At 44.4% G+C, this 143,529-nt stretch overlaps 6 protein-coding genes, 2 long non-coding RNA genes and 1 other non-coding gene across 25 annotated transcripts in view; 4 read left to right on the plus strand and 5 right to left on the minus strand.

Annotated features, from left to right (window-relative positions):
• Nucleotides 1-3,201: 3,201 nt before the first annotated feature.
• Nucleotides 3,202-26,437, minus strand: si:ch211-217a12.1 (alanine aminotransferase 2-like). Of its 5 annotated transcripts, XM_052483734.1 has the most exons (13): nt 26,275-26,381; nt 22,506-22,594; nt 20,520-20,702; nt 6,958-7,047; nt 6,729-6,837; nt 6,512-6,645; nt 6,084-6,327; nt 5,914-5,993; nt 5,658-5,794; nt 5,334-5,508; nt 5,042-5,197; nt 4,784-4,896; nt 3,202-4,592 (listed from the first exon to the last, which is right to left on the minus strand). In XM_052483734.1, exons 3-13 carry the CDS (start codon nt 20,649-20,651, stop codon nt 4,502-4,504), a joined length of 1,461 nt encoding a protein of 486 aa, XP_052339694.1. In that variant the 5' UTR covers nt 20,652-20,702; nt 22,506-22,594; nt 26,275-26,381; the 3' UTR covers nt 3,202-4,501. The 5 variants fall into 5 exon arrangements, with proteins under 5 accessions (XP_052339694.1, XP_035615139.1, XP_035615138.1 ...); XM_035759246.2 differs by lacking the exon at nt 22,506-22,594 and having other exon boundaries at nt 26,275-26,437; XM_035759245.2 differs by lacking the exons at nt 22,506-22,594; nt 26,275-26,381 and adding an exon at nt 20,999-21,200.
• On the minus strand, nt 8,441-12,005 carry LOC127912881 (uncharacterized). The gene is made up of 3 exons (XR_008083908.1): nt 10,873-12,005; nt 10,141-10,385; nt 8,441-8,460 (listed from the first exon to the last, which is right to left on the minus strand). It is a non-coding gene; the product is annotated as an uncharacterized LOC127912881 (long non-coding RNA).
• Nucleotides 26,438-30,248: 3,811 nt separating the features above from the next.
• LOC118373163 (protein phosphatase 1 regulatory subunit 16A-like) lies at nt 30,249-49,751 on the minus strand. 3 transcript variants are annotated; one of them, XM_035759227.2, is made up of 12 exons: nt 48,839-49,751; nt 48,154-48,372; nt 40,497-41,533; nt 39,426-39,496; nt 37,763-37,908; nt 37,424-37,527; nt 35,952-36,076; nt 35,489-35,614; nt 35,297-35,372; nt 33,756-33,885; nt 33,428-33,590; nt 30,249-33,275 (listed from the first exon to the last, which is right to left on the minus strand). In XM_035759227.2, exons 3-12 carry the CDS (start codon nt 40,744-40,746, stop codon nt 32,784-32,786), a joined length of 1,683 nt encoding a protein of 560 aa, XP_035615120.1. In that variant the 5' UTR covers nt 40,747-41,533; nt 48,154-48,372; nt 48,839-49,751; the 3' UTR covers nt 30,249-32,783. The 3 variants fall into 3 exon arrangements, with proteins under 3 accessions (XP_035615120.1, XP_035615118.1, XP_035615119.1); XM_035759225.2 differs by having other exon boundaries at nt 48,154-48,375; XM_035759226.2 differs by lacking the exon at nt 48,839-49,751 and adding an exon at nt 48,621-48,820 and having other exon boundaries at nt 48,154-48,375.
• A 3,304-nt stretch (nt 49,752-53,055) lies between these two features.
• Nucleotides 53,056-60,653, plus strand: LOC118373169 (forkhead box protein H1-like). Of its 8 annotated transcripts, none has more exons than XM_035759234.2 (5): nt 53,056-53,202; nt 53,670-53,729; nt 55,151-55,685; nt 56,290-56,394; nt 57,458-60,653. In XM_035759234.2, the coding sequence occupies exons 3-5, from the start codon at nt 55,257-55,259 to the stop codon at nt 58,418-58,420; spliced, it is 1,497 nt and encodes a 498-aa protein (XP_035615127.1). In that variant the 5' UTR covers nt 53,056-53,202; nt 53,670-53,729; nt 55,151-55,256; the 3' UTR covers nt 58,421-60,653. The 8 variants fall into 8 exon arrangements, with proteins under 8 accessions (XP_035615127.1, XP_035615128.1, XP_035615133.1 ...); XM_035759235.2 differs by having other exon boundaries at nt 53,673-53,729; XM_035759237.2 differs by lacking the exon at nt 53,056-53,202 and adding an exon at nt 53,218-53,334 and having other exon boundaries at nt 53,673-53,729.
• Nucleotides 60,281-82,415, minus strand: oplah (5-oxoprolinase, ATP-hydrolysing). The gene is made up of 27 exons (XM_035759231.2): nt 82,247-82,415; nt 80,031-80,286; nt 79,609-79,800; nt 78,244-78,358; nt 77,326-77,449; nt 75,094-75,289; nt 74,738-74,903; nt 73,132-73,270; nt 72,519-72,586; nt 71,650-71,966; nt 71,186-71,298; nt 69,970-70,140; nt 69,442-69,579; nt 69,172-69,310; nt 68,849-68,961; nt 68,264-68,415; nt 64,696-64,856; nt 64,214-64,315; nt 63,922-64,096; nt 63,391-63,575; nt 63,055-63,201; nt 62,580-62,714; nt 62,140-62,289; nt 61,865-62,022; nt 61,566-61,726; nt 61,318-61,415; nt 60,281-61,039 (listed from the first exon to the last, which is right to left on the minus strand). The coding sequence occupies exons 2-27, from the start codon at nt 80,199-80,201 to the stop codon at nt 60,878-60,880; spliced, it is 3,948 nt and encodes a 1,315-aa protein (XP_035615124.1). The 5' UTR covers nt 80,202-80,286; nt 82,247-82,415; the 3' UTR covers nt 60,281-60,877.
• Nucleotides 82,416-89,670: 7,255 nt separating this feature from the next.
• Nucleotides 89,671-98,649, minus strand: LOC127912882 (uncharacterized). The gene is made up of 6 exons (XR_008083909.1): nt 97,233-98,649; nt 96,689-97,146; nt 96,227-96,389; nt 94,996-95,156; nt 94,032-94,129; nt 89,671-91,541 (listed from the first exon to the last, which is right to left on the minus strand). It is a non-coding gene; the product is annotated as an uncharacterized LOC127912882 (long non-coding RNA).
• A 7,030-nt stretch (nt 98,650-105,679) lies between these two features.
• LOC118373165 (uncharacterized) lies at nt 105,680-113,767 on the plus strand. Its single transcript, XR_008083910.1, has 3 exons — nt 105,680-105,855; nt 107,418-107,507; nt 112,562-113,767. It is a non-coding gene; the product is annotated as an uncharacterized LOC118373165 (transcript).
• Nucleotides 113,768-130,524: 16,757 nt separating this feature from the next.
• Nucleotides 130,525-143,529, plus strand: part of LOC118371121 (ras-responsive element-binding protein 1-like) — a 79,400-nt gene continuing 66,395 nt past the window's right edge. Inside the window, exon 1 of one of the 3 annotated variants that reach the window (XM_052483740.1) lies at nt 130,525-131,055. In XM_052483740.1, coding sequence (XP_052339700.1) covers nt 131,016-131,055 — 40 coding nt within the window. In that variant the 5' untranslated portion in view covers nt 130,525-131,015. The remainder of the gene's footprint in view (nt 131,056-143,529) is intronic. The other 2 variants (XM_052483742.1, XM_052483741.1) reach the window with 2 other exon arrangements.
• Nucleotides 143,179-143,529, plus strand: part of LOC127912883 (uncharacterized) — a 3,230-nt gene continuing 2,879 nt past the window's right edge. For both annotated transcript variants that reach the window (XR_008083911.1, XM_052483743.1), the window contains exon 1: nt 143,179-143,529. This exon is cut by the window's right edge and continues 947 nt beyond it. The gene's annotated coding sequence lies outside the window, so the exon portion shown is untranslated.

A 143,529-nucleotide genomic window follows, 5' to 3' on the forward strand; every position in this document is an offset into this window, starting at 1 on the left:
TGTTCAGGGGCAGAACGACAGATTTGTATCTCCTTCCAGTTCTCTACTAACATAAAGGCGGTGGCCCGTTCCTGTAGGTTCATGCTCTACAACATCCGCAGAGTACGACCCTGCCTCACACAGGAAGCGGCGCAGGTCCTAATCCAGGCACTTGTCATCTCCCGTCTGGATTACTGCAACTCGCTGTTGGCTGGGCTCCCTGCCTGTGCCATTAAACACCTACAACTCATCCAGAACGCCGCAGCCCGTCTGGTGTTCAACCTTCCCAAGTTCTCTCACGTCACCCCGCTCCTCCGCTCTCTCCACTGGCTTCCAGTTGAAGCTCGCATCCGCTACAAGACCATGGTGCTTGCCTACGGAGCTGTGAGGGGAACGGCACCTCAGTACCTCCAGGCTCTGATCAGGCCCTACACCCAAACAAGAGCACTGCGTTCATCCACCTCTGGCCTGCTCGCCTCCCTACCACTGAGGAAGTACAGTTCCCGCTCAGCCCAGTCAAAACTGTTCGCTGCTCTGGCCCCCCAATGGTGGAACAAACTCCCTCACGACGCCAGGACAGCGGAGTCAATCACCACCTTCCGGAGACACCTGAAACCCCACCTCTTTAAGGAATACCTAGGATAGGATAAGTAATCCTTCTCACCCCCCCCCCCCTAAAAGATTTAGATGCACTATTGTAAAGTGGCTGTTCCACTGGATGTCATAAGGTGAATGCACCAATTTGTAAGTCGCTCTGGATAAGAGCGTCTGCTAAATGACTTAAATGTAAATGTAAATGTTGTCTGCTCGGGGATTAGGCTACCACTAGGCTACCCTGCCACCCCATTATACCTTATCTAACCTTTCAGTTCCACCACCCACACATGCGATGACATCACCAGGTGTCAATGATGTTTCTAGAGACAATATTTCTCTCATCACTCAATACCTAGGTTTACCTCCACTGTATTCACATCCTACCATACCTTTGTCTGTACATTATACCTTGAAGCTATTTTATCGCCCCCAGAAACCTTTTACTCTCTATTCCGGACATTCTAAACGACCAATTCTCATAGCTTTTAGCCATACCCTTATCCTACTCCTCTGTTCCTCTGGTGATATAGAGGTGAATCCAGGCCCTGCAGTGCCTAGCTCCACTCCTATTCCCAAGGTGCTCTCTTTTGATGACTTCTGTAACCGTAATAGCCTTGGTTTCATGCATGTTAACATTAGAAGCCTCCTCCCTAAGCTTGTTTTATTCACTGCTTTAGCACAATCTGCCAACCCGGATGTTCTAGCCGTGTCTGAATCCTGGCTTAGGAAGACCACCAAAAATTCTGAAATCTCCATCCCTAACTACAACATTTTCAGACAAGATAGAACGGCCAAAGGGGACAGTGTTGCAATCTACTGCAGAGATAGCCTGCAGAGTTCTGTCCTACTATCCAGGTCTGTACCCAAACAATTTGAACTTCTACTTTAAAAAATATCCACCTCTCTAAAAACAAGTCTCTCACTGTTGCCACCTGCTATAGACCACCCTCAGCTGTGCTCTGGACACCATATGGGAACTGATTGCCGCACATCTATCTTCAGAGCTCGTGCTGCTACGCGACCTACTCTGGAACATGCTTAACACCCCAGCCATCCTACAATCTAAGCTTGATTTCCTCAATCTCACACAAATGATCAATTAACCTACCAGGTACCACCCCAAAGCCGTAAACATGGGCACCCTCATAGATATCATCCTAACCAACTTGCCCTCTAAATACACCTCCTTTGTTTTCAACCAAGATCTCAGCGATCACTGCCTGCATCCGTAATGGGTCAGCAGTCTTCTCTGTATACATCAATGACGTCGCTCTTGCTGCTGGTGAGTCTCTGATCCACCTCTACGCAGATGACACCATTCTGTATACTTCTGGCCCTTCTTTGGACTCTGTTAACAACACTCCAGACGAGCTTCAATGCCATACAACTCTCCTTCCGTGGCCTCCAATTGCTCTTAAATACAAGTAAAACTAAATGAATGCTCTTCAACCGATCGCTGCCTGCACCTGCCCACCCGTCCAACATCACTACTCTGGACAGTTCTGACTTAGAATATGTGGACAACTACAAATACCTAGGTGTCTGGTTAGACTGTAAACTCTCCTTCCAGACCCACATCAAACGCAACAAAGCCTCTGCTGCCAAACATACCCTTGTAAAACTGACCATCCTACCGATCCTCGACTTCAGCGACGTCATTTACAAAATAGCCTCCAATACCATACTCAATAAATTGGATGCAGTCTATCACAGTGCCATCCGTTTGGTCACCAAAGCCCCATATACTACCCACCACTGCGACCTGTACGCTCGTTGGCAGGCCCTCGCTTCATACTCATCGCCAAACCCACTGGCTCCAGGTCATCTACAAGACCCTGCTAGGTAAAGTCCCCCCTTATCTCACCTCACTGGTCACCATAGCAGCACCCACCTGTAGCACGCGCTCCAGCAGGTATATCTTTCTGGTCACCACCAAAACCAATTCTTCCTTTAGCCGCCTCTCCTTCCAGTTCTCTGCTGCCAATGACTGGAACGAACTGCAAAAATCTCTGAAACTGGAAACACTTATCCCCCTCACTAGCTTTAAGCACCAGCTGTCAGAGCAGCTCACAGATTACTGCACCTGTACATAGCCCATCTATAATTTAGCCCAAACAACTACCTCTCCCCCTAGTGTATTTATTTATTTTGCTCCTTTGCACCCCATTATTTCTATCTCTACTTTGCACATGCTTCCACTGCAAATCTACCATTCCAGTGTTTATTCATTTATTCATTTTTAACTTGCTATATTGTATTTACTTCGCCACCATGGCCTTTTTTTGCTTTTACCTCCCTTATCTCACCTCATTTGCTCACATTGTATATAGACTTATTTTTCTACTGTATTATTGACTGTATGTTTGTTTTACTCCATGTGTAACTCTGTTGTTGTACCTGTCGAACTGCTTTGCTTTATCTTGACCAGGTCGCAATTGTAAATGAGAACTTGTTCTAAACTTGCCTACCTGTTTAAATAAAGGTGAAATAAAAATTAATAAATATAGTAGGTGACATTGCCATAAACATTTCCAGAGCATACGATAAGATCTTTTTTTGTAGAAGTACTTTCAGCTTCCCACACTGATGTGGTGCACAGACAAGGCATGAGCAAACCAAGACATATAAATTACACTTTCATTTATATTTTTACAATTCAAGATAAAAATCAACATGGTTATTAAATACTGTAACTACATTCAGACTGTTCACCGTACACACAGTAGTTCACAGTATCCTTTTTCAACGCAACAGCCATTGCACTCCCTCTGGCATGCAATAAAAGCACACCTCTGCCAACTATTTACTGATAATAGTACGACTGATCATAATATAGCTTTATAACCTGTAAAACTAGATTGGCAAAACAAGTAAAACCCTCAACTGACACAATCATGTGTCAGTAGTCATGAACTGAAAATGACTAAAACATTATCACATATGTACACTGTGTAGATGCTGTCTGACACACAATTTAAACAATTAGCTGAAACAGAACAGCATGCCAGGTACCATGCTAAAAAGTGTAGTTTCTTAACACATTGCTCCTCTTTTAATGTCAAGTCTAGGACACTAGAGGGGAGAGTCTCGAACAGGGGGTGTGTTGGTAACACACTGGCACTCTTTCAGTTAGATATTTTCACCATCTCTCCAACCAGTTTCTGAGGAGGAAGGGTGGGGTTTTGTTACAGACCGGACTGGGAAGAGGGGTGGGGTTTTGTTACAGACTGGACAGGACTGGGAAGAGGGGTGGGGTCTTGTTACATACTGGACCAGACTGGGAATAGGGGTGGGATTTTGTTACAGACCGGACTGGGAAGAGGGGTGAGGTTTTGTTACAGACCGGACTAGGAAGAGGGGTGGGGTTTTGTTACAGACCGGACTGGGAAGAGGGGTGGGGTTTTGTTACAGACCGGACTAGGAAGAGGGGTGGGGTTTTGTTACAGACCGTACTGGGAAGAGGGGTGGGGTTTTGTTACAGACCGGACTAGGAAGAGGGGTGGGGTTTTGTTACAGACCGTACTGGGAAGAGGGGTGGGGTTTTGTTACAGACCGGACTGGGAAGAGGGGTGGGGTTTTGTTACAGACCGGACTAGGAAGAGGGGTGGGGTTTTGTTACAGACCGGACTGGGAAGAGGGGTGGGGTTTTGTTAAAGACCAGACTGGGAAGATGGGTGGGGTTTTGTTAAAGACCGGACTGGGAAGATGGGTGGGGTTTTGTTAAAGACCAGACTGGGAAGAGGGGTGGGGTTTTGTTACAGACCGGACTGGGAAGAGGAGTGGGGTTTTGTTAAAGACCAGACTGGGAAGAGGAGTGGGGTTTTGTTAAAGACCGGACTGGGAAGAGGAGTGGGGTTTTGTTAAAGACCAGACTAGGAAGAGCAGTGGGGTTTTGTTACAGACCAGACTGGGAAGAGGAGTGGGGTTATGAGAACTCCTCTGTGAACCGCTTATGAAACTCCCTGATCTTTTCCAATACAACCTTCAGCTTTTCAGTTGCAGGTAAGATGGTCATCCTACACAGAGAAAGAAAGTGAGTGTGATAGAGATAAAAAATTGTTTTCTTAGCATGAACATCACTGGGGGCAGGGTACCAGTCTGTTTAGCTATCATTCCACTCTTTGCCATGAAAAACATTTGACATGACAAGGAGTGGAATGATAGCTAAACAGACTGGTACCCAGGCTAGACAGGCGATCGGTCTAACCTGAAATGGTAGGTTCCATCTCTCTGCCCGAAGCCACTACCTGGAACCAGGCAGATACCAGTCTCCTCCAGCAGCTTCATACAGTAGAACATGTCTGGAGCCTGGCCTTTCTCCTACACAGAGGTAAAGAAGGTTGAATAACAACACAGAAGGGATTGGAATAGGAAGAATCAGACAACTGAGCATCAGAAACAGGCAGGGAAAGGAGAGATCAATTAACAGAGAGGGAGGGTGAAAGAGGGGGATGGAAAGACATACCTTTGCCGCGTTGATGGCTTTCTCTGGCAGTGATAGGCGGGGGAAGGTGTACATGGCTCCCTGGACAGGGTTACAGTGGATCCCTGGGACCGTGTTGAGGACCTGCTCTGTCATCTTGGCCTTCTCAGCCAGGATATCCAGGTTGGCAGTACGCTCCTGTTAAGTGGTCAGAATAATACTAACAAATTGTGACACAATGTACATTTTTACTGAACAGCACCTGTTACACTGTAATAATATTAATGTGACATTTAGGGCTGAATCCTAACATCCACATCATGTGTATGCTGACCTTGATGAAGGTGGCATAGGAAGGCTCGTCAGGCTGAGGGGGATTGACCACCAGGTCCAGTAGGGCCTGCCCAGGGATGGGGGGGCACAGCCGCACAGACATCAGCTTAGTCAGCTGCAACTTCACCTCAGGGTCCATGTTAACCACCTCCATGTACCCTCCTCTGAAACCACACCTGTATGACAGGAACACACACATTCATATGGTACAGTAACTGGCATACTTGATTCACATACTGTACGACGTGTCAAGTTCGTTTTTCCTAATAGAACCAATGTCAGTCACCATCTGTGAGAATACGTGGGTGTGTAGCTACAGACTTACTCTCCCATGAAGCATTTGGAGGTGGAGTGGAAAGAGACCAGCTCCACAACACTGGAGTACTCTGGTCCCATCTCAAACAGAACCTTCTTAAAGGAGTGGAACTGGCAACCCTCCGCATACACATTATCCTGGTACACCTGGTAGCCACAGAGGGAGGGAGTGATATGTATTGAATATCTTGTCTGGAAGAAAAACCTTCGAAAATGGGGAGAAAGGGTAAGATCAGGTAGAAGAGATTGTATTATTACTAAATTACCTCATCAGCCATCAGGAAAAGGTGCTCCTCAGCAGCGAATCGGATCACATCTTCAATGCACTGCCTGCTCTGGACCTGACCTATCACAGTGATGGGTGACAAGAGTTCTCTAAACAGAACAGAGATGGTCTAAAAATAAGAGTCAGATCCCTAAACTTGTGTCCACATACCTGTGGGGTTGCCAGGGTTGATAATGCAGAGGGCGCGGGGGTTACAGTGCTCCCTGGCTGCCTTCACAGCCCTCCTCAGCTCATTGACGTCCAGGCTCCAGCACTTGTCCTCATCCAGGTAGTAGCTGATCTGGACAGCCGCCAGCTCAGCCAGAGCAGCAGAGTAGAGGGGGTACTGAGGGATGGAGATCATCACCCCTGTACGGTTCTTCCCCTCGCCTGACGTCAACAACTTTAGCATGGTCTATAGAGAGAGATGTGAGTGAGGTAGAAAGGACGGAAGGGGAGAGTCATGTGCAGTAAGATCCGATTCAGCATTGAGAGATGATTTACTGATCCAGTAAATAGTTAAGTGTTGGTTGTAATCAACATTTTAGTCACGCGAGCACAAGTCAAGAACTCAGTACTACTGCCATCATCAGTCTTACCACTATGGCATCACTGGCCCCGGTGGAGAGGTAGATGCTGTCGGGGTCACTGGGGATGCCACCGTCCCGCTTCTCAATATATTTAGCCACATCCTGTCGTATGATCTCAATGCCTGGACTAGCACTGTATGCACCTGAAATAGATAAAAGTTCAATGGATATTTAACAAAAGGTGTTTGTTTTTTACACACTGCTTGCCTACAGTAAGTTATTTCACCTATACTTCCCCCTCCACAGGCCTGAAGGATGCGCCGTGCTCTATTTTTAGTGTCCTCTGGAAACTTGTCGTCTTCTAGGAGATCTGGGTAGGCGCAGAGCGCTACAACCTGACGGGAACAGAGAAGTTGTAGTAATGTGTAGTAATGTATAGTAAATAGTCATCTATAATAATAATGGGACACTTCCATATAAAATACACCACAGCTTTAGAACAACGATTAACAGACCTGTCGGAGAAATGTGATTGGTTTCTGGCCCATAGCATGCGCATCACCAATGTTGGCCTTGATGACCTCTGTAAAAGGCTTATCAACCCCCTGCAGAAACAGAGAAAGTCACAGTTATTAAACAGATATGGTTATCGTGATAATTAAACAGAAGTCACATTTAGTGCATGACAATCCCCAATAGTAATACTTACTTGCCAACCTCTATGAGTATGATAACTCTAAACTCGGTTTAAAATCCCTGCCTATTCAACCATTGGACTTTGTATAATCCTGGAAGCCAACAGCATGTTAAACAGGGACTGGGGACAGCTGTGATACCACTGTGTGTAGACTGGGGAGGGCAGGAGAGATCTGGGTAAAACAATAGGGCTGTTGCTGTGCCAATGCCTCTCGCTCTCTCTTTTCTCCCTGTCATTCTGTCCCTGCTCAAGCCTATTCCATAGCCCGCTCCAATTCTTATAATCAGAAATTCATTCCAACTCATGATACTGGTGAAAAAAAAATACAACAGGGAGCATATCATCTGCAATGCAAAGGCTTGATAAACAACATTCAGGCTTGTAGCCAATACAAGAAACTAGATGGACAAGACCTAGAGTAGAAACAGTGTAACGCGACAATGACAACATGTTCTTTGCGTAGCCTGATAGATGTGGTAGACCTAGTAGTCGTGGTAGACCTAGTAGTCGTGGTAGACCTAGTAGTCGTGGTAGACCTAGTAGTTGTGGTAGACCTAGTAGTCGTGGTCGTGGTAGACGTGGTAGACCTAGTAGTCGTGGTAGACCTAGTAGTCGTGGTAGACCTAGTAGTCGTGGTAGACCTAGTAGTCGTGGTAGACCTAGTAGTCGTGGTAGACCTAGTAGTCGTGGTAGACCTAGTAGTCGTGGTAGACCTAGTCGTCGTGGTAGACGTGGTAGACCTAGTAGTCGTGGTAGACCTAGTAGTCGTGGTAGACCTAGTAGTCGTGGTAGACCTAGTAGTCGTGGTAGACCTAGTAGTCGGGGTAGACCTAGTAGTCGTGGTAGACCTAGTACGTGGTAGACCTAGTAGTCAGGGTAGACCTGGTAAACCTGGGACCTAGTAGTCGGGATAGACCAAATAGTCGGGGTAGACCAAATAGTAGTGTCAGACCAAATAGTCGTGGTAGACCTAGTAGTCGTGGTAGACCTAGTAGTCGTGGTAGACCTAGTAGTCGTGGTAGACCTAGTAGTCGTGGTAGACGTGGTAGACCTAGTAGTCGTGGTAGACCTAGTAGTCGTGGTAGACCTAGTAGTCGTGGTAGACCTAGTAGTCGTGGTAGACCTAGTAGTCGTGGTAGACCTAGTAGTCGTGGTAGTCATGGTAGACCTAGTAGTCGTGGTAGACCTAGTAGTCGTGGTAGACCTAGTAGTCGTGGTAGACCTAGTAGTCGTGGTAGACCTAGTAGTCGGGGTAGACCTAGTAGTCGGGGTAGACCTAGTAGTCGGGGTAGACCTAGTAGTCAGGGTAGACGTGGTAGACCTAGTAGTCAGGGTAGACGTGGTAGACGTGGTAAACCTAGGATGTCGGGATAGACCTAGTAGTCGGGGTAGACCTAGTAGTGTCAGGTAGACGTGGTAGACCTAGTAGTCGTGGTAGACCTAGTAGTCGGGGTAGACCTAGTAGACCTAGTAGTCGTGGTAGACGTGGTAGACCTAGTAGTCGTGGTAGACCTAGTAGTCGTGGTAGACCTAGTAGTCGTGGTAGACCTAGTAGTCGTGGTAGACCTAGTAGTCGTGGTAAACCTAGTAGTCGTGGTAGTCCTAGTAGTCGTGGTAGACCTAGCAGTCGTGGTAGACCTAGTAGTCGTGGTAGACCTAGTAGTAGACCTAGTAGTCGTGGTAGACCTAGTAGTCGTGGTAGACCTAGTAGTCGTGGTAGATCTAGTAGTCGTGGTAGACCTAGTAGTCGTGGTAAACCTAGTAGATCTAGTAGTCGGGGTAGACCTAGACCTAGTAGTCGTGGTAGACGTGGTAGACCTAGTAGTCGTGGTAGATCTAGTAGTCGTGGTAGACCTAGTAGTCGTGGTAGACCTAGTAGTCGTGGTAGACGTGGTAGACCTAGTAGTCGTGGTAGACCTAGCAGTCGTGGTAGACCTAGTAGTCCTAGTAGTCATGGTAAACCTAGTAGTCGTGGTAAACCTAGTAGTCGTGGTAAACCTAGTAGACGTGGTAGACCTAGTAGACGTGGTAGACCTAGTAGACGTGGTAGACCTAGTAGACGGGGTAGACCTAGTAGTCGTGGTAGACCTAGTAGTCGTGGTAGACCTAGTAGTCGTGGTAGACCTAGTAGTCGTGGTAAACCTAGTAGATCTAGTAGTCGGGGTAGACCTAGTAGTCGTGGTAGACCTAGTAGACCTAGTAGTCGTGTTAGACCTAGTAGTCGTGGTAAACCTAGTAGTCGTGGTAAACCTAGTAGTCGTGGTAGATGTGGTAGACCTAGTAGTCGTGGTAGATCTAGTAGTCGTGGTAGACCTAGTAGTCGTGGTAAACCAAGTAGTCGTGGTAAACCAAGTAGTCGTGGTAGATCTAGTAGTCGGGGTAGACCTAGTAGACCTCGTAGTCGTGGTAGTCATGGTAGACCTAGTAGTCGTGGTAGACCTAGTAGTCGTGGTAGACCTAGTAGTCGTGGTAGACCTAGTAGTCGTGGTAGACCTAGTCGTCGTAGTAGACCTAGTCGTCGTAGACCTAGTAGTCGTGGTAGACCTAGTAGTAGTGGTAGACCTAGTAGTCGTGGTAGACCTAGTAGTCGTGGTAGACCTAGTAGTCGTGGTAGACCTAGTAGTCGTGGTAGACCTAGTAGTCGTGGTAGACCTAGTAGTCGTGGTAGACCTAGTAGTCGTGGTAGACGTGGTAGACCTAGTAGTCGTGGTAGACCTAGTAGTCGTGGTCGTGGTAGACCTAGTAGTCGTGGTAGACCTAGTAGTCGTGGTAGACCTAGTCGTCGTAGTAGTCGTGGTAGACCAAATAGTCGTGGTAGACCAAATAGTCATGGTAGACCTAGTAGACCTGGTAGACCTAGTAGTCGGGGTAGACCTAGTAGTCGGGGTAGACCTAGTAGTCGGGGTAGACCTAGTAGTCGGGGTAGACCTAGTAGTCAGGGTAGACCTAGTAGTCAGGGTAGACCTAGTAGTCAGTGGTAGACCTAGTAGTCAGGGTAGACCTAGTAGTCAGGGTAGACATGGTAGACCTAGTAGTCAGGGTAGACGTGGTAGACCTAGGACGTCGGGATAGACCTAGTAGTCGGGGTAGACCTAGTAGTGTCAGGTAGACGTGGTAGACCTAGTAGTCGTGGTAGACCTAGTAGTCGGGGTAGACCTAGTAGACCTAGTAGTCGTGGTAGACGTGGTAGACCTAGTAGTCGTGGTAGACCTAGTAGTCGTGGTAGACCTAGTAGACGTGGTAGACCTAGTAGTCGTGGTAAACCTAGTAGTCGTGGTAAACCTAGTAGTCGTGGTAAACCTAGTAGTCGTGGTAGTCCTAGTAGTCGTGGTAGTCCTAGTAGTCGTGGTAGACCTAGTAGTCGTGGTAGACCTAGTAGTCGTGGTAGACCTAGTAGTCGTGGTAGACCTAGTAGTCGTGGTAGACCTAGTAGTCGTGGTAGACCTAGTAGTCGTGGTAAACCTAGTAGATCTAGTAGTAGACCTAGTAATAGTAGACCTAGTAGTATGGTAGACATTTAGATCTAGTTTTATCCAGACCTTACAGTCATGTGTGCAGACCTAGTACGTATGGGTGGACCTAGTAGTCGTGGTAGACCCACTAGACCTAGTAGCGTTAAACCTAGTAGTCTGGTAAACCTACAGTCATGTAGACCTAAGACCTAGTAGTCGTGGTAGACCTAGTAGTCGTGGTAGACCTAGTAGTCGTGGTAGACCTAGTAGTCGTGGTAGACCTAGTAGATCTAGTAGTCGGGGTAGACCTAGTAGTCGTGGTAGACCTAGTAGTCGTGGTAGACCTAGTAGTCGTGGTAAACCTAGTAGATCTAGTAGTCGGGGTAGACCTAGTAGTCGTGGTAGACCTAGTAGTCGTGGTAGACCTAGTAGTCGTGGTAGACCTAGTAGTCGTGGTAAACCTAGTAGTCGTGGTAAACCTAGTAGTCGTGGTAAACCTAGTAGTCGTGGTAAACCAAGTAGTCGTGGTAAACCAAGTAGTCGTGGTAAACCAAGTAGTCGTGGTAGATCTAGTAGTCGGGGTAGACCTAGTAGACCTCGTAGTCGTGGTAGTCATGGTAGACCTAGTAGTCGTGGTAGACCTAGTAGTCATTGAACAGCATAATCTGATAAACCCCTGAATACACCCCCCTATGGTTTTACTGTACAGCACCTGGATTAGTGGGATTTGGAGTTGAACTTTCTTTTAACTTTTGTAGTCCCCTGAGGTGTCAAAGCTACACACTACATAACCTAATATTAACAGTTAAAAGAAAGCCTATGTGACGTCTATGCTGCATTTACTGTCTGAGTGCTCCGTCTTCACATCAGCCATCTTGGTATGGGAATGTCTATACTGATGACACTGCTTTCCTTGTTGTGTAGCTAAACAGGCACTCTGTTCATTCCCCCAACTGAAACCTAAACCCACATGATACCTTCCTGCTTTCCTCCTGTAGGTCAATATCAGGGGGCGTCTCATGATTTCTGCCAATCAAAATGGAAGGGAGAGGGGGACACCCAGCTGTGTTTGTACTGCTGGGACATCAGTGTGTTCAGGTATTCCATTTTACAAACAGAGAACGACACCGGAGCTGAATGCCACACAACAACTATCCAAAACCACCAGTAATAATCATTTAAAGGTGCAATCTGTAGCTACATACATTTTTGGACTTGCTTACTGAGCTTAGTTAAACTGTTGTACCCCATCAGAACCCAAAATAGAAGCCTGTTTTACTCCAATGTTTGTAAACATTGTAAAATGTAAACAGTGTATAGCCTCAAAACATGGTTAAACACTAATGTTGTGTGGCAAACCTCTTCAAGGTTAGGAGCGTTTGTCACAAACTAAGTGGTAAACTGTCACCAAATCACCCAAGAATGAGAGTTCTTTCGAACAGGACAGTACCTGTGTGTTTGTTTCTCCGTCCTGGTCCACCCAGGCCGTAGGCGAGGTCAAGGATAGCAGGGTTCGGTACACGAATCGGGTTCTCGGTAGGTCCAGGTCCAAACGCCAACAGGTAAGTCCAAAACAATCCAGCTCATACACGGTAAATCCAGCCAATCTCTATAGTCTCTTTCTCTATTGTTCATAGCTCCTTCCAGCACTCTCTCTTCCTCTTCCTGGTTTTTCTTGACCCTTTATCTGTGAGTCGGCTCCACCTTCTGAGCTTTCCCCTTGCTTCTGGGACTTGTAGTTTTGGCGGTCAGCCATTTTGTGATCTGTAGTTCTGACAGGGGTGGCCATTTTAGTGATCGGGCAGAGCCCGTTTATTAGTTATGCTCTCACATATCTGCCACTTATCACTCGACCCCCTTCTTTGCCACACATCTCTCCCCCTAGATCCGACCGCCTAGGTCGGGCTACCGCAGCAAAATATGCATGCATGCGGGATAACCCATCCACGTTTCCCATTTCCTTCCCTGCTCTGTGTTTCAAGTCAAAATGAAATGGTTGGAGACTCAAAAACCACCGCATCACCCGAGCGTTCTTCTCTTTAGCCCTATGCATCCAGGTGAGTGGGGCATGGTCACTGATGAGGGTGAAGTGGCGCCCCAGCAGGTAGTACTTCAGGCTTTCTAGAGCCCACTTTACTGCCAGCGCCTCTTTCTCAACGACTGAGTAGTTGGTTTCCCGTGGTTCCAGCTTCCTGCTTAAAAACAGGATGGGGTGTTCCACCCCTTCTATCTCTTGGGATAGCACTGCTCCCAAGCCGACCTCTGAGGCATCCGTCTGAACCACAAACTCTTTCTCAAAGTCTGGTACCACCAGCACTGGGTTACAGCAGAGAGCCTCCTGTAATGTCCTAAATGCTTTGGTGGCCCTTTCATCCCATTTGACCATGTTTGGCCCTCTGGCTCTAGTCATGTCGGTAAGTGGGGCGGCCACTGTGGCATAACTTGGGATGAACTTCCGGTAGTAACCCGTCACCCCTAGGAAGGCTCGGACCTGTTTCTTATTTACTGGTTTCGGCCATTCTCTAATTGCCTTCACCTTCTTATGTTGGGGTTTGATTAACCCTCTTCCCACAGTGTATCCCAGATACTCTGTTTCCTCTAACCCCACATAACACTTGGCAGGGTTTGCCGTGAGCCCTGCCTTTCTAAGGGCATCTAACACTGCCTGTACCCGGGGTAAGTGGGATTCCCAATCTGGGCTGTAGATCCCCACGTCATCTAAATAAGCTGCGGCGTATGCTTTGTGCGGTTTTAGGACTTTGTCCATGTGCCGTTGAAAGGTGGCTGGGGCCCCGTGTAAGCCGAATGGCATGACGGTGTATTGAAACAAACCGTCAGGTGTTGCAAAGGCTGTCTTTTCTTTGGCCCTGGGGGTCAGAGGAATTTGCCAGTACCCTTTTGTCAGATCAAGGGTCGTAATGTACCGAGCATGACCAATTTTCTCCAGTAGTTCATCTACTCGGGGCATGGGGTAGGCATCAAACTTCGAGATTTCATTTACCTTCCGAAAGTCGTTACAGAACCGCAACGACCCATCAGTTTGGAGACCATCACAATTGGGCTAGACCACTCACTATGTGACTCTTCGACCACTCCAGCTGGCAACATTTTCTCAGTCTCTGCTCTAATCGCGGCCCGTCGAGCCTCGGGTACCTGATATGGCCTCATACTCACTTTTTTCCCTGGTAGGGAAACGATATCATGAGCCGTAACCTCAGTTCGGCCAGGTACCTCTGAAAACACATCTCTGTTTTTCTGGATCAGGGTCTTTACTTCCTGTACTTGCGCTGGGGACAGAGTGGGTGAAATATTTACTTCGGCTGTCTCCTGAATGTGTGTGGGGTATGTGACCATTAGTGTTTCTCTCTCTCTCCATGCTTTTAACAGGTTTATGTGATAAATCTGTTCCTGGGGCCGTCGACCTGGCTGTCGGATGTGATAATTGACTTCTCCTATTCTCTCCAGTACTTCATATGGCCCTTTCCATGTGGCTAGTAGTTTACACTCTACTGTGGGGATCAGCACTAACACCTTATCTCCCGGTTGAAATTCCCTCAGGGTAGCCTGCCGGTTATAAGTGTGCCGCTGGTGTTCTTGTGTTTGTCTCATGTGCTCTCTGACGATGGGCATGACTGTGGCTATCCTGTCTTGCATTGCCGTGACGTGCTCTATGACACTAGTATACGGGGTGGATTGGTGCTCCCAGGTTTCCCGGGCGATGTCTAAGATTACGCGGGGATGCCTCCCATATACCAGCTCAAAGGGAGAAAACCCCAGCGAGGCTTGAGGAACGTCTCTAATGGCAAACATCAGATACGGCAACACGCAATCCCATTTTTTCCCATCCTTATCGATTACCTTCCTGAGCATCGATTTCAGGGTTTGGTTGAATCTCTCAACCAGCCCGTCCGTCTGAGGATGGTAAACCGATGTCCTCAACTGTTTCACCTGCCACAGTTTACAAAGGTCCGCCATAAGGCGGGACATAAAGGGGGTCCCCTGGTCGGTAAGGATCTCCTTTGGAACCCATACCCTGGTGAACAAGAGCACTAATTCCTTTGCGATATTTTTTGGAAGTCATCGTCCGAAAGGGAATGGCTTCTGGGTAGCGAGTGGCATAATCTAGAATGACCAGAATGTATTGGTGCCCTCTGGCGGATTTGGGTAGTGGGCCCACTAAATCCATCGCTATCCTCTCAAATGGCGTTTCGATTATGGGGAGTGGCACTAATGGGCTTCTAAAAGCTGGTCGGGGGGAGCTGTTAACTGGCACTCCGGGGCACTCTCCACAATGCCGAGCCACTTCAGCTTGAATTCCTGGCCTTACAATCCGGTCTCGGGTTTTATCGATACCAAGGTGTCCACCCAGAATGTGCCCATGAGCTAGATCCAGTACTGTCCTCCGGTACCGAGTGGGAACCAACAACTGTTCCACCACATCAACCCCTATTTTCGAGACTCTGTACACCAAACCCTTTTTTCATGATGAAGTGGGGAAAACTATTAGGCATCATCCCACCATTTATGGGAGTACCATCTACGACCTGCACATCTGCTCTGGCTTGTTGCAGGGTTGGATCCTGGTTTTGGGCCGTCCCAAAATTAGTCAAGGACTCTGCCAGGTCTGCTGGTTCTAGATCGTCGTCCTCTGGATTCAGATCGACCCCAGCCCCACTAGTACCGGGCTGTTCGTTATCAGCGAGGTTTGCCACTTCATCCTCCTCCTCCCCTACTAGCACCTGTGATGTTGTCCCCTGGGAGACCTCTTTTCTTGGCTTTGGTTGAAGGCCCCATGCTTCTTCTTGCTTGGTCAGGGTTGTTGGCTTCTCAAATATGCCATTCTTGTGGCCTAACTTCGCAAAGTTAGGAAAGTCTCTACCCAATATTACATCATATGGCATCTTTGGGACCACGCCGACCTCATAATCCAGCAGACCGTCCTCTGTTTGTATGCTCACTAAGGCCGTGGGGTACAGACGGGTATCCCCATGAATGCATGTAACACTGATATCCTGTCTTGTATCCAGTTTATGAGTCGGCACTAGGCCTGCAACGACCAGGGTTAGCATACTGCCGGAATCCAGCAGTGCTTCAACCTCTTTCCCTTCAACCTTCACCCTGCACATATGATTGTTTCTTGATCTTTCAAGTACAGTGGTTACAACAGTACATGCATACCGTATAACATCTTCATTTTCACCAAGGTTACATTGCATTGGCTCTTCTTTAATAGGGCAGTAGGCTGCAATATGTCCTGGTTGATTACAATTGTAACAGATAATAGGGGTTCGGGGGGGGAGACCCCCTCGACACCCAGTCCCGGATTCCGTTTTTTCCCTTAGTGTCTCGGCCTGATTCTGATTCTTTCCTCATGGCCCCACGCTGCTCTCTTCCCCCTCTTTATGTTGGGACAGCCTTACCCTGTCTGCTGGTTCGCCCATGCCTGGGGAACGGGAATCTTTCCTCCTGTGCCTGCTCAGCTGTTCTTGCCGTACAATACCGTTCAACCAGGCCCACGAGATGGTCGGCGGAAAGTACCTCGTTCTGGCCAATCCATCGTCTCACTTCTTGGGGTAGACCTCGCTGAAACTGGTTGAGTACGATGGTCTCGACAATCTCGGCGGATGACCGGGTCTCTGGTCGCAACCATTTCCATGCCAGGTGAATCAAGTTGAACATCTGTGTTCGTGGGGGTTGTCCCGGTCGGTAGGACCACTGGTGGAAGCGGTGTGCCCTCACGGTGTCGGTCACTCCCAGTCTAGTCAGGATCTCCCCCTTTAGTTTATCGTAATCCTGTGCATCTTTCAACTCCAGGTCAAAATACGCTTTTTGAGCTTCCCCTGCCAGGTATGGTGCCAGAAGCCCTGCCCATTCTTCTTTCGGCCACTTCTCCCTCTCTGCCGTCCTTTCGAAGGTGGTAAGATATGCTTCCACATCATCCTGCGCTGTCATTTTTTGAAGAAAATGATTGGCCCTCCTCTGGGTATTTGCAGCTGGTAATTGAGCCCCAATTTGGTCCGCTAGCCCCTTTAGGCCTTCTCTTAACTCCCGGGTGTTTCTCTCTTGCTCTTCTATGAGCAGCTGGTTGGTGCGGTGCTGGACCTGTAACGTGTCCTGATACATTCGCATTGCATCCTGATGAACTATTTGTTGAGCTCTAGTTGCCTCTTGTTGGGCGGCCGCCGCTTGTAACAGGGCCTGTATAGCTCCCTCCATACTCATTTTCCTGAAAAACTGTCCTAACCAAACAAAGCCAAAACAAAAAAAAACCTGACTCCCCTTTGGAGTGCTAACTGAACATTTTTTTTTTTTTTTTTCCTTCTACCTAACCAGTGGTATGTTAGTCAAGGTATGTCAAGGTTAGGAGCGTTTGTCACAAACTAAGTGGTAAACTGTCACCAAATCACCCAAGAATGAGAGTTCTTTACCTGTGTGTTTGTTTCTCCGTCCTGGTCCACCCAGGCCGTAGGCGAGGTCAAGGATAGCAGGGTTCGGTACACAAATCGGGTTCTCGGTAGGTCCAGGTCCAAACGCCAACAGGTAAGTCCAAAACAATCCAGCTCATACACGGTAAATCCAGCCAATCTCTATAGTCTCTTTCTCTATTGTTCATAGTTCCTTCCAGCACTCTCTCTTCCTCTTCCTGGTTTTTCTTGACCCTTTATCTGTGAATCGGCTCCACCTTCTGAGGGTTCCCCTTGCTTCTGGGACTTGTAGTTTTGGCGGTCGGCCATTTTGTGATCTGTAGTTCTGACAGGGGTGGCCATTTTAGTAATCGGGCAGAGCCCGTTTATTAGTTCTGCTCTCACATATCTGCCACTTATCACTCGACCCCCTTCTTTGCCAAAGTTGTTATCATCGACGGTTAGTCCTTGCATCCATAGCTCTGTCTATACATTTGAGAGTGGTTCCATTTCTCCAAGCCCATCCCTCAGATTTTTACCAAAACACACTTTGTTATTAATTGGCCCTTTAAATAACTTGAGTTTCACATCCAAAACACTTCTCAGGATTCTTAGAACGGGACACATGGCACATGCATAATGAAAGATCAGCTGTTCATTCCTTTCAGATCAGCTGACATTGGCTGCATGTAAAATCAAAATCAGACTGGTTCATTCCCTCATCGCACAGTCCCAATCCCCCATGCCAGTCCTCCTCTCTCATTAGCAGCCCTGTGCCCCCAGGTTCTGTATAGATTAGGCCTGGCACAGAGTCAGCCTGGCACAGGAGTTACAGAGGGGAGATCAGGACCTGGGTAGACTACAGAGGATAGAAAGTTATCTTTTGGTGAGGGGCGATTCTCAGAATTAATCATGCGCCGTTGGAGTTCTTCAATGTTATGGCAACCACGGTATGTAAAAAATATATTTTTAATTTCCATTGTTTCAGTTAAGTAACAGAAACTGGCTGTTATCTGGCTGTTCATTGTCTCTGGTCTCTTTCTATTGAATAATTTTACTGAGTCAACATCCCTATTATGTTAACCTACTGTGATTCACCTCATTCTAACTACCATACAGATCTGATCGGGAAGGTCCGAGAAGGGACGCAAAGCTCTCCCCTTCTTGGTCTTATCCCTCGCTTGAGTCGAACAATGAGTGTGCTGTTCGCCGTGTGAGAACTGCTCCCCTCCCACTGGTCAGCTCTGTGTTCTCCTGTTCAGCACCAGGCACTGACAACAGGGCTCTGGACCGGCCAATTGAGACCAGGACACAACTCTATTCACTATAGTTTTATCAGTGAAATTCATGAATTGCAAGTTCTGGACAAATGTATCAAAAGTGACATACACCCGTGCCAGACATTTATATGATGTCCTTTGATCCCCTTGTTATCTGCTCTTGCTGTGAGACACTCTGGATAAGGGCATTTGATAAAATGTTATTTTCAGTTCTTCACAGCAAAGCCTGGGAATTGAGGTAGGTCGCCATAGAAACCTCATTGAGGCTAAACTAAGCACTCTCTCTCATTGATCACCATCATGAAAAGACCCTTGTTGTGCCAACCAGACACACAGGCAGAGCTACTAGCTTGCACCAAAACAAATGGGTCCATGCTATTCGGAATCCTTGAGACACTACCCCATTAAAGTTGAAATTTAAAATGCTTAAGGTAAGTGTGAAGGTTCGGTAAGGGTTAGGCTAATGGTAGGGGTTAAGGGTCGGTAAGGGTTAGGCTAATGGTAAGGGTTAAGGTTTGGTAAGGGTTAGGCTAATGGTAGGGGTTAAGGGTCGGTAAGGGTTAGGCTAATGGTAAGGGTTAAGGTTCGGTAAGTGTTAGGCTAATGGTAAGGGTTAAGGTTCGGTAAGTGTTAGGCTAATGGTAGGGGTTAAGGTTCGGTAAGAGTTAGGCTAATAGTAGGGGTTAAGGTAGGAATGTACCAAGGATTCCGGATAGCACTGACCAAAACAAATTGGCCCAATTATATTGACCTAATACTTCAGTTTATGAAATTAGCATTTTTTTCTGGAAAAAGTCACTGGAAAGTCAGCTATAAAATTCCAAACCCATTCACTGTATGATAGTCTTTGGATGCAGCCTAGGAATAAATGACTGACCAGTCTGAGGTTTATTTAAGTGCCAGCCATGCTGCCCTATTCGGAGCCAATTGTAATTTTCCGAGGTCCCTCTTTGTGGCACCAGACCACACCATTGAAAAGTAGTCCAGGTGCGACAAAACTAGGGCCTGTAGGACCTGCCTTGTTGATAGTGTTGTTAAAAAGGCAGAGCAGCACTTTAATTATGGACAGACTTCTCCCCATCTTAGCTACTGTTGTATTAACATGTTTTGACCATGACAGTTTATAATCCAGGGTTACTCCAAACATTATTTATTACAATATTTAGGTTTAGGGTTTAGTGAATGATTTGTCCCAAATACAATGCTTTTAGTTTTTTTTATATTTAGGACTAACTTATTCCTCTCCAGCCATTCTGAAACTAACTGCAGCTCTTTGTTAAGTGGTGCATTGATTTCACTCACTGTAGTAGTGGACGTGGATAGTGTTGAGCCGTCCGCATGCATAGACACTGGCTTTACTCAAATGTAATTAGTAAAGATTGAAAAAAGTAAGAGACCTAGACACCTGCCCTGGGGAATTCCTGATCCTACCTGGATTATGTTGGAGAGGTTTCCATTAAAGAACACCCTCTGTGTTCTGTTAGACCGGTAACTCTTTATCCACAAAATAGCAGGGGGTGTAAAGCCATAACACATACGTTTTCCAGCAGCAGACTATGGTCGATAAAGTTAAAAGCCGCACTGAAGTCCAAAAAAACAGTACCACAATTTTTTTATCATAAATTTCTCTCAGCTAATCATCACTCATACTTCAGGGATACTCCGGGCAAAGCAAAAAGCAGTTGGTGGTACAGTACCAGAAAAGGGTTGGAAGCCACTGCTTTAGGAGACTACTGCCTTTAAAACAATGTTGTGGTTCAGGGTCAGCTTCTCCAAAAGAGCGAGCATTAGTTTCACAGGGCAGTCCCTCATAAAGATCAGTATCCTTTGCATATTTGTGTGTTCTCTAAGGAAAGAATGGTGATCCTATGATACGTGCCAATGTCACCAGAGTGCACTATCATCACACGGCTCTATACTGTTTGACAGTGTTTGTGCACACTCAATGCATGAAAAGTTAGTAAATAGGTTGACTGAAAGTCTGACATCGCCTATGTCCCAACTCATTCTGCGTGTAAGTGACGCTTCTGAGGAACCCAGTGGGTTTTACATTTGAGTCTTTACTCATCCCAGTCCGATCATGGTTTACGGCAAAGTTTATTTTACTACTGCTGCATTAGGTTGGATAATGGGCAACTTCCCACGGACATCTGGTAATTTGCACCATGTCACCTGGGCCTATTTCACAAAAAAAAGGTCAGCCACATGCAAATCTCGATCTCTGTCTAACAGTACACACTGTACCTCTTTGAGCTCCTTTTCAATCTGCAATGCGCGTTGCACGATTGGACCACGGACAGCATACTCAACCCGCTTTACATTCGGGTTCATGGTGTCCATGTTAAGCACCCGGTTCCCAAGTCCATTTTCAGTCATGTTCGGTTTCTGGAGCTCACACTCTGTTCCGCTGATAGCCCACGAAATATTCTGTGAAATTTGAGAGAGTGCAGAGGGAAAAGAACGAAGAGTGGTTGGTTAGTTTGAAGTTTGAAACCACCAATGCACACCACACGAGCATGTACAGTACTTGCCAAAGCCAGTATTATTGTTGCAACAGAGCGCACGCGCGCGGTATCCGAACATCGTTGCACTGGAGAAGACACATTACATACATGTATGTGTGCGCAAGTGAAAGGCTCGGAGTAAAATCCGTTACACTATTAGTCAAACTTTCTTTCAGTGACATAAACTGGATTCAAAACGTGTTTGTCATCATGTCTTACCATAACCACCAAAAACGCGCGCCCAAACCGTAGTTTCGTCAGTTCCAGGTCTTCAACAGGCTGTGAGTTTCTCAAACAACTTTTCGGCCACATAGATTATGGATGGCCACAGTCAGAGACAAACTCCCCCCTCCAACGGTCATTGCCCAACCTGCCGGGAGCTGGCACTATTATTCATTTTACGTGGTTTATGGAATAATAGCGCTTTCTGGCGGCCGGTTTGGCTACAACAGTCAGTGTTTTTATAAGGAGGTTTTCACGCCTCGTTTAGACTTGTGGTATTTAATACCAGACAGGGAGAGAGAGGCGAACCAACCAGGACGGACTCATTGTAATGGTTGGAATGGAATAAATGGAGCTGAGTCAAACGTGTGGTTTCCATATGTTTGATACCCTTCTATGTATTCCATTCCATTACTTTATCTTGGCCAGGTCACAATTGTAAATGAGAACTTGTTCTCAACTTGCCTACCTGGTTAAATAAAGGTGAAATAAATCAATAAAAATAAAATTCCAGCCCTTCACTTTAGCTAGCTTCTGAGCATGAGGCCTGTGAGAGAAAAAAATGTGAACAATGGGCAATCTGGGATTTGTAGGCCTACATCCATTCCTGTACTTTTCAACTAATGATATAGCCATTGATTCTTAAAGAATCAAACTTATAAATGTCTCATGTGGTTAGTTCAACTGTCAATCAGAAAACAAAATATAAACTTTCCTCCATTGTTTACAAATATGCCCTTTTAATTCTTATTCTGTTATTTACTTCCCCGACCCTAGATGATGGTCTCTCGTAACAGACTAATGGATGTGGGATTTGGTTCTGGGTGCCTGAGATGATGGACAGAGAAGTGTGTAATTGATTCACATGGGAATTCTGGGGCTGTTGTTTTCTAAGTAGCTAGGTACTTACATAGGCTCTGATTTGCATAGAATACTCTGACCAAATAGCTGGGGTGGATTTAAAGAACTCTTGTGACACAAATTATTTGTAAAAGATAATTATAGATAATAAGAAAACCTTTAGGGAAGTGATTTTCAATGCTCAAAGGTTAAAAACATTACAATTTCATTGAAGGATTCATATTATTGCCATGGAGACTGAAAAGGAGAGGAGTGTTGGCAGACATTCTATTTTTGCTCTTTACATTGCTTTCCAGAATTGCACAGCACCGAAAGGGCTACAAATTCCTCTGTGGCACAGCACGCTGTGTGCTCTCAACTGGGACATCCCAGCCCTCCTCTTCCCACCCAGGAGTGTAGTGTTACTCTTACTGTCTGGCCAAATGTACACACAATGGATGCCACACCCCACTCCAGGGTCATGTCCCACTTTTTCTTTTGAAAGGTTTTTATAGTTTCAATGTCAGAATTGTGTTGTTTTTTTTCATCCTAATTGAATATTGTATGTGAATGCATATTACTGTAAATATTGATCACATTCCCTATGTATGATCATATATTCTGATACATTGAATGTTTATTGTGAAACTGTTATACATTTTACCTCCTATTTCAGGAAGGGATGTCACTGAGTACTGCCCCTATATATAGGACCTTCCTCCACCAGCTGGGATATGGATGCCTGATGAAGACCTAGGGGTCGAAACGTTGTTGTAAATAAATATCACCTGGGAGAATGAGCAACAGTGTGCAGCGCTTTCCTTTCTGTTTTCCATGAGTTCGCCTACAATTCCAGGACCTGCGGAAAGTACCTAGATATGCGTATGTTCTTCAACTTTGGTACCACAACAACACTCCCACCCACCCCCCTGCACACATCAATATCAAAGCATTCCCTTCAATGTCAACATCCTAACTGTAACGGCGTTCTTCGTTTGTGGAAAGAGAGTCGGACCGAAATGCAGCGTAGTGGTTACTCATGACTTTAATAGAAAAAATGGCACATGAAATAACGATACAAAATAACAAAACAACAAACGGAACGTGAAACCTATTACAGCCTATCTGGTGAAACTACACAGAGACAGGAACAATCACCCACGAAATACAAAGCGAAACCAGGCTACCTAAATACGGTTCCCAATCAGAGACAACAGGAATCACCTGACTCTGATTGAGAACCGCCTCAGGCAGCCAAGCCTAACAACACCCCTAATCAGCCGCGATCCCAAATACTACAAACCCCAATACGAAAATACAATAACATAAACCCATGTCACACCCTGGCCTGACCAAATATATAACGAAAACACAAAATACAATGACCAAGGCGTGACAGAACCCCCCCTAAGGTGCGGACTCCCGGACGCACCTCAAAACCATAGGGAGGGTCCGGGTGGGCGTCTGTCCATGGTGGCGGTTCCGGCTCGGGACGTGGACCCCACTCCATTAATGTCCTAGTTCCTCCCCTTCGCGTCCTGGGATAATCCACCCTCGCCGCCGACCATGGCCTAATAGTCCTCACCCAGAACCCCACAGAACTGAGGAGCAGCTCGTGACTGAGGGGCAGCTCGGGACTGAGGGACAGCTCAGGACTGAGGGGCAGCTCGGGACTGAGGGACAGCTCGGGACTGAGGGGCAGCTCGGGACTGAGGGGCAGCTCGGGACTGAGGGGCAGCTCGGGACTGAGGGGAAGCCCAGCACTGAGAGAAAGCCCAGCACTGAGAGGAAGCCCAGTACTGAGAGGAAGCTCAGGCAGGTAGTAGGCTCCGGTAGATCCTGGCTGGCTGGCGGATCTGGAAGATTCTGGTTGACTTGCAGATCTGGAAGAGACTGGTTGACTGGCAGATCTGGAAGAGACTGGTTGACTGGCAGATCTGGAAGAGACTGATTGTCTGGCAGATCTAGAAGATCATGGCTGACTGGCGGATCTAGCTGCTCTATGCAGACTGACAGCTCTGGCTGCTTCTTACAGACTGACAGCTCTGGCTGCTTCATGCAGACTGACAGCTCTGGCTGCTTCATGCAGACTGACAGCTCTGACTGCTCCATGCAGGCTGACAGCTCTGACTGCTCCATGCAGGCTGACAGCTCTGACTGCTCCATGCAGGCTGGCAGCACCTTGCAGACTGACAGCTCCTTGCAGACTAGCAGCTCCTTGCAGACTGACAGCTCTGGCTGCTTCATGCAGACTGACAGCTCTGGCTGCTTCATACAGACTGACAGCTGTGACTGCTCCATGCAGGCTGACAGCTCTGACTGCTCCATGCAGGCTGGCAGCACCTTGCAGACTAGCAGCTCCTTGCAGACTGGCAGCTCTGGCTGCTTCATGTAGACTGACAGCTCAGGCTGCTCCGAACAGGCAGGAGGCTCCGGCAGCGCTGTAGAGGAGGAAGGCTCTGATAGCGCTGAACAGGCGGGAGACTCCGACAGCGCAGGAGGGAAGGAAGGCTCTGGCTGTGCTGAACAGGCGGGAGACTCCGCAGCGCAGGACTGGAAGGAAGGCTTTGGCTGTGCTGAACTGGCAAAAAAAGGCGCACAGAAGGCCTGGTGCGTGGTGCTGGAACTGGTGCTACAGGATTGAGGACACGCACAGGAAGCCTGGTGCGGGGAGCTGCTACCGGAGGACTGGTGTGTGGAGGTGGCTCTGGATAGACCGGACCGTGCAGGCGCACTGGAGCTCTTGAGCACCGAGCCTGCCCAAGCTTACCTGGCTCGATGCCCACTCTAGCCCGGCCAATACGAAGGGCTGGTATGTGCCGCACCGGGCTATGCACCCGCACTGGAAACACTGTGCGCTCCATAGCATAACACGGTGCCTGCCCGGTCTCTCTAGCCCAACGGTGAGCACAGGGAGTTTGCGCAGGTCTCCTACCTGGCATAGCCATACTCCCTTTAAGCCCCCACCCAATAATTTTTTGGGGCTGCTTTTCGGGCTTCCTTGCCAACGGTGTTCCCTTGTATTGTCGGCTCCTATCTCCGGCTGCCCTCTCCTTAGTGCCTCCAGGCCCATGAATTCCTCTGCCTTTTGTAGCCTTTGTTCCATGTCTGCTCTCCTTAGTGCCTCCACCTGTTCCCATGGGAGGCGATCTCTTCCGGCCAATATCTCCTCCCAAGTGTAACAACCTTTACCATCCAACACGTCTTCCCATGTCCATTCTCCGAATAATTCATCCTCCTTTTGCTGCTCCAGCTGTCGCTGCCTGTTTATACCAGCGCCTCTCCGCTTTAGCCGGCGTGTCTTTTTTTAGACTCCATTCGCCTATAGCCCTCTTCGCACTGTTCCAGCGAATCCCAGGCGGGTTCCTGCACTCTCTCTGGGTCGGCCGCCCTCCTGTCGATTTCTTCCCACGTCGTATACTCCATGCCTCTGCTATCCATAACGTCCTCCCTTCGCTGTTCAAACTGTCGCTGCCTGTTAACACGCTGCTCGGTCCGTGTGTGGTGGGTGATTCTGTAACGGCGTTCTTCGTTTGTGGAAAGAGAGTCGGACCGAAATGCAGCGTAGTGGTTACTCATGACTTTAATAGAAAAAATGACACATTAAATAATGATACAAAATAACAAAACAACAAACGGAACGTGAAACCTATTACAGCCTATCTGGTGAAACTACACAGAGACAGGAACAATCACCCACGAAATACAAAGCGAAACCAGGCTACCTAAATACGGTTCCCAATCAGAGACAACGAGAATCACCTGACTCTGATTGAGAACCGCCTCAGGCAGCCAAGCCTAACAACACCCCTAATCAGCCGCGATCCCAAATACTACAAACCCCAATACGAAAATACAATAACATAAACCCATGTCACACCCTGGCCTGACCAAATATATAACGAAAACACAAAATACAATGACCAAGGCGTGACACTAACCTGACTCCTCCTTGTCCTAAATAACTCCTGTGAGAAACACTGCGGATTATGACAAGTTTGCAAATATTCAGGTCACCCGTCAGTAGTACAATACTCCTCTGAAAATATTTGACTGATCGTCCAATGCATTAGATTTAAACAGTCCTAAGAAAAATTTAACATTGCATAGTTACTACTCCAGGGTAACTGTGTGTATTTACATGCTACATAATTATTACATAGATTATTCCACTGGTCCTCTTGTATAAATAAGGCATATCCTTTATAACAATTATGTTTGCATTAGTTACAGGCCCAGTCCTCTGTTACCCTGTGTTACATGTGTTGGTTTGCTGAAATCAGACATTTTCAGCATGCCTAACAGTGCTCTGGTCTGACCAGAGACATGACAGCACACTGCATAACCTCTGTAACCCTCCAGTCTAGTCCATGCCTTTCCTATGAGACCTTCGCTCCTACAATTAAATCACAGTGAAACAACTCAACACTCACCAGAGAACTGTATCCTCTCTGTGAATGTAGCCACTAGCCAATGGTCAATCAGTGGTCAGTAAAAGCACAAGGGTTCTCTCTGTATATCCCTGTCAGTCAGTCAGTCTGTCTTTGGTTGTTTTGTCTCCACCTTACCCTGACAACCAGGACATAGGACAGAACTGGACTTAGTCTGTGATGTCACATCTTCTCCCCGCCCCCAGTGGCCAATTCTGGCCTATTCAAGAACAGCGGCTGTTAAAACTGAGGAGCGAAATAAGAACCACTCTGCCTGGCCTTTGACCCGCATGAGAGTGGATGAACTGGGCTGTAATTTCAAAACCAGCAGCCACAGTTTGGACTGTTCTGTGCTCAGTTTTCACTGTCTTATTATATGCTCATTCACTGTGTCAACTGGTCTAGGATCAGCAAGCATTCTACGAGGGGAGTGGCAGAGGTGGAACATACAGTCCAAGGAGATGGAATGTATGTGTGTGTCTCTGTGGGTGGAAAAGACATTTGATCCCTCCTCACATGGTGGGCACGCAACCATGTGATTCTCCCAGGCCCAGTGACGTTCATGTACCACACAGTTTACAGTTGGTCATACAACATACTATTCTCAAACTATGTCAGTAGGCTACAACTACTACTACTACTGCTACTACTACTACTGCTACTGCTACTACTACTACTGCTACTACTACTACTACTACTACTACTACTACTACTACTACTACTACTACTACTCCTATTCTCCATATGGGTCATGGGGACTCCAATCTGCACATATGCATCCCTCCAATTTGTTGACTTGCATAGCTCAAATCTAAATCTCAAAAGGTCAGGGGTAGGCAACTAGATTCAGTCACGGGACAATTTTTATCGGACAGGATGGTCGGGGGCCAGAACATAATTATAATAATTTGTACACTGCAAATTGACCACAACTAAATACAGAAATAGACTGTACTTGAACATAACAATCATTTCATACCTTGATTACATTGAGACACCATCAAGTCTCTTTTGTTATTCATGGCAATACTTGGAACAGATTTCCTGAATAATTTTTTGTATTTTTTATTCATTGTTAATATAATCTTCCTCTTTTTTTTAAATCAAAAACAAAAAACTTTGGGGAGACAAAAAAAATAACGGTTTTGGTCTGCGGGCTGCCTAATGCCGACCTCTGGCCTAGGTTGTCATAAACCCTTAGTATATTCTTCACTGGGTTTCCCTCACACAAGCTTGAGAGCAGTAGTAGAGCAGTCTTTATTCTCCCCTGGGGGCACGTAGTAAAAACACATTGAACACATGACAATATTACACAAAACAACTGCTCAAATAAATGAAGGGAACACTAAAATAACACATCCTAGATCTGAATGAATGAAATATTCTGTGCATGACACATATTCTGTGCAATATTTGTGCATGACACAAGTAATATTTAAAACAATTGTTTACAGACAGATTATTTCACTTATAATTCACTGTATCACAATTCCAGTGGGTCAGAAGTTTACATACACTAAGTTGACTGTGCCTTTAAACAGCTTGGAAGTTTCCAGAAAATGTCATGGCTTTAGAAGATTCTGATAGGCTAATTGACATCATTTGAGTCAATTGGAGGTGTACCTGTGGATGTATTTCAAGGCCTATCTTCAAACTCAGTGCCTCTGCTTGACGTCATGGGAAAATTAAAATAAATCAGCCAAGACCTCAGAAAACAAAACTGCAGACCTCTACATGTCTGTTTCATCCCTGGGAGCAATTTCCAAACGCCTGAAGGTACCACGTTCATCAAACAATAGTACGCAAGTATAAACACCATGGACCATGCAGCTGTCATACCGCTCAGGAAGGAGATGCATTCTGTCTCCTAGAGATGAACGTACTTTGGTGCAAAAGTGCAAATCAATCCCAGAACAACAGCAAAGGACCTTGTGAAGATGCTGGAGGAAACAGGTACAAAAGTATTTATATCCACAGTAAAACAATTCCTATATCGACATAACCTGAATGGCCGCTCAGCAAGGAAGAAGCCACTGCTCCAAAACCGCCATAAAAAGACAGACTACGGTTTGCAACTGACAAAGATCATACTTTTTGTAGAAATGTCCTCTGGTCTGATGAAACAAAAATAGAACTGTTTGGCTAAAATTACCATCGTTATTTTTGGAGGAAAAAGGCGGAGGCTTGCAAGCAAAAGAACATCATCCCAACCGTGAAGCATGGGGGTGGCAGCATCATGTTTTGGGGGTGCTTTGCTGCAGGAGGGACTGGTGCACTTCACAAAATAGATGGCACCATGAGGGAAAATTGTGTGGTTATATTGAAGCAACATCTCAAGACATCAGTCAGGAAGTTAAAGCTTGGTCGCAAATGCGTCTTCCAAATGGACAATGAACCCAAGCATACTTCCAAAGTTGTGGCAAAATGGCTTAAGGACAACAAAGTCAAGGTATTAGAGTGGCCATCACAAAGCCCGGACAAATGTGTGGGCAGAACTGAAAAAGCATGTGCGAGCAAGGAGGCCTACAAACCTGACTCAGTTACACCAGCTCTGTCAGGAGTAATGGGCCAAAATTCACCCAACTTATTGTCAGAAGCTTGTGGAAGGTACCCGAAATGTTTGACCCAAGTTAAACCATTTTAAGGCAATGCTACCAAATACTAATTGAGTGCATGTCAACTTCTGTCCCAATGGAAATGTGATAAAAAAAAGCTGAAATAAATCACTCTACTATTATTCTGACATTTCACATTCTTAAAATAAAGTGGTGATGCTAACTGACCTAAGACAGAATTGTTTTACTTGGATTAAATGTCAAGAATTGTGAAAAACTGAGTTTAAATGTATTTGGCTAAGGTGTATGTAAACTTCCCACTTCAACGGTGTATCTATTAGAGGCATTCCTTAGTTTACATTTTTTGGACTGATGAATAAGTACCCATTGATTCTTGAAGAATTTAACATATAAATGCCTCGTGAGCTTAGTTCAACTGTCATACCCCATCAGAACCCAAAATATAAGCTTGTTTTACTCCAATGTTTGTAAACAAAGTAAATGTAAAGAACCACTGTATAGCCCAAAAAATGTGGTTAAAATTATCATTTTGATATCATGGATGGTCCTTGCATCCATAGCGTAGTCGATGGTTTGAGTGGTTGCATTTCTCCAGCCTCATCCCTCAGCTTTTTACTGAAACTGTGGCAGTGAGAACACTTAAAGCTTCAGGATTGCCACTTTAAGAAAGCAAGCATGACTGTCCACCTGACTCCCAACGTATACAAATAAGTGACAATGTCTCATACAAAAAAATAATTAAAATGGCCAGTTGGATGTACAAACAAGTTCTCTAAAATAATGTTGGAGGTGGCTTATGGTAGTGAAATTAACATGAAATTCTCTGGCAACAGCTCTGGTGGTCATTTTCTGCAGTCAACATGTCAATTGCACATTCCCACAAACTTGAGACATCCTTTAAATGTGCCCAGCACAAGGTGCACCTGTGTCATGATCATGCTGTTTAATCAGCTTCTTGATATGCCACATATGCTCCTATGGCATAGGAGAAAAGCTCACTAACAGCGATGTAAACAAATTTGTGCACAACATTTAGCGAGAAATACACTTTTTTTTTGCATATGGAACATTTCTGGAATCATTTATTTCTGGAATCTTTTATGAAACATGGGACCATGTTGCATTTATATCTTCGCCAACCCTACAGAACAGTGGAGGCTGCGGAGGTGAGAACGGCTCATAATAATGGCTGGAACAGAGCGAATGGAATACCATCAAACACATAGAAACCATGTATTTGATACCATTCCACCCATTCCGCTCCAGCCATTACCACGAGCCTGTGCCTCCCAATTGAGGTGCCACCAACCTCCTGTGCTACAGAAGGAACTTACTGTTGATAAACCATCACACTGACAAGGTTAAACAAGATTGTCTAAATTAAATGACAGGGTCATCACAACACCTTTTATTTTTATTTTACCTTTATTTAACCAGGCATGTCAGTTAAGAACAAATTCTTATTTTCAATGACGTCCTAGGAACAGTGGGTTAACTGCCTGTTCAGGGGCAGAACGACAGATTTGTACCTTGTCAGCTCGGGGGTTTGAACTTGCAACCTTGCGGTTACTAGTACAACGCTCTAACCACTAGGCTACCCTGCCGCCCCTGACAGAAATGTATAGAAAACAAGGTAGATCCTGGTTTCTAGGAAGGAAAGGTTTGTTGTGAAGGAATGGTTAAGGACAACCTACTGTAGCCACTGAGCACGACTATTCAGAGTATAGAAAGTGTTCAAATAGAAATGTCTAGAGAAAGTTGTCATCCTGAGGAGGAACGTTGAACATCATGACAAAAACACCTTCATTTAAATATAAGAATCTCTTACAATCATTTAGGAAAAAAACAAAAAACAACTTGTTAACAAATGGCATCTTATTAAAATGTACAATTTTCTTAGTGCACTTGAACAGATTATTTTTTTGTTCATTAAATCATTTTAATAACAGTGATGAATGCTGATCAGGAGAAAGGTAGGGCAATAAGCACTTGTCTACACTTAAATGTGATACAAATTCAAACCAACGAGAAAAATAAACTTCTCAAAAACAATCCCAATTCTGTACCCTGTCAGACAGACTGGTGTGTCTGGAAAACAAATGCAGTTAATTCAGAGAGAATTCTGACTCCTTAACTTTGTATATTTTGTTACAGCCTTATTATGTAAACATTTTCCCTCATCAATCTACACACAATACCCCATAATGACAAAGCGAAAACAGGTTTTTCGAGTTTACCTTTGGTAAATTCAATTAATTGGACATGACTTGGAAAAGCACACACAGCTGTCTAAGGTCCCACAGTTGACAGTGCATGTCAGAGCAAAAATCAAGCCATGAGGTCAAATGCATTGTCAGTAGACAGGATTGGGTCAAGGCACAAATCTGGGAAGGGTACAAAAACATTTCCACAGCGTTGAAGGTCCCCAAGAACACAGTGGGCTCAATCACGCTTAAATGGAAGAAGTTTGGAACCACCAACACTCTTCCTAGTGCTGGCCGCCCTGCCAAACTGAGCAATCAAGGGGAGAAGGGCCTTGGTCAAAGAGGTGACCAAGAACCTGATGATGATCACTGACAGAGCTCCAGAGTTCCTCTATGGAGATGGGAGAACCTTCCAGAAGGACAACCAGCTCTGCAGCACTCCGCCAATCTGGCCTTTATGGCCAATCCTTAGTAAAAGGCACATGACAGGCCGCTTGGAGTTTGCCAAAAGGCACTTAAAGGACTCAGACCAGGAGAAACAACATTTTCTGGTCTGATGAAAACATTGAACTTTTGGTCTGAAAGCCAAGCGTCACGTCTGGAGGAAACCAGGCACTGCTCAACACCTGGCCAATACCTTCCTTATGTTGAAGCATGACATTGTAGCGTCATACCCAAGACTCGAAGCTGTAATCCCTGCCAAAGGTGCTTCAAAAAAGAACTGAGTAAAGGGTCTGATTACTTGTGTTAAGTGATATGTTTTTTTATTTGTAATAAATTTGCTTTGTCATTATGGTGTATTGTGTGTAGATTGAGGGGGGGAACTAGAATAAGGCTGTAATGAAACAAAATTTGGAAAAAAGTCAATCTATACTTTCAGGATGCACTGTCAGATCAATAAATGCTATCACGTACCCTTTTGTATCAATCACATTAGGAAATTGCCTCACTCTCGATCATAATCCGTGCTTCCCTTCAATCAATAGTGCACATCAAGTTACAGTGCACATCTCAAATCATGTTCAGTCAATCATAAGTAGGAAAAATCATTCATTGGTCCAAATATCAGCTTGAAAAAAAGCATAAATCAGGTTTGGTTCATTCTGCTCTTGTGCTTATTCAAAGCAGAAAAGGGGCATCTTACTCACTGAAGTCAGATGACCAATTCATATAGTATGTGCTTGATACATCCTGTGTGAGAACTCTTATTGAACTGCCCCAAACACACATGAAAAAAGGGACTTCAGAGGAAAGTACTCAGTGCTATTGCAAGAGTAATACTGGTATCTGTAGGTCTCTACACACAGCCTAAAAAGCCACCAGGTGGCCACATAAGGTCTCCTGAGATCCAAATAGACCCCTCTGGCCACACCCTCAGAGGAGCAATGAGGAACATTACGTTAAGTGCTCGTATATTAAATGTTTGACATTTTTCAGGAAGGAGGGTTTAAAATAAATCTGTGCAAGAAGATAAAATGTACTAATACATTTACTAAAATGGAGTTAAGACCAAACATTCAACGGCATATTGACAGAACCAAATAATATGCTTAGAATGAATCAAACTGCAATGAATCCTTAAAAAGTATATCTGGTGGTCACCGTAGTGTTTTGACTTGAAATCGGTTTGCCACATAGGAGTGTTACACATCCCCTCATTTCCAGTCAGGCAGTGGGTGCTTGGGAGTGTTTGTGTGTCTCTACATTGTGGCTTGGGAGTGTTTGTATGTCTCTACATGATTCCACAGCAGGGCTCCTTGGTGTTGTTGGACGTGTCCTCCTCTGGGGCTCGTAGTTTGAGCAGGGGCGGGTCCCCACTGGCTGGAGTGAAGTACACAGCGCTGGGAAAGGCCACCTCTGTGCTGGGGGTCTCCTGGGCGGCTCGGGAGGGGGTCACCTCCTGCAGAGGGGTGGGAGAGGGAGGCTCCTCCTCTGAGGGAGGGAGTAGAGGTGGGGCGGGGTACTTGTTGAGCTTGGCCGCAGCCCGCTGGCGTTTCAGGTCCGCTAGAGTCTGGTGGGATTTCTCCAGGGTCATGTTGTCCCTTTCCTCCCCAGACCCTGAGGCAGGGCTCAGCTGGTAGGAGGCACTGCGGTCCATCCGGCCTCTACTCCACTGCTCCCCTGGGACAGACGCCGAGAGGGCAAGGGGCGTCCCACCGTTCCCCAGACTAGACTTCCTCTCCGCTCCCTCCTCATTCTCCAGCCTCGACATGGTACCTGCAGCCTGAGAAAGCCAGAGCAACAGAGTTAATATGACACATTCACCTATCAACTCTGAATCATATCATCTATTCTCAATGTCGACTGAACATGGTAGCAGTTTGTCCTGGTGTTGTTGCTATGACAGAAGTAACAGTACAACTCACTACAACTCACCATGGCAATGTGATGGTGGAGCTCGTTGTCTGTCTGTCTGTCCTCGTCGTCGTCCTGCGGCTCGGCCTGCCGGCCTCTCTCCTGCCACACCATGGCCTCCTTGTGGTGCTCCCGCCGGTACAGGCTGGAACGCTCATTGATGCTCACACGCCGCACCACCTTACTGCTCAGACAGGGGGCGACAAACAGACACTGTAGACACAGCTACAAACTGACAAGAGGCTGAGGCTTTGCCTGTGTCTTAACAAAACCATCATCTGCTCTTAACCTTCCATCTTTAAACCTTGAACTAATCCTCTCTATTGTTCAACCCCCCCTCCCCACTCACCCTCTGCTGCCAGTGCTGGAGGCTCGTCTCTGCAAGGTGCCCTTGTGTCGGTCATGACTCTTCATGATTGCGTCGTGTTTGTGTTTCAGCTCCATCAGCTTGACTCTCACCTCCTCGTCAGCACACACATCTACCACAGACAGAAAACACATCGGAGTCAGGACATGTCCTCCCCATACAGTTAACCCCCACCTCCTCATCACCACAGACAGAAAACACAGAGTCAGGACATGTCCTCCCCATACAGTTAACCCCCACCTCCTCATCACCACAGACAGAAAACAGAGTCAGGACATGTCCTCCCCATACAGTTAACCCCCACCTCCTCATCACCACAGACAGAAAACACAACAGAGTCAGGACATGTCCTCCCCATACAGTTAACCCCCACCTCCTCATCACCACAGACAGAAAACACAACAGAGTCAGGACATGTCCTCCCCATACAGTTAACCCCCACCTCCTCATCACCACAGACAGAAAACACAACGGAGTCAGGACATGTCCTCCCCATACAGTTAACCCCCACCTCCTCATCACCACAGACAGAAAACACAACAGAGTCAGGACATGTCCTCCCCATACAGTTAACCCCCACCTCATCACCACAGACAGAAAACACAACAGAGTCAGGACATGTCCTCCCCATACAGTTAACCCCCACCTCCTCATCACCACAGACAGAAAACACAACAGAGTCAGGACATGTCCTCCCCATACAGTTAACCCCCACCTCCTCATCACCACAGACAGAAAACACAACAGAGTCAGGACATGTCCTCCCCATACAGTTAACCCCCACCTCCTCATCACCACAGACAGAAAACACAACAGAGTCAGGACATGTCCTCCCCATACAGTTAACCCCCAACCACAACTGCTCCCTGGGCGCCGATGACATCCATTAAGTCAGCTCCCCGCACCTCTCTGATTCAGAGGGGTAAATGCAGAAGACATTTCTGTCGAATCCTTCCCCATTCAGGCTTACATTTTGATACATGGTGATGCTATGTGTAACATTTGATTTGAGGACTATTATCTATCAAGATAACAGGTAATAAGTCAACCTATACAAGGGTTCTGTGTCATTGCCCATCACATCCCCACAGTCTAACTACAGGATGTAAAAAATAAAAGCATCTAAATTACCAGCACTTGACCCCCACTTCTAGCTCTGACTACTGACAGCTACGTTATTGAGGAAACGTATACTTTCTCTGCCTGTGATATGTGGTTGTCCCACCAGGTGTATACTGTCAGGTAAATACTTCTGCTGGTGGTTTGTTTCTTGACGCCTGCTTCAATTGTTTTTTTCCTGCTAATTTGCTAGTTCTTCAGGGACTCCTGCATGTGTATTCTCAACTCATCTCGGTCTGCAAAGCCTGGTGGGATCATGTCAGAGGCATTTCAGTCTTGCTATCTGAAAGATTGAAATGCCTCGGACATGATCCCACCAGGCTTTGCAGACTGAAATGCTATCTGAAGTCTCTGGTTAAGAGCGTCTGCTAAATGACTCAAATGTAAACATATGATGTTGTTACCCAACGGCGTCTCTTCCAGGACAGACTTGGTGTTGAGACTGGCCCCATGAGCCACCAGCTGCTCCACCATCAGAATCTAGGGAAACAGACACGCCAGTACGTTCAGGTCAGTGAGCCAGCCATTTAGCATAACATAACCGTTGAGAAAGGGGGCTTCATTCTAGCCTGTTCTCGGAGTGCTACAATACTGACCTGTCCCCAGCAGGAGGCGGCGTGGAGTGGTGTCCAGCCGTCCGTGTCCTTCTGCTCCACCTTGGCCCGGTGCTCCAGTAGCAGCTCCCCCACCAACAAGTAGCCGTTAGCCGCCGCTATGTGCAGCTGGAGGGGAATTGTTAGTCAACCTTTCATCCCAGTGGTGAAGTGAAGATATGATCATAATACAAGACTAGAAAATCTCCCCAGCCAGGTATGTTTTCTCCCCAGCCAGGTATGTTTTCTCCCCAGCCAGGTATGTTTTCTCCCCAGCCAGGTATGTTTTCAGGGTTACAGCAGGGGTATTCCAATCCAAAACCATGAGGTTCAGAGTACCGCTGGTTTTCTGTTCTACCTGATAATGAATTGTACCCACCTGGTGCCCAAATCTAAAATCAGTCCCTGATTAGAGGGGAAGAATTTAAAAAAAATTAAAACATCTATTTGAATGTTAGTGTCTCACCAGCGTGGCCCCGTTGTCATCCTGAGCGTTCAGGTCCGCTCCATTCTGAACCAGCACTCGAAGATCTGTGAGCATATTCATCTCCTTAGCCCCACGACACCGGTTTATACGGTCCTGGGTTATACCTGCAGACACACAGCAAGTCAGAGTTCTTCCACATAGACCCTTGTTGATTTGCCATGGACTGGGTTTAAGTAAGGCTCGTAGAGGGGATTGCAACTTCCAGGTACAGTTGAAGTCGGAAGTTTACATACACTTAGGTTGGAATCATTAAAATGTGTTTTTCAACCACTTGTTAACAAACTATAGTTTTGGCAAGTCGGTTAGGACATCTACTTTGTGCATGACACAAGTAATATTTACAGCAATTGTTTACAGACAGATTGTTTCTCTTATTATTCACTGTATCACCATTTCAGTGAGTCAGAAGTTTACATACATTGGGAAATTCAAGAAAATGATGTCATGGCTTTAGAAGCTTCTGATAGGCTAATTGACATCATTTGAGTCAATTGGAGGTGCACCTGTGGATGTATTTCATGGCCTACCTTCAAACTACGTGCCTCTTTGCTTCACATCATGGGAAAATCAAAAGAAAATAGCAAAGAATAATTGTAGACCTTAATCTTTGGGAACAATTTCCAAATGCATGAAGGTACCACGTTCATCTGTACAAACAGGGGAGGCTTGCAAGCCGAAGAACACCATCCCAACTGTGAAGCACACGGGTGGCAGCATCATGTTGTGGGGGTGCTTTGCTGCTGGAGGAACTGCTGCACCTCACAAAAATAAAATAAAAAAGCGATGCCATGATGAGGGAAGATGATGTGGATATATTGAAGCAACGTCTCAAGACATCAGTCAGGAAGTTAAAGCTTGGTCGCAAATGGGTCTTCCAAATGGACAAAGCATATTTCCAAAGTTGTGACAAAATGCCTTAAGGACAACAAAGTCAAGGTATTGGAGTGGCCATCACAAAGCCCTGACCTCAATCCTATAGAAAATTTGTGGGCAGAACTGAAAAAGCGTGTGCGAGCGAGGATGCCTACAAACCTGACTCAGTTACACCAGCTCTGTCAGGAGGAAGGGGCCCAAATTATCGTGGGAAGCTTGTGGAAGGCTAACCGAAATGTTTGACCCAAGTTAAACAATTTAAAGGCAATGCTACCAAATACTCAATTAGTATGTAAACTTCTGTCCCACTGGGAATGTGATGAAATAAATAAAAGCTAAAATAAATGGGGATCCTAACTGGCCTAAAACATGGAATTTTTACTAGGATTAAATGTCAGAAATTGTGAAAAAACTGAGTTAAAATGTATTTGGCTAAGATGTATGTAAATGTACAACTTCAACTGTAGCTATGGTTACAGGGTTGTGGCTAAGGGCTGTAGCCATGGTGAGAGGGTGAGTGTATGGTTAGAAATGTAAAGAGAGGATGAGTCTGGTTGGTTTTTAGTCTCCCTACTGACCCTGCTCGGCCATGACCATCTCAAGCAACTCCAGAGTGGCCTCGTCCTCGCAAAGGTCATAGGGCATGTTGCCATCAGCGTTGACAGCCAGCAGCTCTGCTCCACTGCACACAGACAAGGAGAACGTTACACCAGAAGCACACACATCGTTATCACAGCCTACTTGGAAATGATAAGGATGTCTGAACTCTACAATAGTGTCTGAAGAAAGGGAAGAAGTTGTTGCACTTCACCCAGAGGGTCAAAACTATTTGTCCATTTTAAAGCCCTCCGCATTCTGCACAGTACATTGAAACTGTGTAGATTAGTGTGTCGTGTTGAGGTGTTTGTGTGACTCACGACTGCACCAGGAGCTGCACCAGGTCTGTGTGTCCACAGGTGGCAGCAGCGTGAAGTGGTGTCCACAGCTCACTGTCACAGGCGTTCACACTGGCCCCGGCATCCAACAGACACTGTACCAGCTCCACAAAGTCATCAATGCAGCACTGCAGGGGGAACGCAGACACACACACACACACACACACACACACACACACAAAACGGGCATAACACACACACAAAACGGGCATAACACACACACACACAAAACGGGCATAACACACACACACACAAAACGGGCATAACACACACACACACAAAACGGGCATAACACACACACACACAAAACGGGCATAACACACACACACACAAAACGGACATAACACACACACACACAAAACGGGCAAAAACACACACACACACAAACGCGCACAACACACACACACACAAAACGGGCATAACACACACACACAAAACGGGCATAACACACACACACACAAAACGGGCATAACACACACACACAAAACGGGCATAACACACACACACAAAACGGGCAGAACACACACACAAAACGGGCATAACACACACACAAAACGGGCATAACACACACACAAAACGGGCATAACACACACACACACAAAACGGGCATAACACACACACACAAAACGGGCATAACACACACACACAAACGGGCATAACACACACAAAACGGGCATAACACACACAAAACGGGCATAACACACACAAAACGGGCATAACACACACACAAAACGGGCATAACACACACACACACACACAACGGGCATAACACAAACACACACACACACACACACACACAGGTTTACGGTCAACTGCAGAGTAAACTGAATTTGCACAGGTTCAGGCCTCCAGCCTTTTACTAAGTAAACACATTACATTTTGTCTGGAGGGAAGAAATACTTCATGACTATAAAGAGAGCACTGTGCTCTCTAGTGCCACTCTTACACATTTACAGTGTGTGTGTGTGGGGGGGGCTAACATGTACATGTAGGATGTGTGTTTTACTTCTAAAGAGAGCAGTGTCTTTTCTTGTTTGTGTTTTGGTAGACGTTTCCAAACATCCCAGTAGTGCTATGAGGGGGGTCACAATCTATCCTTCCCAACAGTCTAGGAATGTAAGAGCCAGCCCAAAGCAGAGCGGCAGTTACATGTCTAGCTCTAGAAGCAGTGTGAAAACATTCTACAGTGTTTACATAAACTGTGAATTTAGATCGACACCCCACACACAGACAGACAGTACTTACAGTGTTGAGAACCACACTAAACATAAAACACACACACAGACAGACAGTACTTAGTGTTGAGAACCACACTAAACATAAAACACACACACAGACAGACAGTACTTACAGTGTTGAGAACCACACTAAACATAAAACACACACACAGACAGACAGTACTTACAGTGTTGAGAACCACACTAAACATAAAACACACACACAGACAGTACTTACAGTGTTGAGAACCACACTAAACATAAAACACACACACAGACAGACAGTACTTACAGTGTTGAGAACCACACTAAACATAAAACACACACACAGACAGACAGTACAGACAGTGTTGAGAACCACACTAAACATAAAACACACACACAGGGTGACCAAGCGGGCAGACGTCGGACTGTGTGTGTGTGTGTACCTGGTGAAGGGCAGTGAGTCCGTCCTCATTGTACAGATCTGGACTGACTCCACCGTTCAGCAGCTCCCTCACTGCAGAGAAACACATGGCCATTATTCACTAGAACTCCAGTAAGTCACACTATGAATCTTAGTTAAGTGATATTGCCCAAGAAGCCGGTGTTTGGAGGATATTGGAACGGTGTTGTTAGGACCGAGTCGAGAGACACAGCAAGGTTTATGCAAATCTCTGCAGTTGGAAACCAAATACTAGTCTTCAAATCAAATTTGTTTGGTCGCATACACATATTTAGCAGATGTTATTGTGGGTGTAGCGAAACGCTTGTGCTCCTAGTGCCAACAGTGCAGTAACATCTAACAATAAACAATCCACACAATATACATGTCTTAAAAAAAGAGGAAATAATGTCTAGATGAGTTTTACAGTGGAGATCAACTTTTAGGAATTGCCTGTCTCTGGCTGGGCTGATGAGACAGTGGATTTCACAGTGAAATGGAACACTAATGTGTTAAGAGTCATAGCTTTAGCCGGTGGAATCGTCTGGAATGTGGTTTTAACCAATTAGAATGCAGGATTTGACCCACCTGTTGTATAAATTTCAGATAACCTCTGCTCTTGCAATGCAATCAAAAGTTTAAGTTTCCGCTATAATTAGCCATAATCAGGTGTGCTAACAATAGCACCATTGAAACCAAACGCCCGTTCTGATAAGCCTAAAAGTGTGATGCGTCTCACGTAAAATATGCATGAATGATTTCTTGTGTAACTTGTGTTTATAGAGCGGTCGTGCTGTGCAACTGCCCTGCCACTATTCCTGTTACTTTGAAGAACAGCAGCCATGATAAACAGTGAGAGTTAACTACAGGCTTTTCTAAGGGGTAGTGGGAATTCCTTTGGTAGAATAAAACCTATATGGCCCGTTTCCCAGACATGGATTATCCTAAACCTAATCCTGGATTTAAAAGCACTTTTACTGAAGAGATTCTCCATTGAGCATGCTTTTTTAACCCAAGACTAGGCTTAAAAATCTGTTTCTGAAACCGTCCCATAGTGGTGTGCTGACTGACTCACCCTCCTCCAGGTCATTGCGGGCTGCAGCCTCGAGCAGAGTGATGTTGTTGGGGAAGACCACCCTGCGCGTGCGCCCCTTCTTGTTGCTTTTCTGGCCGGCCTTGCCCGCGCCGCGGGCCATGTCCTTGTCCATCTGGGCCCAGCCTTTTAGCTGATGGGCGCGCCGCTTCTGGGCATGCTTCAAGCGCTCCGTGGCACTCAGACGCCCAATCGTTGCCATCTCACTGAGCAGCTCGCCGTGCTCCGCCATGCCACGCCAATGCCCACCCCCTCCCCCCTCTGTTGTCCTGTTTCACTGGTCTGATCTGGTTCTGGATTTTAGCAGTAGAAAGTGAAGAAAAATAACTTTGAACCATATTTCAGTCCTTAAATCCATATCGGCGCTAAAAAAAATATTATAAATCTATATAGTTCCATTATAAATCGCCACTTTTGATTTGTAATGTATTTTTCTTGCTAGGAAGCGTTAACTAGCACTCGCCATCCTACAACTTGTTCTCCATCTTCTTCTTAAATAATGAGCCAACATGTTCTCAGCACTTATTTCCATGAATGATCAAAACTCATTTTATCATGCTTTCTCTAGACTCTCTGCAGCCGACATGTGGTGAGCAATATGTTTGGAACATCAAATGCAAATAAAACCACAGTATCAAATCACAATAACTATAGAATCATGAGAAACACAATACATATCGGCGCCTAAGTATTGTATCGTGAGGTCCCGGTATATTAAAAAATGTTCATTTAAAAAAATCTGAGGTAAAAACATTTTTAAAATAAAGACATTTGAACTAATACTGCACAGAACCTTAATTCAGAGTGCAATAGTACGAGAGAATGGAAGGGCAGAGGTTGGTCAGAGGTTGGTCAGAGGTGGGGGCTGCATGGGATTGGATCACTTGTCAGTCTTCTAGTCCTGTAATAGGCCAGTGCAGGTGGTGCTTCAGAAAACAGGAAGAGTCCGGCATCAAGGCATCTCAAGGATCCATTGTGCTGCTGAGAATACATAACATTCTACCTCCCTCCCCTGACACCTGGAGACAGAGAGAGAGTTCACTGTTACCGTAATGTACACAATCTTGAACCAGTCCCACTCTCCCTCCCTGACTGAGGAAACCGGAGATGGGACGCCATTCATTAATGATTGACACACCCTGCCTGCCCTGCGCAGCACCACCTCGGCTTCAGCACAGCACGCTCTGTGGTTGGTTAGTGTGAGAGGACGGATCAGGGAAGGATGTTGTAGGGTGGTAATTAGTTGGGTTGTAGTACTTGACACTTGTTTGGGTGCTAAGTGCTAGGCTAGCAGTGGCCCTTCTGGCTGTCCTCCCTGTTTATCCAGGTATGTAGCATCTCACAACAGTTTCGCAATATTTTCTGTATTAGGAGGACATGTCATTTTTTGAATGGTTTTCCCCTGCTGCCGCCCCGACTGGTAGGGCCTGCTCACCTCCTCCTCCCGACAGTTGAAGATGCCCTGCCCAGTTGATAATTGCCTCGAAACTGAACCTAACTAATTTCACACACACACACACAGTATAACAGATTAAATTAATTAATTAGTAGAGATGTGATGATACCAGTATCACAATAGTTTTCAGTGGCAAAAATGTAAACATGAAGCAGACCTCACTCATTGTCCCTTTAATAACCTGCTGTATGTAACATATTGTGCTGTAGTTTAGAAAATAAATACATGTGACTCTGGATGACATCATAATGATGTTTGTTTCCAACATTAGAGCTGTTCTCCTAAAGAGGTTAAATCAGCTTTGTTTTTTTGTTTCCTTGCCACGATACTAACTCGTATCGCGATACTGGTATCGTCCCGGCCATACACGCCAGCCGCTCTTTCCAGGCATCTCATCCATTATTTAGCCTGGCCTGTGAGTCGCTGAGAGGAAGGTCAACTAGACGCACTCAGGGAGACCGAGATAGCAGGCAGGACCAGGGAAACAACACCAAACTGAGGTCTACCTGAGGGGTGGACGAGGACAATAAATCAAAGATCTGGCAGTATGAAGACAAGCTGTTCCTGACACCCTCCTCTGCAGATGGCAAGACGCTTCATAATAAGTAGACTTGCTTTAGGGACACTTTTGTCACTGTGGCCACAAACTATATTTAGCATGACCTGGCCATTGTCAGCGCCCAGACCACAGTGTAATGATTTCCTTGGATTCAGAATGTTTACTCACCCTCACACACTAATAAAGTGTCCCTGTCAGGGCACAAGAAACACACAGCATACTGGTATTCCTATTCAAATATATTTACCCCCCCCCCCAGAGAACTGAACTGTTTCCTACCTACTTGTTCTTCCTTCAACAGCACCTACAGACTGACTAAGCAGCCGTATACACACACAAACCAGCTGCTGACGCATAGGCTAACAGGCTATAGGCTAAATCACCATGGTAAACCAGTCAACTGTGGCGGTCTAGTGTCCACACACCACAGAACAGTTTGTAATCAGTGAGCATTAAGTAGCGTAACCCTTCAAGGCCTACTTCCCCACCACAGTGAACACAGAGAGAAGACTCATCCTTTACAGACACTTAAGGAGATTTGGAAGAGGAATGGATAGAGGCCATGTCCCCCACAATCCCTTTAGGGACTTTACTTCAGGAGCAGAAGAAAGCACTATAAACTATTTAAAAACAAACCACAATGCCACCGAAATAAAACCACAATCAGCATTTACAAAATACAGCACCACACCAGTTGTATGCCTATATTTTAAATGAACTTTTTGCATTGAAAACAGTGATGTAGACATGAGAACTACTGGTCTTCATGTCTATGTGTTTGTCCTCAATCCCACAACCTTGTTCATAAAACCGGTTTCCTGTGTTTGCTGTTCGCACTAGGAACACACCATGTGAACCAGGGATTTAATAACTTTCTATGCATGTGTGTCATCACCCATCTTTTTGCCCCTCTGTACTGCTGAAAGTCACGAGCCTGTTCAGTTGCAGAGTGAACACTGATCTGTGTGAGCCTGACAGCAGTGCATGCGTCTGCATGTCTACATCTTTGCACGTTGTTGGCCTAAACCACAAAACCGCTAACTTCCCCTTCCTGCCTAATCTCACGGTCTTTGGCTGACAGTTCTCCCAGTAATGCTGTCAATCAACATGGAGATAAGAGGTGAAGGGGGTTATCATTACAGTGTGGCAAAAAAATATTTAGTCAGCCACCAATTGTGCAAGTTCTCCCACTTAAAAAGATGAGAGAGGCCTGTAATTTTCATCAAAGGTACACTTCAACTATGACAGACATGAGAAGAAAAAAAATCCAGAAAATCACATTGTAGGATTTTTTATGAATTTATTTGCAAATTATGGTGGAAAATAAGTATTTGGTCACCTACAAACAAGCAAGATTTCTGGCTCTCACAGACCTGTAACTTCTTTAAGAGGCTCCTCTGTCCTCCACTCGTTACCTGTATTAATGGCACCTGTTTGAACTTGTTATCAGTATAAAAGACACCTGTCCACAACCTCAAACAGTCACACTCCAAACTCCACTATGGCCAAGACCAAAGAGCTGTCAAAGGACACCAGAAACAAAATTGTAGACCTGCACCAGGCTGGGAAGACTGAATCTGCAATAGGTAAGCAGCTTGGTTTGAAGAAATCAACTGTGGGAGCAATTATTAGGAAATGGAAGACATACAAGACCACTGATAATCTCCCTCGATCTGGGGCTCCACGCAAGATCTCACCCCGTGGGGTCAAAATGATCACAAGAACGGTGAGCAAAAATCCCAGAACCACACGGGGGGACCTAGTGAATGACCTGCAGAGAGCTGGGACCAAAGTAACAAAGCCTACCATCAGTAACACACTATGCCACCAGGGACTCAAAATCCTGCAGTGCCAGACGTGTCCCCCTGCTTAAGCCAGTACATGTTCATGCCCGTCTGAAGTTTGCTAGAGAGCATTTGGATGATCCAGAAGAAGATTGGGAGAATGTCATATGGTCAGATGAAACCAAAATCTAACTTTTTGGTAAAAACTCAACTCGTCGTGTTTGGAGGACAAAGAATGCTGAGTTGCATCCAAAGAACACCATACCTACTGTGAAGCATGGGGGTGGAAACATCATGCTTTGGGGCTGTTTTTCTGCAAAGGGACCAGGATGACTGATCCGTGTAAAGGAAAGAATGAACGGGGCCATGTATCGTGAGATTGAGTGAAAACCTCCTTCCATCAGCAAGGGCATTGAAGATGAAGCGTGGCTGGGTCTTTCAGCATGACAATGATCCCAAACACACCGCCCAGGCAACGAAGGAGTGGCTTCGTAAGATGCATTTCAAGGTCCTGGAGTGGCCTAGCCAGTCTCCAGATCTCAACCCCATAGAAAATCTTTGGAGGGAGATGAAAGTCCGTGTTGCCCAGCAACAGCCCCAAAACATCACTGCTCTAGAGGAGATCTGCATGGAGGAATGGGCCAAAATACCAACAACAGTGTGTGAAAACCTTGTGAAGACTTACAGAAAACATTTGACCTCTGTCATTGCCAACAAAGGGTATATAACAAAGTATTGAGATAAACTTTTGTTATTGACCAAATACTTATTTTCCACCATAATTTGCAAATAAATTCATTAAAAATCCTACAATGTGATTTTCTGTTTTTTTTCTTCTAATTTTGTCTGTCATAGTTGAAGTGTACCTATGATGAAAATGACAGGCCTCTCATCTTTTTAAGTGGGAGAACTTGCACAATTGGTGGCTGACTAAATACTTTTTTCCCCCACTGTATCTGTATCTCAGTTCATATATGCAACCAGGCATACTTCCAGATAGTAAAACAAACTGTCTTCTGGCAGCAAGCAGATGACAGTTTATCATACCTTTTAAAAATGGGTGCCACTAGGTAGGCCTACTGAAAGTTTGACATGTCACTCCCTAACCCTACCCAGTAAGTATTCAAGTTAGTATAGGAATGCGTCAGGTTGGGCATCACCGGCAGGAGTGGAAAAAACCCCTGGAGGCCAAAAATCGAAATGCGTTTGGTTCTACTTTTTTTAAATAAAGAAGCTTTTTATTTGATTCCATTGTCCTCCATGTGTTGCTGAATCTCTTCTCTACCTCAGTAGTACACACTACCAGCTTATAGGCTTCTGGGTGGCCTAGTTTGCTCATCTGCATTCATGTATCATCAGTGTACTTTTGAGTTTGGTCGGTGAATGCTTGGAACTTAACATGAGCCATCTTGTCAATGACTCAGCCTGGACAGGGAGGGCCGGTGGTTCTGTGGAACAAATCACTCAGTGACTGGCCCTCACTATGAATACTCACACAAAAATATTTGTTTGGTGTGGTTTAGTCCCCAAGAGAAAAGGCAAATGACTTACACATTTGTGCATACATGAGTTACAGAGTAAGGCCAATAGAGTAAGGTATTCAAAGGGACTTTATAGGCCAAAAACAGGGATTACTGTGAACCTGTGTTCCACATAGACCTAGGCTTAGTAACAAACAGGCCTAAGTATTGGTTAGGGAGACGAATTTAATCTGAAAATGGGTTTGAAATCTGATTAAAGCAGCCTTATAGGCGATAATGATAAATCCAGCAGCATATCAATTGGTAGTGGTAGTTGACCATACATGTTGGCTAGATTTAGCTTGGGCCTAAATAGCATTCCTGTCCCATCAGAGGACAGGAAGAACCAAACCCATGTACATTGTATCCCTGGCTTTTATATAGGCTAACAATGCTGAATCAATGGTGTTCTGGAATGATCCTGCCACCTAAACTACTGCCCAGTTGTCTTATCTCCTGGTCAATTTTCCAAAAGGCCCCCCCATCCCCAGCTTTAAAATGGTTTAATGAGCAACTAACACATGACACTTCAGAAGTCCTGACATGTGTGGACTGGAGTGACCTTTAGCCATGTTAGACACAATCACTCAGCCTTCCGAGGCTACAGGGGAAGACAGACGGAGGAAGACAGACGGGAGAGCAGAGGGAAATTAAGGCAAGAGGATGTGGAGGAAAGACAGTGAAGGAGGTAAAGAGGAATGGGAAGGCAGGAGGGAGACAAACCCAAAGGCAATATTTTAATGAGTTTTGTTCAGTAGGTGGCAAAAAAAGAAGAGGAAATGTCAAAGTCAGGGTGCAGTAGTTATAAACTCCTTCAAGGCTTATCAGCCCAACCGTCTCACTGTCTTATCATTAGGCTATACAGTAGTTAGAGATGGATAAGTGACAGCCAGATTTGTGAAAACTGAACATTGTCCCCAGCAGTTAGGTCTACATCGATAGGCAGAGAAAAGCAGAGCTAGTATTGTTTATCCTATGGTTGGATAAGACGTTTTGTTAGGTATGGTTCTCTCTCCTTGCTGTATGAAGTCTATTGTTCAGACAACATAACGACCTTAGAGTGGCAAGACCCTCTTTCAAAAGAGTTAGCAAGATTTAAAGTAAACCAAAAACCAGTCAGCCACAGAGCAGAAGTTTACGTAGGCCAGTGTGTGTACCATGTTGCAATGTGGCCAAAGCTATTGTGTTAATCTCCAGAATCTTTGATAGTGTACACATGTGAGTGCAGCAGTGTGCACTACTCAAGTTCATGCAGTAGGTGTAACCTCTACCTCTCGTCTGCCAGATCTCCCTAAAGTACAATAAGAAATGTGACCTGCTTCCTCTCTTTCAATAGACTGTTTCTTCATGAAAACAAAATCAAATGCTAATTTATGCAAATCCAGGGAAATAGGAACCACTATGACCAGTATCATAAATGTTTGCTGCAACGGACATTAAGTGTAGGGACAGCCAACATAAGGTGCAAAGTGCAATTGTCATTTTACTTCTTATAACATAAAATCTAGGCCTGATATCCTGTTGGTCCATGACACACAAAAATATAATACACCAAAACGTCATACAGTCAGACCTGGAAAAGAACGCATGGACAAGATACATAAATGCAATAGACTTGAATTTATATTCTAAAGTAAGGGATTAAAATGTATACATCTATCTATGCTTATTTACTTGGTATCTGGGAAAACAACAGTCTTGCAGTGCTAGCCTACTGAAAAATGCAAGTAACTTGTTGCATGAATAGAACATGTTAACAACTGTCTACAATCATGTAACAAGTTATCCTCCTAAAATAACAGGAAATGTCTGACCAATACATTACAAACGTTGAATAGTAAGCAAGCAGAATCATTATGAAAAATCTGTTTCACTGTGGGTAGATGTTAGCAGATTTAATTAGCACGCTACAGGTAAGAGACTAGCATGCTAGGTGCCAGGTTACACTACACGCAGTAAGTAGCTAGGTAGCTGTCTAGTTCAGCCAAAAGTCTAAATCTAATCCCCCAGTCACATAAAACTATGCAGCTGGTTAGCTGACGTACTAAATTAAATTTGGTCATCGGCAAACGTTTCTACATCGCTTATCATAAACGACCTGCTACATCAAACATACCGCTCGCTCTCCGTGGCCAACCTGTGCGTCATTGCCATTTTGTAATGCCTTCCATGCAAATTAATTAGGAAACCAAGCTATCGCTAGGCTGCGAACACAACTCACTTACCTAACCTCATTCAGTCGCGGTAAAAGTTTGCTTTGCGTAGCTCAAATGTCGATTTTCAAATGTATTGGCGATGAAAAACAAAGCACGTTGCTTACCTATGGAGTTCATTCAGTCTGACAGAAGCGCGAGCTCGTGTTCTCAGGCCGTCTGAAACCGATCAGCTGCTTTCTGTCCCCAACGCCAGCTCTCCAATGTTTCTCCAGCCCTCCGGGGAAATGCTTCTCCATAACAACCGCTGCGCTGTCATATTCTTCTTCTTCTTTTTAAGGTTGTTTGGCAGAATACACCTATTGGTGTAGGTCTATTGCCGCCATCTACTGCACCGGGTATTGAAACAAAATATATTTCATTGCGGGATGGGGTGGGAACACGAGGCTATACAAAATTTTAAAAAACATCTCACTCCTTCAGTCACAGTTCAAATCCCATCCATAAACAGGCTCGGGTGCATGTGAAGATGGAGCATTCATCGACAGCATTCCTTGTAATGCCTCTGCTGTAAAAAACTATTTTTTTTAAATCCCACAAATCCCAACAAAATGCTCAGCTGCACTCACAATACCTATTTTCTTAGGTGTCCTCTGTTTTCCCTGTGCAGATGATAGCCAATGCAATGAACGCTAAAGTCCAACTTCTTAATATGCAACATGTCAGGATCCCTCTGACAATTAATATTATCTGGTGTCTACTCCTATTACCATTATTTCTTAAACTTCACTAATTTATTCCACTCTTCTCACGGCCTCCGGATAGGACATGCTGGACAGTTCATATTCTTACCGCCTCAGTCTCCTTCACCCGAACAGGACACTTCAGAAATTCGGGTGCATATTCACCAACGCAATTATACAGAAGCCTCCCGAGTGGCGCAGTGGTCTAAGGAAATGCATCGCAGTGCTAGAGGCGTCACTACAGTCCCTGGTTTGATTCCAGGCTGTATCCCAACTGGCCGTAATTGGGAGTCCCATAGTGTGCCGCACAATTGGCCCAGCGTGTTAGGGTTTGGCCGGGGAAGGCCGTCATTGTAAATAAGAATTTGTTCTTCGCTGACTTGCGGAGTTAAATAAAGGTAAAATAAAAATGTGGCTCAGCTGGCATACGATTCCCCGCTCATCTACATACACGTGACCAAATATTTTGCATTTATCACGTTTTGGGCATGAAGGCTCTCACATGGTATCACATAAAATCAAAATACACAGGTGAAGGGAGAAGAGACTTCATATATATATATTTTTTTTAAACTATAGAATGGATGGAGTGGGCTTCTTCGCGCCTTCTACTACGCGGGTCAGTCGGAGTGCACCAACCACTTGATCCAATTCTTCACATATATCCTTTGATTTCACTTCTAGTGCCACCCCAGAGATAACACCCTTGATATGCGCTCTGCTTCGAAAAGCCACACACGTCACATTCCAATCCGATATCTTATTGAGGCGCAGAGCACGTTCCTTCTGTTCCAAAGATACACACCACAAAGAAAGTGCGCACCTCTCGCTACTCTCATCGCCACCTCAAACCACAATTTCTATAGACTTCAATCGAATCTCCCAGGTAACAACGTCGATCCAAAACCTTTACTCCGACCTAAAAATTGTCATAACTACGCTTGGATTTACTCGAGTCCACTAGCAATTTACTTATCTTATTTCCTTTTGCATTTTCCACTCTAAACAAATTCTTCTCACTCTCATCTCCCCTTGACACGCCATCTGATTCAAACATAACATCGGCTGTTGTCATTGAAAGGTGCCACAAGAGGACGACATTGCTCAGACCAAACCCTATAAATTAAAATACTGTGCGCTTAGTGCAATATTTATTATGTAACATACAGTGCATATCAACTGTAACTATACAGTAAAATTACCTTCACCAAACTATTTGACAACAAAATCCTAGCTACCTAAACTTAGTCTCACATTTTCTGACATTTCCCTTTAAAATCATTCAAAAGAACAGCTGTATGAAAATAACTGGAGTCCACCCCTTCTCTTGCTTCATAGAAAGGGGAAAGAGGGATAACTAGTCAGTTGTACAACTGAATGCATTCAGCTGAAATGTGCATTTAACCCAACCACTCTGAATCCACGTCTTTGGTGCGGGGAACAGTGGGTTAACTGCCTTGCTCAGGGGCAGAACGACAGATTTTTACCTTGTCAGCTCGGGGATTCGATCCAGCAACCTCTCAGTTACTGGCCCAAGGCTCTAACCTCTAGAAAAAATATATAGGTGTGTTATATTTTATAATAGTGAAAGGGGAGGGTATTGTATCTATCAGAGAATGAAGATAACACACCTGAAGTGATCTAGCTAACATGTGCTAGAAATGTGTTTAAAATGTAGTAGGCCTATTCTGTTTATGTGACGGTTCCACTGACAGCTCGGGGTTGGTTGGACTGATAATCCTGGGAAAACTCCCAGGCCAAGACGATGTGCTGCTGAGATCCGCAGACAATGATGACTCAGTAATCTGTTGACCTCTGCTGACCTCCCTGGTCAACACTGGAGTAACATTCTGCAGTGATTTGGACACAGATTTTTTATTTTATTTAACCTTTATTTACCTAGGCAAGTCAGTTAAGAACAAATTCTTATTTACAATTACGGCCTACCAAAAGGCAAAAGGCCTCCTGCGGGGACAGGGGCTGGGATAAAAAATAAATAATAATAATATAGATTTTTTATTTAAACATTTTTTATCCCAGCCCCTGTCCCCGCATTAGGCCTTTTGCCTTTTGGTAGGCCGTAATTGTAAATAAGAATTTGTTCTTAACTGACATATTCTTAACTGATATATACATATATATATATATATATAACACATTTCTATATATTATAGGACAAAACACACATCACGACAAGAGAGACAACACCACACTACATAAAGAGAGACCTAAGACAACAACATAGCAAGGCAGCAACACATGTAGACACAGCATGGTAGCAGCATGTTTTTTTTTAAGAAACACAACATGGTAGCAGCACAGAGAATGGGATGCTTCTCTTGTTGTTTTTTAGGAATGATGCATCCTGAATTATGTTTTTTCTCAATTGTTCTGTGATCGGTAGGGAAATTATATTTTATTGACTGTGCTTGTTGAAGCAACATTGTCTAGAGGAGGCTCAGGAAAAGAAAGATTTGCCATCAACTCATGATGTGTACCGATTCAAGATAACTTAAATAGGATGTTGGGATTGCATGGTTATTGTTCATGTGGATCATCCATGCTGTGCAGTCCCCTCCATTTCTGTTTCTCAAACTAAAGATTTTGTCTTAGTCTTATCCAAACCAGAGGATTGTGCATCCTGACTGAGAATGTATTTGAAAGGTCTGTAGATGATTCAGACATGGAATTTGTCCCTTATTGGAAAGCTTCAGTGGGACAAAGACAGCTACTCCTCTCTCCCAGCAGGACTAAACCTACTCTCTTTAGTCCATCTCAGTATCGGGGAGTATCTCAGAGAAGCTTAAAAGGATTACAGTGGCTTCAGAAAGTATTCACACCCCGAGACCTTTCCCCCATTTTGTTGTCATACAAAGTGGGATTAAAATGGATTTAATTGTAATTTTTTGTCAATGATCTACACAAAATACTCGAATGTCAAGGTGGAAGAAACATTCAAACATTTATAAAAAATTTGAAAAATACGACACTAATATATCTTGATTTAATAAATTCTATTCCATTACCCCCTGAGTCAATACATGTTAGAATAACCTTTGGCAACGATAACAGCTGTAAGTCTTTCTGGGTGAGTCTCTAAGAGCTTTCCACACATGGATTGTGCATCATGTGCCCATTATTCTTCTCAAATTCTTCAAGCTCTGTCAAATTGGTTGTTGATCATTGCTAAACAACCATTTTCAGGTCTTGCCATAGATTTTCGAGCAGATATAAGTCAAAACTGGCCACTCAGGAACGTTCACTGTCTTCTTGGTAAGCAACTCCAGTTTAGATTTGGTCTTGTATTTTAAGTTATTGTCCTGCTGAAAGGTGAATTAATCTCCCAGTGTCTGGTGGAAAGCAGACTGAAGCAGGTTTCCTCTAGGATTTAACCTGTGCTTAGCTCCAATCCATTTATTTGCCCCAAACATAACATTTTGCATTCAGGACAAAAAATGAATTGCTTTAACACATTTTTTGCAGTATTACTTTAGTGTGTTGTTGCAAACAGGATGCAAGTTCTCCAGAGTGAAAGCAGCGGTTTAAGGCACTGCATCTCAGTGCTTGAGGCGTCACTACAGACACCTTGGTTCGAATCCAGGCTGTATCACAACCGGCCATGATTTGGAGTCCCATAGGGCAGCGCACAATTGGCCCAGCATCGTCTGGGTTTGGCCGGTGTTGGGCATCATTGTAAATAATAATTTGTTCTTTACTGACTCCAAAATAACACAATACACTATTTACCCTTAATTTCTATTGGGCATCAAATCATCTCAAACACAACCAAACAAGGTGAATCCAACAAATGTGTAGAGTTACAAGCTGGATGTTGTCATTGCATGCTATGAATATGGCACCAAATACTTAGATTTTTACTACTTTAATATGAGTACAAGTGAATTTGTCCCAATACGTTTGGTCCCCTAAATTGGCGGGACTATGTACAAAAAGTGCTGTGAGTTCTAAACAGTTCACGTGATATGGATGAAAATATCATCCAATTAAAGCTGACAGTATGCCATTTAACCTCATAGTCATTTCAAATCTAAACTTTTGGAGTATGGCGCCAAAATAAGAACAACTGCTTCACTGTCCCATTAATTAAGTAGGGCACTGTATAATCTATTACCCTTAATTTTCTAATTTTAATAGTCATCGGGGAGCAGTACTGAAGTATTTATTTTGACCTGAACATGTCTACTCAAATGTACATACATATCCTAACAAGTTTCTGAACAGCAGACTACAAAATATTAGTTGGTCTTTATAAACTATATCACGTTCTTCTATAAATACCCGAATAAACTAAAATATTTAGTTTCATAGTACTCTGAAATTGTGTTTAGCATGGAATTCCTGTCAAAACACAATTCATAATAGGAAGCAGGAAGAGTCGGTTGATTACAACCAATTGGAAACGAGAGGTCACATTGGAGCAATTAGACCGTGTACCAGCCGATTGCTAGCCAGGTGAGGACAGCATGAATGCACGACGGTCTCCTGTACCTTTTCGATATTATCTTCACTCCAATATCTGATCTGAAACATTTGACTGCTCATTTCTACATGGTAAAATCGAAGACATAAAAAAGTCAGGCCTAGGTGATACACTCAACAGGCTAAAACGCGTTTTTCCACTTTCACATATTGTAGGAATCATGTATTTATTACGTGCAAATATTTCAGTTTTGTTGAAAGTGCACATTTCTCCCCATATTGGTATGCCTAACTGTCAGAGTTAATGAATTGAAATGTTCCCTTGGTTAGAGTTCCTTCATAATAATGTCATGTAACGGCTTCTGCATGGCCTATATTTAAATTGAACCTGTGCATAAATCGGACAATAGCTCGTATTTACAAGGTGCGAATGTCCCCATCACTTGGCGATCATGGATGGTGTTCAATCTTCCATTGTGTTTTCCTCACATGCTGAATAGTAGGCAATCCCAGGAACGAGACGGGGTCAATCTGGCTAATCCAACTTGTTTTGCTGAGAGGTAAGGGCTATGGCATTAGCACTACATTAATTTACACAAAAGAAACTGTCTTTGGACGTGCACTGCATGTTCTCAAGGGACTTCCTACTGTGCGCTCCTGCACCCTCAACTCGGTGCGCTCCTGCACCCTCAACTCTGTGTGCTCCTGCACCCTCAACTCGGTGCGCTCCTGCACCCTCAACTCGGTGCGCTCCTGCACCCTCAACTCGGTGCGCTCCTGCACCCTCAACTCGGTGCGCTCCTGCACCCTCAACTCGGTGCGCTCCTGCACCCTCAACTCGGTGCGCTCCTGCACCCTCAACTCTGTGCGCTCCTGCACCCTCAACTCTGTGCGCTCCTGCACCCTCAACTCTGTGCGCTCCTGCACCCTCAACTCTGTGCGCTCCTGCACCCTCAACTCGGTGCGCTCCTGCACCCTCAACTCGGTGCGCTCCTGCACCCTCAACTCGGTGTGCTCCTGCACGGTCCCTGGGTTTTTGAGAACTCTCAAAAATGTGTATTTGCTCTTGAATACGAACATCGATCCTAATTCTGCTGAAACCACGCAGGCTATACCAGTGCCTAGTCTGCCTGTTTGTTTTCTCCGATTATGCAATATCTACCATATTTAAATAATACGATTATATTATCCTTCTAATAAATATGGTATACAGGACCTTAATCGGGCAGTTACCATTGACTAATGCGATCGATTAGATTTTGTCCGGTGTTGACAATTTGTAACAATGAAGAAATCAGCAACACAATTAATGAGCTAATCTTTCAGTTGACATTTTCCGTTTTCTGTCAGTATGTGTTTTAGTGGGCCAGGCCATTTAATCCCTCAATGTTTGTATATTAGCGGTCCTATGTATATTGAATGAAATGAAAGCCTCAATAAAAATACCTCTTGGTTTATTTTTCAATCTGCTTTGTGGGACCCTCTCGTTCTACTTCTCCCCGCTCTCAATTGTCCCCTTTATATGGGGCACGTTGGCGACTGATGTAGTTGCATTGGAACATCACAATCTGTGATTACTGTAAGCAAGTTTTAAAAATGAAGGAAAGAGAGGAGGTCGGGGGGTACCTTCCTCACTGGGATCCCCAACACCTCGTGTAAGTGGGGCTAATGATTCAATTCATTCCAGTGGACTGATAAATAAATACATTTGGATGTTTCTCTCTGCGGATATAAGAAGTTCACTCCTGAGCGCACCTGATGCGTAAATGTTTTGGAGCGGATTACCAAAATTAACGCTGTGTGGTAAAGAGGCATGTTTGTCCGAGGGGTTATTTACAGGTTTACTGTCTCTTTCTCACACACAGACCCTCCCTAGCCGCCCGGGGCGATCAGTCATTCTTCCCGCAGATAGCGCTCCATTCTCTCATCGATTACACAGCGTGATTTACATGAAACTGTTAATTGTTTGCTCTTCAAATAGGCAGCCAGCCAGCGGCCTGGAGCCAGCAGTCTGCCAGGGGTTAAGGGCCGACTCCCTCCCTCTCCTGTCCGATCGTGCAGCCCGATCTGTCCCCAGGTTGATCAGCATGACAAAGCACTGGGGGGGTCAGAGCATGCTGGCACCACCCGCTCTCTACCTGCGCTCGCCGAGCCTGGAAGGCCACCAAGATCATCAACTTGACTTCCAGATCCATCCTCTGAGCAACACAGCGCGGAGCTCTCCAGCCCAACACTGGCCCTACTTCCCAATCCAAGCGTCAGTCCAACAGTCTCCACGGCTCGAGAAGCCTGCCCCTGACCAATTCAGCCTGGCCTCAGCGCCCATGGATAAAGCGACGCCGCTAGACCAGGAGCAATCTTGGGACGAGGAGAAAAATGCGAAAAATGGAAAGAAAGATGCGAAAAGTGGAAAGAAAAAAAACTATCAGCGCTACCCCAAACCACCCTACTCCTACCTCGCAATGATTACCATGGTCATCCAAAACTCTCCAGAGAAGAAGCTTACTTTGTCTGAGGTAAAGTGAGTTTGTGTGTGGACATGCGAGTTTAGAATGGTACATTTTGGCCAAAATACGAACGGTTGTGTCAATTTTGGCCAAATTATGCATGGTTATGTGTCAGTTTTGTCTTAAATCATGGTTATTTTTCCGAAAATAAAGGTTACATGGGTTTGAATTATTTTAAAACCATGTCTAATCGGGGATGTTCTCTTATGATACGTTTTTTTTTTAACTGTTGGGGTAGGGATATGCAGTTCTATTGCAGTAAACCAACAGGACGATCTTAACAGAGTAGTAACACTGCCATGCTTTTCTTGGTTTGTTTTGTTAAGGATAGCAGCATTCAGTGAAACCAGACACTGATGTATCAGCTGGGGTGGGTTGAGTTGATAAGAAGTATAGTCAAGGATTGTGCAGTCCTACAGTGTATCTTAGGTTATTTATTCTAGGCCTATGAAAATGCTGCATGATGACAGTGAATGATTAATGTAAATAAGTTAAATGTATGCCTACAATCATGTGGTGTGTTAAATCGTATATATCTTAATATAGTCTGATAATGTGTCTGTTTTAATGCAGACACCAATTGAAGTAAATGGACTCCCTTCTCTCTCCCCAGATTCTAAAGGAGATTAGTACACTTTTCCCTTTTTTTGAAGGGAAATACAAGGGCTGGCGGGACTCAGTGAGACACAACCTCTCTTCCTACGACTGCTTTGTTAAGGTGTGTCTTATTAGGTGTCTTTATTGGTTTGTCAATCAGTGGGCTCAAAAAGGCACGTTTGATTCTAAAATCCAAACAACCTACAAGCAAGTATACTCTCCCATCTGTATTTCTTTAGACAATGAAGCATACACCTTTAATTCAGCTCTATACTCCAGCATTTTTTATTTGAGATCAAATGTTTTATATAAGGTACAGAATGTCACCTTTTTTGAGGGTTTTTCCTCATACCTGTTTTGTTGCCATGTATTAAAGTAGTCAAAAGGCCAGTATTTGGTCCCAAATTCCTAGCATGCAATGACTACATCAAGCTTGTGACTCTCTAGAAATGTGTAATTAATGAATGGTAAAATGTTTTGTAGTCACTTTTATTGTAAATAGGAATGTTTCTGAACACTTCTTGATGGATGCTACCATGATTACATATTATCGTGAATTAATCATAAATAATGATGAATGAGAAAGTTGGAGGCAAATATCATACACCCCCCCAAAATGCTAGCATCCCCTGTTATTGGCAATGGTGAGAGGTTAGCATGTTTTGGGGGCGTGATTTTGTGCACACAAAACACAACCAAAACGAACTTCAAATGCAGCCAACAAGTTTGTAGAGTCACAAGCTTGATGTAGTCATTGCTTGCTTGGAATATGGGACCAAATATTACACTTTTGACTATTTGTCCCAAATATTTATGAACCCTTCAAAGGGGGGGGACTTCAATACAAAAAGTGCTTTTTATTTCTAAACAGTAAAAATATTTTAAAATACCCTCAAAAATAAAGGGTGACGCTCTGTCGCCTCATACTGTATATAAAACGTTTGATCACAAATGCTGGAGTATTGAGAGAAATTAAGTTTGAGCTTCACTGTCCAAATAAATACAGAATAGATTTTTATTTGTAGCCTACCAAGGGTCACTGCAGGGCTTCATGAAACTTTAGATCAAGTAAATCATTCTAGCTATTCTGAGTTTTGTGAAACTGGGGCAATCCTGTCTGACTGGTTTTCAGGTTGTACTATACTCTTGATCTCACTGCTGTCTGTCACTCCCGGTCCCTGTAGGTATTGAAGGATCCTGGTAAGCCCCAGGGGAAGGGCAACTTCTGGGCTGTGGAGGAGAGCCTTGTGCCCCTGGAGCTCCTCAAGAGACAGAACACTGCCGTGTCGCGCCAGGATGAGACCATCTTCGCCCAGGACCTCGCCCCTTACATCCTGCATGGGCACCAACATAAGCCAGATGCAGAGCCCCCGGCCCCACCGCCACCAGTCACTGTTCTACCCCCAGGCCCACCTGTCACTGCTCTACCCCCAGGCCCACCTGTCACTGCTCTACTCCCTTTTCCCACCAGACAACACTCCTCCCTTCAGGAGGAGCTGTACCGGCCCAAGCTGGACTCGTCCTTTGCCATTGACTCCCTCCTTCACAGCCTGAGGCCGGCCAGCGCTGCAGGAGAGCCTGGCAGGGACTGCTGGGGGGTGGAGTTCCACACTCGTCCACACCCTCGCCACTCCTCCACTGCCTGCAGCGCCTCAGCCAGCCCCGCCTCCTCCTCCTCCGATGAGGACTGGAAGGGCGTGTCGCAGGGAGGGAAGCGGGTGCCTGAGGGAGAGGCGGGATCAGATGGGTACGAGGACTGCAGACTCCCTCCACACAAGTCTGCCCGCAGAGTCTCCGCCCCTCCCTGGGAGCTGCCCACCTCGTATGCCAAGTACACACCGCCCAATGCTGTGGCCCCGCCCAGCATGCGGTTTAATGGGGGCCCTCTGATTCCACTAGGGATGCCTCTGTATGGCTATGGGGGGTCTCCTGTCACATCCAGTCATTTTGTAGGTCATGCCTACTGGCCCCTCTTACCCAGCGGTCGCCCTCCCCTCCTTATGGACTTGGACGCTATGCTCCAGTCAGTACCGCCCAATAAGAGTGTGTTTGATGTGCTGGGTCCACCCAATCAGTCGTCTCACCAGCCTGCTGGTCAGTATACCCTACAGAGTGGGCCCCCTCTCAGGTGTCATCCTCATTATTGACTATGACTGTCAAACCAGCACCAAATATATTGTAAGTGCAATGCAAGGATACTACTGACCTATTCGTTCGTATAAGCTTAACCCTTGGCTAGAAATGTGTCCACTCTATCAATTGGTCACTTCTAATTGACAGGTCATAGGATTAAATGTTTACAGAAGACAATTGTACATTCAAATGTGCTGCTAACATCTAACTCGACCATACAACCACTGTTTACCTCCGTCTTAATACATGGATTTATTTTCACTATTGTATATATTCATTTTCTTTTAAGAATTCTCTTTGTTGCCTACCTCAACTATTCAATGTTTTTCAGTGGAAAATGTCATTTTTTCCCCTCCTGTCTTTATGGTTGTATTTAAGATGTAATTGTAAAACTGCACATCAAGCCAGGTTATGGAAAGGGCATTATTGAAAAAGTTGACTTGTCTTTTACAGGGTATGACTTTTTTCCCAGTCTTGAGTGTCAATGTAGGAAGAGGCAGGGTGCTGTTCATTGCTCATCCAATGCCGAGAGCCTCAAGTAGGAAAACCAAGTGAGGTTTTCTAAACCTCAAAGTGAAGAGTGCGCTGTTTGTGTTTGTGCGTGGTGTGTTGGTCATCTTGTCTCATTGGTTTAGAGAGAAGTGGATCACCCCCCTTTAACTCCAGTGAAGTCGTTTGTTCAGATGGTGCAACCTAAATTAAGTGTTTGTTCCTGACTTGAGTAAAGTTGTTAGCGTTAATGGGTTCAGCGTTCCTTGTCAAATACCTTGTATTTTGTCCTTTAGAGCTGTGCCAGTGTTACAAGACAATTGGATCTTACCTTCTCGTCTCTATTTGCAGTTGACAAAAGTTGAGCTTCAATCCCCCAGCCAGCTCTAAAGGGCTTATTTGTATACTGTGAAGGATAACTTCTAGACTGGAGTCATGTCTACAATTTGATCCATTTCACCCATTTTTAAAAGAGCTATTTAAAAGGTAAACAGTATACAAAACTGGTGCTTGAGTAGTCGTTCCTGATGCCCTATGTCAGTCAGGGCTGTAGCTACCAGCCACTGTATCAGTCAATACAGTGTGGGTGAGTGCTCAGTGGTGACATGGAGAGGCAGACTTGATCGTTTGGGTGTGACCAACATTTTTACCACAGGAATTGTGATTTTCTTGTCTTTGATCCGCGGTCCCACTCCAACCAACCTCCTGCGGCTGGAACAGCAATGCTCACTATCTCTCAATCTAGTCTCCATGCATGCTTGCCCAGAGCCTGTACCCCCCCCCCAGACCTCTCAGCCTCACCGCACCCAAACCCTCCTGCTGTCTCCTTATCTCCCAGAACACCCTGTAATTCATATTGGGGTCTGGGCTTTAGTTTGAGGGGATACTATAAACCTAGGCACCATGCAAGGGTTTAGTGTTGTAACTGAGGCCTGTGAGCGCAATCAATGTACTCATTCCCATAGCTCACAGACCCGTCATGACACAGGTTATTTTGTGTAACATGTCATGTGGTGCTCTGAACACAGGGTGGCAGTGCAAGAACAGCAAACTAGAGGGGTCAGTCATTTTGGCGTGTGTGTGAATTTTGATAACCACTTTCCTTGGTTCTCTGGGAGACTCGATTGCATACTCCTTGCTGCCTCAACGCATTGGATGAGCAATGAGTTTTGAGAAGGAGAGTATGCAATTGAGATGCTCCCTGTTGTCAGGGCTGTGCTCGAACTGCTACTGTAAAACCTCCTGAATGTTTTAAATGGTGTCATTTTTCAATAAATAAATGGTAAGCTTTCAAATGTATTCAATTGGTATCACAACTGCATGTATCCATTTCCAAACTAGTTGTATAATCATGGAATGAAAGTCAAAGTTCCACACAAAACAAATCCAATGCAGCGATTTACTGTATCCATCTGATCCTAAGGTCGGCTAGTCTTCGTTACATCAACAGATTTCAAGAGTAATGTTTCAAGTCTAGTTAGTTAACACCCTTGAAGCCAAACAACTGTATAATCTAGTGTTGCTTTTACATCGTGTTTCTAATCAGTTGTGGTGAGAGGCAGTAGACTAGATGTCTACAGATAGCTTTAACACACTGCCTAAGCTTAAAGGAAAATACAACAAACGATACTGTTGACACAGGTCAGGTTAACCCTTGACCTGAATGAATCTAGGCCTAAAGGTTTACTGTCTTCAGAGGATTAAACTTGTTTCATTAACTCCCCTACCGGTGAAACAATTTCCATGTTTGTCTCTGTGCAAACTCAAAAGTACTGTAAAGGACATACCACTAGCATCCTATAAACATCGTAGTATGGGTTGTTGACTACAGACATGGAAAAAAAGGCATTGTTCAAGGCCTAAAAATGGGACATGAATGCATTAGCATTTTAAATGCTCTCTCCAGCCTTCATCGTTGTCTCCATCTTATCTTAGTGGAACTGTTTTTCTAGGTCTCTTTCCCCTCCAGCCCTGGCCTGTCCTCATACACCCTCCTGTGCCATGCGATACTCAAACACACTGCCTCTCTCAGAGAAGTTGTCATTGAAGCGCCTGCGCTTTTTAAGGAGTCTTCCATCCCCAGCTGTTTGCTTGTCCTCCTCACCATATCCACCTCCACCAGGTGTGTACAGGCAAAACATATCCTGCAACACAGAAACACACAGATGGACAGTTTGGTAATCAACACACATACTCAGAACAAAAGACAAGACGAGTACAATGCAAGAACACCAACAGGCCCATAGTGGGCAGTACACCACACCAACAGGCCCATAGTGGGCAGTACACCATACCAACAGGCCCATAGTGGGCAGTACACCACACCAACAGGCCCATAGTGGGCAGTACACCACACCAACAGGCCCATTCAGATGTGCCACACAGACAAACTCTGACAGCCATGACAGTAGTATAGTCTCACCCCAGGTTCCAGGCTCACAGTGGTCTTGGCCCCCAGGTTGAGAACCCTTCCATCTGCTCTGTGGAGCTGGTTCAGGCCTGATGCCCCACAGTCGCCCCCTAAGAGAGAGAACAGAATACAATGAACAACAAACCACAGAAGATGTTATGACTAGAAGACATGGCGGTACAAAACAAGACAGCTACTCAATCAAAACTACACAGACATACTAATAAAGGTCATTGGAGACGTCATAGGTGAGAGATTACCATGGAGACCATAGGGTCGGGTGGAGCGCCTCTCTGTCAGAACTGACAGGACCACCTTATTCCTGAACAGGAGCTTCCGGATCACCCCGTCGCCCCCACGGTACTCCCCTGCACCCCCCGAGCCGGGCCGCAGGGAGAAGTGCTCCAGAACCACAGGGTACCTGAGAATCAGATCAACAGGGCAGAAGGAATGATTGCTAGCCAACTAGGTTAAAGACAACTACAATGGAACTGAATGTTAAGGCATTGCCTTTCTCACTGTAGAAGGTTAAAGCCTCTATTATAAATCCTCCACCCACCTCTTCTCCAGAATCTCTGGGTCGGTGATGCGTGTGTTAGTCATGTGACTGTGGACACCACTCCGCCCAGTCCAGCCTGGACCAGCACCTGCTCCCCCGGCAACCGTCTCGTAGTAACCGCTCCCCTCGCTGCCGAAAGTCACATTGTTCATGCAGCCCTGAGTGAGTGAGAGAGAGAAGAAACGAGAGAGGGAGGGCTGGTACACTCAAACATCAAGACTATTTCTCCATCTGGAACTGTAGCAGGACTCTCCAGTAGCAGCTCTCTCTCCTACCTGTGAGGCAGCGCAGACCTCGAAGGCACGGAAGATGACATCAACCACCCGCTGTGACGTCAACACATTCCCCCCCACGACAGCGGCATTCTGGGAAGGCTGGAGAATGGAGCCGCTGGGAATGATGACCTTGATTGGAGTGAGACAGCCCTGAGAGACATTGGTTTAATTAATACATTCTCCATATAGAGAGACTGTTTCACATATCATAATAATATTATTATGTTGCCCCATTCTGCATTCAGTTCAGACATGTCATTAGAAGTGATCATATCACCTAAAGGACAACTCTTCCATACAAAAGAAACCTAAAGCTGTTGGTATACTGAGCCCAAACTTCAACGTTGCAGTATCCATGATCCCCCACCAGAGGTCCTAGCATATGTTTCCCATTACTGACTTTGTTCTGTGGTAGATTGAGATTGTGAACGGTGTCTGACCTGGTTGAGGGGGATGTCTTGGCCCACCATGCAGCGCAGGCAGTAGATGAGGGCAGAGAAGGTGATGGCACGAGGGGCGTTGCAGTTCCCCCACACCTCTGTCCCCGTCCCTGTGAAGTCAAACACTGCACTGCCCTGGGAGGTACGATAGCGAGATACAGGGATAGAGAGAACGAGAGAGAGAGAGGGATCAAGGGATAGAGAATATGAGAGAGAGAATGAGAGGTAGAGAGAACGAGAGAGAGGGATAGAGGGAACGAGAAAGGAGCAGTAATGTTGATTAACATTAACAGTAGTTGTTGCCCAGTCTTTGATGGTGGGTAGCACACTGGTTGCCAGATCTGTCTATTTCAATCAACACTTCTCTCGTGTTCGTAGGCCTGACAAACACGAAAGAGCAAGAGGAGTTTGCCCCAGTACAAACAGATCTGGCGCCCCAGCCATGCTAGATGGGTAGTATTAGATCTCCACCCACCTCGTTCTCATTAATCTGGACCCGCAATCTGATTGGTGTTCCATCGTCCATGAAGTCCTCTGCCTCCACCTCCAAGGAGCCCGTCTGTTTCTGCCGGCAACGGGCAAACTCTTTCAGCATGTCTCTCACCGCCAGCTCTGCATTGGTCTGGAATCACACACACACACACACACACACACACACACACACACACACACACACACACACACACACACACACACAGGAACAGGAATGCTGACCACTCCGTTTATAATGTGATATGACCTTAGAATCCAAATAAAGCTAATACAATACAGCCCAACTGAAAGAAGCATCTCACAGTGACGTCCTCCTCACCTGGATGTACCCCATGTAGGCCTGCACCACAGCCAGCCCATAGCTGTCAATCAACTCCCCCACCAGCGTGCTCCCTCGCTGATTAGCTGCCACTTGAGCTCGCAGGTCTGACAGGTTGTCATGGAGATTGCGAGTCCCAGAGCAGTCTGGGTACTGAGCCGGAGCCATGAGGGCTTTAGTTACAGCTGACAAAGGAGGAGAAAGAAATAAAGCGAGAGAGAGAGAGAGAAAGAAAGATCAGTACAATGCCATGGAAACGTTATTTCAAAACAGATTCCTGGAGTGCTTTGAATTACTAGGATTTAAGCCAGTCAGACAAGTCTCATGGTGTGTTTAGTGAATCTCAACATATCCTATTGTGACTATAGCTTTACACTGAAAGCCACTGCTACCAACATCTCCTGGCTACAACACATTATACAGCCAACTGATAACAACACACTCTATCTCAATGACTGCCAGTGCCAAGCAGATATTACAACATATTGGCTCTCCCTTTCATAAGGGTTCCTCTCCGTAGAATTTCCTCACCCTCCTCCTGGAAGACTCCAGCAGTGACCAGTTTGAAGGAGGTGAAGACAGCACCCTCCTGCTGCAGGGAGGTGGAGTGGGGGGGCATGGAGCCCGGGGTAATCCCCCCGATGTCTGCATGGTGCCCCCTACTGGCCACAAAGAACACTGGCCCACTCACACCACTCCTGAACACCTGAGAGGGACAGAGAGCGCGATATATAGTGATAAGGGGCTCCAGGCCCCCACACCTCGGGCTCTAGGCCCCCGACTCCACCTCATGTTTCTAGGGACTATTATCAGTGAATCTCACCGGAGTGATGACAGTGAGGTCAGGGAGGTGACTGCCTCCTGCACATGGATGATTACTCAGAATCACATCACCCTCTTTAATGATGCTCCCTATGGATTTGACCTGTAGATGACAAGGATAGAAATAAGGAAAGCGGGACAGAGAGACATGACAATATACTCTTCCTGGCTTAGTGTGAGAATGTCTCCAATTCCCCAAATACTTGTTTAGTATGTTTTGCAGACTTTGAATAGATTGTTAAAGCAGTGAATTGTCATGTTTGAATAGATTGTTAAAGCAGTGAATTGTCATGTTTGAATAGATTGTTAAAGCAGTGAATTGTCATGTTTGAATAGATTGTTAAAGCAGTGAATTGTCATGTTTGAATAGATTGTTAAAGCAGTGAATTGTCATGTTTGAATAGATTGTTAAAGCAGTGAATTGTCATGTTTGAATAGATTGTTAAAGCAGTGAATTGTCATGCTTGCAGTGATCGTCCAGACCTGGTATTGGACGGTCTCCTGCATGGCTCCCAGGTGAACAGGGATGTGTGGTGCGTTGGACACCAGGCCTCCGTCAGGACCAAACACAGCGCAGGAAAAGTCCAGACGCTCCTTGATGTTGGTGGAGATGGAGGTTCTCTGGAGCACTCTGCCCATCTGTTCTGTAGATGCATGAGACAATGGGGCATTTAATGGAGATTTCAGGGAAAACTTAGTGGTGGTTTGCTGTTTTCAGTTAGTTACCTTTCTGTTACTTAAATGGCAATGGTACAGTTGAAGTTGGAAGTTTACATAAACGGGTTTTAATGACCTAAGTGTTATCAACCACTCCACAAATTTCTTGTTAACAAACTATAGTTCTGGCAAGATGGTTAGGACATCTACTTTGTGCATGACACAAGTCATTTTTCCAACAATTGTTTACAGACAGATTATTTCACTTATAATTCACGGTATCACAATTCCAGTGGGTCAGAAGTTTACATACACTAAGTTGACTGTGCCTTTAAACAGCTTGGAAAATGACAGAAAATGATGTCATGGATTTCGAAGCTTCTGATAGGCTAATTGACATAATTTGAGTCAATTGGAGGTGTACCTGTAGATGCATTTCAAGGCCTACCTTCAAACTCAGTGCCTCTTTGCTTGACATCATGGGGAAATCAAAAGAAATCAGCCAAGACCTCAAAAAAAACAATTGTAGACCTCCACAAGTCTGGTTCATCCTTGGGAGCAATTTCCAAACGTCTGAAGGTACAACATTTATCTGTATAGTCGTGGCCAAGAGTTTTGAGAATGACACAAATATTACTTTTCACAAAGTCCAGAATGTTATGAAGAGTGATCAGATGAATTGCAGTTAATTGCAAAGTCCCTCTTTGCCATGCAAATGAACTGAATCCCCCCAAAATATTTCCACTGCATTTCAGCCCTGCCACAAAAGGACCAGCTGACATCATGTCAGTGATTCTCTTGCTAACACAGGTGTCAGTGTTGCCGAGGACAAGGCTGGAGATCACTCTGTCATGCTGATTTGAGTTCGAATAACAGACTGGAATCTTCAAAAAGGAGGGTAGTGCTTGGAATCATTGTTCTTCGTCTGTCAACCATGGTTACCTGCAAGGAAACACGTGTCGTCATCATTGCTTTGCACAAAAAGGGCTTCACAGGCAAGGATATTGCTGCCAGTAAGACTGCACCTAAATCAACCATTTATCGGATCATCAAGAACTTCAAAGAAAGCGGTTCAATTGTTGTGAAGAAGGCTTCAGGGCGCCCAAGAAAGTCCAGCAAGCGCCAGGACCGTCTCCTAAAGTTGATTCAGCTGTGGGATCGGGGCACCTCCAGTACAGAGCACCAGGAATGGCAGCAGGCAGGTGTGAGTGCATCTGCACGCATAGTGAGGCAAAGACTTTTGGATGATGGCCTGGTGTCAAGAAGGGCAGCAAAGAAGCCACTTCTCTCCAGGAAAAACATCAGGGACAGACTGCAGAAGGTACAGCGATTGGACTGCTGAGGACTGGGGTAAAGTCATTTTCTCTGATGAATTACCTTTCTGATTGTTTGGGGCATCCGGAAAAAAAGCTTGTCCGGAGAAGACAAGGTGAGCGCTACCATCAATCCTGTGTCATGCCAACAGTAAAGCATCCTGAGACCATTCATGTGTGGGTTTGCTTCTCAGCCAAGGCAGTGGGCTCACTCACAATGTTGCCTAAGAACACAGCCATGAATAAAGAATGGTACCAACACATTCTCCGAGAGCAACTTCTCCCAACCATCCAGGAACAGTTTGGTGACGAACAATGCCTTTTCCAGCATGATGGAGCACCTTGCCATAAGGCAAAAGTGATAACTAAGTGGCTCGGGGAACAAAACATCAATAATTATGGTTCCATGCCAGGAAACTCCCCAGACCTTAATCCCATTGAGAACTTGTGGTCAATCCTCAAGAGGCAGGTAGACAAACAAAACTCACAAATTCTGACAAACTCCAAGCATTGATTATGCAAGAATGGGCTGCCATCAGTCAGGATGTGGCCCAGAAGTTAATTGACAGCATGCCAGGGCGGATTGCAGAAGTCTTGAAAACTGCAGATATTGCCTCTTTGCATCAACTTCATGTAATTTTCAATAAAAGCCTTTGACACTTATGAAATGCTTATAATTATACTTCAGTATTCCATAGTAACATCTGACAAAAATATCTAAAGACACTGAGGCAGCAAACTCTGTGGAAATTAATATTTGTGTCATTCTCAAAACCTTTGGCCACGACTGTACAAACAATAGTACGCAAGTATAAACGCCATGGGACCACGCAGCCGTCATACCGCTCAGGAAGGAGACGTGTTCTGTCTCCTAGAGACTTTGGTGCGAAAAGTGCAAATCAATCCCAGAATAACACCAAAGGACCTTGTGAAGATGCTGGAGGAAACAGGTACAAAAGTATCTATATCCACAGTAAAACGAGTCCTATATTGACATAACCTGAAAGGCCGCTCAGCAAGGAAGGAGCCGCTGCTCCAAAACGCCATAAAAAAGGCAGACTACGGTTTGCAACTGTACATGAGGACAAAGACTTTTTGGAGAAATGTCATCTGGTCTGATGAAACAAAAATAGAACTGTTTGGCCATAATGACCATCGTTATGTTTGGAGGAAAAAAGGGGAGGCTTGCAAGCCGAAGAACACCATCCCAACCATGAAGCATGGGGTGGCAGCATCATGGGGGTGCTTTGCTGCTGGAGGGACTGGTGCACTTCACAAAATAGATGGCATCATGAGGATGGAAAATGATGTGGATATATTGAAGCAACATCTCAAGACATCAGACAGGAAGTTAAAGTTTGGTCGCAAATGGGTCTACCAAATGGACAATGACCCCAAGCATACTTCCAAAGTTGTGGCAAAATGGCTTAAGGACAACAAAGTCAAGGTATTGGAGTGGTCATCACAAAGCCCTGACCTCAATCCTATAGAACATTTGTGGGCAGAACTGAAAACGCGTGTGCGAGCAAGGAGGTCTACAAACCTGACTCAGTTACACCAGCTCTGTCAGAAGGAATGGGCCAAAATTCATCCAACATATTGTGGGAAGCTTGTGGAAGGCTCCCAGAAACGTTTGACCCAAGTTAAACAATTTAAAGGCAATGCTACCAAATACTAATTGAGTGTATGTAAACTTCTGACCCACTGAGAATGTGATGAAAGAAATAGAAACTGAAACAAATCATTCTCTCTACTATTATTCTGACATTTCACATTCTTAAAATAAAGTGGTGATCCTAACTGACCTAAGATAGGGGATTTGGATTAAATGTCAGGAATTGTGACAAACTGAGTTTAAATGTATTTGGCTAAGGTGTATAAACTTCCGACTTCAACTGTAAATGGCAATGATTTTCTCCATGACAAGTTTGACACTCCCTAAACCTCATTATTCTGCATCCTCGACTCTCATCCATTTCCCTCTCAGCTATCCACCGGTTATCCTCTATCCGTTTTCACACTATCCTCCCCATCTTTCCCATCCCCCTCCCTCGGTCCCTCCTCCCTGGGTACTAACGTACCTGCGATGCTCATGAAGCGATGGGAGAAGATGGACAGCTGCACAGTGTTGAGTTCAGTTCCCAGGAGGCAGTGGGGGTCGGAGCCCACGGCGATGCACACATCACCCCCTTCTGTCAGATGGGCCACACAGCTGGGCTCCACCAGGATGGTGCTGGGAGGAAACAACCCAATGACAGCGTCTAAAACAGTACTTACAGAGGACATTACTCTGGTCTATAGCAGTGGTTCTCAATCCTGGTCCTGAGGACCCAAAGGGGCAAGCAAAATATATTTTTGCTCTAGCACTACATACCTGATTCAAATCAAAGCCTGATGAAGAGTTGATGATTTGAATCAGGTGTGTCGTGCCCAGGGCAAAAACAAAAATGGTCACCCCTTTAGGTCCCCAGGACCAGGATTGAGAACCACCGGGCTATAGAATACCAGCATCATCTAACCCAACGGGTGTAATTCAGTGGCTATTTTAGGCCTGAAAACTAATCTGAATTTAGTATTTGCAATGTCATTATTTGTAAATACTCCAAGGTAGCCTTGTCCCTTCTCCCTTCCTGACACTGAAGTGATACAGCATGACAAATACACACCTGTTCTTGTCTATGATGATGGCTGGACCGGGGATATTGTGGTCACATGGCAACTCCTCCCACAGGTAAACACTTGTATCCAGGTAACCATCCTCAAAGTAACACTTGGTTATCTTAGGGATGGAAATGAGGATATATTTGTGAGGATCCCAGGATGGAGCCATACATTAAATATACTGTAATACTACTTGTTACTCACATAAAAGGAGACTGTATTCACAGCCCCGTAAACACAGGTGAAAAAAGTGACATTACTTTGAGATGTACAGTAAGGAAACCGTGCTTGTGATGATTTGTGACCCTCCAAATACTAATCTCTTTACCGTAGTGGCTTTGAGAATTCCAGATCCCATCTTGGTGTTGGTCACAGATTTGATTCCGGACTTCCCAGAGCCCCTGACTCTGATGTCATCCACCATGATTGGCCGGTCTGGGATGGTGAAGCCAAACTCCTGCAGGTAGCTGGGAAGGAGAGAGGGAGGGAGGAGTAGAGAGGGAACATGAGGGCTCTGTTAGATGGTTGTAGATGTTAGATCATTGGTTGTTATCATGAAGGAACATTAAGGAGTAAGGGGAAAGGTTCATGTGCTCACCGCTTAGTGAAAGCACTACGGAAGTCCGCTGAATTACAAGACAGAGAGTTGCCGGGGTAACCGGTGGCTGTCACCATAAGAGCACAGTCTGTTTTCTCGTAACGCAGGTGGAGGAAAACCTCAGTGGTTATCTGAGAGCTGAGAAAGAAAGAGAGACAAGAAAGCATTGGTTCCTTCTTAATTATAACCGGTGGCTTGAACCCTGAATGCTGATTGGCTTAAAGCTGTGGTATATCAAACTGTATACCACCGTTATGACCCAAAATGACTTTTCACTGTTTTAATTATGTTGGTAACCAGTTTATAATAGCAATAAGGCATCTCAGGGGTTTGTGGTATATGGCCAATATACCACAGCTAAAGGCTGTATCAAGGCACTCTGCATAGCGTTGTGCATAAGAACAGCCCTTAACCGTGGTATATTGGCCATATACCACACCTCCTCGGGCAGTATTTCTTAATTATAGAACCCAGACGATTGAAAAGAGTGTGTGTGTGTGTGTGTGTGTGAGTGCTCATGTGTCTGACCTGCTGAAGCCACGGTCTCTCAGGGTCTCTGTACAACGCTGGGTCAGCTGCTCCACCCTGTGGTCCAGCTCAGAGAAGGAGCGAGGGTTGTACTGCAGAGAGCACGGCTCTTGGACCTCCTCCACCACATCAGCCAGCGCCAGGCCGTAGGCCGACAACACACCACTGTACCTGGGAGACAGAGAGACGGATGGAGAGATGTACTATTTTATGTTTCAATAAACTTGTGTAACACCTAAAGAGAAGGAGGAACATTGATTGAGTTTTATTTAATCTAGTGCTGAGCGATTAACCAATTAATTTATTTTTTGTTATTAAACAACTAACTGACCGACGTCGTTTCAATTACTTGAATTCAATTTAGTTTTTTTTTTTGTGAGCCCAACATGCCGCTTCTCTAGAGAGAAATCAAATCATTCACAATATATATTTTTTTATGTTTTATTGAAACTGAAGTCGAAAAGTGATGTTTTTTTCTTCGAACAGACTTTAAAAAGTACTAATCTCTCAGCACTCATTTCATCTAAGGGTGAGAGAAGGGAAATGTACCTAACGCCAACTTCTACACTATAATACACAGCGTCTAGTGAAAGTATACACACTCCTTGCAGTCTTCACATTTTGCTGCCTTATCTACAAAGGGATTCGATTTTTAAAAAATTCTAGAGAGATATACACAACCTACTACACATTTACAAAGTGAAAGAAAGTTATAGATAAGAAACAATAAAGAAACAAAGATGTTTTGATTGTGTAGGTCTTCACAGCCCAGAGCTAACACTAGGTGAAAGAACCTTTGGCAGCCATTACAGCTGTGAATAATTGAATAAGATTCACTCGCACTCGACTTTTCCCCTTACTAGCACTGACTGTTAGCTACTTTATTGAGGAAAATGTACTTATTATGACTGAGGTTGTCCCACCTAGCTGAATGCCCTAAATCTCTCTGGATAAGAGCGTCTGCTAAATTACTAAAATGTAAATGTAAAATGTACAGTAACGAATCAAACTGTCAAATGACATCGCGAAAGGAACCAACAACAAGCCTAGCATTTTCATGCCAGCCTCTCTCGCTCACCCTCACTTTCTCCATCTGTCCCTCCTTGGAATACACAACCACATGTGTAGACAGGAAACAGGACGCCCTACTCAGACATGTGTAGACAGGAAACAGGACTCCCTACTCAGACATGTGTAGACAGGAAACAGGACTCACTTGTGAATGAAGACGGTCTTCATACCTAAAGCTTGTGCGATGGCACACGCATGTTGCCCACCTGCTCCACCGAAACATGCCAAGACATGCTGAGAGGTGTCATGACCCTTAGCCTACACAGAAAGACAGAGAGGGCAAGCGATAGGGGGAGAGAGAGCGAGAGTCTTTGGAAAAGGCAGCAGAAACTTCTGTTCAACATGGAATTATCAGCAACATCAGAGCACTGCTATAGTCTAACAACAAACTCCACTACTGTAGTCTAACAACAAACTCCACTACTGTAGTCTAACAACAAACTCCACTACTGTAGTCTAACAACAAACTCCACTACTGTAGTCTAACAACAAACTCCACTGCTTAATTTGAATGTGAAAATTTGACTAATTCAAGTATTTCAACTAATGTCTCTAGTGAAACACCATACTACACAAAAAAAACATCAATATAATCCCTCCCATCAATACCTGTGTCAGTGCTCTGATGGGACGACACATGGCCTCGTTGGCCACTCTGATAAAACCCATAGCAACCTCCTCCATGCTCATCTCTGATTTGCTGCTCATGACCCTGCTGTTGTTTGAATGGGCGCTTCCGTCGGCGCTGCTCTGGGATTGGTTGGTGTAGAGAAAGTGGTTAATCTCACGGGTGAGCTGTTGGAAGTGCTCCATGGTTTCCTCGCTGGACAGAGGCTCGTCCTCTCCAGGACCAAAGATCCTGGGGAAGTAGGAGGGGAGTAGGCGGCCCAGAGCCAGGTTGGCATCCGTCACAGTCAGAGGACCACCTATGAAGATCATATAGGAATACCTGGACATTACATCAGGCCTTTGACCACACTACAACTCACAGATTGATGTCTTCTCTGTAGTATTACCAAACGATAAGTGTTCAGAATATAGGCAATGCTATAAATAGCACACTTCCACATCAGGAGTCATACCATACCAACAGTAGCAGGAGAAAACTAAATGCTTTTGTAGGTTACTACAGTACTTCACTTGAGCTGTATCCAGAGCTGTTACATAATCTCACATTTCTGTTGGAATTTGGGAGTTATTCCAACTTTTTTAAGCCTTCCCCCTCGGCCACACCATCTTTCTACAGATGGGGTAGGGAAAAGGAACCAGGGAGGAAAAAGCTTCGGCCGTACAGATGTTAAAATGTCTGTACATTTTAAGTTCACTGAGTGGAAAGGATTAAGGATAGAAATCTGTATCCGGGAGAAAAAGGGTGACAGCTCTATTCAACAGAGAAAAGGAGAGGAAAGAAGAGGAGCATGTGTGTGAGACAGAGAGAGGGACAGAGAGAGGGACGGGGTGGGGGGCAGTATTCCTACCCTTTCTGTAGCAGGCTGGTCCTGGATGGGCACCAGCTGACTCTGGACCCACAACAAACATCCCTGACCTGGGAACAAAGAGGGGAGATTTGAGGGGTCATGACTATAATGTGACATTTCCCTCCCTGTGGACTGACTGGACTAGATTGACTTCCACCACATACACAGTCATTCCCTGAGGAAGTTATACATTGCCATCCAATGTTTGTCTAATGAGTTCCTAGGTAGTAACTGTGGGTTAATGGTTTAGCGATTGCAGAACAGTCTGAGCATAAATCACAAACACGAGAAAATAGATATTATACTTCCCAGACCTCCAAGCAACAGACTGTGTACAGTGAAGTCTATGTAAACATACAGTATGCTGAAAGTGTTTTTATTCTTTTACCTTTATTTAACTAGGCAAGTCAGTTAAGAACAAATTCTTATTTTCAATGACGTCCTAGGAACAGTGGGTTAACTGCCTGTTCAGGGGGTTTGAACTTGCAACCTTCCGGTTACCTTCCGGTTACTAGTCCAACGCTCTAACCACTAGGCTACCCTGCCGCCCCATGCTGAAAGTATGCCGAAAGTCCATATTCATAGTATGTGTGAACCTGTTGTCCTGGCTGACCTGAAGAAGAGGCGGGAGCCACCACCTGCTGCTACGGTGTTGATGTCTAGCTGTGGGGCCTGCAGGGTGACGCCAGCCGTGGTGGCCTCAAACACGTGCTCATAGTGACCCGCGTAGCGACTCACATCTGTAGACGTGCCTGAAGGGGGCACAGAGTGGCCCAGAGTAGCTGTTAGGGGCATGAAGTGTAAAAGAGCCCAAGTTTCCCTAAATGATGGAACGCTAGGACTTCCTCAGCCCAGTACTAGTGAATAATGTGAGATTTAGTCATCAAGGGCTTCAAGGAAGCCTTTGTCTAACATCCATCAGTACCATTCCTGCTTCCTGCTATGATCGTTTCCTTTTAAACCCTTTAGTTCACACCTCTCTCTCTTCTCAAAGTCAGCCACCCTTTAAGGCGTCCGCATGCTTCCCAGCCGAAACAGTTTGATAGAGTTTGTGCATATATTATGACAACATTTTGTGATGTTTTCGTTCGTTTTGGACTTCGGTAAGGGTTTTTTCAGCTGTTCAGGCACACCATTTTTTCCCGGGAGGCAAGCCGAAGTCGGTAGTGATAGAAGAATTTGTATGTTTAAGATAATGACTAAAGTATTCCACCCTGAAACCATATAATTGTATGAAATGTGTTAGAGTCATAATCCAATAATGTGTGTGACTAGACTTTAAGACTAGGCCATTGTGTTACTATTTTCTCAATATGGGCAGGGTATAGTTGAGACATTCAAGGACAACTGGAAAGTGATAACGGTGAAACTAATAACTGGAAAGAGGCCTCCCCACACTAGGGAGGTGAAAAACTGTTAGAAATGGCTAGGCTTGCAGAAGATGATGAAACATGTTGCAGAAGTGTGATAAACAATGTATGTGAACTTTGGAAAAATACAGCCCACCTAAAGAGAGGTGGAGATTCTACTGATGTGAGTTCATTTGTGTGTGTGTGCTACAAAAAGATTATGTTCTCATTTTGAAGACAGAGTGCTCTCTGAAAAAAGGACTGATCTATTGCAGACTGGGACTTTGTCTAATTCTTCATTAACCAGAGCCTTACAAAGCTTGAGTGATAGTTGAGTTCAACCACTGAGATAGCAAAATTCTTGTGATAGGTAGTCAAAGTCTATCTGTTGATGATTGGTCAACAGTAGGGATTCTTCAATAAAGACTTTGTTGTCATTCAACTCATTTTCATGCAAATGTTTTCATTTAGAAATACTGCAACAAACATTTTAGATGTAAAAATGCGCGACAAATATCCTTGGCAAAAAGGTCCAAATTTATCACCGATTTTGTGAGTCATCTTCGAATAATTCTGACTCTTTGCTAGGAAGTGTATACTGGCTACGGAGTCTCAACATGGACAAACAGTAGTATTTGTGCTTTTTTCTCATTTTTCATGCGAAGGTCTTTTAAGGGATTATGCGAGGACACTCGTTCAGTTCATCTAGACAACTTCAGCTAGCCGCCAACTGAACAGAAGCATGCTGACGCCTTTACCCTCTTCCCTTGTCCTCATGCTATATAGGCTGCATATGGCCCCTCCCCCCATTTAGCCGTTTCCTTCTTTTCCATTGTGCCACCCCCCACTACATCCTGTGCTCCTCCTCACCCCCCATGTCGAACCCAATGACGGGCTTTTTCTCTGTCTGGCTGTAGGAGGTGATGGCGTAGCCCACCACCCCCCCCGCGGGCCCAGACAGCACAGCCCGGGACCCACAGAACTGCTCCATGGGAGTGAGGCCACCATCAGACTGCATGAAGAGAACACTCACACCCTACAGTTGAGAGAGAGGCGGAGGGAGTACAGGAGGTTGAGAGAGGAAGTCTTTTCAAGATGTGTAGCTATACAGAATGTAAAGCTACACAAGAGTATGATCTCTCTGCACACCTATGCTCAGTAAATACAGCTACACAACATTATGTTAACATAACAAAACACATTTATTTACAAAAACACGGACTAACCTCCAGTCCACCTCTGAAGCCAGAGGTGAAGCCTTTCAAGTACTGGCGGATTTTAGGTGTGAGGTAGGCATCGGCGCATACGGTGTACCCGCGTGGCACTGCCCTCACCATGGGCATGACCTCACTGGACAGGGACACTTGGGTGAAACCCAGCCTGCGCGCCAATGACCCAACAGCCTTCTCATGGGCAGACCACCTGACATACAGAGAGAGAGACTTCTCACATCAGATTCATTCCATTATGTTCCTGTCCAACATATGAACTCAGCAAAAAAATAAACATCCCTTATTCAAGACCCTGTCTTTCAAAGATCATTCGAAAAAAAATGATAAATTCATTGTAAAGGGTTTAAACATTGTTTCCCATGCTTGTTCAATGAACCATAAACAATAAATGAACACGCACCTGTGGAACGGTCATTAAGACACTAACAGCTTACATACGGTAGGCAATTAAGGTCACAGTTATGAAAACTTAGGACACTAATGAGCCCTTTCTACTGACTCTGAAAAACACCAAAAGAAAGAATCCCAGGGTCCCTGCTCATCTGAGTGAATGTGCCTTAGGTATGCTGCAAGGAGGCATGAGGACTGCAGATGTGGCCAGGGCAATAAATTGCAATGTTCGTACTGTGATGCACCTAAGACAGCGCTACAGGGAGAGGATGACAGCTGATCAACCTCGCAGTGGCAGACCACGTGGAACAACACCTGCACAGGATCGGTACATCCGAACATCACACCTGCGGGACTGGTACAGAATAGCAACAACAACTGCCCGAGTTACACCAGGAATGCACAATCCCTCCATCAGTGCTCAGACTGTCCACAATAGGTTGAGAGAGGTTGGACTGAGGGCTTGTAGGTATGTTGTAAGGCAGGTCCTCACCAGACACCACCGGCAACAACGTTGCCTATGGGCACAAACCCACTGTCGCTGGACCAGACACAGGACTGGCAAAAAGTGCTCTTCACTGACGAGTCGCGGTTTTGTCTCACCAGGGGTGATGGTCAGATTTGCGTTTATCGTCGAAGGAACGAGCGTTACACCGAGGCCTTTACTCTGGAACGGGATTGATTTGGAGGTGGAGGGTCCGTCATGGTCTGGGGCAGTGTGTCACAGCATCATCGGACTGAGCTTGTTGTCATTGCAGGCAATCTCAACGCCGTACGTTACAGGGAAGACATCCTCCTCCCTCATGTGGTATCCTTCCTACAAGCTCATCCTGACATGACCCTCCAGCATGACAATGCTACCAGCCATACTGCTCGTTCTGTGCGTGATATCCTGCAAGACAGGAATGTCAGTGTTCTGCCATGGCCAGCGAAGAACCCGGATCTCAATCCCATTGAGCACGTCTGGTGGGACCTGTTGGATTGGAGGGTGAGAGTTAGGGCCATTCCCCCAGGAAATGTCCAGGAACTTGCAGGTGCCTTGTTGGAAGAGTGAGGTAACATCTCACAGCAAGAACTGGCAAATCTGGTGCAGTCCATGAAGAGGAGATGCACTGCAGTACTTAATGCAGCTGGTGGCCACACCAGATACTGACTGTTACTTTTGATTTTGAACCCCCCTTTGTTCAGGGAAACATTATTCAATTTCTGTTAGTCACATGTCTGTGGAAGTTGTTCAGTTTATGTCTCAGTTGTTGAATCTTGTTATGTTCATACAAATATTTACACATGTTAAGTTTGCTGAAAATAAACGCAGTTGACAGTGAGAGGACATTTCTGTTTTTGCTGAGTTTAGTACTGTGAGGCAAACTGCAAAGTTGACTCACTAACTCTTACAGTGTTTTCTTGAAAAGCCTTTCAGTGTTCTCCATCCTGTTGAAAGGTTGTGTGGTTATCAGACCTGGCATTAAGCCGGACAGTTCTGAAGGTGCCTTTACAATGTACTTACATCCAGCGACTTTAAATTACTTTACAGTTTGAAACGGAGTAGAAAGAACCCTGTAAATCAATAAATGAGAACTCCCAGAATGCATATAACAACGAAGAGAAACTCAACTTTCGAGATGGCAGGAGAAAAAGCGCAGTGAAGGAGAAGAGGACCAGTCTTCCTCTACCCTTCTCAGACTCACTGTTCATGACCTTCCACATCTACTACAATGATCTAACACCAAGAAAAACATGTAATCTGACACCAGGCACTAGACACACACAACGACCATCTTTAAAGATAGCAAGAGTTTCTCCCAGTTTACTGTCTGGGTTGGCAAGTATACTGACGTGTAGGAGTGTAGCAGCAGAACAGCCAGGCTGTGGATCCCCCGGGACAGGACTCCTCTCAGATCGTCCTCCACACGCTGCATGTCCAGCTCACGCCACACCTCCAGGGAGTCCCCTGTACTGCCTGGAGGACAGAGACACAGGGCAGAGGTAAGGGACAGGTATATGTGTATGTGTGGATGCAAATTATTAACCCAAGCAGTTACCACTCAAACCTGTCATAAACCTGACATACAGGAGGCAATAGTCCTGTGGGAAATTTGCATCTGAAAATGGTATATGTTGAAAAAGCTCTCCTTGTCAGTCATTGCCTGTGCCTCAGTAGGAGCAGGAAAAATATCCATATCATTTCCATATCTTGCAGGATATGGTCAAGAATACTGCACTCTCTGTGTTTACATTTGTGTAATAATTAGTTTATTGTAAAATGGGTATTGTAATAGACTAAATGGTAAAAGACCCAATGCAGCTGTTTTTATCTCAATAGTAAAAAAATAGAACAATTTCTCAAGAAAGAATTTTACTAAGACTATCTGGGAGTGGTTTGAGTGGGGAGGGAAAAACTGAAAATGTGCTGTTATTGGCAGAGAGGCGAGGTCACCAGGCAGGCCACAATTCCATCCCACCCAAACAGGCAAACATTTCAGGCGGTCTTTTCAAACAGCTCTTACACTAAATCTTCCTTTTCACAGTATTATTCCAACCTCATATTCCAACCTGTTTTCACTTTGTCATTATGGGGTATTGTGTGTAGATTGAGGGGGAAATATTATTTCATCAACTTTAGAATTAGGCTGTAATGTAACAAAATGTGGAAAAAGTCAGGGGACCTGAATACTTTCTGAATGCACTGTGTAGTGGAGTCTGTGTAGCTGAAGGCCTGCATGTTAATGAGTTACTCCCGTGTAGTGCTGTTACCTGTGACAATACGCTTGGGTTCTTTCCTGGGTAGCTGGCAGCCATCTTGTCTAAGGACAACCCTCTCATCAACCTCAATGACCTCTTCATACAGCACGTCTGGAACAGCCACCTCCTGTCTCACACACACACACACACACAAAGAGCGTTAAGTTACTCTAACTTGCAAATAATCTAGACTCCCAACTTTATAATTTTAATAAAACAACTCAGTATTGACTATCCATGATGGAAGTTGATATTGGGTAAGAGCTGGCTGTCCTAGAAAAGGAAAAGTTGGGAACTGGTATTAGTCATCACTTACATATAAACCTTAGGACCTCCAACTAAAAATGATCAGAGGGCAGTGTCTGGTCCCAAAGGTGCAGCGGACAGCACAAAGCTGTTGCAATATCATTGGATATATGCTAGGTCAGTATGTCACCACAGTGACCTTTTCGACAGTCAACGTTCACTCGGACCAACAGTAGAACACAGGTCTGGGGACAAACTCCAAGACCAACCCCCATGCGTGTACCTATCCTCCCAAAAACTGCCCATGGAACCGTTTTCCTGAGACAGCTGCATGTTCCGTGTCTGCACAGAGTGTTTGTTTATGCACATGTATCTATGTGTGTTTTTCATTCTATGCTGCCACACATCTTCCAGTAAGCGCAAGGTGTATTAATTCAGTCCCTGTTGCGTCCCTCCCAACCCCTTAGTGGTCCCTGACAGGCCCACCTGTCCCTGCTAACAGAATGTACATCATGTCTGTACTGTGAGCCCAGTAGGAGATGGGAAGGTGCAGCTGTAGTTCCAACAGGTCTCACACAGACCTACTGAGGAGCAGTGATACACTCCAGATGTGCACCCTTACAACACAACTAAACACATATACACAGTAGAAGAATGTCAAAGTATTAATTTAAGAAACAGAGACAATTGTGAGCTCTGCCTCTCAAACCCTTGATGCAATAAATTGGGGACTTTATCTGAAGCAGTATTAGATCCTAATTTAAAGAATCACTTACTAACTTTGTAGGCTTAGTATAAACTTGTTGTGAAAGAGTCTACCTAAACATTACTGAATCATTTGAAACGCTTCAATGATAAGAGTACATTATTCCATTACCAAGCAACATAGTGGAAAAGTGCCGACTGCCACATGCGTATAGTATAATCAGCTCTCAGTTAACCGTCCCATTAGCACGGCTGGTATGGAATTGTTCAAGTGAGCATTCATTTATTCATCAATACATTAGTGTCAGTCTCCGACAAGGCAGGACATGACCCCCACCTCACCACCCCAAACAAAGGGCCCTCAAAGGGAAAACTCTATTGTGCTGTAGCATCAACCCAGTCTCCATTCCATAGAGAAGCACTAACCAAATCGAAGAGCTTTGGCCGGGCCTGGGTGCCAATATGCAACAGATCCTTGAACCCCTTTGTGACCAAGAGGGCAGTCCGCTCTCCCTGCCTCTCCAGTAGGGCATTGGTCGCCACTGTGGTGCCCATCCTGATCCAGCCAATCAGGGATGTCTCCACAGGCTGTTCCCTGGGAAATGCCTGCCCAGTCTCCTGTGAACATAGCAGGATGGAGTCGGGGGGGGGGGGGTTAGAGAGGATCACACATTAAGCACTGGTTTACCTCTTGTCTGCTGATGTCATGTCTGATCTCAGCTTGTCACAAGCTTTAACTAAAACTACTCTTCCGGCTCTCTTAATTTCTCCATAAACTACCTCTCTCTCATCTGTCTATTCCTTAGTCCTTTAATTCCTCTCCCCGTCTCTCCAGAGTTCCGTCTCACCTCCTCCAGAACCCTGCGGATCCCCTCAGTTGGAGCGTCTTTGTAGTTCTGGGGGTCGTGGGACAGCAGTTTCAGGACCCTCTCCCGGCCGTCAGGTAATCGGGCAAAGACGTCGGTGAAAGTACCACCACGGTCGATAGCAAAGTCAAACTTCCCTTCAGTCTCTGTCATCCTGAAGAAATTAAGGATGGACAGAGAACTGCTGCTCCTGAAATCCTGGACAAAACTACTCACTCAAGATGCAGTAATCTGGTTTCTGGAAAGATAGAGATATTTACAGTACCAGTCAAAAGTTCGGACACAACTACACATTCAATTATTATTATTATTTTCTACATTGTTTAATAATAGTGAAGACATCATAACTATGAGATAACACATGTGGAATCATGTAGTTAAAAAAGTGTTAAATGAAAATCTATTTTATATATTAGATTCTTCAAAGGAGCCACCTTTTGCCTTGATGACAGCTTTTCACACTCTTGGCATTCTCTCAACCAGCTTCATGAGGTAGTCACCTGGAATGAATTTCAATCAACAGGTGTGCCTTGTTAAGAAGTTAATTTGTGGAATTTCTTTCCTTCTTAATGCGTTTGAGCCAATCAGTTGTGTTGTGACAAGGTAAGGGTGGTATAAAGAAGATAGGCCTATTTAGTAAAAGACCAAGTCCATATTACCGCAAGGACAACTCAAATAAGTAAAGAGAAACGACAGTTAATCATTACTTTAAGACATGAAGGTCAGTCAATGAGGAACATTTCAAGAACTTTGAAAGTTTTATCAAGTGCATTCGCAAAAACCATCAAGCGCTATGATGAAACTGGCTCTCATGAGGACTGAAAGGAAGGGAAGGAAGACAGAGAGTTACCTCTACTGCAGAGGACATGTTCATTGGAGTTAACTGCACATCAGATTGCAGCCCAAATAAATGCTTCACAGAGTTCAAGTAAGACACATCCCAACATCAACTGTTCAGAGGAGACTGTGTGAATCAGACCTACATGGCTGAATTGCTGCAAAGAAACCACTACTAATGGACACTAATAAGAAGAGACGTGCTTGGGCCAAGAAATACGAGCAATGGACATTAGACCAGTTGAAGTCTATCCTTTGGTCTGATGAGTCCAAATGTTTGATTTTTGGTTCCAACCGCCGTGTCTTTGTGAGACGCAGAGTAGGTGAACGGATGGATGATTTCTGCATGTGTGGTTCCCACTGTGAAGCATGGAGGAGGAGGTGTGATGGAGCTTTGTTGGTGACACTGTCTGTGAACTATTTAGAATTTATGGCACACTTAACCAGAATGGCTACCACAGCATTCTGTAGTGATACGCCATCCCATCTGGTTTGCGCTTTGTTTTCGACAGGACAATGACCCAAAACACTCCAGGCTGTGTATGGTCTATTTGACCAAGAAGGAGAGTGATGGAAAGCTGCATCAGATGACCTGGCCTCAACCCAATTGAGATGGTTTGGGATGAGTGGGACCACAGAGTGAAGGAAAAGCAGCCTACAAGTGCGCAGCATGTGGTTACTCCTTCAAGACAGTTGGAAAAGCATTCCAAGTGAAGCTGGTTTGAGAGAATGCCAAGAGTGTGCAAAGCTGTTATCAAGACAAAGGGTGGCTACTTTGAAGAACCTAAAATATATTTAGATTCATTTAACACTTTTTTGGTTACTACATGATTCCATGTGTGTTATTTCATGATTTTGATGTCTTCAGTGGTTCCACTACTGCATGTACCACAGCAAATATATACCATATGCTACCAGAAGATTTGAAGAAATAAGTGCACTTAATAGTGGTTTTGCACATATTACAATATTATAGCCCATTATGTATATTATGTGTTTACTAGACTACGCCGAGGAAGCGCTAACTGGAGAGCAGTCTGGTGAGAACGGATGCAGTTTGTATGGCAGGCATGCAGTCTTTATCAATCGGCAATATTGTGCACTATTCTATTCATACAGAAAACTGTCATGAGCAATACATTCGACTAAATCAATGCAGCAATTACTATTTTATTATCCTAATTGCTTTGGTCATAAATGACGGATTGCCCCATTTATGTAGGTCGTTCATAAGTGACTGATCCACGAGCAACCACTTTGTACTGCCGGTGTAGTGGTAGGTTGGCATGGCTTTAATACATTTTTATTGGTCAGTTTTCAAAAGTTGAGTGGGTAATTTTCCGATCTTTAGGGCTACTTACGAGTCTTCTTGCTCTGGGTTTATCACTGATGATCCGATGTGTCGCAAATCCTTGCCAGTCGTCTATCGTCCTTTGCCGTTCTCGTTCCTCACTCTCACCTCAATGCTGGAGATCTCTGCTCTGGTTACCAAAGTAAGTATGGTTTCTAATTTACTAAAGACTACACTCCACCCCTTTGCCTTTCGGCTCTACTTCTTCGACATGGCTGTCCGCAAACAAACGTTTAGGCTACGTGCATGACGCCACCTACTGTGCTGGAATATACGATCAATTATGATCTGCCCAATTCTGTACTACCATTAAAATAAAATTAACCCCCTACTCCATTAAACTTGATATATTTCATGCTGAAAGATTCCACCCTTCAGATTATTCAGCATGTCAACAACCATTTCTACTGTAACATATGTTACCCTCAGTCTCCACAATAACCTTCAACGTGTTATTTCTGCTTCCCACGACCCCCGAGTCATTATCAAAGTGTCCTTTGACACCGCACATTCATGGGCGCAAGATTTCTGAACAGGCCTCAGAACCATGCCAGGACCAGCAAAAACACCAGCCCGACATTAGGTTCACTTAGTTGAGGAGCAGCTGTGGAAGCTCCACCATTCCACACTGTACTTCCACCGATCTGTCTTCCACCCTATGCATAAGACTAATTTTATATCTATGAACCTTTCTAGCTGCTCTCTGCACCTGACATCCACCAAATGCTGCACTATGTCCCCCCCCAATTACATCACTTAACCTTTTTTTATTTTACCAGGTAGGCTAGTTGAGAACACCTTTATTTAACCAGGTAGGCTAGTTGAGAACAAGTTCTCATTTACAACTGCGACCTGGCCAAGATAAAGCAAAGCAATTCGACACATACAACAACACATAGTTACACGTGGAATAGACAAAACATACAGTCAATAATACAGTAGGAAAAAGAAAACAAAAAGTCTATATACAGTGAGTGCAAATGAGGTAAGATAAGAGAGTTAAGACATTGCTCCCACATTCAACTGAATCATGTTCCCCTCCACACTTGGAACTATCAAAATAAAAAGTCGCTCACTCCATGTGTAATCTCCCAGCAATTTAATGGGTATTTACCAACATTTCACACTGTGCTGCACCCTGAGGAAGGCAAAAGTGACCCTGAGGAAGGCACAGTGACCCTGAGGAAGGCACAGTGACCCTGAGGAAGGCACAGTGACCCTGAGGAAGGCACAGTGACCCTGAGGAAGGCACAGTGACCCTGAGGAAGGCACAGTGACCCTGAGGAAGGCATAGTGACCCTGAGGAAGGCAAAGTGACCCTGAGGAAGGCACAGTGACCCTGAGGAAGGCACAGTGACCCTGAGGAAGGCACAGTGATGCCAAAACGTTGGTAAATACCCATTAAATTGCTGGGAGATTACACATGGAGTGTACGACTTTCTTTATTTTGATATTTTATAGTTTATTGTCCGTTAGTCAGCACCTCCACACAAACTATTACTCTGGGTGTGCGCCAGCTCATGTTTTTATATTTATATTTTTTATCTACGTTTTTTTAACCCCTCCACACTTGGCAGATATTTTGTATTTCTTTACATTGAACAGCTACATGTCCATTCTTTGGGATTTAAAACACCTCAGTGGGGACGGGACAAATTCTCTGATATTGAAAGTAAGGAATCCTGTCTGTACTTTTCCAGGCAAAACCTTCTCAAACATCAACAGCACTGATAACCTTTCACTTCTTTAACCGTTTCCTACTGATCAACCTTTTGGCCTCAATCACTCTTCCTCCCTTCACATGGTTTTTAATATCATCTGTGGACATAGATATCAGGACCACAGTGATGACTCCTCTCAACCTGCATAATCACCAGGGTTTTTAATATCATCTGTGGACATAGATATCAGGACCACAGTGATGACTCCTCTCAACCTGCATAATCACCAGGGACATGGTTTTTAATATCATCTGTGGACATAGATATCAGGACCCCAGTGATGACTCCTCTCAACCTGCATAATCACCAGGGACATGGTTTTTAATATCATCTGTGGACATAGATATCAGGACCCCAGTGATGACTCCTCTCAACCTGCATAATCACCAGGGACATGGTTTTTAATATCATCTGTGGACATAGATATCAGGACCCCAGTGATGACTCCTCTCAACCTGCATAATCACCAGGGACATGGTTTTTAATATCATCTGTGGACATAGATATCAGGACCCCAGTGATGACTCCTCTCAACCTGCATAATCACCAGGGTTTTTAATATCATCTGTGGACATAGATATCAGGACCCCAGTGATGACTCCTCTCAACCTGCATAATCACCAGGGACATGGTTTTTAATATCATCTGTGGACATAGATATCAGGACCCCAGTGATGACTCCTCTCAACCTGCATAATCACCAGGGTTTTTAATATCATCTGTGGACATAGATATCAGGACCCCAGTGATGACTCCTCTCAACCTGCATAATCACCAGGGACATGGTTTTTAATATCATCTGTGGACATAGATATCGGACCCCAGTGATGACTCCTCTCAACCTGCATAATCACCAGGGACATGGTTTTTAATATCATCTGTGGACATAGATATCAGGACCCCAGTGATGACTCCTCTCAACCTGCATAATCACCAGGGACATGGTTTTTAATATCATCTGTGGACATAGATATCAGGACCCCATCAGGACCCCAGTGATGACTCCTCTCAACCTGCATAATCACCAGGGACATGGTTTTTAATATCATCTGTGGACATAGATATCAGGACCCCAGTGATGACTCCTCTCAACCTGCATAATCACCAGGGTTTTTAATATCATCTGTGGACATAGATATCGGACCCCAGTGATGACTCCTCTCAACCTGCATAATCACCAGGGACATGGTTTTTAATATCATCTGTGGACATAGATATCAGGACCCCAGTGATGACTCCTCTCAACCTGCATAATCACCAGGGACATGGTTTTTAATATCATCTGTGGACATAGATATCAGGACCCCAGTGATGACTCCTCTCAACCTGCATAATCACCAGGGACATGGTTTTTAATATAATCTGTGGACATAGATATCAGGACCCCAGTGATGACTCCTCTCAACCTGCATAATCACCAGGGACATGGTTTTTAATATCATCTGTGGACATAGATATCAGGACCACAGTGATGACTCCTCTCAACCTGCATAATCACCAGGGTTTTTAATATCATCTGTGGACATAGATATCGGACCCCAGTGATGACTCCTCTCAACCTGCATAATCACCAGGGACATGGTTTTTAATATCATCTGTGGACATAGATATCAGGACCCCAGTGATGACTCCTCTCAACCTGCATAATCACCAGGGACATGGTTTTTAATATCATCTGTGGACATAGATATCAGGACCCCAGTGATGACTCCTCTCAACCTGCATAATCACCAGGGACATGGTTTTTAATATCATCTGTGGACATAGATATCAGGACCCCAGTGATGACTCCTCTCAACCTGCATAATCACCAGGGACATGGTTTTTAATATCATCTGTGGACATAGATATCGGACCCCAGTGATGACTCCTCTCAACCTGCATAATCACCAGGGTTTTTAATATCATCTGTGGACATAGATATCAGGACCCCAGTGATGACTCCTCTCAACCTGCATAATCACAAGGGTTTTTAATATCAGGGACATGGTTTTTAATATCATCTGTGGACATAGATATCAGGACCCCAGTGATGACTCCTCTCAACCTGCATAATCACCAGGGACATGGTTTTTAATATCATCTGTGGACATAGATATCAGGACCACAGTGATGACTCCTCTCAACCTGCATAATCACCAGGGTTTTTAATATCATCTGTGGACATAGATATCAGGACCCCAGTGATGACTCCTCTCAACCTGCATAATCACCAGGGTTTTTAATATCATCTGTGGACATAGATATCGGACCCCAGTGATGACTCCTCTCAACCTGCATAATCACCAGGGACATGGTTTTTAATATCATCTGTGGACATAGATATCAGGACCCCAGTGATGACTCCTCTCAACCTGCATAATCACCAGGGTTTTTAATATCATCTGTGGACATAGATATCGGACCCCAGTGATGACTCCTCTCAACCTGCATAATCACCAGGGACATGGTTTTTAATATAATCTGTGGACATAGATATCGGACCCCAGTGATGACTCCTCTCAACCTGTATAATCACCAGGGACGGTTTTTAATATAATCTGTGGACATAGATATCAGGACCCCAGTGATGACTCCTCTCAACCTGCATAATCACCAGGGACATGGTTTTTAATATAATCTGTGGACATAGATATCAGGACCCCAGTGATGACTCCTCTCAACCTGCATAATCACCAGGGACATGGTTTTTAATATCATCTGTGGACATAGATATCAGGACCCCAGTGATGACTCCTCTCAACCTGCATAATCACCAGGGACATGGTTTTTAATATCATCTGTGGACATAGATATCAGGACCACAGTGATGACTCCTCTCAACCTGCATAATCACCAGGGACATGGTTTTTAATATCATCTGTGGACATAGATATCAGGACCCCAGTGATGACTCCTCTCAACCTGCATAATCACCAGGGACATGGTTTTTAATATCATCTGTGGACATAGATATCAGGACCACAGTGATGACTCCTCTCAACCTGCATAATCACCAGGGACATGGTTTTTAATATCATCTGTGGACATAGATATCAGGACCCCAGTGATGACTCCTCTCAACCTGCATAATCACCAGGGACATGGTTTTTAATATCATCTGTGGACATAGATATCAGGAGCCCAGTGATGACTCCTCTCAACCTGCATAATCACCAGGGTTTTTAATCTTCTTCCAATTAATATTTTCCATTTGCAGAATCTTTCAGGCTCTGGAGGAGATGTTCACAAGCTGCAGGAAGGGTAGCCATCTCCGTGTGTTCACAAGCTGCAGGAAGGGTAGCCATCTCCGTGTGTTCCCGAGCTGCAGGCAGGGTAGCCATCTCCGTGTGTTCCCGAGCTGCAGGCAGGGTAGCCATCTCCGTGTGTTCTGGAACTGCAGGCAGGGTAGCCATCTCCGTGTGTTCTGGAACTGCAGGCAGGGTAGCCATCTCCGTGTGTTCTGGAGCTGCAGGCAGGGTAGCCATCTCCGTGTGTTCTGGAGCTGCAGGCAGGGTAGCCATCTCCGTGTGTTCTGGAGCTGCAGGCAGGGTAGCCATCTCCGTGTGTTCTGGAGCTGCAGGCAGGGTAGCCATCTCCGTGTGTTCTGGAGCTGCAGGCAGGGTTGCCATCTCCGTGTGTTCTGGAACTGCAGGCAGGGTAGCCATCTCCGTGTGTTCTGGAGCTGCAGGCAGGGTAGCCATCTCCGTGTTCACAAGCTGCAGGCAGGGTAGCCATCTCCGAGTGTTCTGGAGCTGCAGGCAGGGTTGCCATCTCCGTGTGTTCTGGAGCTGCAGGCAGGGTAGCCATCTCTGTGTGTTCTGGAGCTGCAGGCAGGGTCGCCATCTCCGTGTGTTCTGGAACTGCAGGCAGGGTAGCCATCTCCGTGTGTTCTCGAACTACAGGCAGGGTAGCCATCTCCGTGTGTTCTCGAGCTGCAGGCAGGGTTGCCATGTCCGTTATTTTCTTCATGGCTTTCTCAGAAATTGGGCACCTTTGAAAATTATGTTGTGGGTCAAAATGTATTGGTTGCCGGTTTTTGGGCTACTTCTAAATTTCCCCGCGGCCGCCATGGCATTACTCAACAACAAAAACGACTTCACTGTGACCTGCTGTTGCTGAATATCCGGTGGTGAGCAGGCTGTTACTGAGTGAGTGGGGTGGAGGCCCGGAGGAGCATGTGTGTGTTGAGAGAGCGCTGCACATAGATTGTAGGCGCTACAGCAGGCAACTGAGTCAGAGCAGCACGCTCGCATGTCGTGACAACTGTTTTATCAGTTGTAGGTAGGCCATTTAGATAGAAATAGGTGTCTAGATAATGACAAACTTTTTTTCCCATAAAACATTAACGCGCTAGAACTGATATAGTGGCGACAAAGCACGGTAAAATTACTTTAGGGCCTAAGATCGCGTTAGATACATTCGCTCAGAGGACGTTTAAAGTAAACTGCATTCCAATGTCGATTTTTGTGGAATGTATGAAGCAAAGGGTTTTATCCATGCTTAGTTCATGGCTCTCGAGCTCTGCGCAAATTCAGATTTGAAATGGAAGTTATGGAACTCCCTTGCATGCTTCTTTTATGGGGTAAAGGTCCACAATGAAACTGACATTAAATGTGGAGAATGATACATTTGCAACTTTTGCCAATTCATTTATATGCCATTGTAGGCAACTAGTAGCATACCATTTGATACAATACATATGTTGAAATTACAATCTCTGGAGTTTTGTGCCACTTGTGTAGCCTACCTGGATTCAAAATCTTGTCTATAACTTCCGTTTATTGTTGTTTTAGTCTGGTGTTATTATGCAATTATTAATGCCCATGTTTAGTTAATTAAATTGGAAGTTATCAATTGTGATCATGGTCACAGCTCTATCACAAATGTAAGAGTCATTGTGGACTTTTCCCTGAAATTAGATGTTGGTCTATCAGAGGCTACTGTGGGCGACCTGCATGTAGCTCAGCAAACAAAGGCAACATTACATTGCAATTATACACCAGATTTTAGTCAGTAGCCTATGCCTATTGAAATAATAAGTCAATCTCGCAAACAGGGCATTTATAACGGTTTGTAGTCTTAACACCTGACACATAATAATGGCACAGTTGCCAGAAAATAGCCTAACATTAGTTTTTTGAATTTCGGCCAAGTGTTCCTTGCAAAGAGATTTTGAGATCCTCTGTCCAACTCTCATCACTCAAACTCTCCTGTCAGATGTATCTATAGTTATGCACATGCAGATGTATTTAAGCAATAAGGCCCAAGGAGGTGTGGTATATGGCCAATTTACCATGGCAAAGGGCTGTTCTTATGCACGAAGCAACGCGGAGTGCATGGGCACAAACCTCAGCCATGGTATATTGGCCATAGATCACAAACCCCAAGGTGCCTTATTGCTATTATAAACTGGTTACTAACATAATTACAGCAGTAAAAATGAACGTTGTGTCATAGGTCTGATATACCACAGCTTTCAGCCAATGAGAATTCAGGGCTCAAACCACCCAGTTTATAATTAAGCAATAAGGCACCTCTGGGATTTGTTGTATATGGCCAATATACCACAGCTAAGGACTTTTCTTACAATATACTACAGCTAAGGATTGTGTCCTAAGAACAGCCCTTAGCCATGGTATGTTGGTCCTATAGCGTACCACACCTCCTTGGGCCTTATTGCTTAATCATAGTAGTCAAACAAGTGAAATCAACACCCATTGATGGAAAATGATCTGGCGAGTTTTTATATTTTCTCTTGGGACATATTCTTAAACTCAAAATAATAATAATTTTGATGGAAAACCACATTTAACTTCTTAGCCTCCGTCATTACAAATTATGTCGATATTCCTTCTTTATTCACTCAATAACATTATGGAAAAAGGGTTTATTGGATACATGTGGCAACTCCTCTCTTTCTGCCCCAAAAGATATTGGGCTAGATTTCAGACCTTGTGGACAGTTTTGAGAGGTCATTTGGCTAGAAATCTGAAAACCCTGGCTGCAGAGCACCAAACTAGCAGTTCCGACCCACTTACGCTTCAAACACACCTACAGTGTATTTGCATTTTGGTACACCAGAATGACATTGCGTTCGGTGTGGTGCATACCTTGTGTTATGTATGCGTCAAACTGTATGCGTAGACGGCTTGACAGAAATGGTAGCAGAAGGTGAATGTTGAACTTTTGTTGCATACATAAAAATAATAACGAGCGAGAACGAAAAAGTTCTGTAAGGAATACGCACAAAACAGAAAACAATCACCCACAACCAAAATGGGGAAAACAGGCTGCCTACGTATGATTCTCAATCAGAGACAACGATCGACAGCTGCCTCATACCAGGCCAAAAACACAAATACAACATAGAAAAAAGAACATAGACTACCCACCCCAACTCACACCGTGACCAAACAAACACAAAGACATAATAAAGGAACTAAGGTCAGAACGTGACAGAGGATGCGAGGAATCAAGGAAATGCAACTGAGATTTTCCAACTGTCCTCTATTGAGATTTTCCAATTTTATTTCCGCTTACTATGTCCTTGTTAGTAGTTTCTCAATACTTAGGATAGCATTCGTTATTAGTTGTACATAGATTGCATGAAAATTGACTGAATTGAAGCTGACGCACTGGAGAATTCAGATGCTCTTGTTGTTCTTTTACAAGACTAAAGGTGAAATGTGTGTTTACCTATATTGTGGCTACACATTCACTCTCCTCCACTCCTCTCTGTCCCTCAGGTCTCCAGTTCCCTGCCCTCTTTCTCTTTATGACCATGTCTGAGGTTCCCCTACTACGTCTAGGCTTTATGAGTAGTGCCTCTGTCTGCAGTTGTGCCATTTTTATGCGCACATACACAACTCTTTCAATAGTTTTCATTTTTTTCTACATTTTTACCACACACATACATACCTGTCACGTTCTTTCCTGTACTTGAATACTTATATTGTGTTTTTATAGTCAGTTGTTTCATTTGTTTATTAATATCTCATTTAGACTTAATCTGCTTATTTCTTCCCGACACCTTTACAGATCTAAGACAAGATGAAAGTATTTTGTCAGAGCAGTGAAGATGTAGGGCCTCACGAGGTTGGGTCTCAAAGGGAAAGAAGGCCTCGTCATCGACGAAGACGTGGGGAACAGGTCACAGGGCTTCAGCCCCAGGGAGTGATGCAGGTGGTAGAATCTCCAGGGTGCCATCCTGAAGTGCCTGGCCGAAGGCAGAGTCCCGGAGGGACCCGCCATCACTTCCCTTGCCGTAAGCACCAACATCGACGACACGGAAACAGTAGAAGGCATCTACAACAGCCAAGAGTACAACTGAATATGTACCCGTGTAGTTGTAGACTTGCGAACCCAAGTACGGTGGAGCCTGGATTACTACATTTCCCAGCAATGGAGCCAAGACAGTTGGGGAAATTCCACCTCTCCAGGAACTAGTCAGCGATGGCCCTCCAGTCTTCCTCCTTGGGGACAGGCCCAACCAGACAGGCCCAAATGGCTTGTGCCACAGAGGGGGCAATGCCTGCCACCGTGGACCGTTCAACTCCGAAGCTGAATCCAATGGTCCTGTAGGAAACTCCTGTCACCAATAATCTGAAATAGAATAAAAAATAGTGTGTAACTTGAAATTCCACCCACATATTACACTACATTAGTTTATTATGCTCTACTAATTATATTGTAATACTCATAAACCATCATTAACAATGCCTTGAAACAGTACAATTCAATCTACGACTATCAATAAACTGTATCCCTGTAACTCTTACCACCGTTTTTTCTATCTAGTACCTAAAAGGGTTCTCCAGCTGTCCCCATGAGCTACCATTTTTGGTTCCAGGTAGTACCCTTTTTGGTTCCAAGTATATCCTTTTCCCCAAAGGGTTCTGATGAATGACTTACTGTCTTGAACAACAATGGGTCCTGGAGAAGACTAGCCTACCTTCATCAGGGCAGAAGGCACCAGGACTTTATTTTCATTTGGTAACATTGCATCATTAAAAAGGATTTTAAACCATCTTTGGGACGAGCTATAGTCCTAATAAACATTCTGTAAAAATACATATGTCACATTGGGGCTTTTAACTACAGAGCCCTTTGGCGAGCTTGGTTGCACATAAAATATATCTTTACGGTATCAAAGGCTTTAAACATTCACTAGAATTTAGTTTACCGGAGACAAATCGCCACGCGTTCAACTAACTCCCGGTAGTTGGTACCCATCCGGGCGATCCTGGCTCCAACTATCTGGAGCAGGTGATTCAACTCGCTTCGGTTCAGACGAAATCAACTTCGAAATTCCTCTCAAAATAGTCGAAGCTCTTAAACGAAACGGTGGAACTCCCCTGCATGCTTTCGGGACTTCAACCATCTCTGGACCCACACAGACCTGCGCTTTCGGCGGGGCTGCTCCCAGCCCAACAGCGCGATAAAAATCCCCTTCTTCAACGTGGGTCACATTGTCGAAAGAGCCGACTCTCTGCTATCTTGAATTTGTATTATTGCATTTCGCGCCAAAACTATGCATTTGAGGTCAAATATATTATAGGCTCGCACAATAGATTTTTAGGTGTCATCGAATAAATAATATGTACGCTACTTATAAAATAAATTATGTAAAAAATTATGCAATCAAACTATTTTTATTATGTAATCCCATTTCTTTTTACTAGCTACTGATATGGAATTGTTTTACCAAGGATCCTTTAGCCATTTGATTTTGAATTTTAAGACCCCTTGAACTATACTGCTATTAGCCCATACAAACGCATTTAATAACATTCACTACATTGTTCTTGTGTTTCTCCTATATCTGAGAGATAAGGAGATCAATAATTTATTGATTTTACCCCATATTTTTTGGCATTAAAAAACAAGTCCATATATATATATACACTTCCATTCATTTTTTCAACTGGTACCAGGGACCTTCAGATGAGTCTTGTGAGGCCTTGTGTTTAGTAGCTTTGACACACTGATAAGGCACAATGTCACACCAGCAGTTCCTGAGCAATTCCACAGATTATTCCATGAAAACAGACAGTGTTTTCTCTGCCTTCATAATGAGTTTGTAATAGGAGCCAGTGAGTAATAAACAGAACCTTTAGTATTCACATCCGGTCTATGTGACAGAGCATTATTCATTCAGGACAAAAACAGAACATGCCAAAGTATTCATTCCACATGAACACTCATGTACTTCCAAAATGGCTATTAATTGACACACAGCGCAATGTAGTTTGAAACAGATTCTTTTTATTATGTTTCTAAGCAGAAACATTGCATTATTTCCGGTCAGAACACAGTACGCTCTGTTTCAACCACAGAACGCTGTGTCATTGGCATTAGACTTTAGCTTTGAGTACTGAAAAGGTGAATGACACTTAGTTTAATGTGTCCCTGAAAAGTATTGCATGACTTTATAGGGAGATCAAAAACAAACAGGAAATGTGCAGAGCTGAACATGCAGTGAGATCATCAATCCTTTGAGTGACATACACATTTGTCCTGCATGGTCAACTTTGGCTTCTGGTTCCTACCATTCTAACTTGCTACCCATCTGACTCTCACAACACACATCCTTTATTGTCTTTCTCAGTGACAGTTCTGACACTTTTGGTTGTTGATGTTGCAGCCCTTGCTGGTGTCACCCGGACCCTTAGGGGGAACAGAAACACAGACCGGTAGCAGACACAGATGGGAAATCTCTGCATTAGAGGTGAGCAGTGGAGCACAACCAAGCAGAGCTTGACTGAATGTAACAGAGAGAGACAGGAGAGGCGGGCTCTTACCCCTGGCCCCCAGGGACACCCTCTGGTGACCGAGGAGATCTCGGTGTGACAGACAGTGCAACGCAGCCAATCACAGCCCTCATTTTTCTGCACAATGATAATGCACTGAGGGCAGTGCAAGGCCTCCCCGGAGAGGACCAGGGTCTGAGAGAGAGGGTTGTTTTCTGTTAATATGATATGAGCAATGTCTAACTACCTGAAAACCCTAACATTCCTTCTACTTGTCTTCAATGCTTGTTGAAATCAATCTACAGGTATAAAGTACATGTAAAAGTGTCTGATTGTGTGTCACCTTGAGCAGATCTCTGGTTCTGCAGGCTGCTGAGTCATTCTCAGCATGGCTGTTAGGTCATCCTGGTACTGTTTACAGTCCATCTCTTCATGGATCGCCTGAGAGAGAGAGGGGAAAGTAGAGGAGGTGGTCATTTCAAATCATTGGTGAATGTAAATGTGATGTGTGTACCTTGCAGAGCAGGCAGTTTTGCTTGTTGCAGATGGGGCAGTGGAACACGTTGACTGTGTCCTCGTAGACACACCGTCCGGAGTTTTCTGGTCTGCATTAGCCAGTGTGTTATACAGAATGTCTATAATATCCAATGTACCAGCTTAAGTAGCTAGTATGTTTAAGTATACTGAACAAAAATATAAAAGATCTCAGAAATATTCCATATGTACAAAAATCTTATTTCTCTCTAAATGTTGTGCACAAATTTGTTTGAATCCCTGTTAGTGAACATTTCTCCTTTGCCAAGATAATCCACCTGACAGGTGTGGCATAGCAAGAAGCTGATTAAACAGAATGGGCTGTCATGTCATCCTGGTACTGATCATTACACAGGTGCACCTTGTGCTGGGGACAATAAAAGGCCACTAAAATAAGCAGTTGTGTCACACAACGCCACAGATGTCTCAAGTTTTTAGGGAGCGTGCAATTGACATGTAGGGGGTCACTCGGGTCACTAGGCGGTCACTCGGGGTAGGGTCAATAGGGGTATATTCAGTAGAGTCACTAGGGTTAGGGTCACTGGGGGTAGGGTCACTAGGGGTAGGGTCACTAGGTTCACTGGGGGTAAGGTCACTTGGGGTAGGTTCACTAGGGGTAGGGTCACCAGGGGTTGGTTCAATAGGGGTAGGGTCACCAGGTTCACTAGGGGTAGAGTCACTAGGTTCACTAGGGGTAGAGTCACTAGGGGTAGGGTCAATAGGGGTATATTCAATAGAGTCACTAGGGGTAGGGTCACTATGTTGTGTGTTACCCTCAGAAACAGTGGAGAGGCTCTCTGAGCAGGACTCCTTCCCCAGGCTGTAAGTCCAGATAACAGATCATACAGTCCACAGCCTCTGGGTTGGGCACCGGGTCCTTCCCATCTAGCATCATCAGCAGGGCAAAGTTCTCTCTCCACTCTGCTTCTGTAGCCTGGGAAGGTGAGGATCCACAAAAACACAACAATTAACACACAGGCATTCATTTTATTCAAAACAGCATTTTACTTGCTTAATTAGTTACGTTTTAAATTCAATAAGATGTTTTTTTGTTCTACTTTCAGTGAAAATGCATTCACTATTAATGAAATTGTGCATTGAGAGTTAACTTTACTTGCTGTTTGTTTTCAATGTGTTTTGAACTTCATGACCCAGACTGAAACAAACAGGAACAGAGTGGGCAACACAGCAGAGTTGTTTTCCCCTCTGAAACAGGTGACACTGCAAAAATGTCCTACATGGACTTGCAGTAGTTACAATATTTATTATAAACATGCAAAAATAGCACCTTTAACAATGTCCTATATAAAATTATGAACATAAAATGCTTTCATTTGCTTAGACATACAGTATTTGTTTCAAACAATGTCAGAGGGTAGGTAGCCACAATTCTGTCCTATGTAACTGCATGGGTTGAAGAGAAGGGTACATCGTGTTACAGCTGAAAAATATAGAAAGTGTGTGTCAGTCTCCTTCTGTGATGATACGTGGCGCGTGCGAGTCTCTTTCTGTGATGATACGTGGAGCGTGCGAGTCTCTTTCTGTGATGATACGTGGAGCGTGCGAGTCTCTTTCTGTGATGATACGTGGCGCGTGCGAGTCTCTTTCTGTGATGATACGTGGCGCGTGCGAGTCTCTTTCTGTGATGATACGTGGAGCGTGCGAGTCTCTTTCTGTGATGATACGTGGCGCGTGCGAGTCTCTTTCTGTGATGATACGTGTTGCGTGCGAGTCTCTTTCTGTGATGATACATGGAGCGTGCAAGTCTCTTTCTGTGATGATACGTGGCGTGTGCGAGTCTCTTTCTGTGATGATACGTGGAGCGTGCGAGTCTCTTACTGTGATGATACGTGGAGCGTGCGAGTCTCTTTCTGTGATGATACGTGGAGCGTGCGAGTCTCTTTCTGTGATTATACGTGGAGCGTGCGAGTCTCTTTCTGTGATGATACGTGGCACGTGCGAGTCTCTTTCTGTGATGATACGTGGAGCGTGCGAGTCTCTTACTGTGATGATACGTGGCGCGTGTGACTCTCTTTCTGTGATGATACGTGGAGCGTGCGAGTCTCTTTCTGTGATGATACGTGGAGCGTGTGAGTCAGTAGTCCTGGTCCAAGTTTTCCAGTAGGGACTCGTTTTGAGCACCCGCGCCCCCCCAGCTCTCGTGTCCCTTAAAAATACAGAGAGACAGAAAAGAGTCAGCCTTTGAGAGCCCATCCTACCTTCCCATGTCATCTCAACCCTTACATTATCCTACTAAGCCTTTCCCTTAATAAACCTTTCAACTACAGTCATTCACTTTCAACTGTGTACGTGCAAGAGTGTGCATGTGTGTGTCTACATCAGAGAGTCCTACCTGTCCTGTTCGGCACGGTCTGACAGCTTGCATCAGCACTAGTTGAATGTGTTTACGTGTATGAGTGAGGGAGTGTGTGGGTGTGGATCTGTCTGAGCTTAAAACCATCCTACCCGCTGGTACTGTTGGACAGTTTCTTCTTCCTGCTGAATGCGGTGGACTCCAGAGGGTCTGGTTTGTGGCTTCCAGGAACAGTAGAACTCTGGACGGTCTGTACTGCAGATCTCACAGCCAGGCCGCATGGGCTTGTTTATGTACGTACAAGAGGGGCAGGCATCTACACACAGCAAGAGCGTCTTTGCAGGTGTGTAGATGGATATCTACTGTATGTCAACTTACAGCATCTAGGGATGTATCAGTTATGTTGAGGGTAAAATCCATTAAGCCGAGTCAAATAGTTATTCAATTATTACCAAGGGGTATTGTACTGAGCTTGTGTGTACCTGAGGGCCTGATTTCTTCGGACTAAGTGCATAATTGAGTTGTGGCATCTCCAGGTTGATGAGGTCTTTGATTTCACTGATGTTCAGCCTCTCTGCCCCTGTTCCATTTGGCCCTGTTCCATTTGAACCTACAGGGACAGGAACAACGCTTGGTCAGGAGGGTGCCAACAATGGGTCCTTATGTCAATGGTGTGTGCGTGTTTAGCAGTCTCACCCTTGCTGCTGTGGCTCAGTCTGAGTGGTAGGGTGCTGTAACCCCTCCAGTCCTGGGATGTGGGGCAGTTGCTGGGGGGCCCGTGAGGTGGGGTAGCACGGGTGAGGAGGGTACTCTCCTGGTCCTGCTGGAGCAGCTGCCATGTGAGACGGGCCTGGCAGGCGGAGAGGAGGTACAGGAAGGCCGTGTCTCCATCCCTGCGCTCCCAATATGATGCCAGAGAGCGCTGCTCGGCACACAGACACTGTCCGATGACCCAGCGCTGCACCCGCGGATGGAAGCCATACTCCAGGATTACCAAGGAGACAGAGGGACAAATAAACGTTGACAGAAAGGTTCTCATGTTAAAACTATTTTTTAGCTAAATACATTTTATAGAGGACTGAATTTAAATGTAAACTTTAAAAAAATGTATAGACATTGTTTAAGCTGTTCAGACTGCAATACTCAAGCAGCAGGTTAATAAGATGAAGAACCCTCGACCACTACAGCCAAGCTTTCACAAAAATATACAATCGTCATCAACTCGTAAAATATACATTTCCTGTCTTACAAAGTTATATTCTGAATTTTTCAATAACTTTCTCTTCTTCTACCCAGGAGCTCTAGTGCTCTTAACTCTCTCCATAAGCTCTGTGTCTCCGTAGCTCCTCTCAGAGGGCTGTATCTTCAGCCCTGCCTGCTGATGAGCTATGGCGGCAGCGTAGATGGAGGCCGCCTGGATGTCACCAGCCTCGGTGACCCTGGTCAGGTCAGCACACATCTCCTCTATAGACCAGTGGAGACAAGGAAGAAACCAAGAGGCAGGGACAGTGAGCCATTGAAAAGGGAAGAAACTAGGCCTATCTACTAATGTACACACAACCGCTATTAAGTATTCACATGAAGCACAAGGGCAATTCGAAATTATGCCTACACTCGATTGTCACTTTAAAATGTATGCCAAACGAAAACCAATGATTGAAAAGTCAAAACAAACTATACAATATGCACAAGGACTACTTTGAACAATTTCAACAAGAAAATGTTACAAAGACGCATTTACTTGAATAACAGTACAGATGCAAAGTTTGGTAAAAGAATGACGGGCAGTGCTTTTTGTTCCATCATATGTCTCCCCCTCTTCAAAGGGGGAGACACCCTGGACCCAAACTGTTATAGACCTATATCCATCCTGCCCTGCCTATCTAAGGTCTTCGAAAGCCAAGTCAACAAACAGGTCACTGACCATCTCGAATCCCACCGTACCTTCTCCGCTGTGCAATCTGGTTTCCGAGCCGGTCACGGGTGCACCTCAGCCACACTCAAGGTACTAAACGATATCATAACCGCCATCGATAAAAGACAGTACTGTGCAGCCGTCTTCATCGACCTCGCCAAGGCTTTCGACTCTGTCAATCACCATATTCTTATCGGCAGACTCAACAGCCTCGGTTTTCGGATGACTGCCTTGCCTGGTTCACCAATTACTTTGCAGACAGAGTTCAGTGTGTCAAATCGGAGGGCATGCTGTCCGGCCCTCTGGCAGTCTCTATGGGGGTGCCACAGGGTTCAATTCTCGGGCCGACTCTTTCTCTGTATATATCAATGATGTTGCTCTTGCTGCGGGCGATTCCCTGATCCACCTCTACGCAGACGACACCATTCTATATACTTTCGGCCCGTCATTGGACACTGTGCTATCTAACCTCCAAACGAGCTTCAATGCCATACAGCACTCCTTCCGTGGCCTCCAACTGCTCTTAAACACGAGTAAAACCAAATGCATGCTTTTCAACCGATCGCTGCCTGCACCCGCATGCCCGACTAGCATCACCACCCTGGATGGTTCCGACCTTGAATATGTGGACATCTATAAGTACCTAGGTGTCTGGCTAGACTGCAAACTCTCCTTCCAGACTCACATCAAACATCTCCAATCGAAAATCAAATCAAGAGTCGGCTTTCTATTCCGCAACAAAGCCTCCTTCACTCACGCTGCCAAGCTTACCCTAGTAAAACTGACTATCCTACTGATCCTCGACTTCGGCGATGTCATCTACAAAATGGCTTCCAACACTCTACTCAGCAAACTGGATGCAGTCTATCACAGTGCCATCCGTTTTGTCACTAAAGAACCTTATACCACCCACCACTGCGACTTGTATGCTCTAGTCGGCTGGCCCTCACTACATATTCGTCGCCAGACCCACTGGCTCCAGGTCATCTACAAGTCCATGCTAGGTAAAGCTCCGCCTTATCTCTGTTCACTGGTCACGATGGCAACACCCATCCGTAGCACGTGCTCCAGCAGGTGTATCTCACTGATCATCCCTAAAGCCAACACCTCATTTGCCGCCTTTCGTTCCAGTACTCTGCTGCCTGTGACTGGAACGAATTGCAAAAATCGCTGAAGTTGGAGACTTTTATCTCCCTCACCAACTTCAAACATCAGCTATCCGAGCAGCTAACCGATCGCTGCAGCTGTACATAGTCTATAGGTAAATAGCCCACCCATTTTCACCTACCTCATTCCCATACTGTTTTTATACTGTTTTTATTTATTTACTTTTCTGCTCTTTTGCACACCAATATCTCTACCTGTACATGCCCATCTGATCATTTATCACTCCAGTGTTAATCTGCAAAATTGTATTATTCGCCTACCTCCTCATGCCTTTTGCACACATTGTATATAGACTGCCCATTTTTTTCTACTGTGTTATTGACTTGCTAATTGTTTACTCCATGTGTAACTCTGTGTTGTCTGTTCACACTGCTATGCTTTATCTTGGCCAGGTCGCAGTTGCAAATGAGAACTTGTTCTCAACTAGCCTACCTGGTTAAATAAAGGTGAAATAAATAAAAAAATATATATATATATATATATAAAGTTGTATAGTTTAACTTTGCAATCATAGCTTTTCATTTGGAATACATTTTAAAGTGAAAAATCTGATTCTCATCTTAATTCCCATAATGCAACCATATTGTGTAGGGCTTGGTAAGGCCTCCAGAGGCAGCTGTCTGTCATCGGTGGGAGGGCTGGCTGCCACTGAGGGGTCAGGAGACGAGGACTCGGGTTATTAGGGTTATTAGGGCACAGGAAGGCTAGGAAGAGAATTCAGTGGACAAACAGGTCAGAGAGAATAGAGGTACAGTGGCAAAAAAAGTATGTGAACCCTTTGGAAATAACTGGATTTCTGCATAAATTGGTCATAAAATTTGATCTGATCCTCATCTAGGTCACAATAGACAAATAGTCTGCTTAAACTAATAACACACAAACAATTATACATTTTCATGTCTCTTTTTAACACACCGTGTAAATATTCACAGTGCGGATGGGAAAAGTATGTGAACCCTAGAATTAAATAATTGCTTGACCTTCCTTTGGGAGCAATAACCTCAACCAAACGAGGTTTGCGGATCAGACCTGCACAATCAATGGTCAGGAGGAATTTTGGACCATTCCTCTTTACAAAACTGTTTCAGTTCAGCAATATTCTTGGGATGTCTGGTGTGAACTGCTCTCTTGAGGTCATGCCACAGCATATCAATCGGTTTGAGGTCAGGACTAGGACTGGGCCACTCCAGAAGGCGTATTTTCTTCTGTTGAAGCCATTCGGTTGTTGATTTACTTCTGTGTTTTGGGCCATTGTCCTGTTGCATCACCCAACTTCTGTTGAGCTTCAATTGGTGGACAGATAGCCTAACATTCTCCTGCGAAATGTTGACAAACTTGGGAGTTCATTTCTCTGTCGATGATAGCAAGCTGTCCAGGCACTGAGGCAGCAAAGCAGCCCCAAACCATGATGCTCCCTCCACCATACTTTACAGTTGGGATGAGGTTGATGTTGGTGTGCTGTGCCTTTTTTTCTCCACACATAGTGTTGTGTGTTCTTTCCAAACAAAGCAACTGTAGTTTCATCTGTCCACATAATATTTTGCCAGTAAAGCTGTGGAACATCCAGGTGCTCTTTTGCAAACTTCAGGAATGTTTTTTTGGACAGCAATGGCTTCTTCCGTGGTGTCCTCCCTTGAATACAATTCTTGTTTAATGTTTTATATATCATAGACTCGTCAACAGAGATGTTAGCATGTTCCAGAGATTTCTGTAAGTCTTTAGCTGACACTCTAGGATTCTTCTTAACCTCATTGAGCATTCTGCACTGTGCTCTTGCAGTCATCTTTGCAGGACGGCCACTCCTAGGGAGAGTAGCAACAGTGCTGAACTTTCTCAATTTATAGACAATTTGTCTTACAGTGGACTGATGAACATCAAGGCTTTTAGAGATACTTTTGTAAAGCTTGCCAGGTTTATGCAAGTCAACAATTCTTAATCTTAGGTCTTCTGAGATCTCTTTTGTTCGAGGCACGGTTCACATCAGGCAATGCTTCTTGTGAATAGTAAACTCACATTTTGTGTGTTATTTATAGGGCAATGCCGCTCTAACCAACATCTCCAGTCTCATCTAATTGATTGGACTCCAGGTTAGCTGACTCCAATTCGTTTTTGGAGAAGCCATTAGCTTAGGGCTTCACATACTTTTTCCAACCTACACTCCGAATGTTTAAATGAGGTATTCAATATAGACAAGAAAAATACAAGAATGTGTGTGTTATTAGTTTAAGCATACTGTTTGTCTATTGTCATGACTTAGATGAAGATCAGATCAAATTTGACGACCAATTTATGCAGAAATCCAGGTAATTCCAAATCGTTCACATACTTGTTCTTGCCACTGTAGGTGGTGACTGACCCCTATGTGCCTCTCTGAGTGATGACATCACCACGGTGGCCCACTCCTGAGCCTCCTGCTGGCAGTGGAAGTTGAAGCTGATGTGGTCATGAGGGGGCATGGCCAAACTCACCTTGTGGCATTTTGCCGACTTCACCTCATAGTGTAGCACCTCAGGTCAAACTCTGCAATGGACTGGAAGACATGAGAGAAGAAAAGCGAAGCTCATTTTATCACACTGAAATTGGCCACCTACCAGTGTTTGTTCCCTGGTAGTATAATGACTGTAGTTCTTGTACTGATGTCATGTTGGAGCTGTTTTTGGAAGAGATTGGACAGCATAGCAGTAATGTACAGCCTATATAAACCTAGTGGGAATGTTTGATGACAAGAACGTAAATCAACTATTTGATTTACTATTAATGATCTGTTTCAAATAAATGACAGTTCAATGAATGCCTGTCAAAATTAAGCATTTTTATTATTTTTAGTTCACCTTTATTTAACCAGGTAGGCTAGTTGAGAACAAGTTCTCATTTGCAACTGCGACCTGGCCAAGTAAAAGCATAGCAGTTCAACACATACAACAACACAGAGTTACACATGGAATTAACCAAATATACAGTCAATAATACAGTAGGAAAAAAAAGAAAAAAAAGTATATATACAGTGAGTGCAAATAAGGGAGTTAAGACAAGAAATAGGCCATGGTGGCGAAGTAATTACAATATGGCAATTAAACACTGGAATGGTAGATGTGCAAAAGATGGATGTGCAAGTAGAGATAATGTGGTGCAAAATGAGCTAAATGAGCTCATGGGTAATGTAATAGTGTAATGGCAAAACCTTCCCTGCCTGCCTGCCTGCCTGCAATGAAAACATTGTGCTGTCTTATCACACTCCGATCCGTTGTTCCGCTAGTGTCCCGTAGCATGAGACAGAATTCCTCGGTCTTCCCGGGGTACATACAGAGCTGGAGACGGACTGACTCATCACCTGCCTCTGGAAGACACAACGACCGAATACCAGAATGGCAAACTGACACCCGTGTCGACATCAATACTGCATGGCAGCCAGTTTGCGAGGTTCCATAGCTGGGGATAGATGAGGACAGGTCCGGCGGAGGGGTGTGAGTAGTCCACCTGTCTGAGTTCAGCGGTATTCCACCTAAAGCCTCATGCGGTGTTTGGAGACTGTTCCCGGTGTGTTTACCACCACCCCAGTATTGCCAGCAGCGATTGTTGTTAGTATTCCAATAAAAATATCAGTTTCATCGTAGTCCCTTAATTTACCAAGCTCACAACAACAAGCGAAGAACGGACCGGAACCAAGTGCGCTCTCTGTGGTATCGCTTGGCCACCGATAGAACAATGAGCCAGATATTTCACTGGATGTTTAAATGTGAAGCATCCGGTTGTTGTTTCCGCTCACTACCAAATATGGTGATGAGAGGAATTGCAGTGGCCAAAAGTGGGAGAAGATGGAGCGAGATGGATTTTGGCCGACATTCTGCAAATTTACTCATCAATTAAACATTTGAACTCCATACAGTTTTCTGTTTCCAAAACTAGAATCTGTAAAACACATAGTTGACTGCGTTGTGTAGACTTTGCCAAAGTTTTTTTTAAAGCGTTGTTTCGAAGGAGTACAAGGGCGAATTGAGTTATCACACACACGCAATTGAGTAGGCGTTCCCTAGCGGACACGCCAATAGGATCTCACAGAGCTCACTGGCTCTGCCCACATCCTTGCTTGTTTTGCACACCATGACTAATTTGCTTCCATTGGAAACGACAGGCTCTGGTCTATCTTGGGTTAGTTATACAAATCTTTGGTTTGGCTGTCTCTCGCCGTCTCTCGTGCTGTCAATCATTGCGCCCAACTAAATTGTAACCATGTACTACACAACAAGACATTTGTGCATCTTGACTGCTGTTCGAAAACATTTTCAATTTGCTCCATTTCTCAAAATCAGGTTAAGGAATTTATATGTGGTGTACTCCCATTCTAAACCTAATAAATATTTGGTAAACTTGCAACTGCAAATTGTTTTAGAGTCAATGTTATATTGTTGACCAACTTTTAGAAAGACTTTAGCAGAGAGTGTGCAAAGGAAAGACTTTAGCAGAGAGCGTGCAAATGAAAGACTTTAGCAGAGAGTGCAAAATGAAAGACTTTAGCAGTGTGCAAATGAAAGACTTTAGCAGAGTGTGCAAATGAAAGACTTTAGCAGAGTGTGCAAATGAAAGACTTTAGCAGTGTGCAAATGAAAGACTTTAGCAGAGAGTGTGCAAATGAAAGACTAGCAGAGAGTGTGCAAATGAAAGACTAGCAGAGTGTGTGCAAATGAGACTTTAGCAGAGAGTGTGCAAATGAGACTTTAGCAGAGAGTGTGCAAATGAAAGACTAGCAGAGAGTGTGCAAATTAAAGACTAGCAGAGAGTGTGCAAATTAAAGACTAGCAGAGAGTGTGCAAATAGAGACTTTAGCAGAGAGTGTGCAAATGAAAGACTTTAGCAGAGAGTGTGCAAATGAAAGACTTTAGCAGAGAGTGTGCAAATGAAAGACTTTAGCAGAGAGTGTGCAAATGAAAGACTAGCAGAGTGTGCAAATGAAAGACTTTAGCAGAGAGTGTGCAAATGCAGTATAGTGCATTGTATGTTCAATAATTAGAAAGTAAGTACATGTTAGGTGAGTCATTTTTCATGCTAGATGCTGCTAAATAATCAATCAGATGCAAAGGAGTATTTCTATTATGTACAAGCTCATAACGGTAGTTGTCTATGCCAATAGAGATTCTCTCTCTCTCTCTCTCAACCCGGGTCTCCGGAGTGAGAAACAGTCACTAAACCAACTGAGCCACGAATAGTCAGCAGAACCCAGAAGATGAGGCAGACACAGCAGTACTTGAGACGGTGTATTTAATGAAATAAAAAGTGAAGTTCTTCAGGAAAACATGTAACTCCACAACCTCAAAAGGAATTCCACAAGAACAAAGGCAATCCTCCAAGACAAAAAGGCAAATCCACAAGGTGGAAGGCACAGCACAAAAAGCCTCAAAAGATACTCAAAAACAAACAAGAACAAAAAACAGAACTCCACAAGAGAGTCCACCGGGATCAACAAGAGCTCACAGATTACTAGGGCTGGGTGCTAACATACAAACACAGAGCAAAGAACTGAGTAAAAAAAAAAAAGGGTTTAAATACAATCAGGGGAAACGAGGCACAGGTGCAAATAATAATGGGGATCAAGGGAAAACAAAAGGTCAAAAGGCACAATGGGGGCATCTAGTGACCAAAAACCGGAACAACCCTGGCCAAATCCTGACACTCTCTCTCTCTCTCAATTCAATTTCAATGTAAGGGCTTTATTCACATGGGAAACATATGTTAACATTGCCAAAGCAAGTGAAGTAGATAATAAACAGTCTCTCTCTCTCTCTCTCTCTCACTCTCTCTCTCTCTGTCTGTGTGTCTGTGTCTCACACTCATTATCTTTCTCCCACACACACACACACACACACACACACACACACACACACACACACACACACACACACACACACACACACACACACACACACACACACACACACACACACACACACACACACACACACACACACACACACACACACTGAAATTGGGGAAGTCTGTCATGCTGGTTACTTCCTCTTGCTGTGCGGAGAGCAAAGATCAGTCACCCAGTGAGAGCCTGGTCTTAAGTCCTGACAAGATCCAAAGAGTGTATGGAAGGAACTATGCCTCACCAAGCTCTGCTCTTGGTTCTAGCTATCCTGCTGGCCTACTGACCCCAGTGGGGGTTAGTTCAGGAGGTCCAATGACCTGTCCACACTATTTGCAACATGGACATACTGCAGATATTCTATCACAGCTGTGGTGAGTTTTAAAGAAAATATTCCTTTTCATTTGCAAAGCAACTCACTATGTGATAATACGACAGTACAAAAACACTGGGCACAGATGTCAATTCAACATCTACTCCACGTTGGAAACAACACTGAGTCAACCAGTTGTGCCCAGTGGCAAGGAAGCAAACATTACAGTGATGAGGCAAAAAGTGAGTTAATGTTAGCGACTACTGCCTACCAAGAAGGTATTATTGAACTGCACGTTTGGATTCCTTGACGCTGAGTAGAGCTATAGCACTACCACAGTGGGGCTACAGTGCCTTCAGAAAGTATTCACACCCCTTGACTTTTTCCACATTTTGTTGTGTTACATCCTGCATTTAAAATTGTAAGGGATTTTATTTTGTGGCCTACACACAATACCCCATAATGTCAAAGTGGAATGATGTTTTTAGATTCTTATTATTTATTTATTTTACAAATTAATTAAACATGAAAAGCTGAAATGTCTTGAGTCAATAATTATTCAACCCCTTTGTTATGACAAGCCTAAATATGTTCAGGAGTGAAAATGTGCTTAACAAGTCACATAATAAGTTGCAGGGACTCACTCTGTATGGTTGCACAGTTTAATGGCTGTGTTGGGAGAAAACTGAGGATGGATCAACAACATTGTAGTTACTCCACAATAATAAACTAATTGACAGAGTGAAAAGAAGGAAGTCTTTACAGAATAAAAATATTCCAAAACATGCATCATGTTTGCAACAAGGTACTAAAGTAATACTGCAAAAACACTTTGTTTTTTCCTGAATACAGTGTTATGTTTGGGGGAAATCCAATACAACACATTACTTAGAACTACTCTCATTATTTTCAAGCATAGGCTGCTTCATGTTATGGGCATGGTTGTAATAATTAAGGACTGTTTTTTTTCAGGACAAAAAATAAATGGAATTGAGCTAAGCACAGGCAAAGTCCTAGAGGAATACCTGATTCAGTCTGCTTTCCACCAAACGCTGGAAGATTAATCTTTCAGCAAGACAATAACCTAAAACACAAGGCCAAATGTAGTTGCTTACCAAGAAGACAGTGGCAAAGTCACAGTTTTGACAACATTTAAAAAAAATTTTTATTTAACTAGGCAAGTCATTTAAGAACAAATTCTCATTTACAATGACGGCCTACCCCTGCCAAACCCTAACAATGCTGGGCCAATTGTGCACCACCTTATGTTGTGATACAGCCTGGAATCGAACCAGGGTCAAACCAGGGTCTGTAGTGACGCTTCTAGCACCTAGAGGCAGTGCCTTACAAATGTTAGAACTTTTCTTCCACTTTGAGTATTCTGTGTAGATTGCTGACAAAAATTACAATTCAATTCATTTTAATCCCACTTTGAAACACATTTTTTTTTAAAATTAAGTCAAGAGGGGGAATACTTTCTGAAGGCACTGTATTTTTGACCAAATTGCTGTACTGTGATAGTCATGTCAGTTTCATTTTCTGGTTTCATTCATTTCTTCTTCTCATAAGATTTTTTTTTTAAATGTCTTAAGTTGCTTTAATGTTTCTGTTTGTTTTTTCCAGACCCTTTACAGGACATTGGCATCATTGTTAACACATGCCTTCCCATGCCACCATCCTACAAGGGCAATGTGAGAGTGTCACTTCTGCTTTGTGAGTTCAATATTTCTTTGGCCTTCCCTTTGTTGATTGTTTGCACTTCCCTTCCTAACAAAGCCACTGGTATTATAGCTCCCTTACGCCGACCATAAGATTGACCCTAACTTAATGGTACACATCAATATGAAATGTAGAGATTGAATGAATAGAACTGACATCATAATTCCCTCTCTCACTGTAAAAGATGAGGTTGAAACACTCCACATCATCAACAAACAGCGCTTACCGCCTGAGTATGAGTGTATGTTTACAAACATATTGCCCTGAAGAATACTGAAGGAAATAAATCAATTCAACTGCATCCACCCATTGGGAAAAGACGCCAGATCATCATCATTCAATTTAGGTTGGTAAATGGTATGTAATTGCATTGTCAGCATGAACACTGAATAAGTCAATAAGCCTTGAAATCCTATTATTGATTTAAGGCAGAAATCATGGTAAATGATTTACTTTTGGCAAATTCACCCCACCTGCTACATTGATGCTATGTGAAAGCTACAATGATCCTAAATTAAAACTAGGTTGAGTCACACAATTTTTCCCCAGCAGGAAGTGAGTGTTTGCCCTCTCTGTGTATCCCTCTCTCACAGGGCAGTCTATTGAGGAGCTATACCTGTCTACTAATATGCTCACAGGAGTGGTGGCTCCGTCATACCATGATGAGCCCCTGTGCTCACAGGAGTGGTGGCTCCGTCATCCCATGACGAACCCCTGTGCTCACAGGAGTGGTGGCTCCGTCATCCCATGACGAGCCCCTGTGCTCACAGGAGTGGTGGCTCCGTCATCCCATGACGAGCCCCTGTGCTCACAGGAGTGGTGGCTCTGTCATACCATGACGAGCACCTGTGCTCACAGGAGTGGTGGCTCCGTCATACCATGACGAGCCCCTGTGCTCACAGGAGTGGTGGCTCCGTCATACCATGACGAGCCCCTGTGCTCTCAGGAGTGGTGGCTCCGTCATACCATGACGAGCCCCTGTGCTCACAGGAGTGGTGGCTCCGTCATACCATGACGAGCCCCTGTGCTCACAGGAGTGGTGGCTCCGTCATACCATGACGAGCCCCTGTGCTCACAGGAGTGGTGGCTCCGTCATCCCATGACAAGCCCCTGTGCTCTCAGGAGTGGTGGCTCCGTCATACCATGACGAGCCCCTGTGCTCACAGGAGTGGTGGCTCTGTCATACCATGACGAGCCCCTGTGCTCACAGGAGTGGTGGCTCCGTCATACCATGACGAGCCCCTGTGCTCACAGGAGTGGTGGCTCCGTCATACCATTACGAGCCCCTGTGCCTTCCCGATTTCCCCCGCTTCTCCTTCTGCTCCTGGAAGAAAGGAGGTATGTGTGGTACTAATAGCAGATCAGGGCTGGAACTCAATCATACCCAGTAACTACCATAGCTATGCTCACTTTGTTTACAAACTTAACTGTATGGTAGTACTGTAGTTGTAGGTTTTTATATCGCCCAGTCTGTGAGTTTATTTGACAATGGGGGGAAAAACTATGGTGGAAATACAGAAATGCGGGTTTGATTGACTTAAGCCCCATGTCAAGAAAAACTCACCCTAAAAATAACATCTTAAGTCTTTCTCTTGCATTAAATGCACACCGTATTACAGAGTAGAGGACAGTGCCTTCAGGACAGTGCCTTCAGGACAGTGCCTTCAGAAAGTATTCATACCCCTTGACTAATTCCAGATTTTCTTGTGTTGTTGGATTTGCCCCAAACATGACACTTTTTAATCAGGACAAAACATGAATTGCTTTGCCACATTTGTTGCAGTATTGCTTTAGTGCCTTGAGGCAAACAGGATGCATGTTTTGGAATATTTGTATTCTGTACAGGCTTCCTTCTTTTCACTCTGTCATTTAGGTTAGTATCAAATCAAATCAAATTGTATTTGTCACATACACATGGTTAGCAGATGTTAATGCGAGTGTAGCGAAATGCTTGTGCTTCTAGTTCCGACAATGCAGTAATAACCAATGAGTAATCTAACCTATCAATTTCACAACAACTACCTTATACACACAAGTGTAAAGGGAAACAGAATATGTACATAACAAATATATGAATGAATGATGGTACAGACCTGCATAGGCAAGATGCAGTAGATGGTATCGAGTACAGTATATACATATGAGATGAGTAATGTAGGGTATGTAAACATTATATTAAGTGGCATTGTTTAAAGTGGCTAGAGATACATTTTTCCATTAATTCTTCCATTGTTAAAGTGGCTGGAGTTGAGTCCGTATATTGTCAGCAGCCACTCAATGTTAGTGATGGCTGTTGAACAGTCTGATGGCCTTGAGATAGAAGCTGTTTTTCAGTCTCTCGGCCCCTGATTTGATGCACCTCTACTGACCTCGCCTTCTGGATGATAGCGGGGTGAACAGGCAGTGGCTCGAGTGGTTGTTGTCCTTGATGACCTTTATGGCCTTCCTGTGACATCAGGTGGTGTAGGTGTCCTGGAGGGCAGGTAGTTTGTCCCCGGTGATGCGTTGTGCAGGCCGCACTACCCTCTGTAGAGCCTTACGGTTATGGGCAGAGCAGTTGCCGTACCGGGTGGGGATACAGCCCAACAGGATGCTCTTAATTATGCATCTGTAGAAGTTTGTGAGTGCTTTTGGTGACAAGCCGAATTTCTTCAGCCTCCTGAGGTTGAAGAGGCGCTACAGCGCCTTCTTCACCATGCTGTCTGTGTGGGTGGACCAATTCAGCTTGTCCGTGATGTGTACGCCGAGGAACTTAAAACTTACTACCCTCTCCACTACTGTCCCGTTGATGTGGATAGGCGGGTGCTCCCTCTGCTGTTTCCTGAAGTCCACGATCAACTCCTTTGTTTTGTTGACGTTGAGTGTGAGGTTATTTTCCTGACACCACACTCCGAGGGCCCTCACCTCCTCCCTGTAGGCCGTCTACTACGATATTGTTGATCCATCCTCAGTTTTCTATTATCGCAGCCATTAAACTCTGTTACTGTTTAAAAGTCACCATTGGCCTCATGGTGAAATCCTTGAGCGGTTTCCTTCCTCTCCACCAACTGAGTTAGGAAGGACGCCTGTATTTTTGTAGTGACTGGGTATATTGATACTCCCTCCAAAGTCTAATTAATAACTTTACCATGCTCAACAGGATATTCAATGTCTGCTTTTTATCCATCTACCAATAGGTGCCCTTCTTTGCGAGGCATTGGAAAACATCTCTGGTCTTTGTGGTTGAATCTGTGTTTTAAATTAATTGCTCGACTGAGGGACCTTACAGATACAGTACCAGTCAAAAGTTTGGACACAGCTACTCATTCAAGGGTTTTTCTTTATTTTTATTATTTTCTACATTGTAGAATAATAACTGTGAAATAACACATATGGAATCATGTAGTAAGCAAATAAGTGTTAAACGAATCAAAATAGATTTTAGATTTTATATTCTTCAAAATAGCCACCCTTTACCTTGATGACAGCTTTGCACACGCTTGGCATTCTCTCAACCAGCTTCACCTGGAATGCTGTTCCAACTGTCTTGAAGGGGTTCACACATATACTGAGCACTTGTTGGCTGCTTTTCCTTCACTCTGCGGTCCAACTCATCTCAATTGGGTTGAGGTCGGCTGATTGTGGAGGCCAGTTCATCTGATGCAGCACTCCATCACTCTCCTTTTTGGTCAAATAGCCCTTACACAGCCTGGAGGTGTGTTTTAGGTCATTGTCCTGTTGAAAAATAAATGATAGTCCCACTAAGCACAAACCAGATGGGATGCTGTGGTAGTCATGCTGGTTAAGTGTGCCTTGAATTCTAAATAAATCACCAACAGTATCACCAGCAAAGCATCCCAACACCTTCACACCTCCTCCTCCATGCTTCACGGTGGGAACCACACATGCAGAGATCATCCGTTCACCTACGGTCTTATAAAGACACGGCGGTTGGGAACAAAAATGTACAATTTGGACATCAGACCAAAGAACAGATGTCCACCGGTCTAATGTAAATTGCTTGTGTTTCTTGACCCAAGCAAGTCTCTTCTTCTTATTTGTCTCCTTTAGTCATGGTTTCTTTGCAACAATTCGACCACAAAAGCCTGATTCATGCAGTCTCCTCTGAACAGTTGATGTTGAGATGTGTCTGTTACTTGAACCTAGTGAAGCATTTATTTAGGCTGCAATCTGAGGTGCAGTTAACTCTAATGAATTATCTTCTGCAGCAGAGGTAACTTTGGGTTTTCCTTTCCTGTGACTGTCCTCATGAGAGCCAGTTTCATCCATTGCTCTTGATAGTTTTTGCAAATGCACTTGAAGAAACGTTCAAAGTTCCTGCAATGTTTCCTCATTGACTGACCTTCATGTTGTTTCTCTTCACTTATTTGACCTGTTCTTTCCACAATATGGACTTGGTTTTCTACCAAATAGAGCTATCTTCTGTATACCACCCCTAACTTGTCACAACACCACTGATTGGCTCAAAAACATAATTCCACTTTTACATCATGGGGTATTGTGTGTAAGCCAGTGACAAAAACACCTACATTTAATCCACTTAAAATGTAGGCTGTAACACAACAAAAGGTGGAAAAAGTTAAGAGGTGTGAATACTTTCTGAAGAGACTGTATGTGTAGGTTATGTTTTGTTGATCCATATACACATTTGTCAGAGGGCATATAGGCTTATGCTAAAATGTAAGCTATACTGTTGAAAACATGGACAGCATAGATAGACGGGACGCATTAACAGAATGCATTAGCAGGGTGCACTCTAGCACAATGGTGTACAAAAATGAATGATACATTGAATAGATTGATGACTAATATACCACTTTGGTTCACTTGGATGTGTTTCTTAAACTTTACATTTCAGTGTGTGTTTATTTGCAGAATTGATTATGAAAAACCAGTGAAGTTGAATAATCTGGACAATTTACCACTGGTAAACTTGTGTGCAATTGTTATTTGATATTGATTGCATCTGATATTGTGAAGTGTATATTTGGACTCATTCTTGTGAAGTTTAGATTGTGCATTTATTCTTCCTCTGCTCTCCTCTCCAGGGTCAACAGGATGTGCATGTTGTTTTGGTGATCCAATACGGTTACCACATTGCCTGCTTCGATGTCACTTTCATAAAAGATAGGGGAGACAAAGGTTTAATATGAATTAGATTACATGAGGGATGAGAGGAGAATAATAAATCAATTTGGCCATATTTGGTCAATAGTTTTAGGATAGTGTGGTGAATGCCACTGAAATAACGAACAATGTACTGAGATATTAGCTGTGTTTGCAATACTTTAGATATGTCATTCTATAAACATATAGAATTTTTGGACACAAATTAAGCCTAGTATTAGATTTAAAACTACTTTGAATGAAGAATCTCTCTTAAACATGCTTCTTCTTAGTCTAAAACTACGCTTAATCTGTGTCTGGGAAACCGGCCCATGTACAAAACGAAACCACGTACAAAACGAAACCACGTACAAAACGAAACCACGTACAAAACGAAACCACGTACAAAACGAAACCATTTGAATAAAACTGACCTGCATCATAATTCAAATGACATTAATTAGAAACCCATGTTTTGTGAAAGTGAATAATGTCAGTCTAAATACAGTTTGTTCAAGTATACATTCTTGTAAATTAGTTATTTCTTATTTGCTCTGCAGGTTCTCTGATTCCCTTGCTACATATTTCAACAAACAAATTAGGTTTCTTAACGTTCTTCTGACTACTGATGATTCCAAAATTAAACTCTTACTTAAAATAAACACTTCAAAAGCAAACATGTCCTCTGACTGAGTAGGCATACATCAGCAGTTTCCAGTCTGGTCCACTAGAGGGCCCACTCTTTTCAGTGTGAGACAGTACACATAGATAATTCTCCATGCCAAACGTGAGATGTTCCTTGTTGGTTTTATTGTTGACATCATTTGTGAATCCATTACTGTATCCTGTTACATGAATGTCACTGTGTTATTTATCAATAAAGGTGCTCTGTGGTCGAATTGGACAGTGATGCTATTTTAGCTGGATGTTGATACATTGTTTCTTTTGGTGATTGTACATGTGAATTTGGATACATTGTTATAGGCAATACAATATTATTGTTTCCATGTATTCAACTTTTTATTGTCTTTGTAGACTCATTTTCTCTTTGTCAAATGCTTCACTCACTGTGTGGACTTTCTAAGCAGAAGATGGCTTGGGTCATTATCAGAGAAAGGAGTCTGTGTTTCAGTGCTAGGAGTCACTAAAAAAAACATAAAATAAAAGTCACAAGAGCTCATTCTGAATAAAATACCCTCATATAAACACCTCAGTCTGAATAAGTAACCCGTTTGGAAAGAATTTGCTTGTTCTGATTGAAAATTAATTGTGAATACACTGGTGCCCGCGTCTGAGGAACTTTGTGTGGCTCTCGTGTTTGTCTGAAAGGTGGCAACTGGAAAGCATCCTCAATAACAGGTGTGAAGTCATAGCAACCATCCATACAGCTCTGCACAATGTTGGACTGTCTCACCCCAGCCCATACAGACAGTTAAAGGACACAACATTCTATCTGTCCCATTATGGCATCCGTTAGAGTAGGTTTTCACAATCTATTTGGGAAACCCTGCGTTAGAGCATGTGGAGCTCCACTGAAGCCATCTACATTTTGAAGTAGTCCATTTTCTTTTTCTACAACTTCTATGAGTTGGTAAACATGCATACTGCCCCCTGGCGTGTTATAAAGCCAAGCTCTGCGATTTACTGCCACCTGCAGATATGAAAGGTTTGCTCATGAGTATAATTCATTGGTTGATCCCTCTTGACAACCTGGATAGAATTTTGTGATCCTTCCTTAAGCCATAGGAAGTCCCACCCAGTTGACTACTTCAAAATGGTGATAGTCCTCAACAAACCATCAGTATCACCACACCGGTCTAGCTAATTGTTTACGTGCTTGATGGCTGGACAAGTGTAGGGTGTGCGTTGCGACTCAAATTTTGCAGGTGGGGAGAGAGCGAGAGACAAGGGTAGATATGGAGGAGGCTTGGATTGAAGTGTTTAGGTTATTAGTAGGTTATTAGTAGCAGGCCTATCATTCCTACTTCACTGAATTACATAGTATATAATTGTCTAGTATATAATTGTCTAGGCTAATATGGAGGAACATTGAATGTCTGAACTTTGGCTCAACACCCTGGACCAGAGCTAATAACAAGCTTGTGTGCAGCGGCAAAACATGTCTTACCTTTTTGTAGTTAATAAATCCAATGTGAGACATGATTGCTAATAGTATCCTTAACTATCCTAGAAAAAGCTGGCAGGCACTGGAAAAAAACAATTCTGAGTGACAGAGTGAGTGCTTTGCATAGGCGCTTTGATGGGATTTTTTTTTGTGGGACTGAAAACATTGCTCTGAACTTAAAAGATTGTTATTAACCGGTTCTCAAGATTTTAAAATAACTGTTCTGTTCCTTGAACACTAGAGATCACCTTTGTTCGCGTTTTTGTTTCCATTCCTCTAAAAAGTAGGTTATTTTTCTGTTCTGTTCCCTGAACCGGTTCCAACACCTGGTTCTCAATGGCACTACCCTTTTGGGCACTAGAGTCTTCTATCTATCTCTATGCCCCAGCCCAGCCTCATTTACCCGCCATTTTAGTGACTCATGATCCACCCAACCACACAAATGCAGCAATAACCTCACACAATGACACACCAACACTGGGACTAGCAACAGGTCAATGATTAACTGCGGTTCTACTGCTACTGTTGTGACAAATCCCAAGGTTGTTTCATCACAGACTGTGTGATGGCCTCTGGGCAAAGCCTTCAGTAGGACAGACAGCCACACTGCAGTGCAGGTCAGGTCTCAAAGCACTTGAGCACTCCAAACAATTTAGATCCTTTGACAGGGTTGAAGGAGGCTTCATGTTACCACCTACTCTCTCTCTCTCTCAATTCAATTTAAGGGACTTTATTGGCATGGGAAACATATGCTTACATTGCCCCTCTCTCTCTCTCTCTCTTCCTCCCCTCTCCTCACTCTTTTATCCTACTATCCAGGGGCGCAACTTTCACTGGAGACAAGGGGGGGACATGTCCCCCAAAATTCTGAAATTGCATTTTTGTCCCCCCCCCCCCTCAGTTTTATCTTTGGAATGTGATATGAAACAAGGAAACTGTGCTTTAGGATCATGTGGATGCCTCCGAGTGGTCGGGTAGGCTGTTTGGAGTGTTTATCCGACTGGATAAAAAAAATATATATATATATATATATATATATATATATATATATTATGTCCCCCACCACTTCTAAAATCAAAGTTGCACCCCTGCTATTATCCGTTCAAACTTGGAAACATCTTTGTCAGTGTTTTTCCCTTAATATCAGGACAGTGTCAGCATAGGTAACACAGGTTTCATATTTATCCAGAGTTGTGGTCATTAGGATATGCAATGGAAAACATTTGAAAACAGAAATGAAAAGCAAAATTTGTGTTTCTTATTGGACAAGTCAACCAATCAAATGAATTTATAAAGCCCTTTCTACATCAGCCAATGTCACAAAGTGCTATACAGAAACCCAGCCTAAAACCCCAAACAGCAAGCAAAGCAGATGTAGTGGCTAGGAAAAACTCTTCTGGCTGTGCCAGGTGAAGATTATAACAGTACATGGCCAAGATGTTCAAACATTCATAGATGACCAGCAGGGTCAAATAATAATAATAATAATAATAATAATAATAACCTTGGTTGTAGAAGGTGCAACAGGTCAGCATCTCAGGAGTAAATGTCAGTTGGCTTTTCATAGCCGATAATTCAGAGTTAGAGACAAACAGGAGCGGTAGAGAGAGAGCGTCAAAAACAGCAGGTCTGGGACAGGTAGCATGTCCGGTGAACAGGTCAGGATTCCATAGCTGCAGGCAGAACAGTTGAAACTGGAGCAGCAGCAGGTGGACTGGGGTGGACTGGGGACAACAGGTGGAATGGGGCCAGCAAGGAGTCATCAGGACAGGTTGTCCTGAGGCATGGTCCTAGGGCTCAGGTCCTCCAAGAGAAGAGAGAAAAGAGTGAAAAGAGACACGTCTAGGTAGTCCCTCCCTGTTTCACTCTGTTTACATATGTTTGGTGCCCAATGAACACAGCCCAAGTGACAGGGTCTTCAACAGGATATTGTGGTGATTTGGGGTCAACAAAGGACTGTAAACCTCTTCAACCAGTAGAAACCAAGCTGACAAGAAACATAAAAATGACATTGTCACCTAGTTCCTGGTTGGTTAGATGATATTAGAATACTTCTATTCATGGATCAAATCATTGGTCGTGTTCACAGCTTTACAGATGTTATCGCAGGTGCAGTGAAATGCTTATGATTCTAGGTCCAACAGTGCAGCAATATCTAGCTATACAAAACAATAGACAGAAGAAGAAAGAAATAACAAGAGATTAAGACATATCAGAACGAGCGATATTAGAGTCAGGAATATAAAAAAATATCAGAGTCCAGAATATAAATAAATGTCAGAGTCTGGAATATAAATACATGTCAGAGTCTGGAATATAAATTACATGTAAGAGTCAGGAATATAAATACATGTCAGAGTCTGGAATATAAATACATGTAAGAGATGGAATATAAATACATGTCAGAGTCTGGAATATAAATAAATGTCAGAGTCTGGAATATAAATACATGTCAGAGTCCAGAATATAAATACATGTCAGAGTCTGGAATATAAATACATGTCAGAGTCTGGAATATAAATACATGTCAGAGATGGAATATAAATACATGTCAGAGTCTGGAATATAAATACATGTCAGAGTCTGGAATATAAATACATGTCAGAGTCTGGAATATAAATACATGTAAGAGATGGAATATAAATACATGTCAGAGTCTGGAATATAAATAAATGTCAGAGTCTGGAATATAAATACATGTCAGAGTCTGGAATATAAATAAATGTCAGAGTCAGGAATATAAATACATGTCAGAGTCCGGAATATAAATACATATCAGAGTCCAGAATATAAATACATGTCAGAGTCTGGAATATAAATACATGTCAGAGTCTGGAATATAAATACATGTCAGAGTCTGGAATATAAATACATGTCAGAGTCTGGAATATAAATACATGTAAGAGATGGAATATAAATACATGTCAGAGTTCGGAATATAAATACATGTCAGAGTCCAGAATATAAATACATGTCAGAGTCTGGAATATAAATACATGTAAGAGATGGAATATAAATACATGTCAGAGTCTGGAATATAAATACATGTCAGAGTCCAGAATATAAATACATGTCAGAGTCTGGAATATAAATACATGTCAGAGTCTGGAATATAAATACATGTCAGAGTCCAGAATATAAATACATGTCAGAGTCTGGAATATAAATACATGTCAGAGTCTGGAATATAAATACATGTCAGAGTCTGGAATATAAATACATGTCAGAGTCTGGAATATAAATACATGTAAGAGATGGAATATAAATACATGTCAGAGTCCAGAATATAAATAAATGTCAGAGTCTGGAATATAAATACATGTCAGAGTCTGGAATATAAATTACATGTAAGAGTCAGGAATATAAATACATGTCAGAGTCTGGAATATAAATACATGTAAGAGATGGAATATAAATACATGTCAGAGTCTGGAATATAAATAAATGTCAGAGTCTGGAATATAAATACATGTCAGAGTCCAGAATATAAATACATGTCAGAGTCTGGAATATAAATACATGTCAGAGTCTGGAATATAAATACATGTCAGAGATGGAATATAAATACATGTCAGAGTCTGGAATATAAATACATGTCAGAGTCTGGAATATAAATACATGTCAGAGTCTGGAATATAAATACATGTAAGAGATGGAATATAAATACATGTCAGAGTCTGGAATATAAATAAATGTCAGAGTCTGGAATATAAATACATGTCAGAGTCTGGAATATAAATAAATGTCAGAGTCAGGAATATAAATACATGTCAGAGTCCGGAATATAAATACATATCAGAGTCCAGAATATAAATACATGTCAGAGTCTGGAATATAAATACATGTCAGAGTCTGGAATATAAATACATGTCAGAGTCTGGAATATAAATACATGTCAGAGTCTGGAATATAAATACATGTAAGAGATGGAATATAAATACATGTCAGAGTTCGGAATATAAATACATGTCAGAGTCCAGAATATAAATACATGTCAGAGTCTGGAATATAAATACATGTAAGAGATGGAATATAAATACATGTCAGAGTCTGGAATATAAATACATGTCAGAGTCCAGAATATAAATACATGTCAGAGTCTGGAATATAAATACATGTCAGAGTCTGGAATATAAATACATGTCAGAGTCCGGAATATAAATACATGTCAGAGTCTGGAATATAAATACATGTCAGAGTCTGGAATATAAATACATGTAAGAGATGGAATATAAATACATGTCAGAGTCTGGAATATAAATAAATGTCAGAGTCTGGAATATAAATACATGTCAGAGTCTGGAATATAAATAAATGTCAGAGTCAGGAATATAAATACATGTCAGAGTCCGGAATATAAATACATATCAGAGTCCAGAATATAAATACATGTCAGAGTCTGGAATATAAATACATGTCAGAGTCTGGAATATAAATACATGTCAGAGTCTGGAATATAAATACATGTCAGAGTCTGGAATATAAATACATGTAAGAGATGGAATATAAATACATGTCAGAGTTCGGAATATAAATACATGTCAGAGTCAGAATATAAATACATGTCAGTCCAGAATATAAATACATGTCAGAGTCTGGAATATAAATACATGTAAGAGATGGAATATAAATACATGTCAGAGTCTGGAATATAAATACATGTCAGAGTCCAGAATATAAATACATGTCAGAGTCTGGAATATAAATACATGTCAGAGTCTGGAATATAAATACATGTCAGAGTCCAGAATATAAATACATGTCAGAGTCTGGAATATAAATACATGTCAGAGTCTGGAATATAAATACATGTCAGAGTCTGGAATATAAATACATGTCAGAGTCTGGAATATAAATACATGTAAGAGATGGAATATAAATACATGTCAGAGTCCAGAATATAAATAAATGTCAGAGTCTGGAATATAAATACATGTCAGAGTCAGGAATATAAATACATGTCAGAGTCCGGAATATAAATACATATCAGAGTCCAGAATATAAATACATGTCAGAGTCTGGAATATAAATACATGTCAGAGTCTGGAATATAAATACATGTCAGAGTCTGGAATATAAATACATGTCAGAGTCTGGAATATAAATACATGTAAGAGATGGAATATAAATACATGTCAGAGTTCGGAATATAAATACATGTCAGAGTCCAGAATATAAATACATGTCAGAGTCTGGAATATAAATACATGTAAGAGATGGAATATAAATACATGTCAGAGTCTGGAATATAAATACATGTCAGAGTCCAGAATATAAATACATGTCAGAGTCTGGAATATAAATACATGTCAGAGTCTGGAATATAAATACATGTCAGAGTCTGGAATATAAATACATGTAAGAGATGGAATATAAATACATGTCAGAGTCCAGAATATAAATACATGTCAGAGTCTGGAATATAAATACATGTCAGAGTCCGGAATATAAATACATGTCAGAGTCTGGAATATAAATACATGTCAGAGTTCGGAATATAAATACATATCAAAGAAGAGAATATAAATAAATATATATGTATGTGAATGGAGTGTATAGACAGTATGGACAGTATATGAATAGAAAAGGTGTGTACATCAGTAGTTATAGAGGATAAGCCATGGCTAGAATACATTATATACAGTGCCTTCGGAAAGTATTCAGACCCCTTGACACTTTGAGATGTTTCTACAAATTGATTGGAGTCCACCTATGGTAAATTCAATTGATTGGACATGATTTGGAAAGTGGCACACCTGTCTATATAAGATCTCACAGTTGACAGTGCATGTCAGAGCAAAAATCAAGCCATGAGGTCGAAGGAATTATCCGTAGACCTCCGAGACAGAATTGTGTCGAGGCACAGATCTCGGGAAGGGTACCAAAACATTTCTGCAGCATTGAAGGTCCCCAAGAACACAGTGGCCTCTATCATTCTTAAATGGAAGAAGTTTGGAACCACCAAGACTCTTCTTAGAGCCGGCCGCCTGGCCAAACTGAGCAATTGGGGGAGAAGGTGTCACGAATCCCGTTTCCTGAGTCTTTTTTTTGCCTGTGTTCTGTCCTGGAGTGTTTTTCCGGCGTCCTGGAACGCACCCTGTCTGGTTGCTGGGCAATGTAGCCAGTTGGGAGTTCTGATTACCCGCACCTGTATCCTATCAGCTATCTGCACACCTGGTCCTGATCATCATCTCTCCTCTTCATAAGCCCGGACCTGACATCCATTCCCTGCCGGATCGTTAGCCATGAACAGTATGTTGTGCCATAGTATCAGCCTCAAGTTGGATAGAATTTTTTTTTATTTTTTTTTTTTTTTTTTACGTATTGCTTGCCTTAAACTTACCTCCGTGACAGAACGATCCGGCCAAGGATGAACCCAGCGGACCTGGACTCCGTTTGCCATGCCATTACCCAGTAGGGGAAGACATTGAGACAACACAAGACGGCGCTACAGGAGATAGCGGGTTCAATCCAGAACTTATCTGCTAGCTTGACACAAATCCAGGATCAGCTCAGTTTGCCGGCGATTCATTCACCACCTGTTTCACCCATCTCACCTGCCGTGTCTGGTATGGTTTCCTTCCGTGAATCCAAGGTACCGACGCCTGATAAATATGAAGGGGATTTGAGAAGATGCTGTTCGTTTCTTATGCAGTGTGGGTTAGTGTTTGATCTGCAGCCCCATTCTTACGCCACTGACAAGGCTAGGATAGCCTTTGTTATTGAACTGCTGCGTGGAAGAGCTCTGAAATGGGCTTCAGCCGTTTGGGAACGACAGGAGACCTGCATGGCTTCATACCAGGAGTTCATGGGAGAGATGAGAGCTTTTGACCATCCAGTCCGAGGTAAGGACGCAGCTAAACGTTTGTTCACTCTTCGCCAAGGAGCTTGCAGTGTGGCAGACTTTATGATCGAGTTCAGGACATTGTCTGTGGAGAGTGGTTGGAATGAGGAGTCACTACAAGCGGCTTTTTACCAGGGGTTGTCGGAGCAACTCAAGGACGAGCTGATATCCTATCCAGAGCCTAGTGACCTAGACAGCTTGGTCACTTTATCTATTTGGGTAGATAATAGAGTCCGAGAGAGAAGGAGGGAGAAGCAGTGGGGCCCATCCAATCAATCAGCAACTCGGTTACCATTCGGTTCAGGAAGTGAACCAGAACGTATTGATCATTATTCCCCACACGGGATTAGTGGAGGGGTCTTGCCACCAGATCCTGAACCAATGCAAGTGGGGTGACACAGGCTAACTAAGGAGGAGCGCCAACGTAGACGTGAGACCAACAGCTGTCTCTACTGTGGTAGCTCGGGACATTGCATCTCCGCTTGTCCACAGCGCCCGTTAAACTGCCCGGCTCGCTAGTTTTGGGAGGAATTTTAGCGAGCCAGTTTCAACCTCTCAAAGATTCTGTCAGACCCCGTTTTCCTGCGACCCTTATGAATAAGGATCAGAGCTTAGAGATGAACGCTTTTATCGATTCAGGTGCCGATGGCAGCTTTATTGATGCCGACTTGATGGAACAGCTGGGGCATTCCAAGGAGCAATTGCCGGAAGCCATTGAAGCAACCACTCTGAACGGCAGTAGTCTGGCACGGATCACTATGAGGACTGAACCGGTTAAGATGTTTTTGTCGGGGAATCATTCAGAGTTTAACTCCTTCTTCATTCTGTCCTCGCCCCATGTTCCACTGGTTCTTGGTTACCCCTGGCTGAAGGAACACAATCCCCTGTTTGATTGGGTGACAGGTAAGGTAACTAGTTGGAGCATTGATTGTCATGCTAACTGCCTTAGGACTGACTGCCTGTTCTCCTGCCGTTTCCAGTCAGGTCAGTGACTCTGCTCCTCCTGATTTGTCCCTGGTTCCAGAAACATATCACGAGTTGGGTGAAGTATTCAGTAAACAGAAGGCTCTTCCCCTTCCTCCCCACCGACCTTATGACTGTGCGATTAATCTGTTTCCTGGAGCTGCCTTTCCCAAGGGACGGTTATACAGTATCTCTCGACCTGAACGTGAGGCCTTGGAGACCTACATAATAATATAATCAAGGAGTCTCTAGCTGCAGGTCTCATTCGGCCCTCGTCATCACCTCTGGGAGCAGGATTTTTTTTTGTGAGCAAGAAGGATGGCTCTCTTCGACCGTGTATTGATTATCGGGGTTTGAATGATATTACGGTCAAGAACAAGTATCCCCTGCCCTTGATGAGCTCGGCTTTCGATTCTTTACAGGGTGCTACGGTTTTACGAAGCTTGATTTATGTAATGCTTATCATTTGGTTCGGATCAAAGAGGGGACGAGTGGTTGACTGGGTTCAATACTCCGATGGGACATTTAGAGTACCAGGTGATGCCGTTTGGACTGACCAACGCTCCTGCTGTGTTCCAAAGTATGGTGAATGACGTTCTGAGAGATATGATTGGTATTTTTGTGTTCGTTTACCTGGATGATATCCTCATCTTCTCGAAGGAGCTTTCTAGCCACGTTCAGCATGTCAAGCAGGTCCTGCAGCGGTTATTGGAGAACCGTCTGTTCGTGAAGGCTGAGAAGTGTGATTTTCACGCACACACGACGTCCTTCCTCGGGTACATCATCTCCAGGGGAGAGATCAAGATGGACCAAGAGAAGGTTCGGGCGGTTCGGGCTTGGGTCCAGCCCGGTACGAGATTGCAGCTCCAGAGATTCCTGGGGTTTGCTAATTTTATCGGAGGTTTATCCGTGATTACAGCCGGGTGGCCATCCCTTTAACTGTACTGACGTCTTGCACCAGAAAGTTCTGTTGGTCTCCTGAGGCAGACCGAGCATTTCTAGATTTGAAGAGCCGATTCACCAACGCCCCGATTCACTCTCAACCTGACACTTCCCGTCAGTTCGTTGTGGAGGTGGATGCGTCTGATGTGGGGGTGGGCGCCATCCTGTCCCAGCGTAGCTCCACTGACGGTAAACTCCATCCCTGCGCCTTCTACTCTTGTCGTCTTTCTCCAGCTGAAAGAAACTACGATGTGGGTAACCGGGAGCTTCTCGCTGTGAAGCTTGCCTTGGAGGAGTGGCGTCACTGGTTGGAGGGAGCGGAGCAACCGTTTGTGGTCTGGACTGACCACAATAATCTGGCTTACGTGCAATCGGCTAAACGTCTCAACTCCCGTTTAGGCCCAGTGGGCTTTGTTTTTTGGACGCTTCAATTTTTTCCTGACGTTCCGACCTGGGTCGAAGAACGGGAAGGCGGACGCCCTGTCCCGGATGTTCTCCAAGACGGAGGAGAGTGGGGCCAAGACTGAGACGATTCTTCCCCAGAACGTTGTCTTGGGAGCCGTTACATGGAGGATTGAGGAGGAGGTGATGGCGGCTCTTCGGACACAGCCCGGGCCCGGTAACGGTCCACCCGGTCGGTTGTTCATGCCTGAGTTCTGCTGTCCTTCAGTGGTCCCACGCCAGCAAGATAGCTTGTCACCCTGGTGTTGCTCGGACTATGGCGCTACTGCGCAGACGATTTTGGTGGCCTGCCATGGGAGAAGATACCCGGAGGTTTGTTGCCGCTTGTCCTGTTTGTGCGCAGAATAAGAGTACCAATCGGGCCAGCTCTGGGCTTCTTCACCCCCTACCTATTCCCCGGCGACCTTGGTCGCATCTGGCCCTGGATTTTGTCACGGGGTTGCCCTCTTCTGTTGGTAACACGGTTATTCTGACCATTGTGGATAGATTCAGCAAGTTTGCCCATTTTGTTGCCCTCTCCAAGCTGCCTTCTGCCACTGATACGTCCGAGATCCTGGTTAGGGAGGAGTTCAGGGTCCACGGGTTGCCCTGTGACATTGTTTCTGACCGTGGTCCTCAGTTTACCTCTGCTGTCTGGAAATCCTTCTGTTTGGCCATTGGAGCTACAGTCAGTCTCACATCTGGATTTCACCCCCAATCTAATGGTCAGCCGGAGAGAGCCAACCAGAAGATGGAGTCCACGCTGCGCTGTCTTGTTTCCTCTGATCCCACCTCTTGGTCCTCTCAATTACCCTGGGTCGAGTATGCTCATAATACTCTCCCTTCATCTGCCACTGGGATGTCTCCCTTCCAGTGCCTGTACGGTTACCAACCTCCCTTGTTTCCTTCTCAGGAGCGGGATCTCTCGGTTCCTTCTGTCCAGACCCACATTCGTCGTTGCCACCGCACCTGGCATCGGGCCAGGAAGGCCCTCCTTAAGGTTTCTGACCGGTATCAGATCCAGGTGTATCGTCGCCGTATTCCTGCCCCGGCTTATACCGTCGGAGATAGGGTTTGGTTGGCTACACGGGAACTTCCTCTACGGACTGAGTCGAGGAAACTGTCACCGAAGTTCATTGGTCCGTTTGTAGTGGAGAAGATCATTAATCCTGTTGTGGTCCGACTCAAGTTGCCTGCTACACTAAGAGTACATCCCACCTTTCATGTCTCCTGCCTCAAGCCGGTTCTCCTCAGTCCTCTGTTGCCCCCTCCTCCTCGTCCTCCTCCTCCTCGGATGATCGGAGGTGGTCCTGTCTACACGGTGCGCCGCATCATGGACTCCAGACAGCGGGGTCGAGGGTTCCAGTATTTAGTGGATTGGGAAGGATATGGTCCTGAGGAGAGGAGTTGGATTCCTCGGCGTCAGATCCTTGACGATGACCTGCTTCGTGACTTTTACCGCCTCCACCCTGGCGCTCCGGGTAGTCCGCCCGGTGGCGTTCGTCGGAGGGGGGGTACTGTCACGAATCCCGTTTCCTGAGTCTGTTTTTTGCCTGTGTTCTGTCCTGGAGTGTTTTTTCCTGCGTCCTGGAATGCACCCTTTCTGGTTGCCGGGCAATGTAGCCAGTTGGGAGTTCTGATTACCCGCACCTGTATCCCATCAGCTATCTGCACACCTGGTCCTGATCATCATCTCTCCTCTTCATAAGCCCGGACCTGACATCCCTGCCGGATCGTTAGCCATGAACAGTATGTTGTGACATAGTATCAGCCTCAAGTTGGATAGAATTTAAAACATTTTTTTTAACGTATTGCTTGCCTTAAACTTACCTCTGTTTGTTCAGTCTTCAGTTACTCACCCGGATCATTTACCCCATTTCCGCCTGGTCGTCGGAGGATTCCGCTACCTCATTGGATCCACCTATTTACTCCCATCAACTCACCACCGCTGCCCGCTACACCACCTGCATATATCTACCCATTCACATTCACTTGTAAATAAATACTCACCGTCTTCCTACTTCCTTGTCCTGGTCTGCTTCTGGGTTCGATTTTGAAAAAACGTGACAGAAGGGCCTTTATCAGGGAGGTGACCAAGAACCTGATGGTCCCTCTGACAGAGCTCAAGAGTTTGTCTGTGGAGATGGGAGCACCTTGCAGAAGGACAACCATCTCTGCAGCACTTCACCAATCAGCCCTTTATGGTAGAGAAGCCACTCCTCAGTAAAAGACACATGACGGGCCGTTTGGAGTTTGCCAAAAGTCACCTAAAGACTCTCATACCATGAGAAACAAGATTCTCTGGTCTGATGAAACCAGTGGTGGAAAAGGTACACAATTGTTATACTTGAGTAAAAGTAAAGATACCCTAATAGAAAATTACTCAAGTAAAAGTGAAAGTCACCCAGAAAAAAACTACTTGAGTAAAAGTCTAAAAGTATTTGGTTTTAAATATACTTAAATATCAACGTAAATGTCATCACTAAAATATACTTAAGTATCAAAAGTAAAAGTACAAGTATGAATAATTTCAAATTCCTTATATTAAGTAAAGCAAAAGGCCACATTTTGTTGTTTTATTAATTTACGGAGAGCCAGGGGCACGCTCCAACACTCAGACACCATTTAGTGTACGAAGCATGTGTTTAGTGAGTCCGCCAGATCAGAGCCAGTAGGGATGACCAGGGATGTTCTCTTGATAAGTGTGTGAATTAGGCCATTTTCCTGTCCTGCTAAGCATTCAAAATGTGACGAGTACGTTTGGGTGTCAGGGATGTATGGAGTAAAAGTACATAATTTTCTTCAGGAATGTAGTGAAGTAAAAGTAAAAGTTGTCAAAAATATAAATAGTAAAGTACAGATACCCCCAAAAACCACTTAAGTACTACTTTAAAGTATTTTTACTTAAGTATTTTACACCAATGGATGAATGCCAAGCGTCACATGTGGAAGAAACCGGTCACCATCCCATACGATGAAGCATGGTGGTGGCAGAATCATGCTGTGGGGATGTTTTTCAGAGGCAGGGATTGGGAGACTAGACAGGATCGAGGCAAAGATGGATGGAGCAAAGTACAGAGAGATCCTTGATGAAAACCTGCTCCGGAGCTCTAAGGACATCAGACTGGGGAGAACATTCACTTTCCAACAGGACAACGACCCTAAGCACAAAGCCAAGACAAAGCAGGAAAGGCTTTGGGACAAGTCTCTGAATGTCCTTGAGTGGCCCAGCCAAAGCCCAGACTTGAACCCGATCAAACATCTCTGGAGAGACTTGAAAATAGATGTGCAGCAACGCTCCCCATTCCACCTGACAGAGCTTGTTAGGATCTACAGAGAAGAATGGGAGCAACTTCCCAAATACAGGTGTGCCAAGTTTGTAGAGTAATACTCAAGAAGACTCTAGGCTGTATTCACTGCCAAAGGTTCTTCAACAAAGTACTGAGTACTTATGTAAATGTTATATTTCAGTATTTTTTTATTAGAAAAAAAATCTAAAAACCTATTTTTGCTTTGTCATTATGGGGTACTGTGTGTAGACTGATGATGGGGGGAAAAAACATTGAATCCATTTTAGAATAAGGCTGTAACCTAACAAAATGTGAAAAAAGTTGAGAGGTCTGAATACTTTCCCAAGGCACTGTACATATAAAGTAGTAAAACAGTATGTAAACATGATTAAAGTTTCCATTGTTCAATGACTATGTACTGTACATAGGGCAGCAGTCTAATGTGCAGGGTAGAGTAGTGGACGTAATTCAATCAATGGGATTAAATCAGAGTTCCTGAAATGTTTTTGAAAAAACATCTGTTGGCAAAGAGACTACTATGAAAGAGTGAGTCAAGCTCTATTTATTGCATGACCTGTCATTTCTGCAAAATCCTAACGAGAGATGTTAGAGGGAGAGGACATTCTTGCACTTGTGGCTAACATATAGTTGCCCCTTATAGTTGTTGTTATTCTCTTCACCTTTCCCGAGTGTCATTTCCATGTCTTCCATCCAAGCTCTTTTATGAATTGCCACTAAGGTAGACTATGCACTTCAATCAGTAACCTTTCTCTATGGGCTCAGGAATAATATAGACATAACCAAATTGTGATTTATGTGTAATCAAACTGCCACAAATAAGTGCTTGCACACCATTTGTTTGTGCATATTGCGCCTTGGAACACAGTATCTGCAAGTTATAAAGAGAGCATTTATAAATTGCCCTACTCTCTGTGCAGCTTCAGTGCCATGCAGGCTGCAATGAAAACAACTGTTACCTACAAGTCATCTGTTCTGTCACCAACTGAAACCGGTTTTTCACCACTCCCCCTGTCCTTCCTTATCTATGCATTTTTCTTCCAAGCACATGCTGGAGCCAGCCAGGCCAACATCTTAGTTTGACAACTCGAATTACTGTAATTCATACACGTTCTTTAAACACAAAGTAAATTTATAGAACACAAAAAAATACAAAAAAATGAATAAAAAAATAAACGGTTAAATAGGCTCTATAGATGGAAAAAAAAACCTGGCAGACAGTTCACAGCCAATTGAATAAGTGCAGCATGTACTTGTCATCCCCCAAACAACCAACAGGTGTATAGTCAAACACAGTGTAATTATAGTTTGTAGGCCAGCGTTAAATGGCCTGGTTCTTTCAAGTGCAAACATGGTGACCCATATGCGTCGAGTGTTATCAACTTGTTCGACTCTTTTGCAGATATACGCTCGCGCGCGGCTCAGACCCGTCTGGAACTTGTTTTACAGAATGTGCGATGCTGAGGCCACCTCACACACGATGGAATCCACCCTTTTGTTGTTGTCGAAGTGGGGATGGTTGTTCCTTAGCAACGGGGTTGAAGCCTTGGTTACGTTCAATAAATAAGATCACACTCATTTTGCTGTGTTTTGTGAAAGCAGAAAGGCACACTCAGAATCGGTCATTTATTGGGATCTCTATGGGCACGCTGCCACTTTTGTCAACTGAAATACGCGTGTCCGCGCGCACACAAACTACTTTTTTGACCGCAATGTAGGCTACAGTCTCTTGAAAGTCAAAGTGATGAAAATGAGTGTCTTTTTAAAATTCATATTTGAGTGTTTCAATGGAAGATCATAACGTTTGCGCAACCTAGATGTATAACATTTTTATTTTTTGTTGTTGCATGCAAGCACTTGATAACAAAGAGTGATATATCACCCTAGGGGAGAGCCAACATGTTTGTGAATCAGGCAAGCATGCCCAGCAACTTGAAACTAAATGTGCTAATTGCTTGTCAATAGTTTGATTTGAATTTGAAAGAAAACAATTGATTGGATTAGTGGTGTAATGTAAATACTATTCATCTCAGGCTCATGAGGCTGATACTGTGAGTAGTTCCTTCAGATAAGTGAATGGCACTGCAGGTGTGTGTGTGTGTTTGTGTGTGTGTGTTAAACACTCAGGTCAGCATATTTTTTTATAAACCTAAATTGATGCACACTATGTGTAACTTAAACATTTTAGCCTAAAATCGAACAGCTCCTCAATGACCATCTTTCTTTTACTTAGCCTTGTGAAATATCTTAGGTATCTTCTGTGATTTTAGATATGCAAATACGCTCTCAGTCCCAAAATCAGATGTTTGCTAGATGTTTTAAGACCTCAAAAGTAGTCTACTGAGATGAGTCCACTTCCCATGCCATAGTGTAGATCTAGCTATATGCCTTATAGGAAATATAAGCACCATCTAATTTCCTTATTTTATTTGGTGTCCATCTTTTTCATTCAATTGTGTTTATTCGGCACATGTGGACGCAAAGCCTAGAGAGTTTAGCTTTACTAGAATTTCTTGTGATCAATATTCAGATCAAATTGCAAAGTGTCCCTGAGAATAATGTGATGTCAACAAATGACAGCCCATGTAGCATCCTTATTAACGTTCCTAAAGCGTCACTTTTTGTTTGGCAATTATGGAGGAGAGTTGGGGTGCAAATATGCTGGTGTGACCAAACATGTTGATGATTGTCACACACTTCTAATCAAATTAAGTTTAGGTTGGATCTAATCAACTGAAGGAAGTCACAATGACTAATCTCTCTTTGGGCTAGGCCTATCGTCTTAGCCTGGTCCCAGATCTGTTTGTGCTCTTTCCAACTCCATTGCTGTCCTTATCAAGTCATACCCACCAAAATATCACATTTACTCTTCAGTGCATTTGTCCTTAATGAAAGTAGTTTGTCTAGACTAATTTAGATATAATAATTACACAAAATGCTCGAAAAGTTGGAAATACTGGAAATACTAGCAATGTAGCCAAATATCTGACTCCATCTCAATGTGGCCCAGACAGTGTGAATCAGGGCTGCGTAGGCTCCTACCAGCTGAGTTGCATAGAGGGGAGGGAAATGCTTCTCGGCCAGTGGTTGATGAGCATAGGCGCGGGGAGGGGTCTGTATCCAGAGATGAGGGCTTGGAGGAATGTGGGAGTACGCAGGCACCAGTTGAAACTAAATGGAACTATTGAAACTAGTTAAATACTGGTTGCTTGTGAATCCATCACTGCGTCCTGTATCTACTTAAACATAATTTAATAATCACACCCATTTTTAAATGATAGGTGTGTAAATGTAGATCAACAACCAAGTTCTAGAACTTTAAAGGGCTTGAGTTTCCTCCGCGTGCACTTCCTCTCTCAGAGTTTTATGTTGAGGGTACCACGCAGTCATTGGTACCACGCCGCTCGATAAAACGTTTTGCTCTTTTGAGACCCCTCCTGTAGAGATGCTTACTGGCTCAAGTCTAGTGGCAGCAGCCTCAGTAACACGTCCCCTTGGAGACTAGCAGGAGCAACACGTGATGCTTCTTACTTATCAGGTTTAGGGGAGAGGAGAGAGCAGCGCTTTGGGGACGGCCAGAGAGGAAAGCGAAATAAGTGTTTTCCTCTCGTCTCTCAACTCTTTCTTCCTCTTTAGGAATTTGGAAGAAAGAGAGGGGAACAAAGTTGTCTAACTTTGCACATCCTCAGTAACGCCATTTTGATTCCTCTCCGGAACAACTTTGCAGCTTCTTTTTTTTTCTTAGCCCATCATCACCATTCACCATCATCAGTATGTCTCGGCGCAAGCAGCCCAACCCCAACAAAGTCGAACGTAAGTACCTAGCTCCTCGGCGTATTCACTTAAGTCTGCCTTATTTGTCTGGTTTAGTCGATATGCGATGGTAATTGAGTGTTTGGCGAAGTTTACTGTTGTTGTGACATAAAGTTGTTAAAGTTCGAAAGGAGATGTGGATAGGATAGTTTTCGCAACTCCCATTTGCTTCCTACTTTCGCTAAGGACCTGATGCTCATCATGAGCGGTGGAATGTCTCTTCCTTATATTATTATTTGTAACCAGCGAAGTTTAGTTAGCTACTCATTCCCTCTTTATATCAACATTAATTGTTGGAGTTCTGACCCCCCCCCCCCTCGGTAAAGTGTTTTTAATGATGGGGGTTCGAGGAGGTTCAAAGTCTGCTAGCTAACTAGCCGCCTGTTGCTGCACTCGAGCATCCATATCTTCAGTGCACTTTGATCGAAGCCTAGCTACAGCTTAGTGGCCATGTGTCGGTATAGCTAGCTACATTTTGACCTTGCAGAGACGTTTACGAAACTTATTTGTTTTTCAACAGTAGTCTGTCTGTCTGTATGTTAAAATCTTACAATTAAATGATTCGACACGATTCCATCTTTAATTGTTTATTAAATAAACCGAAGCAGTTCTTCCTACTCATCATGAAGCGTGATATCCTACTAGTCTATAGTTTTCCTCATTCATCATTACGAGAATAAACACCTCTATCAGTATTTCTCACTTCTTTTTTTTACATTCTTTAATTATTATAATCGACTTTATGAAAATTAATTTATTTCGCATCATCTACAACGAGAATGATGCAAAATGCATGGTTGATGTATACAGTGTTTATTTGGGATCATTCATGGGTATTTTTTTAATTTGTATCTCTTTTAGACGCTCAAAAGTGATGAATTGATGCGTTTCACTTGGGAAACTGCAACGTAGCGCGACCTGGTTAGATAATGGTTGCTAGGCATTTTTTCCCCTTCTTTTTGCCTTCGTCCCTTGGTCTCGTTGACTGCTGTGCGCATAGAACAGCATTGGGTAAAAGTGTAACTTTGTGTCTACATTGTTGTTTTGTTTACACTATGTTGTCTGGCGATGGGGAGATGATCTGTTGATATTTGCACTGTCGACTATTTTGTCGGTGGTTGAAAATAGAAGCAACACGGTTTTGGAGCTTGCTGGTCGATGTTCCTCTTCTCTCGAGCTCTCTGACCACTTGGAAGGAGACAGGGAGGAGAGTGCCGATCCGGATGAGCAGTTCGCATTCCATTACGAAATTCTACACTGTAGACGAGTAGGCCTACGGCGACAGTCGGATCAAACGCAGTCATTTCGCTGTAGGGAAATTCTCCATCCAATTCAGTACTCTCGAACAAAGATGTTAGGTGAATTTGAGATGAAGAAATAGGGTACTGAAAGGTTAAATGTGCGGTGAAACTAACGACTCAAACCAAGGCATGACCGGAAGATGATGATGTGGGGGTGGGGTAAGCATGTATTGAGGGGGGCTTAATATAGGAAAGAGACATAACATTTGTTTTAAAAAAAGTTGTTTTTCTGTGGTACAGAAAGATGATGATGAGCCTGTCCTGGTTTAGGCCCTGCAGTCACAGTAAAGTGCATATTAAATAGTAGACTGGATAAGAGGAAGATGCTCTTGCACTGCCAAGAAGACAGTTGAGTTTTTTTGGAATAATAATGTAATCATCCCTCAAATGATCACGCTCTGTTTGGAGGACATTATATAAATGATGTGGTTGAATAAATAAATGATGAACCGTTTAATTTGACCAGCTATTTTCTATTGAATTCTGAGCCTAGAGATAGTTGATCAACGTGGAACCACACTTAAGTAGAGGATGTCCCCTTTGTATGTCCTCAGCTCTCCACCCTCCACAAAGTCTCCAAATCCACTGCATTATTGGTACTCATGACTCTAGTGTGTTGACAAAATAGACTCGCTATGGGTCTCCGTTTATACAAGGAAGTCACTTTGAACAGTTTTCAATTCTTGATGTGGGATGCTCTGAGTGCAAAAATTATGTTTCATTTAATATGATGTGGACCAGTTGTAGCCTAGTTATACACCTCGGAAGTCTAAATGGATATTTCTGGTTTAAGCTGTTGGTTGTACTTGGATCTTACTCCTAGTTAGAAATGGCTGCCATCTTGTGATGTTTCGTCTCTGCAATTCGATGTGATAGTTAAAACATATCCATGCCTATGTCTTTAATGTAATGATTTCTGTTTGTTTGTTTTGTCTTAGGCATAAATGGTTTTAATAATAAACAAATATGCTACTCAAGGGAATGATTAAGCCTTCAACTAAACATTTGATTATGTCCAGATGTGAAACGGGGCATTCTGTAGCATCACTAAAATGATAACACAAGTTTTTAGGAGTTTGGATGAACTAAAAGGAGAATCATTGGGCCAGACGAGGATGCTGAGGGAGGTAATTAAGAGCCTTCAACCCCCTTGGGTCCCTTATGCTCTCATTAGCCTGCCATTTAGCCTAATAAGACCCCATCCATCCTCTAAAGACACCGACTTAAACACAGTGTCCCCTGATGGCAAGCCGACAGGCAAGTCCCTTCAACAATGCAGAGCATTGGTATTAGGTCCTCACTGGCTCCCCTCGTCTTTATCGCCTCTAATTTAGCTGTTAACCGGTTGTTGTTCACTGAGGCTAAATCAATGGAATAGGAGGGGGGTGTATGGGTCGAACCACCCAGAACACTCTGAAGGTCTCGGGTCAAAATTAAAAAATGAAGACACTTCTTCTTCTTACCTCTCTTCCTGATGGAGATGGGTTGTGGTTTCCCCAAGGGTACAGATGGGCTGGCCCTTTGGCTCCCCTTTGGCCCCCAGGGCTATTTTTAACCCGCCTTTTTTAGATAAGATTAGGTTCCATCCCGCGGCCGGCAGGGCGTGGAGGGGACATAGGGACTCTACTTGTAGATGTAAGAGGAAAGAGGGAACATGAGGAAGATGGTTTCCAAAATGGAATCCAAGCTTAGGGTTCGGCCTCGCTGTGTCACCTCACCCCTCCTCCTCCCGAACCTTCCTTGCTTAGGACTTACAATCTCAAATGTATGTTACTGCTAAATGCTACATGGCAAATTGAAGTAATTCATAACATGTTTATTTGGTATTTTTCCTCTTTGATTATGCCGTTGTTACTAAGCATTGACTCCTAGTTTAAAACATGAGAATGCACACATTTAATTTAGGCTACACATGCTGTATTGCATCTTGTAATATGTGCGGCATACCCAACATTATTGATGTCTTGATGGAATGAGGCTCAAGGTACGTGTGGGTGCTTTAATGAGGATGCGGTAACACAGCCAAGTGAGATGGTGGAAATTTGAGAAGTGGACGGAACAGCTAAGTAGGACAGTGTCGGTGCTGACATTGTGTGCACGTAGGCTGCTTTAAACTGAGGTTTTCATTGGGACCGAGTAAGGGATGGAGTTCTTTTACAGGTGTGTGAATGTAAGCTGCAACTAACAAACACACATGGAGGGACCTTAACAGTAGACATTACAATATGTCCCTGGGGTGAGTCCATAGTTAGCCCCCTTTATCCTGGCTGTGGTCTAGGAACCAGTGTAAATAGTTAGTTAGCCTAGTTGTGAGGCTCAATGATATTTGTAGGCACAGTCACACATTTGTGGTAGAAGCCCCAAATCTAGATTAATACCACTGGCTTTTTATAGGCGACACTTGGCTGCACAGCCAATGTGCAAAGTAGGTCCTAATGTTTAGGGGCCTGTCTCTCAACGTACTATTGGATCACGTTGTTGGATTTGGGAAACAATTTGATTAATTGATTGCTGCCAGGACAACTCCTTCAACCAACTACGAGAAAATCCATGCCATCCGTCCTACATTGGTGAACATGATCTTGGTTGGATGAATGGATGTTTTATTTGTTATGGGAAATGAGTGACCTATTTTACCAGCATCGCTTGCCATAACAACCAAGTAGAACCTTTATTGTCCTATAGTTCTCCTCTTTCTCCTCGGCCCACAGAAGTGTGTTGTTAATATTGGCCAAGTCATCCATCTCACAGGGTGTGTTCAGGGTCTAACTGATAAGCTGCAGGGAGAGCGGGAACGCTGCACCAGGGTGATGTCGGCCCTGTCTCAGTACAGAGCCCTACGTGTCCTTTATCCCTCGGCACAGCTCTGAGTTGTCACTATACATGTTGTCCCCCCCACACACACACACACACCACCAACATACACCCTTCCCAGCCACACAGGCCACCACCAGCCTCCAGCACAGGCTGCAAATAAAGCAGGTATTTACCTCGGGTTCAAAGTCTAACTTGACGGCTGTGCCACTGATGTGAAAGAATGCCACAAGGGGGAGGGGAGAGGGAGAGAGAGGCTAGAAAATGGAGGCTGCAGCAGCACCTGGGGTGAGGAGGGGTGAAGCATGGGGGAGACAGGAAGTGAAACTGCCTCCTCTCCGAAGTGGTGGGGGAAGAGATGGAGGAAGTGGAACAACAATGGCTCCGCTCTCCAGAGTTGTCCCCTCCTCTCCTCAGTCAGCCTGTTTCCAAGCAACTCACTCCATCGTATGAAGGAGACATAAAGTTTGGTCTTGTTGTGTTTACAATACTTTATTTGAGTTGTAGTGGAGGTAGGGGAATCTTTATATGGTTCCATTATCCTCTGTTTACTCACAAAATATTCCTTCCATGGAGTGGATTGTCTTCCTAGCTGTGGTTTGAGTGTTACTTTTAGCCTCTAGCTGCCATCTGTAAACTGTGTTGGCTGTCTCGGAGAGGAAAGGGTTAATGCGAGAGGGAGAGGGGGAGAGAGAGAGAGAGCTGAATGGAGAGTGCGCAGTAAGAATGTCTCCCGCTCTTGCTCTCCCTCACCCTTTTCTTCCTCCTTGCTCTGTCTCTACTTCCCTCTCTTCCTTTTCTTCCTCCTTGCTCTGTCTCTACTTCCCTCTCTTCCTTTTCTTCCTCCTTGCTCTGTCTCTACTTCCCTCTCTCCCTTTTCTGCCTCCTTGCTCTGTCTCTACTTCCCTCTCTCCCTTTTCTTCCTCCTTGCTCTGTCTCTACTTCCCTCTCTCCCTTTTCTTCCTCCTTGCTCTGTCTACTTCCCTCTCTCCCTTTTCTTCCTCCTTGCTCTGTCTCTACTTCCCTCTCTCCCTTTTCTTCCTCCTTGCTCTGTCTCTACTTCCCTCTCTCCCTTTTCTGCCTCCTTGCTCTGTCTCTACATCTCTCTCTCACACTCTCTCGTCTAGCCCCACATCGCTCCCTCCCTCCCTCTTTCATGCTGACTAAACAGTTTTGTCAGCTGGCAGTTGCTCGCAGGCTGAGGATTTGAGATAGCTTCTGGAGGTTGGAGGGGGAGGGGGAGGGGGTGGTACTCACAGGCAGCACTTGTTGCTCACTGGAGCTAGACAGGGGAGGGAGGAGGGAGGGAGGAACAGAGGGAAAGGAAAAAGTGCATAAGGCAACAGCATGGTCCAACCAGTTTTGTGTGTGAGAGAGAGAGAGCTGGGAAGAGAAGAGAACATGAAAATATAACATACTTAGGTTATGTTGATTTTATCAACACCGCAAATAAAAGTTTTTGAACTTGTGGAGGTAAATATTCAGGAAAACTTTTTTAATGCCACCTAATATTGTGTTTTCAGAATGTAAATAGGTGTGTAGAGAAAAGTATTCAAATGGATGGACCTAGAATAAGTGACATCTGTTCAAACGTTGGTACTGATTGGTATGTCTGCAGGACTAGAAAGATGCCTGGACGGACACAGCCTAGTCCTACCACATAGTAGGTTGCCTCCTCCTTCGGTCGTCCTGCCCCGTTAGTCCCTACCTTGCCCCTGCCCCTGGCTAGGTACGGTGGATTTTCCACATCTGACGCTTTTGAGGGACACATTTGGAATTGTTTTTTCGAGAGAGGACTCTGTTAGATAGATAGTCTGTCTATCTCAGACGGCCTGTTAGCCACGCGGAGACAGTAAATATAGAAGGATGAGCTGTTCTAATGACACCCCACCTGAGTAGTGCATGCTGGGCAATGTTGCCAGTGATGTCAGAGGTGACTCTGCCAATGGGTGGCCGACATGCTAATAGCTTTCAGAGGCTTCATCCTGAATGTCGAGCCGAGCCATTTCCTGCAGTTTCATATTTTTCTACCATGTATTACTTTTAGCCAACACTTCCAAACCTCGAGTAGGCCTAAACTTTGTGTTATTCTGTATACCTTGGTTTCTGGTGTATAGGAGCTTTTTAGAATATAATTGCACAACAATAATCACATTTCCTTTGCATTTGAATTGTTAAACCCAACTCTACCATGGTAATCCCTATTAATCCGGCTAGGTTGGCCCCATGTAATGCCTCTTCAAAAGGGCATCCTTGGAAGAAACACTGAGCCACCACTTCCTTTTCCCATTCCCACAGTGTATATGATGTGGTCACCACCTTACACACACACACACTCTAGCCGTCCTCCCCCTCATCAGGTACCATTGTTTGTTCTACAAACACACAGGACACACCTCATCTCCATAGAGACCAGTGCACAGGCCCCCAGACCTGTTGTTTGTCGCTCCTCCTTGGCCACGAAAATACATACCCCCCCCACACACACACACACCATAGAAAGCATCCCTTAGCTAAGCTGCGTTAGAGGTGGGGGAGGTCCTAGTGTAGGAGGAGACAGGAGTGGGAGGGGGCTAGGGATTGGGGGCTCCACTCTACTGATAAGGTTCAATTAAGTCTCCCCCTCTCTCTTTCTCTCTCTCTCTCTGTCTGCATGACAACATAGGATACAATCCTTGGCCTTCCTGTTTGAAATGATTCAGCACCTTTAAGTACTTTTCAACTAGGCCTACATAAAACAACACATTATTTGTCTAAATGCCTTCTCATTCTTTATGTGAATAGTGCCCTATTTTTTTGTTTTGTTTGGAGGATGCCCAAAAGTTAAGTTGACTGTTACTTTTTTATTTAAAAAAAAACATTTTCAAGAGAGAAAAAAGTGTAACTTTCATTCTCACTGACTGGATGGACTCCTGTTTTGAGTTTCCATTTTTCTTTTGAAGTTCCCTCCTGTTTCTAGACATGCTAATACCATCAGCCGTGAGACGCAGACAAACCACTGATTTTACAAGATGGGTGTAATCTCTGTGACAATGGTTACACACGTAACACTGTGTCATGCTGTGGAGGTGCTAGGCTACCGTGGTCTGTGGTTTTGAGGCCAGTTGAATTCTCTCAGATGACCCCGCAGGTGAAGAAGCCGGATGTGGAGGTGCTAGGCTACCGTGGTCTGTGGTTTTGAGGCCAGTTGGATTCTCTCAGATGACCCCGCAGGTGAAGAAGCCGGATGTGGAGGTGCTAGGCTACCGTGGTCTGTGGTTTTGAGGCCAGTTGGATTCTCTCAGATGACCCCGCAGGTGAAGAAGCCGGATGTGGAGGTGCTAGGCTACCGTGGTCTGTGGTTTTGAGGCCAGTTGGATTCTCTCAGATGACCCCGCAGGTGAAGAAGCCGGATGTGGAGGTGCTAGGCTACCGTGGTCTGTGGTTTTGAGGCCAGTTGGATTCTCTCAGTTGCCAAATTCTCTAAAACGACTTTGGATGCGGCTTATGAAATGAACATTCAATTCTCTGGTAACAGCTCTGGCAGTCAGTTGCACGCTCCAAAACTTGAGACATCTGTGGCTTTTTATTGTCCGCAGCACAAGGTGCACCTGTGTAATGATCATGCTGTTTAATCTGCTTCTTGATATTCCACACCTGTCCGGTGGATGGATTATATTGATAAAGGAAAAATGCTCACTAACATGGATATAAAGACATTTGTGCACAAAATTAGCTAGAAATAAGCATTTTGTGTGTATGTAAAATTGTGGGAATCTTTTATTTCAGCTCATGATCCATGGGACCAACACTTTACCTGTTGCGTTTATGTTTTTGTTCAGTATAATTGCAAATAATTTGTAGACTGCAAATTGACCACAAGAAGCCCAAACAGATAAAATATTTCACTAAAATAAAATCTTTCAAACCTTGCTTACATTTGTATACGATCACGTGTTTCTCTATTGTGCGTGGGAATACTTAGGAACAGATGTCCAAAATTGAAATTACTTGGAGCTGTTTTCCTGTTCTTTTAAGTCTTTTATGTCCAACAATGAAAATTAAAAAACATACTCTGTATATAATTTCTGCTATGAAAACTTGGCGTTCAGTTGGGAACCCTGTTATAGCTCAACCCCTCCCTACCTGCTTCTCTCTTACATTACCGGTGAAAACACTCTCATGAAAAGAAAAATTCACTGATCAGATTAAATGTTTTGTTTAGAGCCAACTTTAAGATTGGACAATGGATAAAGTTTCCCACTGTTTCCAAAATACCTCCTATGTCCTGAGCAGAGATGGAGAGGAGGAGTGCAACGAGGGGGGCTGCTTAGTTGGGGGATGGAGAAGAGAGGGTGGTGCTTAGTTGGGGGATGGAGAAGAGAGGGAGAGGGTGGTGCTTAGTTGGGGGATGGAGAAGAGAGGGAGAGGGTGGGTGCTTAGTTGGGGGATGGAGAAGAGAGGGAGAGGGTGGTGCTTAGTTGGGGGATGGAGAAGAGAGGGAGAGGGTGGGTGCTTAGTTGGGGGATGGAGAAGAGAGCGAGAGGGTGGGTGCTTAGTTGGGGGATGGAGAAGAGAGGGAGAGGGTGGGTGCTTAGTTGGGGGATGGAGATGAGAGCGAGAGGGTGGGTGCTTAGTTGGGGGATGCAGAAGAGAGGGAGAGGGTGGTGCTTAGTTGGGGGATGGAGAAGAGAGATTGAGGGTGGGTGCTTAGTTGGGGGATGGAGAAGAGAGGGAGAGGGTGGGTGCTTAGTTGGGGGATGGGGAGGAGAGGGAGAGGGTGGTGCTTAGTTGGGGGATGGGGAGGAGAGGGGAGGTGTGTCCTCCCAGTTGAGCTGAAGTTAACACTACACTGTCATCCTTCCCCCACCTCCCATCTCCAACACCCGTAGCAATCCTCCTCTCCAGCTCCCCCTTGGGAGTCTAGTTGATGGGATAGACCAGGCTCTCTCTTGACAAGCCCCGGAGGCAGGGCACACAAAGACAGAAACACAGCCCTTTCTCTGGGTTGAAACCTGGCCTTTTCTCCCCCTACCCCCCACAACAGGAGCAGCTCCCAAACAATGGAGGGACCTACCTTAAACCCTGCCCAAACAACACCGGTGATGCATACAGGCTGCACAGCCGCCACCCATCTCACAGCAGGCGTACACACTCACGCAACAACACAGGACCACCTCTGCCCCACAGTTAACCCTTTCAACCACCCAGGGGAATGTTTTCTCTCTCCCAAAAATAACACGTCAATGATAAACTTTTTAGTTCCCCCCCTTGAGCAAAAGTTAGTTTTAATTTCGGTGAAAATATTCTGTTGGTCGAAGTTTTACCAGCAAAGTTATTTGTTACACCCTTTATCATCCTCCCCCTTCCCCCCACCACTCTCCTGAGCTGTGCTCTTCCCAGCATCCTCGCTGTGGCGCAAGTTCGTGGCGCCTCCTTCAAAGGGGCATTATCATCATTATCATTAACCAGACAGTCACTCTGGTTAAAGGTCGCCCACCCCCCCCATCCCCCACCCCCCAGGTAAACCAGTGGAAAGAATTATAAACCCCATGCAAGGAGAACAGTAAACATCTTTCCCAGCTCTAGCAGGCATTGGTAAGCAGGTGAAAACCAGGTTACGGCTCCCCTTCGAAAGAGCAGCAGCATCAGGACAAAAGAGAAGACTTTGACCCCTTTATGTAACCACTTGTAACTGAGCAGAGTGCACTCCCTCCTCTACTTGGTATTGAACAGGCTTTGAGATGCATGAGGAGAATGGAATCTTTTCCAGTGGCCAGGTTAATCTTTCTCCATCATTCATTCTTCCATACAATGTCTACCTACAAACACGTTGCCTGTTTGTCATCAAATACTGCAGAAAGGTGAACCGCGAAACCATGAAACATCCCAACTTTAACCTCAGCCCTCAAGACCGTGCCTGGAAGATGATGCTGTTCCAGGTCTGTTCTGTCTAGATCTGTCTCCACTTCGACACTGTTCTTATCTGTTCCTGAGCAAGGTCGCCAAGTTTGTAATGCAATGACTCCGTCAGTCCCCCAGTGTTGAAGACTGTAACAGTGCAGCAAGGCCCCAGAGACTAGTGTTACGCTTATTGAGCTCTCTAATGACACTACTGGAGACTCAGAGTGAAGATAGACTCCAATGATGACAATTAAAGGCCCCTAAGGAATCAGATTAGCATACGTCTGCACTGCCATTTGGTTGGTTTTGTCATAGATTTTTGGGGGGGACTTACTGAATTAGCATTATTTGATTTAAACATTTTTCAAGAATAAGACCTTAATACTTATCTCTTGTAAGATGACAAAGTTGGTTTGCTTCTCACAGCTGTACTTTCAGTGCGATGTTTTAGTTTTTATGAATCCTGACTCTATCATATTCTAAAAGTGTATGCTGGTTGAGATGCCTTTAGTGAGGCCTGACTAAGTAGAATAGCATGCCACCAGATGCATTTTGAGAGGATGGAGGGACGGTGTCAGGGATAAATAGAACTCAGAGGGGGGAAATAATCCCCGTCCCTTCTCATTTCATCCTTTGCTGAGGAAATGGGCCATCCCACAAGTCTGCAAAGTCTTTTGGACTTCCCCCGAACAGGAAATGGTGGATACTGGATGTTGTTTCAGGTTTTCATAATTATGATAAGCGCTGTGTGCAGCATTAGGGGAATTGTTGTCAGAAGACGAGGGAAATAAACTGGTGACAGTCAGAAGCCCAAGATTTGCTTCAGAGAGAAGTAGGCCTAGTTCACAAAGAGAATCATCTAAATTTAGTCAAAGTTTATCCTTCTGGCACTCCCTAAGCCAGCACTTCTATCCCAGTAAACATTAACTTTTTTATCAGGCCGTGTTCGACGAGGAGGCACTTTGCTCAGAGCCTTGAGAGGCAGGCTTCAAAGGAGGAGTTTCCTAGATGCTGGCAGGCGATGCTAGCTGTCCAGTGGGGGGGGGGGGGGAGAGAGAGAGAGAGAGAGAGAGAGTGAGAGAGACACAGAGACACAGAGAGGAAATTGTTCTGTGGGACCCCCAAAAATCTCTGCTCTATGTGAAGTTACAGCATCTCCACCCTCATCACATCCCACCCTCCAGAAGAATCACTCCCTTGTAGGAGCCCATGTCCTCAGGCTGTAAGGCAGGCAGAGAACCCATGAAGAGAGAGCCCAGCGCAGCTGGAAGAGAGAAAAAACACAATGTGACACTTATTTCAGAGGAGAGGGGTGGAGGTGAGAGGGGTGGAGGAGAGGGGTGGAGGAGAGGGGTGGAGGAGAGGGGTGGAGGATAAGGGTGGAGGAGAGTAGTAGAGGAGAGGGGTGGAGGAGAAGGGTGGAGGAGAGGGGGGAGAGAGGCAGGCAGGACATGGTGTGATGGTGCTGCTGGCGGAGTTGTTTCAGTGTAGCTGAGAGGAACGGTGCTGTGCTGCACGGCCGGCCTCATACCCCCGGAGGCTCCATGGATAACCCCCCCGCTGCTCAGAGTTGTGAAAGTTGCGAGAGCACCCCCCCACCTGCCCGATGTCATTCACGTGTGCGGCCCGGGCAAACAGCTGGCTGCGGAGTCCCTGATTGGCCTGAGGCAGAAAGCAAGGTGGGCGGTGCCCATGTGGATGGGAGGGGCGTAGATACTGGGCTGCTCAGGGGGCGGTTGCGAGCCGGTGCCGGCAAACAGTTGTCTGATGTTGTGTGGCCTTGTACTTTGGCCTGAATCCTCACTGTGGAGTGTTATGTCATGTAACATCAAGAGGAGTGACGCCGAAGAAAGGGAAGGATGGGGGTTAGGGGTTGGAGGGAGGGAGGGAGGGGGTTAGGGGTTGGAGGGAGGGAGGGGGTTAGGGGTTGGTGGATGGGGGTTAGGGTTAGGGGTTGGCGGGAGGGGGTCAGGGGTTGGAGGATGGGGGTTAGGGGTTGGAGGATGGGGGTTAGGGGTTGGAGGTTAGAGGTTGGAGGGAGGGAGGGGACACGCTGCATGGTGATACATGTAGAAAGACAGATAGATACAGTAGCTGGTGGTACCACTGCTGAGCTGATCCATCTCGTGTCTCTCACACACACACACACACACACACACACACACACACACACACACACACACACACACACACACACACACACACACACACACACACACACACACACACACACACACACACACACACACACACACACACACACACACACACACACACACAGGTAGTCCTCTACAAGGGGGAGGGAAGAAAAGGTCTTGACAGCCACAAATCATGTGTGGTAGGTAGATGTCTGTGTGTGTGAGTGGGAAGAGACAGAGGAGAGAGAGAGAGAGGGATAGCCTCAGTCCCCAGTCCAGATGAAGGGTGTATTCTTCTTGGCTGTACAAAGAGCCCCATTATGGTGAGAGCTGTGAAG

Source organism: Oncorhynchus keta, chromosome 28, assembly GCF_023373465.1.
Source record: "Oncorhynchus keta strain PuntledgeMale-10-30-2019 chromosome 28, Oket_V2, whole genome shotgun sequence".
Taxonomy (NCBI): Eukaryota; Metazoa; Chordata; class Actinopteri; order Salmoniformes; family Salmonidae; genus Oncorhynchus; species Oncorhynchus keta.

What these genes read in the sequence shown, in the direction of transcription:
- si:ch211-217a12.1 (XM_035759245.2), bottom strand. Translation starts at nt 21,091, where the DNA reads ATGTGGCCGAAAAGTTGTTTGAGAAACTCACAGCCTGTTGAAGACCTG. An exon ending in GCGCGTTTTTGGTGGTTATG is followed by an intron (nt 20,703 to 20,998) that starts GTAAGACATGAT and finishes CAAATTTCACAG; the next exon opens with AATATTTCGTGGGCTATCAG. An exon ending in TCCAAATGCTTCATGGGAGA is followed by an intron (nt 5,509 to 5,657) that starts GTAAGTCTGTAG and finishes CCTGTCATACAG; the next exon opens with GTGTGGTTTCAGAGGAGGGT.
- LOC118373169 (XM_035759232.2), top strand. Translation starts at nt 53,626, where the DNA reads ATGGTGTTCAATCTTCCATTGTGTTTTCCTCACATGCTGAATAGTAGG. An exon ending in AGAAGCTTACTTTGTCTGAG is followed by an intron (nt 55,686 to 56,289) that starts GTAAAGTGAGTT and finishes CTCTCTCCCCAG; the next exon opens with ATTCTAAAGGAGATTAGTAC. An exon ending in CCTACGACTGCTTTGTTAAG is followed by an intron (nt 56,395 to 57,457) that starts GTGTGTCTTATT and finishes CGGTCCCTGTAG; the next exon opens with GTATTGAAGGATCCTGGTAA.
- LOC118373163 (XM_035759227.2), bottom strand. Translation starts at nt 40,746, where the DNA reads ATGGCGGAGCACGGCGAGCTGCTCAGTGAGATGGCAACGATTGGGCGT. An exon ending in GATGGTCATGGCCGAGCAGG is followed by an intron (nt 36,077 to 37,423) that starts GTCAGTAGGGAG and finishes GTGTGTCTGCAG; the next exon opens with GTATAACCCAGGACCGTATA. An exon ending in CCTGGAAGAGACGCCGTTGG is followed by an intron (nt 33,886 to 35,296) that starts GTAACAACATCA and finishes TGTCTGTGGTAG; the next exon opens with ATGTGTGTGCTGACGAGGAG.
- oplah (XM_035759231.2), bottom strand. Translation starts at nt 80,201, where the DNA reads ATGACAGAGACTGAAGGGAAGTTTGACTTTGCTATCGACCGTGGTGGT. An exon ending in GCTTCAGAGGTGGACTGGAG is followed by an intron (nt 74,904 to 75,093) that starts GTTAGTCCGTGT and finishes TCTCAACTGTAG; the next exon opens with GGTGTGAGTGTTCTCTTCAT. An exon ending in TCGCTTCATGAGCATCGCAG is followed by an intron (nt 64,857 to 68,263) that starts GTACGTTAGTAC and finishes ATGCATCTACAG; the next exon opens with AACAGATGGGCAGAGTGCTC.